The sequence below is a fragment of the Cyrtonyx montezumae genome, unplaced genomic scaffold, assembly GCF_038088225.1.
Source record: "Cyrtonyx montezumae isolate F1298 unplaced genomic scaffold, pur_monq_1.0 scaffold_8, whole genome shotgun sequence".
Classification (NCBI taxonomy): Eukaryota; Metazoa; Chordata; class Aves; order Galliformes; family Odontophoridae; genus Cyrtonyx; species Cyrtonyx montezumae.
In genome coordinates, this window is record NW_027072089.1 from 111230773 (window position 1) to 111374951 (window position 144179).

Sequence of the window (144179 nt, forward strand, 5' to 3'; positions counted from 1 at the left end):
TATCCTTTTTGCTGTGTTAAAAAAATGAACTGTTTTCTAACAGTAGAGTAACGAGGAGATTGGCTAGCTTGCCTTTACAAAATAGTTCCTTCCTTCCATAGTCAGTCAGATATTTTGAGGTCCAATTTCGTGCTTAAATCATAAGGCTGGTATTACTGCTTTTAAGATACAATACACCATTGATGGAACAAAACTTTAAAGCCAATTAAATGTTGGCAATCTTCCTACCACTGCCAAAGTAACACTTGTTAACAGTTCCCCTCTGTGGCATGTTTGCAGTGTAATCACTGATTTCTGGAAAGCTTTTTTGGCACTTCAAGATATTTTGAAATATCTAATGAATTTATTTTTATAGGCAATTTCAGGCTTTGCTCATATTAATTTAAAGCATTTTACTTAAAAACTAGGTCTTTTTTGCATTCAAATGAGGTATGCACCCACATTTTAGCACATGGGAAAGATATTCTTTAATTTGTAGAAATAAACTATACAAACAATAATTTATCTGCATTTTAACTAGTTAAAAATTTAAGAAATCATCTCATACAAATCCTTATGAAATACTCCCTTAACTAGCTGTGAGTAAGGAGATACTGCTGCTTTACAAAAAAAAAAAAAAAAAAATCAGAGCATTTTTATCCTGTGGTTTACTGTAAATAAAACTTTTCATGGCTATTTACTTAAAAATATTTCAGTCTTAACAAAGACTTTTTTCTTCATCTTGCATGGAAAGAATGTGATTAGGTTGGGAAAGAAATAAGAAACACAAAATAAAAGTAACTAGCAAGGCTTAATTTATAATGAGATAAACTTTTATGAAAGGCAAAATTATTTTTAACAAAAAGAGCCAATTTTACTGTAAGACTGCTAAAAGTTCAAACATCACTGCAGGGCATTTTGGAGGAGAAGAAATAAAAGCAGCTGGATTTCGTTTTAGTCTATTTTCTCTCAAATGTTCTGCACTTTTATAGTCTGTACCATCTAGTCCTACAAATGTTTTCTTCTTACAGTGTCTATTTTAAGATAAAATTCTAAAGTACTAGTATAATAAATATCAGTGTTCAGTATGTGAGCAGAGATTAATCAAATTTCATGTATTTTGTCTGTCTACAGAATCATGTTCTGTACAAAAGCATAGTAAGATAGGAGTGGACATGTCAATGGACAATACTGTTTATTCACAGGTGTGTTGGCAAAGTAAGGTAAGCCTCAGTCTGCTGTACTTTTAGCATCAGGACTCTCCTTTTTGCAGTTTCTCACGCTATGTTTGGAAATGATTGTGCTGTATTTTTATTTTGATAGTACAAAGCTCATATACCTATACAAATAAAACCCTCTTAGACACTATAAAGTTCTAGAAAAGGTGCAGCTGTTCAGGCAAAGCTGCGTCTTGTAAGGAGAATTTAAATTCTGTATGTGACTACCACAATGAGTGATACCAGGAGGTTCTGCTTGCTTGTTCCCAATCCCCAAGAACATCAAATCAATCATTTTCTAACTCAGTTCAGCTTTAGCTTAGCTTTTTGCAGTCAGCTGGAAAAAGATAAATGACTCTGAAATTGCAAGGCAGTGAAGAATCAGGCAGGAAGGTAAAAACCCCATTAACGAGCAGAGTTAAAGTTACACATGATTATGTGTAAAATTCAGGTTTTAATGACTTTCAAAGACCTTATTTGGATGAGTACAGATTTCTGCCAGCATAGCTATATTGATGGGGAATCACACCTCAACAGAATTTGTGCTCAAGATGTTTGTTAACCTCGTCACCACTGAGGAAATAAATAAACACAGCTCAGTAGCTTCATTCACTTGGCACTCTTCAAATGGCATGTTGGAAGAAACAAGTGAGCTTATGAAAATACTGGCATATATGAGTCTCTGGAGCTTCAAATAATTTGCAAAGTGCTAGCAAATCAAAGAGTTTCTGTTTTTTCTGTCTCTTTCCCATGCCTTAGCTGCAGGAATCTTTTTTCTCTTCTTAAGTTGTACTGTCTCAGTGCACAGCTGAAGGGCATTGAGAATAAGCAACTGAGTGAAGGCATGAGATCAGCCTGTGGAGTGGTGACATGTGCCAGATTAAAGCAATTGTATAACCACAGCCTTGTTTCCTGCCCACAAGATCCCTTTATGTTGAGCTGCATTAATTTAACTGTGTATCATCCACTGTTTTATAGGGGCAAGTATACAAGTATACACGGTGGTACTGACAGAAGAGCCAAGTGCGTGTATAGGGAGAGAAAGCTTATTCTATTCTGTACTAACACATAAGTGAGTGAATACCTGACTATGTGAGACCTGAGGTCTCCTGGTAACTACACTACTCAAGGAATCTATGAATGACAACAATACAGAACAGCTACAAAAAAGAAAAACACACAACACCCTCTGACATAGTTCAAGTACTCTGATAACTAAAGGAGTACCTCTGCATAGGCACCACAACAAAATAAGGCAAGTTTTGCCCTCTAGAATAGATTAACTGTTCTGCTCACGAGTTGAACAGCTCTGACAGACACTGTGCTCTGAAAGGCAGCATTTGTCTGTGTCTATCCTGCTCGCCCTTAGAGCTCAGCCCTGCTCCCTCACACTGAGTCTGGAGCTCTCCCCACACTGGTCTCCAAGCCCCTTTGGAACCCACACTGCAGACACATAGCACAGTTCTCACTGGCTTGTTGCTAACGGATGGTGATAATCCCTCTGTCAGACCTTTGGGAACTGCTATTGGGGTTGCAACACAATGAAGCTGGTCATGAAGCTGAACAGAAAAGGATCTGGGAGTGTTAGCTGACATCTGGCTGAATATGAGCCAGCTGTGTGCCCAGATGGCCAAGAAAGCCAACGGTATCCTGGCTTGTATGAGAATTAGTATAATCAGCAGGACCAGGGAGATGATCATAAGTATTCAGCCCTGTCTAGGCCACACGTTGAGTACTGTGTTCAGGTTTGAGTCCCTCACTACAAGGAAGATATTAAAGCCCTGGAACATGTCCAGAGAAGGGGAACAAAGTTGTTAGGTGTCTGGAGCACAAGTCTTATGAGGAGCAGCTGAGGGAACTGGGGTTTGTCTGAAGGAGGCTTGGAGGAGACCTTACTGACTACAACTGCCTGAAAGGAAGATGTAGTGAGGTGGGGACCAGCCTCTTCTCCCAGGTAACAGCAACAGGACGAGATGTAGTGGCTTTAAGTTGCACAGGAGAGATTCAGATTGGATCTTAGGGAAAAATTCTCAAAGAGCAGTTGAGCATTGGAACAGGCTGCTCTGGGATGTAGTTGAGTAACCATCCATGAAGGTGTTCAAGAAATGCATAGACATGGCACTGAGAGACATGGTTTAGTGGGCATGGTGATGACGGGCTGATGTTCGGACTAAATTATCATAGTGGTCTTTTATAAGTTTAATGATTCTATAATGAATGCCAACAGCTGTCTCCCACTCAGGTGAGAAAAACACCTTTCTGCTCACAGCAAGAACACCACGTACACCACGCCGTTTTCATACTGTAGGGCCGAGCAAGGCCCCACATAAAACCGTGTGTGACCTCTGCCTTCAAACAACATCCAACCCACCACCAAGCCCTGACCCCGCTTCGGGAGTCCGGGTGAGGCCCCACTCTTCCCGGCTGTCCCACCCCGCCCCTTTGGAAGCAAACGCCTCCGTGGCGCAGTGCCACGGCGCGGCCCGCTGTCTCCCTTTACGGAGCGGCCTCGGCACGGAAGCCCGCTGCGCGGTCGGGTTACAGCCGCCAGCCGCGCTGCCCCAATACGGCGCCCCAGCACCCGCCCCGCTCCTGTCACGGGCCGCGGCGGAGCCGGGCGGTCACGGGGAGGAGCCTGCGCCGCCACGGGCTGCGCTCTGCTGTGCGCCGGCCGTGGTTGGCTGCCGCGGCTGCCGCTCGAGGGGCGGCGGCGGAGCCGGGGGAGGAGGCGGCGGGGAGGGCGGTGGTTGGCCGGAGGTCACTCGGCGCCGAGGCGCAGCATGGCCGCGGCCGTGGTGCTCGGGGGACCGGCAGGCTGGTGGCGGTGGCACCGGCGGGTGCGTGCCGCTCGAGCGGCGATGGGTAAGGACCTGTCCCTCCTCGCGGCTTCGCGCTGACACGGGCGGCGGGCAGGCCGGGCATGGCGGCGTCGCAGGGCCCCGCGCCGTCACGGGTGGCCCCGCGCCGTGCGGGCCCCGCGCCGTCCTGCCGGGCGGCGGCCGAGGGGAACGAACCCACGGCGGCACGGAGCCCGGTACGCTGCTCAGATGTGCGAAGGTCGCCTCAGGGACTCGGAGTGGCCTCACCGCATCAGTGCTCTGCCTCCTTTACTGCGTGCGTGGAGGGGGACGGAGCCCACACGTGTTCTCTGCGGAGCCAGAGACGCGTTAATGATACTAGAGAATAGGATCTGTTCTGTTCGGCAGTCTTAATCGTTGCACCCGCTTACTTCCCCTAACCTGAAGGCAGACCCAGCAGCACTTTTTCTTGTGAGAACTCCACACGTGCTCGATTCACCGGTGGTGAAGGAGGGGACACAATTCAGTGTCCTCTCAGTGCCATGAGAAGAGGAATGCACTGGCAGAAGCTGCCCAAACCTTTTCCTACTCTGAGCTTTACAAAGCATGTTTCAGCCTTGCAGTTTTACCTGCTCGAGCAGATAACTGAAAGCATTCTCTCGGCAGCATTTTCAGTGTCATTTTGGGAGTGATGTACATAACCAGCCAATATCGGTAGCAGCTCACGTATATCATGTTAGGCTCCCAACAGACCAGTAGGTGAAGACTTCTCAAGTAGTAAAATGAAAGAGATATATTATTTTATGTAGTATATGGTTCTAAAATCGTGGCACTTAAAGAGATTTGGGAATTACTCGGATAATTAAAGTAAGATTTTAAATTCTGGTTTGCCCTTAAACCTCATTTAAATTGATCAGTAAAAAGTGCTTGGCACTTAATTTTGAAATTAGCTTTCAGTGTTATCTTGCTCAGTTTTATCTCTGTTAATAATGCGTGATTTTTATGATTGCAGCTCTGATTTTATGCCAAATAATAGCTCGAGTGCAGCAGGTGTACTGGTCATGTGATAGTAAAGTTAAATACAAGAGACCTGCCTGTGCATTTAGTACCTTTAGAGACACTGCAATTTTTCTAGCAACAGCTTCCAATGCATTTTGAATTTTTTGTGTATTGTAGTCATCAGGAATAGTTGTATAAGAGCTTTGACATCCCATCCTGATCAATATCCCAGTGGTCATATTTCATGTTGAGACACATCAACATGTGACAGCGCACGTTGAGATTGTTGGTGGTGAGCACAGCTGTAAAACGCAACCAAAACCACCACAATGACTCTTTAAGTTGAGAAATGCAGTTTGTCATTGCCTGAAGACCTGATCAAGAAACTGACTATAAGTAGAAATTGTCTCTATGGAATCTCCCACAGAACAAAGTTTCACCCACAGTGTTTAAGCTGTGACTTAGTAGTGACTGCACTGAAAGTCCTGTTGACTCTGAAAAGTGTTCATGGGGTGAAGGTCTAAGCATTATGCTTTCTTATCTGCTAAGATCTATCGCACTGTTATGTGTCTTTATTAGGTTTGCAACCCTTTGGTTTTGAGTAGACGAAGAGTTGTATATTGATTAGGGAGTTCAATGAGCATCATTCTGAGTGAAATGCTGTGCTAGAGAAGGAACTCTGCCCACTCTGACTAATCTGTCCAACACAACATGGCGTGTCCATAACAGTTCTGTCAGTGGACTCTTGCTTTTCACTTACTGAATGTTCCTTAGTTTTAGTTGCTCTTGGACAACAAACCATGATGGGTTATTTCTTCTGTACATACTAGAGACTGTTAAATTTTCTGGGAGGAAATAGGTTAAAGCTTATTTTGGAAAAGCATCTTGGTTATGTATGCTTGTGTACTGGCAAACTGGATAGCTGACAGAGAAAGTGTTGTATTGTGATGTGCAGCTGATACTGTTGCTGATAAAGGTGCTTCTTGGAGAGGGTGTCAGTGATCTTCAAGCAGTTTTTTGGGTTGGGTGTAGATAAATCCTTCCTAGGGACTGCTAGTAGGGATGAAGGAAAAGGGATGTTTGTGGCTGAGAGAGGAAGATGTACAAATGAAAGAAACGCATCAGCTGAGAGAACTGTTGTCAGAGAAGACAGTACCCTACTAGAGAATGCAAATCTCATTGCAAACAGTTTTGGATGAGTAAAAGGAACCCATTCAACTAACAGTTTAAGTCACTTCTGTTTGATGCACTTGCTGCGTGTGAACTGTTGGATGATTCTGTACTTTGATGCAGAGAAGCATTAATTACTAAGTAAGGATTACAACGGAAAGACCTACTGCTCTAAAGCCCAGCGCATTACTCAATTAAGAGATCAAGTGTACACTTGATGTTCTTTTTAGATGAAAAGTACTTAGTATATGTTTTTGTCTTTATTACATTAACAGACATTTAATGAGCTATACCTACAGATAAGAAAAATGATGTAAGAATACTGACAGTTAGAAGATAGTGTGTCCATTTTTCATCAGCAGACTTTTACAGAGGCAAGGAGAACCAAGTGGGACATTTTCAGTGTAAAGTTGGCCAAATTTAGAGTCTTGTAATCTTCTTAAATTATGATTTTGGCAGAATGCAGTTCTCAAAATCACTGCATAAACTTTAAGTCTGTCACCCTTGGGCAATTTAAATTCCATTGGCAAAGGCTTCTAAAAAAGAAAGACCTGATTCTACATGAGCATGGCTAAACTTCCTAACTTCTGTGTTTCTTCATCTATTTCCCTCCAGAATCTACTTCAGTAGACACTGTATGAGTTTCCATAGAGAACTCTGCACAAAACACAGAAGCTCTCGCTGATCCTTTCTTTCAAAGCAGGAAAAAGAAAAGAGTATTGTTTTTTTTTTTTTTTCATTGTACCAGATCTTTATTTACTGAATCTGTGGCAACAGCTTTCATTTAATGGCTCATACTGAGCTGTCATCATGTTTCCCTGTCCATGTCAAAATGCTTCACATGTAACTGTACTTCCTGAACAAAAAGAGCAACCTTCGTCAGCTTCAGCTCACTATGGGCATCTTCCCATGCTTGTGTTAACTCTATTCTACTGAATGGATGGAAAAGAACCCTAAGTTCAGTGACCCAGAGAGATCATTAATGTGACTCATGCTTGCACTGGTTAGGGAATTCATACCAGACTAGAATTTGGGGACTCTTATCCTTTGTGCCAGTTATGTGTACTGCATTTGACACTGGATCTAGGAATTCCAGCCCAGGAGTTAGGCAGTTTTAGTGAACATACTTCAAGGTGTATTTTGTGCAGCCAAAAAGTAAGTAAAAGAGTTGATATTACAGTTGAAAAATCACTAATTCCTTGGTGCAGTTTTTGGCCAGTTAGGATGTGCCTTAGTGTACAGGCAGGCTGGACCTTTTCCAGCCCTCCTGTCTGTGATTTAGTCCAGCTGATAGTTATTTTTTTCTTGGAATACAAGAAAAAATTGATTCTGCACTCCATATTATATTGTCTGCACAGTTTACTCTTTGCAGTGAATTCAGAGCACCACTGGAGTTGAAATCCTTTCTTAAAGCTCTAAGAATCATTACTTTAGGAGATAGCTGTGAGTTTAAAAGATCATTTTGCACTGTTATTGTTCAGGTTAAAAAGAAAGTTACTTTAAATAGTAGGTATTAGCTAGGAAAGACTTGCGTTTGAGGTCATTGACAGGCCAGGTATTCTAAGGACAGGATTAAAGACAGGTTGCTGTCTGTGCACTTCTGACTTCCCTTTCTTAATGGACGTATTTTGTTCAAGAAAATACATTCTGAAATTCATGAACTTGTACCGATTTTCTTTCTGAAATTATATTTAAGGGAAAATTTACATGCAATTACACAGATTTAATCAAGTCTATATATTATAGGCTAACTTGTCAATGCAAAACATTTATCTTTATTGTGTACAAGTCCTCACTATGGTGGGAGGACTGTGAGCAGATCCTTATCGGTGCAGTCTTCACAGGCACAAGAGTCCTTGTGCACAAAACCCCTCAACAGAATAATGAAGACTCTCCTGGAAAAAGCCAAAATTCTTTAGAGTTAGTGTTAGCTGTCTATGCTAACAATTAATTTCATGTATAAATTAACTTATGCTACTGGTCCTATTTCCAGTGAAGGAAAATTAATTGTATGTGGTATAGGCAATTATTTCAAAAGTATTTTCCGTTGCTCCTGCTACTGATGTTTTATCCTCTGTTAGCTGCTGGAAATGAACTGGGCATTTTTTCAGCCATGGATTGCAGTAGATTTTCTGATTAAAGTAAAACAGACTTGGTGCCACAAGGACAATGTCTGCAAATGTTTACACAGTTGATGGGATTAGTTAAGTATATGTGTATGTGGATTTGCAGAATATGAATCCAGAGGTTCTTGAATGATACACTTAAAAAAACAAGTGTGTTCTATGTATCCAGAACCATAATGTAAACAGTGCCTAGATATTCAAGCTGGACATCACTTTCCACGGTACCTGTGGAGTTTCATCTAATATGAAAGTCTGAAGAACCATGTCATCTTAAACACCCACTGTCTAAAAACCTTCTGTTGGCTTAAATTCTGTTATATTATGTGCCGTGATTTTAGAAATAATAAATTGATTAAAATGTGATTGAAATCAGCACTGTTGGGTATGTCTGTAAGGTAATTTTATCAATCTTTTGAAACAGTTTTCCTGTATTAGAGTACCTGAGGATCTGGAGGTTTCTTAAAGTTATCAAATTATATAATTTTAAAGTGGCCAATGTAATGTTGGACTGTGAGAAGGTAATGAAGAGGTCAGAAGCTGAGTCAGGAATTGGACTGTTACTCTGAGATGTCCCATTTTGTATAGATTTGAACATTAATTAGCATGGAAAAGGAAATGGCACTTGATTCATCAACTTTTAAGAAAAGAGATGACCAACAGAGTCAGCCAAACAGGAAAGCAGTAGAACACAGTGACACAGAACTGTTAACACAGATCAGGATGTTTCATATTCCAGCTTGTACACAGGCATTTTGGGAATATTGTGAAATAATGGAGCTCAAGGAAGGCATTATGGTAGAATTAGTTAGCTTCATGGGCATTTACATTGAGAAGATGGCCTTTGAGAAATAATAGAAGTACTTGTTGGCAAGAGGTCTGTTGTTATGGTCCAGGTGCCAGGGGAATTTTCATATCTTGACTGTAGAATGTGATGATAGGCAATTGTGGAAAGTCCTTAAAGCAGAGCAGCCTTCTGTGGCATGATGGAGGCAAGGAAGGCAGGATGCAGAGAAAAAATTAACACAAAGCAGTATGAGCAAAATATCCTTCTCAGTTCCCAGCATTTCCTCAAAGAACAAGACAAAATTACACGCGCTGAAGCAGGTGGACAAGTTTTGACATAACTGAGAAAAGCTGCATCTCGTGTGATTGAAGCTTTACTGGAGTTAAGGTAAATAACATCCACTGGTATTAAGAGGCAGAGAAGGAAAGATGGTGAAAACCAGGACTTGAACCTCTGCAGGAGACTGGAGGCTTCTGGCTTGCAAATGGTATTTTTAGGTCAATGGAAGTGATGTACTTGGAAAGACCGACTCATAGAAATGGTGAGAAGGGACTTCAGGATGATTGCTATGACTGATGGTGGTGTGTTAAGCTCTTTGTTCATTTGTTTCCTAGATTTGGCACGTAGCACTTTTTTAAAAAGCAGTGTGCTCTTTCCGTGACTTATCTCAGTTTGTACTGTTTTCCCAGTACAGTTTTATTTTAAACTGAGCTACTTCTGTAGCTACATAATTACTGCAGGCATCTGTTGAAACTATCTCAGACCAAAGTTCTCTCAACAAACCTGATCTATTAAGTGTGGCACTTCCAAAATAGTGCCGGAGATGAAAGAGCATGACCATTGCTGGCTAAGAAGGAGCTTAAAGTAAGAAAGACTTTAAAACGATTAATCAAGTGTTATTGGCCTAGAGAGGATTTTTCACTAAGCACTGAGACCTCTTAGAGCCTAGATCCAGCTTAAGCGCTTCTGTATGTGTGCTTCTGAGTTGCTGTAGTTCCACAGCTGGCTGCTTAGTTGCTACATGCTGTAGCATTTATTCTGCATAACATTTTCCTTTCCTGTAAAATAGGAATTACCTCGTGTGATCAACAACAAGATCTAGGAACCATCAGTCAGCATTGGGTTTAGAGTGTTAATAGTAATGAAACACTGCTTGTAGTATGTGAGTGCATGCTGTGCTACTTTCTATCCACCATGCTACAGGCCTGCAAAACTAGTGACTATCCAGCCTTTGATAGTCACTAGCTACTTGTAAAAAGTAACTGGCTAAAAGCACGGTGTTTTCTATCAGTTGTCAATTATGCTTTATAGCTCTACTTTGGTAGCAGAGAAAATAGAATACAGCACACATTCCAGTAAAAACTTAATCATTTTGTGTTTACAGTATATATATTTTTTTAATATTTGCTTTTAAACTGTAACACAGGTGATTCTATGGCTCAAAGAATTGGCAGCAATTTCTTACGGAGAATTTCACCTTTAGATTTGGGCTTTACATCTGACTTCAGGATCAGAATAGCCTGGCTATTGCCTGTTTGTTAGTGTAAAGGCAAAGGGACCAGCACAAACAAGGAGATGTTACAAAAAGGATGGGCTTACCCATCTCTGAGGATCTAGGCTCCCAAGGAAAGAACCCCAGTTGGAAGGATCTCCAACAAGAGATCCTTCCTCAGTGGTAGTCAGCTCGTAACTGAGGTCTAGGGGGTGCAGCCTGGCTCCACCCCTTCGAGTCATACAGGTGAATTGCCCTCACCTGTGCTTCCAGTGCTGACCAGATCTTTGCTCCATGGTGCTCAGTCAGTGGTTCAGGCCATGACTCAACAGTTCCCATACAGTCAGGAACTGCAGGAAATAAACTGGCAGCCTCAGTTCACTTTTAGAGAACAAGTGAAATATCTTGGGCCTGTAGCCAAGATTGCAAAGAATTAGTCTATAAAATATATATAAGAATTGATATTGCATATCCAGTTTAGGATTTAGACATGTAACTGTGATAAGCCTGAATACTTCTGAGTCCTCTTCTCAGACTGAAACTCTGATTTTAGCTTTCAGGGATGCTACCGAAGTTTGATTATTACTACAGTTTTTAAAACATCTACATATTCCCCATTTAAATCATTTTATCTGACAAGCAGAAAAGTCATTCTGGGATGGTGTTAGTGGCTTAATGTAAGCTTTGCAGTTTAAGTTGCGCAGAATACGATTCACATTTCCACACTTTTTAAGTTTAAATATTTAAGTTGTTCAAGACATTGCACGCTAATTACATGTTAGCTTTTATTGTATTATTATCACATTTAGATATATGAAATATATATTCATATATGAATTCATATTTAGAAAGATATGAAAATATTGATATTTATTGTTTTGAAATCAGTGTGTTCTAGGGCAATGGCTTCCAAAACCCCTGTTGGATTCATTGGTCTCGGTAACATGGGAAATCCAATGGCAAAAAACCTGATAAAACATGGATATCCAGTTATTGCTTATGATGTTTTCCCAGAAGCTTGCAAGGAATTTCAAGACCTGGGTGCTCAGGTACAGTAGTACACTTTCTGTATTCTGACAGTAACTGTATATATTTAGTGGTGCTTACATGTAATGGGTTTTAAATAATGTTTGGGGGTTTTGTTTGTTTGTTTGTTTTTGTATTGGCGAAGATCCTATTAAGAACTAAAGAACTTAGTGAATACAGTCAGAATCTGAAATTTTACATCGAGTGAAGACATGATTCCATCTCAAGCTATTTTCATGGTGTTTGCCAGAATTGCTATGTTTCGTTGGGTTTTTTTATTATTTTTTTTTCTGTGTTTTTGTTGTGTTTTCTTTTATGAGGGTAAGTTGATGGCTGTTCTTTCACCTCCTTTCTGTTGCTTCCTCCTTCCCCAGGTCTAGATGGCCAGTGAACTGCTTTTCATCTGGTTCCTACTTTGACCTTTTCAGATTAGATGACCCTAGTTAAAAATTCCTGCTGGCATAGCTGTAAGGGTTATAGGGACATATGAGCTTTCCTGCTGCTTCAAGGTGCAGTCCTCATGGGTTAGGGAAAAATCTAATTATTTAAGTGCTTATTTTCTTGGAGGCGAGGAAGGTTATAGTGAGAGAAGAGGAAGGAATGAAAAGGGAAAAGGGGAGAAGGAAATTGATCACATTAAGGAGGCTTACCTTCCTGCCATATACCCTGTGAAATCTTGGCCCTGTTCCAGTCAGTGCTATTGCTTTTGTTAGTCTGTTAATACACCCAGAAGCTCATTTCATTTCTCACATGGTTCGGGCTGTCTTTTCTGAGTGTCTGAAACATATTTGTGTGGCTTTGACATACTTCATAGAAGTTTAGATAGTCATGGAAGAAGGATAGGTGCATAGGACATGGAAATAGAGAACATGCTTGAATTAAGAGAAACCAGTGTAAAAATCATACGTGGAGGAAAATTTGCAGCAGTGGCAAGGAAATTTTAGATAAATCTAGAAAGAAGAACTGTATGCCATGAAAGTCTGAACTTCTGGAGCTAATTGCAACTGTTTTAAATAATCAAGGTTTCTGACAGATAAAAAAGTGCACCTCTTAATAATTAATTGCAATTCCCCTTAAATAATCACAAAATTTTGTCCCTAAGTGGGAAAGTAAGCTTTTCAGCTTGTTTTCCTAACTACTGTTTTTAATTGAAGTAGCTGAGACCCTCAGAGATTAACCAGATTTTGAGTAAGAGGCTGTGCAAACAAAATGGTTTGAGCAATCGCTTATATTCTGAATTCACTTTCTGCTGTGAGACCACTATGCCTGCCCATTTGGCTAACTTACTGCTACAGTAATAGAATCTTTAGCATCCACTCAAGTCTCTGTGTATGATATTAACAGTGAACTGTTATGTTCCCAGAGCCAAAGGTATGTTTTAAGATCATAAATCACTAATAGAGTACCTGAGTAGGCTTGAACACAAACAAGACACACAGAAAATATTTGAACATAACTTCCTCTTTTTGATCTACAGGTGTAAATCCTGCCTCAATACTTTTTTCAGGACTTAGAAACTTGTGGGTCCAAGGGGCCTTGTAGAAACTGATGTAGAAGGAACATTGGGCTCTGAGGACTGCTTTTTCTTTCATCTGGCTTGTGGAGTAAAACTATCAGGAATGTTGCAGAGGTGAAAAGATGCTCCCTGAGAGACAGTAAATATCTGCAGATGTCCATTGTTTAAAGTCAGTGCTACTGCCAGGGTAGGTGGAAGACAAGGGTTATTTGATTGTAAGAACTACATGTTCTATGACTCCAATTTCCTTATCCTCTGAAGAAAGAACTGGGAGGTAGTCTATGTAAGAAAGCAGCCACCTGACTGCTGATGGTGACTGGTAAGGGAATAACTGGCTGAGTGGGAGTTATTCACCCCTCTAGCAGCTGGGGTGAAACTTGGGGAAAGTTACAAGTTTACAAACAGGGGTATAATGAGTAGTACTGTGAGCAAATGAGCTTCCTGCACTCTATTTCTACCCTTTTTTGCTTTCCTCACAGTTTATGCACAACACTGTGAGAAAGAAAACACTTACGTATGGGAACTGTTGAATCACAGCCTGAACCACTGATTGATCACCTGAGGTGAGCACTGAGTCAGCTGCAGGAGCACAGGTGAAGGCAATTCACTGTGTGACCGGAAGGGGTGGAGTCTGGCTCCACCTCTCCCAGACCCCATTTAAGGGCTGACCGCCACTGGGGAAGGTTTCCTGTTGGAGATCCCTCCTCTGTGGAGTTCTGGGTGAGCCTCAACCATCAGTGACAGCTGAGCCTTTTCTTATTTACTGGTTGTCTTCATACCATCCAGATAAGCCATACAAAATATACCATCCACTTTCATTATTTTGTGTGGGTACTATTCCTTCGGCTTATTCACCCTACAACTTACTATGCCTCAGTTTGTGTATCTTCATATCTTGAATTCGGAAATACTGTTGAAGTCAGCTGATGAATAAAGCAGCATAAACGTGGAGTAGTTTTTTAGTGCATATAGTGAGGATCACATTTCAGGCAAGCAGATCTGTTCATTGACTCACTGTATAAAGAAAACAATATGGAAGCATCAGATATAAGCAGATGTATATGGTGGAGGACGTAAGCCAGTGACCACTATGAAGAAAAGTCTCTGCTATCCAATTGCATACGGCAAAAATTAGCTTGAACTGACTCATGTCAGAACATGCATGGAACTTGGGCTGCCACTCTGACCTAGTATGGTCTGTATTAGTAGTTAGTAATTAGTATTTTGTATTTTTTCTATAGTTACATGCATATTCATAAAAATTTCAAATGCTTATTGTTTTTTAATAGCATCCAAATCATTCAAGTTCAATTATAGTTCTGAGATATGAAGTTCCAAATAAAAAAATTCTGTGCTGCTTGTTGAAAGAACTAGATAGGTTTCATCTGGGATTATTAATTATGTTTGTACCAAAAAGCCAACAATGACAATTCCCACTTTATTTCCCGCATTCTTTGCTGCCTACTTCAAGATGGCAAAATGACTTTCCTTTGTCTGATTGCAGAAGCACTGCTACAGTTAGCATGAATTCTTAATCTCTTTTTTTGTTTTATTTGAAAGAGAGTTTTGTATTTGGGAAGATATGAATGGAAAAATGAATTTATTTGTAGATGACTACTGTAGTTTGTCTTTTATCTGTGTTGCCTGAGCTTTCTATATATCTGTCAGACAGCAATAAAAGAGCTTCACCCTATCTATAAAGCCAAGTGGAAATGTGAGGCTGATACAGTTTTTTTTGTTGTGTGCGCATTATTGCATTTTTCAACTTGTTGAAAGATGAAAACAGACTGCCTGGTCTTCAGCTGATAGCTTGCAAACCTTTGAATACTGAATTTCATATTTTCAAATGAGATGTATATAAATCCAGGTTCTAATTACATGCTTCCTCTCCACTCCTCTAATAATACACACTGGGACTGAACTGAACCAGAGACACTGAACTAAAGTCAAAGGTGTCATACACAAGTCATAAAATTAACTAATCAGGTGTAGAAGCTTTTTCTGCTTATAATTGCCTCATTTATTCTTCCTAATGTTTGTTCTTTAGGCTAGGATATCTTTCGTTTTTGTATCTGTGTGTGATACCAGATGTTTTATATAGTATTCACTTATACTTTCAAAACAAAATGTACAAGTTTTTAAGTAATTTTTTTTTTATTTTAGAACTTTTTACAGTGCATATACGAAGTTTCCTTTATTTACTTATTTTACTGTAACAGCAGTCAATAAGTTTCTTTGGTGTATTCCAGAAGTCCTTTAAGATGTCATTTGTAATTTCTTCAAAATGTGTACAAAAAAAAAAAAAATACTTTCTTGGGCACTAAGACCTTATAAAACCAATATATATTAGAAGATAATATATTCATAAAAGTGCCTTTAGTGTTAAAGATAACATAAAATATTAACAAATTCCTGTAGGTATAAACAAATACGGAATTGTGGAACGAGGTCATTGATTTGCTCATTTGTATACCTTAGATAAAGGAATCAATCTTTAGGAAGCTTTTAAACTGCAATTTCTTAAACCCTAATGCCATGGAGAATGGAAATTCAGATGTATTCGTACTGAATAATAAATGCATATGAAATTGTACTTTAAATATTTCTTTAAAATTATAATATATTTTTCCAGTTGTTTAGACATTCTGGTCAATGATGCTTGAGCTGATAATTTTTTTCTTAAAAAATGTCAACTATAATATTTTGAGAAACATCAATTAGTTTATCTGATGTTATTTATGGCGAGCTTGGGGGTACAGTAAGTCCTTTTTTTTTTCTTTTTCCTCAGTCTTCCTCTCTCAATACAGCATTGGAAGAGAGGAATCCAAGAAAAAGAAATTTCAAGGGATTGGAATCTGAGGAAAAAGATGATGTTTTTGTGATCCTCAATGTTGTTCCTACTTAGAAACATAGAGCAGTATTTTGATTAGTGGCATGTTTTAAAGTGAGCTGAAGATTCATGAATGGATTACAAACGTTTCCACTGATGGAGGAACAGAACATCCTTTTTTAATTTATATTTATATTTTATTTTAATTTTTATGTTACTAATTCAAAGTAATTGACATTTCCATTATGAAGGCAGATCTTGCATTCTAGTTCTTACCAATGACTTGCAAATTTTGTAAATTCTGCAAATGTTTTACAGCTCGTTCTCAAAAAATGGAAGCTTGCTTGAATTTTCTTTTTTTTTTCTTTTAAAGGTAACGGATTCCCCTGCAGATGTAGCTGAAAGAGCAGACAGAATTATTACCATGCTGCCTTCAAGTTCAAATTCAATAGAAGTTTACACCGGAGCAAATGGAATTCTAAAGTAAGAATTTACTGTAGTCTGAAGAATACCCTCTTGTACTCAAATCACAGTTATAGTTTTTGTCAAATAATAGCTTGTAGTTGAAATGCTAAGTCAGGGCTGGAGCCAGTGATTGAGCACCTGATGTGATGGCAAGTCCAACCCAAGGGAGCTCAGGTGTGTAAAATGTACCTGAATAACCAAAAGGGGTGGAGCCAGGATCCACCCCTTCACAGACCTCATTTAAGGGTTGGCAGTGGTTGTGAGGGTATCTTGTATGGAGTTCCCTACCTACCCAAGGGCCTCATAGACCTGCTGAAGTTAAGCAGCTTCTTTTTCTTGTTTCTGTTCCTACTGCTGTTGTGTCTGAGTAGATCCTTACTTGCTGTAGCCTGCGATCTTGCTGCTATGCTGCCTTGTTGCTCTTTCTATTGCATTACATGTCCGTTGCTGTAACCTTTGCTGTGCTTTCAACACACTTAAATTGATTCTCTTATTTTTTTCATTGTTGATATGTCTAATTACATGAGAACTCTTAATCTGTGATTGTTTTGATTGGCTTATGGCTAAAATCAAATTTTATTTCCGGTAGAGTGGTTATTTATGTGAATTTGAGACAACTGACTTACTGAACTTCATAGTTGTATATTTCTCTTATAGATAAGGTTATGTACTGCAGGCAGGGGTACGTAGAATAGTTGCTGACAACATTTATGTTTACTTTTCTCTTTGATATCAGTTCCCGTAAATGAAGTAATATGAGGAGATGCCATTGTTTCTCGCTGTATTGAAAGTTTCTTAACATAGAATGGCTGACAAAGCTATTAATTTCAGCTCTTACTGTCTGTAGTCTCAGCAGACTTCCTGTTGTGGATAAAGGAATTTTGGGATTTTTAGGCAAAAATGAAGTACGGATTATTGAAAATTCTTGAATCTAGTGTTACATATCACACAAAACCAAATTGTCTTACTGGGTAAACTACAGTAACATCTGCATCTGTTCATACTTAAGAGTGAAGATCAACATTTACAGCCAATTCCTTACTTTTAGAGATAATAGGCTTTTCTGAGTGTAAAAGGTAGCTTGATCAACTTCTCATTTTGGCTTTCTGAAAGTACTTTTATACAGTTATTTTTAACAGTATGGTGTTCTAAATAGCTTGAGGTTTTGAGCCCAGAGTGCAGTGGTTTTAATGGATCTTCTACAGAAGAAGTAGACTGTAGGGTTGCTTCAAGATTCAGACCAGCATATGTTCCAGCATAAGGTTCCTGAATACTTGAAAGAGGAGGCACTTCTGCTGTTCCCTAAACCCTGAAGTAAGTCTGCTTTTGAGATAATTAGTATGAGGATACTAGTTTTGTGTCTGACTGATTTGACCAGAGGATAAAATGTATAAGCAATTCATCTGAATCCTCAGTTTTGTTTTGTTATTATTTTCCAAACTCAGGTAGGCTTCAGTCTTTGATTCAGGAAGAAAACTATTTCACTTTGGATTATCTTTCCCTGATTATTACTCAAGAAAATATCTGAAGAGTTTGTTTTTTCTGTAGCAGTGGTTTTATTAGCTTTTGTGGAGGGATTCCCACTGAGCCTAAAATCCATCATTTGCAGTTCTAATAATGGAGATAGTTTTGAGGCTTGCCAAATTAAAATACTATTGATTTATTAAACTTTCTTCTGGCTGTGTGTACACTGCTTCTAGCAAGATGACTAAGGCCACTCTTTACCTAGAGCTATCCACCTTAATAACATAGAGGAAGAAACATACATACAGATGAGAAAAATATAGTAGGTCTTCTAAAGCTAATGACATTTATAGTTATTGATTGTAGGCTATGTTAAGGGGCAGTGACTAGAAAATGGATTTTTTTTCTCCTTCTAACACTGGTGGAATTAATAGTTGCTGTCTTTCCTTACTGTCTATAGTTTAATTTTGCATGAAGCAGGACTGAGCAGATCTAAGTCTCTGTAGCTTAGACCCTTCAGGGAAGAAGGGTAATTGGATCATTCCCACAAATCTGGGTAAACAGCTGTGGGAGAACTGTATCCAGGATGGCAGTGCTTGGCAGTACTTGCTGCCTGCATTATACCAGTTAATACAGTTAATCTTCTGAATACCTAATACTGAGGGAAACAGGATACAGAGAGCTGTCATGTCTCTTAATCTGCATATTCAAGAGAAGAAAGTGTCATCTGACAGCAGTGATTGTTTCTTTGTCTTCTTCACTGACAACTTGTTTGACCTTGATCCTTTTTTTAGAAAAACTTTTTGAGCTTTTTCTGAATAAAACATTGGTGTTCTAGGAACATTAAAGAGTTAACTTAATCATCCTGCTGTTTCCAGGGAGCTTGTTCCACAGCATGCTGTGCCATAGAATAATGAGATAATTAAGGTTGGAAAAGACCTTTAAGATCATGAAGTCCATCCACCAAACCATTCCTACGTGTCCCCGAGTGCTATGTGTATATGGTTCTTGAATGCCTTCCAGTATGGTGACTCCATCACTTCCCTGGGCAGCCTGTTCCAGTGCCTTGCCACTCTTTCTAGGAGGAAATTTTTATTTATATCAACCTGGAACTCCCCTGGCACAGCTAAGGTCTGAAGTGTTAGTTGTCTCTGCTGATGCAAGGGAAGTACACTATTCTTCTATGGCTTTAAATGAAAAGAGGAGATATTTAGGTGAGATGTTAGGAAAAAATACTTTACTCAGGATAGTTAAGCACTGGCACCAACTGCCCGGAGAAGCTGTGGATGTCTCATCTTTGGAGGTGTTCAAGACCAGGTTGGATGGGGCCTTGGGCTGCCTGAGCTGATGAGTGTCTGCCCTGCCCATGGCATGGGTTTGGAGCTCAATGATCTTGAAGGTCCATTCCAACCCAAGCCATTCTATAATTCTTTGATTACCACTCGTCCTACCAGGGAGAAGAGGCCAACCCCCACCTCGCTGTAATTTCAGGGAGCTGTAGAGAGTGATAAGGTCTCCCTTGAGACTCTTCATCTCCCAGTGCAGAAAGGCTCTTTGTCTAATGTATCATGTAGCTTTAAATTACTCACCTTTTTATGACTTAAAAATTATGCTGTTTGGTTTCATAGTGCTTGTGGGTCCAGTGGACTTTAAATAATAGTGGAATTGAATGAAAGGATGGCTAAATGTTCACAGGCTTTTTTGTTGCTGTTGTTAAAGGCGACTGTTTTAGAAGTTAATTGCATTTTTTTAATCACCTCTGCAACTTATGTTCCACCATTTCAGATACAGTTCATCTGCATAAAATTACTAGTTGTCAGCATGGAAACTTTTCTACGTGCTTTGTATTTAGGTCTGTAATAGGCTTTTGATATTCAAGTTATAATCTTTATGTAAAATAAATTGTGAAAATAATTAAAAGATGCAATCAGACCATTCTGATAAGATGCTTAAGATACTGTGTATGGAAAGAAAACTATATTAGGGTATATAAAATTTTAAGCAATATCAGCATTTAGTTCCATTGCTTAGAATGTATCTTTGGTGATTTATATATGATGTTACAACTGTTAAAGCTTGTAAGATGGCAGGTTTTCCTAGTGAACTCTTTGTTTTTTGGTGGCTTTTTTTTCTTTCTTTAATAGTATTTAGGAAAAAAACTTATATCTGTGCTCAAGTGTTCAGGTCTTACTGTGTTTTCAGTCATTCAAACTCAGTGCAGTTTACATACTCAGGAGCACGCATGCTGAGTAGACCTTGCTCAGTAGATTTTAAAACTTGAATTATTAGTGTACAAAAATGTGTATTTATCATGCTGAGGAATGATGCTATGGTAATTGCACCAGATATTTAACAATAATTAATCTTTATTTTAGGAAAGTGAAAAAAGGCTCATTATTAATAGATTCCAGTACCATAGACCCTTCAGTTTCAAAAGAATTGGCTAAAGCGGTTGAAAAAATGGGAGCTGTGTTCATGGATGCTCCAGTTTCAGGAGGTAAGTCTTCCTCAACATTTACCTCATTGCTTAAGTTGTCTTGTTAGCTAACTTAGCTGCCACCTGCCCTTGTTGGTACAGGTTGCTTTTCTTGCTATATGTGTACTATTCTTTTTTGCTTCATTACATTGAAGAAAATGCTGTCTGTTTTCTGTGTCATGGACAGATTTTTACCTCTGTAAAAAAAGTTCAATGCTTTTTGTGAAACAAGACACAATTCTGTTTGTCATCTCTCGCCTGAAGGCAGTGGTGTGGCAGTAGAGGACCTCAGGCCAATAAACTAGATATTTCAGTGCAGTGTATTTTTTGTTCTTTGATGCAGTTTTACTGAAATCTTTGGAGCAGTTGAGGAAGGCTGGTGTGTAAGTTGCTTTAGGAATGTTTTTATCATCTAGGAATATGCTTTTGTGATAGACTTAAATTAACTGAGTTATACGTGATATGTGCTCTTTTTAATTTAGCTTCTTTCCCTGGTGTAGGGGGCCTGCTTTGGCAGGGGGGTTGGACTCGATGATGTCCAGAGGTCCCTTCCAACCCCTACAATTCTGTGATTTTGTATGCATTAAAGCTAAGAGGACAAAAAGAGATTTAACTGCTAAGAAATGAGAGCAGGAGCTTTTCTCTCTTTTATAATGGTTGAAGCGTGTGTTCATTGTCTGTTACTGCAGCCGGAGATTGCTGGCTACTGATTTGAGTACTGCATCTATTGTAAAAAAAAAAAAAAAAAAAAAAAAAAAAAAGTATATATATATATATATAGGGTAGGGAACTCTCATTTTGTGCATGGAAGAGAGCAGAAGCTTAAAATCAAGGTTTTGAAAACAGAACCATTGCTAATTGCTGTTGTTGTTGAATTATTATCTGAGACTTTTAGAACTGGAAGATGAGGAAACTCATTTTGTATGGGAAAATCTTTTTTTTTCATTTTACAGTGCACTCTAAAAAATTAATGTAAATGGTTTTCCTTACTGTATTAAGGTGATATTTACATTTGAAAGAGAATAAAAATGCAAAAGGTATGAGAGAATTTGGTTTTACATCACTTATCAAAGGTATAATAAACAAGCTAGAAAGCTTACAGCTGCTTTTTTAAGTCATCAGGAGTCTAGATAAGAATCAAAACCTATTTTTTAATCTTCAAGTAAAAACTGAGGTAGGACTTGGCAACATGTTAAAAGCCAAAATATTAATCGGAATTCTAAATTCTGTAGTGAATACAGAGTAGGAAGAGACAAAGGATATTCAAGACCATAATGGGAAAGGAAGGATTCCTGTTTTCAGCCAAAATATTAGACATTGTTTTATAAAGCTAGATAAGTTGTCAGCAGAGGAATAAAAAGCATGGAAAAATATATGTTGTGGGTGGTGTGCATGTATATCCAATCCTTTTCTAAATATAGTGTAGCCTTATTACTATTCCTTACACAATTCTGACATCTTTTATGTGGTTCTCTTCAATCCCTTTCCCCCAAGTATGTTTATCTGAGGGAATTACTTATTTTTTGGACATATCTGTAATTTTGCTTTTACTGATAATTTCTTGCTTTAAGGCTGATTATGCTATGCCTATGAAGAAGGAAAGAAAAATTTGATCCAAGAACAACTCTAGCAGTCTTCTAGGTTTTGTTTCTTGGAAAGAAGTGCTGAGACTGGGTTAATAGTATACAATATTGTTGCCTAGTCTGAATACAAATGCCTGTTTTGATGTTTAGTGGCTCATCTAAATACAAATTATTTGCTGTTTGAGATGAATTTCAGAGTGAATGATATTCTGAAGGAGGGAGAAAATTTGTTTCTTTCTAGTATGTCTGTGAATGCCAAATAGCACACTGTTCACATCATGTTCTAAGAGCAGCCCGTTGCTAGAAAACTGGAGGTTAAGTTTGTCAGAAAGATCTTCAGTGTTATGCTTAGGTTTTCATTTCTTTCAAAACCTAACACGTCTTGTCTTTGGGGTATTTTTGTGTGTCCTAACTGTGTTATTGGCCACTAGACAGATCACTAGATGAAGAGGTATGCTCGGCTCTCTAATGGGCAGATGTTTTTCTGTTACTGTGAAATGCTATGGCCTTATCAGGAGTGTTAATGAGGGAACGTGTGGGATGAAAGAGGAATCAGCAAGCCAAGCTGTCATTTCTGTACTTGTGTGCTTACTAGTTCTTACTGGCAGGTTATTCCACTTGTGTTTTCAAGTATTTAGGGCATGCCTAATGGACATTAATATTAATCTGTGGTATAATAAAACTTTCAAAAACCAAAAAATATTTTGAAAGTTGCTTGATCTACTAACCTCATGGAAGAATACTAGTCATCTTTATTCCTACTCTGACACTGCAAATAAAGTGTTCTGAGGCCTTGAGTTAGAGACAGATTATAGCATCCTGTTTGCAACCTTACTCCTGAAAGATTCTTTCCCATAGTCTCTTTCAGGTGGGCCTAAGCTGCTAGTATAGTAATGCTGTGCTCTTTGTACCTTTCGACAAGTGTTCACCTGTAGCTTACAGTCAAGACTCATTAAGTGGAAGCTAATGTACTTTGTTACTATAGTGTTATTTCGTATTGACTAACTTTGGAAAATACTTCTCAGCAGGTGCATACAGATTATGCTGCTAATGCTGTTTAGGGATAACACTTGCTTTGTCCTGGAATTAAGATCTCTTGGTCCCCATGAGAAAGCTGTGTCACAGTTCAGTGCTGCCCTGCTTTGTGAGCTCTTTGTGAGAGTACATAAATGTTTTCAAAATCCATGTTTGTTTAATATTTTTTTTAAACTCAGTGCAGCAAACATTTTTGTAAAGATTAGATTCTGCAACTTCGTACATGTAAAAGGTTTTTAATGCACAAATTATCACAAGCGAGAACTGACTTCCGTTTCCACTAAAAAAAGTACTAGATGAGCAAGAAGTCTAAATTTAGCCTTGAGAACACAGGTCAAGTTAGTCTTCACACTGGAAGTTTAATTCTCACCATGCAGTTCAGAGCAAACTCTTCTGGTGTTTTTGTGGATGTCAGTAACTTCAGTCTTTATTTGAATTCAGTACACACAATATAGATTGTCTAAACTACAGCAGGTAATTTTTTTTATTTCCAATGTAATATCTTCATTTCAAGCACTATTAGTGTTCAGATACTATCTTTTCAATTTTTTTTTACTTTTGAAATTTTATCAGCTCCTGTTTGGTCCAAAATATGTTGCACTGCATTTTGCTGTATCTTCACAAAAAGATGTCAGCTTGATTAGCTCTTATGTTTCTGGTATTACAGATACATAATTGGAAACTGTTGAAGTATGGTCCTCTAGAGACTTAGGTAGATATTTCCCCTCACTGTCTACTTTAGTCAGGGTGAGAGTCAATAAAAATGTCAGGCTGCTAATTGTTAATAAGAGCTGTCATAGGGAACTGGAGTCACGCTAAAACGGCAATAAACACATTTTTTTCTAGGAACCATGGGCTGGAGTCTTTAATCCAGCTGTCATTTCAAATTATTTCATCTTGCAGTAGTGCTTCCATAAGCTCACACTAACTGTCAAGTGATGGAAGGAATATTAGTAAAAACACTGACAAAATGAGACTTCTGTCTGATAATGGAGTACAATGTGAGATCTGGAAGCATGAGTTACAGGCTTCATGTCCCCTTTATTTCTTGAGCTTTATGCTTTTTTCTTTTTTTTTTTTTATAAATTCAATATCATGATTTTGTGGCAGTTGGTTAGTTGACTGAACAGGAACAGCTTTAAACTAAAGGAGGTGAGACTTACATTAGATGTCTGAGAGATTTTTTTTTTCTCTGAGAAGTTGGTGAGGTGCTTAAGCAGGCTGCTCAGAGAAGCTGTAGATGCAGCCTTGGAGGTGTTTAAGGATGATGGGGCCCTGGGCAGCCTGATCTGGTGGGAGGCATCACTGCCCATGGCAGTAGGTTAGAACTGGATGGGCTCTTGAGGTCCCTTCCAACTTAAATCATGCTATGATTTGGTGTTTCAAACATCTCTAACTTGAGAGATGATGTACTTTTTTTTTTACTAGACAGAAGACATGAAAGAAGGAATTCTGTGTTCAGTAGCGGGGAGGTTTTGTTTGTATTTGTCTTTTTGGCCTTGTAACACATTTAAATCACTGCATTAAAATCCTTGAAACACTGTCAAGAAGAAACCTGCATTGTGATTTCTGGATTTATGCTTTTTGTTCTAAAGCCTCTACATGCATATTCAGGACTGCCACAAGTATAGTACCTACCTCACTTCTTCCTCTGCTCCTCGGTTTCTCTGTTTGTGTTTTTGCCAAATGTTTCTGATCTTAATCATTTTTTGGCAAAGTTTACTACTGCCCCAAAATCACAAAAAAATTGCAGCATGCAGCCTTTAATATTAAAGTATTATGGGAAATGCTGCTGAATTTTTCTGTAACTTACATGAGGCTGAAGTCATGCAAGAAGTGTCTGATAACAGGAAGGGACGTGTCAGACTGCCATTGAAGGAGGCTGAAATGACAACAAAGAAATGCTTTTGAAATTTGAGGTGCTCAAAAAGCTTCTGATTCCTAATACCTTTAAAATATTTGAAACTATTTAACATTTTTTACATTTTTTCAAAATGAAACTTGTTTAATAGAATTCTGTTTTCTTGGAGAGAAGAAGGAAAGGAGTGAAGGCCTTAATAAAATATGCACATTATCAAAATGACTTTGAGGAAGTATAAATCCTTTGCAGAAATCATTGTGTTGGCAGCAGCTTCTGTTGCAGAAGGATTAATTTGTATGTTTACCAACATGATAACTTTGAGTGTATTTCTCTTCTGTGGGTGTGTTGCACTTTTTATTTCCATTTTTGTGGAGAATGCAAAAGATTGTTTATTTTTGGTTGGTTATATACTGATTTATTTAGAGTGTCATCTGAAAATGTTCACTGGGTGGAGAGAATCATCATTCCTACAATGACTTAAGGGGTGGAATTACTACTTTTTATTAAAACACAGTGTATGTTTTGGCTTTAAAACTGTGTGTAGTCTAGCCAACTAGTGACCCATGTGTAGGGAAACATATCTGTCTCCATTTATTTGAAGGTGTAAAGATGAGTTATTCAGGCAGGCCCAATGGGATATAACCAGGAATAATAGCCTGGAAATTATTAAGGAAAGAAAAATGCATGCTGTGTCTACCAGGAAAAACTTCCTAACAACGCTCTTCACACTGTGGAATAACTTTCCAAAGGGGATGGTTAAAGCCAAACATCTCAACATGCTTTAAAATGTACTGGGCAAAGCACTAGGAACTGTTGTGTAGGGAAAAAACTGTTAACTGGCAAAGGAATGGCTGCATGATCTAATAGGTCTTTTCCATCTCTAATGTCTACAGTTTAGTTGTGTACTCACACATGGTGTTCAAAACAATTAAAAGAAAATTGTCCAGATGGAAGTTGAAAATCCCTGTGGCACTCTTTGAAAAAGAGCAATGGACAACTGTGAAATTATGGCCAACATTCCTTTTCTTGGTAGAACTGTTACTAATATCCATTGCTGCATGCAAACTGTTACTGAATGCCTAATAGCTTCTCTGTTTACTTGTGGCTCATCACATCAAGTGGTTAGAGATACAGGGTAGGAAAGATCTTTAGATTCCAGCCAGTCGTCCTAGGATATGAAAACTTTTTTTTTTAGATTTGATTACTTCTTCTGGAGAACTTTCAAAGTGAAGGAGGTCCTGGTGGTGGCTGGAAATGTTTCTGGAATGCACTGATTACTCTGAAGCTTTATACCAGATTTGTTCTCCTTTTAATTGTCCACGAGCATCATCTTTTTCTATTTTTGCTCATTACACTGTTGTTCAAAGAATGTGTTGTTCATCTAATTAGGGAACCTAGCATGACTCTTGTGCCTTGGGATGGTGGGGATGATCAGCAGCAGCCTTAGTAACACCCTGTCTCTTTCTGAATTGTTACTTCTGTACTGCACTAAATGTGGATGGCATACCTCAAGGCTGAGCCCAACACAATGGCACACTGGAGCTAGATGGATAAATTGGAGCAGGTAGAACAGAACTGGAAGTATACTGTGCCTTCGCTGCAGCCTTCTCCTTGAACACAATCCTCATCAGCTGCAAGCACTCGAGGTGCCTTGGAGAAAATGCAGGTTATTCCAAGTCTTAATTAAAAGCTGTTGTACTTGGAACAATTCAGTGTTGCCTTCAGTGTACTTTTTCAGTCTGCAGGTGCAACTTCCTGTTTAAACAAACAAAATAACCCCACACCAATTCAAAGAAACCTGACTTGGTTAAGTGAGTTTGGTCCCTGAAGAGCTAAGATTACAAAGTTTTAATTTGTCTTACTCTGCAAAACACATCAATAAGTCTTACACTGAATACGTATGAAGAAACATTAATATCCTAAGTACCTGAATTAGTGTCTTGGAATGTTTTCATGCAAAATACTCTTTTGAAGATGGCTCCTTTGTTAGCCCCATTAACCACGTGCTATTTTAAAGGTCTAGAATAAAACAGGAGAAACTTTGCTATTGGAGCAACTATTCTTCATCAGTAGTGCAGAGACCTTTGAGGCTGGTCTTGAAAGTATGGCATTCATTGATCTTTAAAATGGCTGAATTCAACCAATTCCAGTGGGAAGAAAGTTGATCTTCAATTGCCCCTCATCTGAATGATGCTTGTATTATGAGTTATTTCCGCTGTTAAAATCATGGTGAAGAGTGGAGAGAGGTAGGAGTTTAGGTGGGAAAACCATTGAAAGTTGCTGGCTTGCAGGAAGTTGTCTTGGAGAGCATCTTTGTTCTGACAAATTTCTTAAGTAGTGCCAATAAAAAGAGGAAAAAATGGGCTATGAGAAGTATTCCCTCCACACTTTAAACAAATACTTGAGAATTACTCAATTTTTGTTACTTTAGTATTGCCAGCTTTGAGATGATTCAGAAGCTTAAACTTCTGTTCTTGATTAATCCTCAGAGAGGTCATAGAAAGAAAGATTTCCTAACACTTTCTGCTTCAGCTACATTAAAAAAATCTGTGATTTGTATGACTAAATAAAAGTGTAAGAAAAATAGTATGCTCTCTTACTGTTGATACACAGTTCAGCTGTGAGCACACAAACCATGTGAATGTTCATCTTTCCGTTTCTTCAACAGTGTTTAGTCCTGTTTGCTACTCCTATCTCCTCAAATGCAGAGGACAACTGAGTTCCTGAACTGAGAAGATAGAGCTTCTGATTACAGTTCTCTTAATACCAAACACAGTATACAACCTGAAGTAGAAACAAAATGACTTGCTGCACTGTATCTGACCTTCAACTTTAACCCTGAAAATGTAGTTACTTCTTTCGTTCCTATAGTTAATTTAGCTGGAAGAACAACTGTGGAAGAATTTTCAGTTCGTCTCCAATAAAATTGGAAAGGAAGTGTAAAACGTGTATCGTTTTATTGACTTTATGTATTTTGAATCACATAATGATTTGATGGTATCATTATATGGTATTTAACTCTTCATAAACTTCTGGGGCTTTTTTAATATGTAATTTAGATCACTGGCAATAATACTAATCTGACATGATTACTCATTTATTTTATTTGAGTTGTTGCAAACTATTAGATCCTAGTTGCTCTGCAAATACATAGCTTAACCATGTTCAGTCAGAAACAACGTTTTTTTACTGTCCTTTTGTTTTCAATCTGTTTATTTCCTTTGCTTTATATATGGTAGGAATTCATGGCTTGTGGCTGTTCATGTTCTTGCTGTAGTGAGTACAGAGAAGATCATTTGGACTTCAGCAAAGGAGTGTGCTTCTTGTGTTGTTTGTTAGGTCTCTTGGTTTTGCTTAAAATCATGACTTTTCAGTATTCACTATAAATTTAGCTTTTAACTGTAGATAGTCCATATGGGTATGTGATTATGTGTAGTTAGCTTTTCAAACGTGGTTGATTTGTGATGTCCCATATTTGTCTGATATGAGTCTGTTTCCTGAAATTGCTGCAATCACTAGTGGTCCAAAAACAGTATGAGATATCAACTATGTAATCTTCTCCCTTGAATAATGTGTTGAGTATGCTGAAAGAGTATATATTTTTCTTTGAGAATTTAGTAGGCAGTTGGGGGGGGGGAACCTCTTTGCTCGCATATTATCAGTACATGAAGCACTGTTGTAATAGAGCTCTGTTTTAGAGCTTTCCTATCTCTAGAGATATTCATCTTGAAGTTTATGTTAGTGGGAAGCTAGGGGTGACACTAGGGCAGTGTGACAGTTTTGTAGTTGGAAGACCAAATGAGAAGCTGGTGTAGATCTGGCAGACAGGCAAACTTCCTGAGCTTCCATCTACTCATCGGCTTTGGCCTGAATCCTGGCTGCCTCTGAGTGCTCCCACCTGCTCCAAGATGGATTTCTCACAGAGAACATTAATAGCATCGCTCAGTGCCTCCATGTGTCATAATAAGTTATAAAGTTTGACTGCTGTGGAACAATGCAATAAATGTTTCCCAGAGCCAGCACAAATGTACCTGAAAACATGTGTTCCAGCGCTGGACAGAAGTGGACTGCAGGAAGGCATTTCTACTACTGAAGTAACTGATGTGTAATGAAGAAGATGGTGATAATCTGTTACTGTTCTGTCATTGGCCCTTTATTTTTGCACTCTACTATTATACTTAGCAATTCATACTACTGAAGGTGATTATGTGCACTTACTGTGTTGTTTTCCTTAGCAGATAATTATTACCAAATTTGAATGGAGCATGTTTTGGTAACAGGGTTAAAGGACCCTAAGAAGATTGAAACAGTAGGCAGCAAAGCTTGTTAAGGAGGTTTTATTTTACTAGCCCTCAAGAATTCAGAATATGGCTTGCTTACTACTTGAAGTCCAAATGTCCCTTATAGGCTCTGTTTCAGAGCCAGCATCAAATCTATGCTATACTTGTCTAAAAATCCAAACATGCACTCTTGGCCCTAACTGTTTACTGAATTAGAACCTGACTGTATCCACTTGCACTGTATCTAATTTATCATTAGTTAACCACAAAAACTAAAGTTATTTATATGCTGGCACCTAACAGCTTCACTATAGTTAAGGGTCTGTTGGCATGTCCATTATAAACCTTCCCTTCGAGAGGTTTATAACTTGGTGGTTTTGCTTTTGCTTCAGGCTCAAATGCCCCATTTTCATCCAAGCACAAATTCTTCTACAGAATTTCATTTAAATCAGTTTGGCCGTTCTTTATTTTAGACGTGTATGTTGGGGAGCGGAAGTGATCATAGCATTTAATTTTGGTTTCAGGAACTTTTTGGTCAGACTATATAATGAAAGAAAAATGGTGCTTTTTATTACAGTTTTTTTGTAGGCACTTAACCCTTCCTTGGATGTGCTGAAGTTATTAAAACCATGCTTTTTTTCAAGTTGCTCCCAGCGCTCATATGCCAAATATCCTCTCCCATCAATCCACCCATCTTGTCTGTCTGACCCAACAATGTGCTTTGAGGAAGCAGCTTCGGGCTTCTGGCATTGAACAGTTTGGGGGAAGTGAATGCTGTAACATACAGTGGATGTTCTGTTGAGAAGCCTTAAGCCAGCCAATACAGCAAAGCAAACAGATGGAGTTTAATTAGAAAAAGACAGGCCAAATGCAGTTGTCAGTCAAATACAGCCCTATGTGGCTAAGAGTGGCATTTGCTATGACTCTGCCATTGCCTGTGGGATGTGTGTGAATTACTACTTGGGTGCACTAATCCTCTCAGTCTAAAAGTGGTGTGCATTACTATTTTCACATACTCGTGGATTCTGAACCACAGCGGCATTTTGGCTCCTCCTGAGTAATAAATTTTTACCAAAGTACTGTAGCATTACACTAATTAAATTCTTGCCACACAAATAACATATCTTTAATGACTCAGTAGTACTTATAGTAACACAGTGCCAGTGTTCTTTTAAATGGTAGTTTAAGAATATAAAGGAGAAGGATTATGAGCAGAGAGATGGGAGCTTTTATTAGACCGAATAATACAGTTGAAAATTGAAAACAAGTCTTTGAGACAGTTCTTTCATCACATTATGTAAGAAGCAGTAAAGTACAATAGCTTTTTTTTCCTTTGCTATTGTATTACACAGAAGAAAACACTAATGAGTAGAATACAAAGTGGGAAAGAGGGTATGTGGGTTGGCAATTTCTTCTGTCCTCATCAGTTTGAGGTCATCCATTTCAGGTAGTACATGTGGATTTGTACAGTGACTCTTACTGACTGGACAAATACATAGTAAAACTGTATTTAAATTTAAATTTTTTTAGTAAAAAATTTTTGTTTTGTCTTCTGTCTTATTTACAAGAAAGAAAACGAGAGTAAAATTAAGTGTGGGGACAGATAGCAGCAGCTTTCACATCCCTGGGCCATTGAGATCCCACTGAAGCATTTAAGTCTTCCATGTTTTGTTTTTTTTTTCCTAGCTCCAGATGTTGAAAAATTCCTAAGTGTTACAAATCTTAAATGCTTTAGAGACATCTCATTTCAAATTTCATTAGTTTATTTTTAACTCATTGGCATTAATGTTTAAAAGCACTCAAGGCTAAAACTGTGGTGTATGTTAAAACCCCTATTTTCAGTTTTGTATTCTGAAAACAGAAGCTCCCAAACGCAACAGATGTCACAAGATGTATGATCCAGTTCATCATCACAGCTTTAAGTAAGATTGTCACTGGTATTTCCTTACTGATTAGAATCAAGAAATTTAAACTATGTGTAGTTAAGGGATGCTGTCGTTATAACTAGCTGTAGGTTAGCCCATTACTGGATATGTCTGTAAAGCTCCAATGCAGCTTAAAACTCTTTAAGTGTCTGGGTCTGAGAGGTGTTGTTTTTTGATTTGTTTTTTTTAAGTAGTTCAGCAATAACAGGATGAGGCACATCTAAGAGTATTAACTTGGGAATCTCTTTCATCCTGAATGAATCACAGAGGATTTCTTGTTTGGTGTCATATATCCAAGGATTTATTGTTCTCTATTTTTCATATCTAGCCTTGTTGATATATAATTTAAACCTTGTCAAAAGAAAGCACAAGAAAGATGGAGGACTCTTGGAACAGCTCCAGAAGAGGGAGAAGAGGGCCACTGAAATGATCAGAGGATTGGAGCACTTCTCCTATGAGGAAAGGTGAAGGGAGCTGAGCTTGTTTAGCCTGGAGAAGGCTCCAAGGTGACCTCACTGGCCTTCCAGTATGTGAAGGGAAAGTATAGACATGAGGGATAACAACTGCTTACATGGATTGATAGCGATAGGACAAGAGGGGAATAGTTTTAGAGTGATGGGAGATTTAGGTTAGATATTAGGAAGAGCCTTTTCACTTAGAGGGTGGTTATGCACTGGAACAGGTTGCCCAGAGATGTTGTAAATGCCTGGAGGCATTCAGGGCAAGGCTGCATGTGGCTCTTGGCAGCCTGGTCTAGTGGTCAGTGACCCTGCCCATAGGAGAGGACCTGAGGCAAGATGATCCTTGAGGTCCTTTTCAACCCAATCCATTCTATGATTCTGTGATGATTCTATGAAATCACTATGAAATTTGACACAGTGATCCATTGTGCTATGTATTCTGCTGTTTTTAATGAGGCCACAGCTGGGAATGAGCATTCTTGAGTCTCTGTTACTTGATTCTATAATGACTTGAGTATCTTCTACACCGGCTCATGAAATAAAAAGCATTTTCTAAATTCCAAATGTTGCTCTGGGTTTCCAGTGACAGAATATTCAGGTCTTCTTGGGAGAAAGTGAGCTGGAAAAGTTTTATTGGCTGGAAGGTACTTGTCTGTAAGTACCTGGCACAGACTGCAGTTGCAAAAGAAGCAACTAGGAGTGTTTCTTTTATTGGTGTGTGGCTTTAGCATGGAGTTTTTACTGTTCCTAATGCTCATATAGGTTGCTGAAATTGTACAACTTCGTCTGCAACTTTGCCAGGTCTCTAGGAAACTATCTACTTATTCACGGTCACTTGCACGTGTTGCTTCAACTGAATCTTACACTGTTTGGGTTGTTTTTTGTTTGTTCTTTTACTTTCCCAATGAGGATGTGTTTTTGATGGTGGTATGATATGGAAATAGTAAAACTTTGGTAGGTGATCTGTACAGCACTTGATTACTTTGTCTCTCTAGTCATATAGTCCCTGTGAAAATCAAGAACTGTAATTGTCAGTATGAATAAGTACTGCAATGAGATAGAACTCTGTAATTTTCTTTGTGTTTAACCTGCATGAAAATCAAGGGGAGAGAGAGAGAAATTTAGTTCATCCATAAAGCCGCTGTATTAAGTGTTGCATGCTCTTTACTTTTTTTTCTTAAAAAACAAATGCAAGCAAACTAAAAAAGGACAGAAAGATGCGCCTGATTTTTTGTGCTAGTTCTTATATATTTGCAAAACCCTCTTTAATATTTCTATTAGCATTTAGAAATTACTAATATTAGCTCACATCTAACCTGTATGCTGTATAACCATAATAGAACAACTATCAAAAAGTACACAAAAAATAACAGGCTGGTATTCCTGTTTATTTGAACAGGAGATTATTTCTTAAAAATACATCCTGTGACTTTTATATCCCATAAAACAGAAGTTAAAAAAATAATAAATCTGATGAATTTGGTGATAATGGAAGTATTATCTTGAGATATAAATGAGTGCTGCCTCTTCTAAAAGTAATTTCTATTATTACAATGATGCAACATAATGATAACTTCATAAACTACAGTGTTTTAGCTATTAACTAATAATATTTGAATGCTTCACCTTCATATTATGCAAGCAACAAGTGTTCCTCATTACTTTGACTCTGAGTGCAGTTGGCCTGCAAGCAATTTCTTACTGTGAGCTTCTTCATTAGCAGAAATGCTGCAAGATTAATTTTCTGGATTTTCTCTTGTTTACCGTAGTATTGTGATATCCTTTAGGGTTCTTACTACTGTGGAAAAGTAAATAAGGATTTAATTGCAGCTCTCTGCTCAGTGCTAAGCCAGACACTTGGCAGGCTAGTGTCTTGAGGGTTTCTTTTCTCTATCTTGCAATGACCTTAACTTGACCTAAAATTAATACTTTCTGTAGGGATTGCAATGGCTTAGGCTCGGGAAGGGTTCTTGTCTGTCACTTTGTGGTTGCTTTGCATGTATGCATGTGCATGCGTTTAAGTTGTCTGCGCTTTTAGTTGCTAACAAAGATGGAAAAACTAATCATACATTTTAATGCAATTTGCATTAAACTGCTTCCATATACTTTGTATAGCTGCACAGACATTTAGATAACATCTTTTTAAATAATGCATGCTGGAAATACAGTAGCTTTAAGATATCTGTCAGTCTGTCTGTTTTAAATCCATTTAAAATACTAATCATAATTCATGTTCCCTCATTCTTTCCACATTTAGGAGTGTTACCTGGGTTTGGAATAGACAGCTGTCTCAAACACTGCCCGCATTTTTAAAGGAATAAGAAGTCTTGGCAGACACTGGAACAATTAATTGCCTTTTTCAGCCAAGTCAGGTTAGGAAAGTATTTCTGCGGGAGGGGGGCTGGGTGGGAGGAGAATACAACCTCCTGGCTTCAAGTTTGACTTCTATTAACCCTTTAGGAATGGTAGACTTTCTGCTAAGTAAGGTTCTCTGTCTCTGGCAATTGTGAAATTGATTTCTTAATTAAAAGATTCTAAACCCTTTATATAAGACCAATACGTTTTATTTGGGGGAGATGTCTGAGATGAGATGGCAAGTACTGAGTCTAATTCATGATGGGTTTAAAAATCTCTGAAGTGAAATAAGCACTAGAATCTGTGATAAGAAACCCTAGCCTCCTCTGTTATATATGCTTTTAAAATGAAAGGGATTGTCTGAGACACAGGATCGTGTTATCTCCTTGTGTTAGGACAAAGTAATTCTGCATTGAATTTGCCCACCACATTAAACACCTTGACTTAACCACCAATGTCTAGTTAAAATTTAATTTCTACCTCCATATTTTCACTTATTTTCATTCTTAAACCAGAACAGGTACTAAATATAGTGTTCTAAATATAATGTTCTAATTAGATATGTATTTGCATTCCTGAAATATTTAGTTAGAAGCATCAGAAAAGTTACGCAGTCTGCTTTCTCACAATTCTGTGTATCTTATGGTGCCAGGGATTCAGTTTATGGCAAAGAATTTCCAAAGGAGTTGCTTTTTTTGGCACCTGGATGCTCTTGTACCAAAGACTGTTTGGTTGTTTGTTTGTTTCAATTGTCTTTTTATGGAATAAACTACTAGTAGTTTAGATTGGAAACTGTAAAGTTAAACTTTTTGGAATCATTACTGCCCCGAGTGGGAATATAAACCATATTGAACAAAATTTATTTAGTCTATTAAAAAGTCAACCTAAAACTACTTTTAATTAGTTTACACTATTACATCACTTCTAGTGGGGAGTAGAACTTAGGCAGAGTAAAAGGAGCTCTATCAGGTGAGCTGACTGTGGCCCATATGGGGCTTTAAGATAATGATGAGTTTAAATTTCCTCTTAGAGCTAAGTGAGAATAAAACTGGAGGCAATAAATACTCTTGGCCAAGGCCATTAAATGAAAAAGCTGGGAATTCTCCAGCTCTTGACTTAAATTGTTTGTTTATCAGCTGGCGCCTAGTCTGGAGTCAAGAGCTGGAGATTTCTATCTGTGACAGAACTTTGAAACTCTTGCAGGACACTTTCATTTTAACTTAAGGTAACTTGAGTTTATAGCTTTGGCTTTAAAGATTACTAATGATTTACTCATTTCCTTACCATTTAACCAGAGAGGACTTTTTCCCAGGAAGGAATCTGTGTTTATTTAGGGCCTTTGTCTGCGGAGGGATTAAAAGGCAGCCCACCAGCATTGTGAACTTGATGGTAATAAAAGGTCACCAACACACACCATAAAAACGTTCTTACTATGGAATTAATTATACAGTGTAATTTTACAAAGCATTTCAGTAACCCTCCTTTTAGACTTCTGCTGCATCTGATTTTTCCTCAAATGGGGAAGAATTCAATTTTGAGGGTTGTGCGAATTAGACTGTGTGTATGAGTACAAGTGTAATACACTCATCAGCAAGTTCAACTTGTTATTTAAAACAACTGTAAAATCCTAACTGGTTAGATCTGGACATTAAAAAGCTTTAAAACTTAAATAAAACACTGCAACAGAAGCAACGCAGCAAGGAAAAAAAACTAGTTAAGAAATGCAAATGATTAACTTAAACATTGTTGCTGTGTTTGGTGTTTTTATAGAATATTGCATATTTTCCAAACCATTAAGCACTGATCACACAGAATCCTGTTATGTTTTCTAAGCCACCAGGTGGCATTGTAGCCTAGCCTGCTCAAAATTGGCACTTGATCGTTTATGGAAACTAGTACAGAATACAATTCTCCCCTTCATTTATTTATTTTCTCTAGGTTTTAGGACTTATTTTTATAATATATTATAATTAATATTCCTTTAAAAAATAGTGTTTTATTGCTACGTTTTGTTTACAAACATTAAAAAATGTTAGGACTGCCCTACCAGAGTATTTACCCTTTGGCAAGGTGATAGTCTTCTGGGTTGCTCACAAAAATTTCTTGAAAGCTGTGGAGTCAGAGGCATAAGAGAATTTGTAGAAGAATCCACATGGTTTCTTGTATGAAGTGTGAAGGTATCTTGATATCTTCAAAATAGAATTGAAGAAGCAAATTTATTGAAGTTGTTTTTGAATATTCTTTTGCCTTATAAATTTTTCCTGGTTTTCTGATTACTATTTAATCATATCCTCTGTACTGTTTTAGAAACAGATAAAAGGAAGCACATGGCCATTACAGATAACTAGGAAATCATCTTTCGCCACTTAACTAAATTATTATATAGCTAATAACATGTGGCCTGTCTGACAAATGTAATACGATAGCATAGTCAAAAGTATAATAAATCCCTAGTCTACATAAGAGGGATTTTTTTTCCCAATCTTATATTTTTTGAATGTGTACTTTTATGCTTTCAACCTAAATGCTACTGCAGTAATTTATCTGCAGTTAGTTACTAAGTGCCAGTGCTCTTGTGCTGTTGCCCTTTTTCTTAGTGCGTTTAATGGACAGCCCATTTTAAGAAATGTATGTTTTCAGAGTGTCTCTGACCTCCCACCTTGTTCAAGTCCAAACGTACATGTTTTGCCTTAGTCTGAGTGTCTGAGATGCAACATAATTAAAATACTAAAAAAACCCAACCAGATACTAAGGGAATAAGAAAAAAAGATGATCATTCATGTAATGCTTTAAGCAAATAATACTTTAAAAGTAACATTGATCTGTCCACTAAGAGGAGTAGTAGTAGAATAGGTAATTGAGGCTTTTGACCCTGGATATTAAACTTTTAAACTTGATACAACAGTCTGCCTTTAAGCTTTGTTGTATACTGATATTGCTACTTACTTAACATCAAAAAGCTGTGGTACTTCGCCTTTATAGATTGTGCCTGTGTTCTGGAATTGCCTCCTGCTGTCCTTGAACTGTTTCTTGGTTTAACGTGTTAGATTTTCTCATCAAAGCTTTTAAGCACAACGTTTAGTTAACGCTTGCACTATCAAATCTGATACAGTAGACTGCTTTGGAATAAAACTGTTCTTTTCATTAACAAACACGATAGCTTGACAGGCCTCTTTCCCAGCACATCATGCTTTCCTTGCGTAATGATATGCACATGCAGATTTTACATTGCATGTAATCTTTATATTTGCCCAGTTTGCAGTCATTGCTCTAGGACTAGAGTAAATGACTGTTTTTTGCCAAGATTCCAAAAGTAAACTGGCCTCATTAAAAATAATGGTTGCTGAGAAAAGAATCTCTGTAACTTGGAGTGTTTTTCTTACAGACCTGTTTAATCATAACACAGTTTTGATTCTGAGTCTGCCAGCTCAGTCTGGTGTGACACCGCTGCTACTGGGAGCAATAATGGAAATCTCAGCACAGAGGTGGAAAACAGGAATGTCTGAATTAAAGGAAGAAACAATGAGTATCTTTTAAGATCCAGTGCACAAATTGAGTTAGCCTGATTAAAAAAAAAAAAAAAAGTGTATTGGGTGAGAAAGGGAGAAGGACAAACTAATAAAATGCATTTTAATGTCTTCAGAAAAGAGATTTCTCTTTGACTTTTCATTTGATATAAGTAATATGTGTATACATACTGGGTCAAAACGTGGTAATATTGTGTATTGCTTTGCACATTTTTAAAGGAGTTTGAGAAATGGTTTTTAAATTAGAAAATTCACTATAAGCATATAATGGGAATGTTTCATTACTATAATCAGTTACACCTACCATCATTTTAGAGTGGCTGTGTTTTATAGTATTTGTATACTTACTGCTTTAAACTTTACAAGAGTTATTTCCTACTTAGACACTTCTGATTTTTTTTTCTTTCTGTTTGTAAAAGTTTTTAGCTTGGGTCAGTAAAAGTGGAAATGCTTAAGTATGCACTATGAGGTCCTTAAAAAATCTGAAAAACAATTGACTGATTTATTGTCAAATGTGTTTAGGTTTGTTTTTTTTTAAGAGAATGTACATATTTATAAAGGTTGTGTCTGTGCATATGACTGTTTTGCTGTTGATGTTTCCAGTTATATTTTTTCTAACCCTACATGAAATTTCAGAAAGTACAGGAAGGCCTTTTCTTAAGGGAATAAAAAATTCCTGCACACTGCCAAGGACTCTTAGATTCACATCAGATGCACTGGGATCCCACTACTAAAATAAAACAAAATCCAGTTATCTTTTTTAGCATAATGTTAGTTAGTGGCAAAATACAGATATTACAGTAATGGTAACACATGAAGTTTCTAACCTGTGGATAATACTCCAGCTTGATACATGCTTGGAAATAAATGTAGAGAACAAAATTATTGCTACTTGTGTAGAAAACACCTACAAGATTTTATATTAGATGCCCATGACCATTGGCTTTACCTTTTCTAGGACTGGAGAATCATAATTTTGCAAACCAGGTATAAAATAGATTAGTAAACAGATTATAAGGTAAGAGCTAAGAAGCTTTGGCTAGTTTCAGAAATGAAATCTGCGGAACATGCTTTCAAAGTGGGATTTACACTGACATTGGTTGGACAATGGAGTACTACTGTGAATAGTTAATAACAATATCCTAAAGAAATCCTGTTACAACCTTTCTATTGTACTTAAATTGTCTGGCATCTTTGATCAGACTGTACCTGGCTGGGTACACTGTGGTGAAATTGCAGAACTTCTTCCTCCAGGATAATGAATAACTAATGAGAAAATCTCAGCTCTGTGGTTCTTGGAAACTTTTTTTTTTGCCTAGTATAAATGATTAGGTGACTGTTGTCACAAATAACTGGAAGGTGTTCACAGGGAAAGGAATGGATTGCATTATAGGAAGGGACGTTATCAACCTGTTCAGCATCCAAGCACTAATTTCATTTTACGGTGCAAAAGCAGTAATATTCTCCTAGGCAACAGGCAAAGGGTTTCCTCTTCGAAGGAACAATATACATTCTGGAAGGACGAGCATTTCTGTCTTTTATGGGTTTGTAAACAATGTTGCTGATACAAGCACTTTTGTACTTTTTTTGTTTTCTTAAAAGACCAATTAGGGTGACAACTGGTTAAAAAAATAGGTTCAGGTTTTATTTTAAGTACATAATTTTCTCTTCCAATCTGATGCTTTAGAATGACGTCAGAAATCATTTTTAAAGCTAGTAGTATTGCTCATAAACTGTTTTAAAGTTCTCACCTATGAACTGTATTTTTTTAGGCGCTGGTATATATATAGGACAAGTTAAACAATATGCATGTGTGCATTTATATCCCTGTTCTTTTCTCTTATCTTACATTGCCCTACCTTACACATCAGAAATGAGCCAATAAAATGAATAACAAAAAGTGTAAAATTTCCTTACAACAACAGCAACCCAAAATAACCATTTTATAATGCCAATGAGGTAGTTGACTGTGTGCATTATTGGGTAATAAGATATTCTCTGATGTGTTTACTGCATTCAGCCTACCACACAAATATGTATCAAAGCCATAAAATGACAGTAATTGTGGTAGCATACACCTTCCTTTCTTGCTGAATTATTTCTGTTTCATTAATAATTATCCAGTGAATTAATTTTTGTTGCAACTATAAACATTTCCAGAAAGAAGAATTGATAGATTTTCGTTTTGACAGTAAATTAATTGTGTTGTGATCTCAATTGTTGTGCTTCTGTACAGTCTTTTGATGGTTAAAATTTATGATACTGCAATGCCTCACAATACTGAGAGGACTTTGTAATTATTTATATATAAATAACATTATATATATATGTAAAGTGTTATGGAAAATGCAGATTAATATGATTAGAGGCTGGAAAAAAACCTACAACAATAAGCCCTTAGTTCCACATAGTGGGTTGGATGAGGGATGTTTGTGTTCTCAGCATAATATCAATATCTTACAAGTAAAAATGAGCAGGCTAGTAAGATATTGGAGGATGTACTGAAGGAAGAATATTCTGTAAAGAAATCACAAGGAAAGATAAATAAGATCAGCCTACCTGTCCAGGAAACTTAGGTTAGTCTAAAATTTTCTTGGTTGTGCATGGCATCATCTGTAGAACTGTTCTTAACATATTTAACAGCAGTGATCCAGTGATGTGTTGGGCTTAATATTTGTATTGCCCAATTAGATTTAAAAACAGGCTTTGGGATGTGTGTGGGATCCAGAACAAAGACAAGTTGATACATGAACCCACAACTTTGAGCAGGTGGTTTTCACTATGTGGATTGAGTCACAAATTTGATGGGGTGTCTTTGTCTTGGATAGATAGTGACAAATGCTAAAGGAAAGGCAACAAATTGTTCTCTTTTCCAAAGTGTGCAGCCTGCAATAAACTGCTGGCATATTTAGTCAATAACATCCAGAGATACTCCTGTGAAAATTAAAAAAAAAAGAAGAAAAAAGAAAGGAGACCTGATTAGGACAGCTGTGATAAGTCCATAAGGAGTTATTTTCTGAGTATTTTTTGTTTGTTTGTTCTAGTTGGGTTTTAAAGCTTCCATTCTTTTGAGTTCTGTGTGTCTGTATGCACACTGGCATTAATAAGACCTGGGAATTCTGTGAGAGTGGAAGCCTAATAATTATCTCTTTGCTGTCAGAGAGCTGGTCTAGTTGATGCTTAGTTTTTGCAATGTCTAATGTCAAGGTTCTATACAAGTAATTAGTACCAACACTTCCCACATACTGAATTTATGGCACTGTGACCACATTTTTACATATGTTGAGGGATATTTCAGTAACCCTCTTAACATGAGTGTATTGAAAACTATGCTATGTTATCTTTCCCTGGAAATTTAGTTTGCTGCATATTTTTTCTATTTTATCTTTTTTTTTTTTCTGTCTGACAGCAAAATGTAATGAGATCAAATTGTATTACACTGTACTGCTTTCCACTTAATTATATATTACACTTAAAAGAAAGCACCTTGCTGTTCTGGCAGTGTAATGTGGAACTGTTGAATACATTTTTGAAGACCTTTTAAGCTGTTACAAGATATTAAGTGGCCAGATTAAAAAAAAAAAAAAAAAAACTACTGCCCCAGAGGCCTGTCAGAATGCAAGTTATTGATATCCCATCTTTGAACTCAGGGTACTCTAGGAATGGTGAATAAAGGGATAACTTTTTTAATGAACTGGCATGTAAGTATTAGATACAAGTTAGATAAAAGTAATATTAAATACAAAAATGCTATCCTTCTAGTAGGATCCCAGAAACTGAAAACTGATAATTCGACTGAGCTAAAGGTAAAAGATTATCAGAGCCAATTCTGAAAAATGTCTGGCATAATTTATCAGCAGAGACACTGTCTGCAACAGGCATGTATGCATTACCAGTCTTATCAGCAATACTGATATATTTTGCTACAGGTCAGATAGCCAAGCCCTTTTCTGACTATAAACAATATGTGAGCACATAATTACTTGCTTCTAAACTTCAGTGTTATAGACCTTCCTTTTCTGTCCACTGCCATAATAATTAAACTGTTCCTAGTTATTTTTAGGACAGAAATAACACTAACTGTCTCCATTTTAAATTTTAGCTTATAAAGATTCTTATTTACATGTTGGGAAAACCACACAGTCTGTTTTAGCTCAGAATGTATTGTAAACAGTACCACTTGATATCCTCCTCTTTTTGTTTTCACAGGATTGAAATCCATAAACTTAGAGGAACTGATATAAGTTTTTTCTATTTTGTGTATACATCTAATGTTGGTGAACTTAGGTGGTACTTGTTGGGAACATTATTTACCAAAGGGAAGGAATGTATTATGGCTAGCTAGATCCACAAGTAGGAACATCTCTAGACAAATGGTAAGGATTATAAAATCATCTCAGTTCAGTGAAGAACTAATGTTATGGGATCCTATAAGTATAGGAGTGAATACACTCGTTCACAGTATCTAATGCTTTTACATAAATTATTACAGAGGAGTTAGTATGTATGTGGGCATTGGTTGAAGTTGATTTACTGTGCTGTGTGGTGGGAACTTTTTTTCAAGGCTCTGCTGGACATTGTTCATTCTCCGTTCACCATTTCATTTCTGTGCAGTGGGAATTCTTGCCTGATTTGTATCTGCAGTGTCTAATTACAATGTGTTCAAAGCCATGATAGCTAGCCACACATTAAGTGTATATATTCTGCTGCAAGAGGTCTATCAGGATTTGGTAGCTCTGTTACTCTCCTTTATTTGTCCCTTTCACTACACTGATAACACAGAGTGCAGGTTCTTCAAGTCATTTCCACAGTTTGATGTCTTTTAATACTTCTTGATAGTGGCATTTATTTTCAGTCATCAGTTTTTTATTTGAGTACTGATGCTGACTTGAGAAAAATTGGTTATTAAGAATAAATACAAAGATGATGTAGTTCTGAGCTTCCCTTCACATATTCCTGGTGCTTCAGCCCATGTGGTTTCATTGGCTTTCCCAATGACTTTCTACAGATCATAAAAATAATTTGAGAGCTTCAGAGAGTGACATTTAACATGTTATGTAAATGGATAGTACCTTTTTCAGTGAAAGGGCAAAAACATAGGAGATAAGGATGAAACTCATGGACCATCTCCAACTCCGGGTAAAATGCAGATCATAGAGGTGTTTTTTTCATGTCTTGTCATGAAAAGAGCTGATATCTGACTGTTCTGGTGGCATCAATACATCTTGTTCTCATGGGAAATAATCCCCCAAGCAGATCTGTAGGAAAGAGTTTATATGCCTCTTCTGTTTAATATAATCAGTGGTATGCATAGATACAGAGATTACTTCCAGTAAAAAAAAACTTTGCTGTAGGGCTTTGAAACTTACTGGAGAAATATTGCCTGGGTGAACACAGTGACTCACTGGGGTGATGAACCCTAAGAAATATTTAATTTCGCCTGATGTACTCTTCAGTTCTGGTACCTGACATTTAGCATCATTTCCAAAGTAACTAGGACACAAGCACCCTTTATGTAAACTAATACAATTTCATTTGAAGAACTGGGGTGACTCAGGTATTACATGCCAGTATTCACAGGTAGAATAGATTTAAACTGAACTTATGGATATCTAGAAAGGTATTTAAATGTTACCTGTGCAATCTAGTCTAGGAAGCCTGCTTTGGCAGGGGGGTTGGACTAGATGATCTCTAGAAATCCCTTCCAACCCCAACAATCCTGTGATTCTGTGACTGTATTGAAGTTCATCTACTGCCTTCTCTGGCTTGGGAGATGTTTATGAAAATAGTCCCACTGTTTCCTCTTTTGGCAATGTCTCTACATTATTACCAAGACCAGCACTATCATTTTGAGTCATTAAACATGAGAGATGTCTATTTCCATCTATATCCTTGCCAGGAGTGCAGGAGAGCATTTATTCTAGTGTTCATTATCCTCTTGCACTTACTGCAATGAGAGTATCCAGAGTGGCTGTGGGATGTCCGGCCAGAGTATCTATTATTTTTGTTAGATCCCTCAGCTAATGCAACTAGAGTTGAGTCTTGACCAACATAGTGAAGAGAACGGAGTTACAAGAGGAAGGACTTGACTGTTCTAGTGAAAGGAGTGCGATAAGACCACCACTGTGATGGACCTTCTCCAGTAGAGGTTTGGGGAGAATTGCAGGAGGCTGGCACATGATTTGTTGCATGGTACTGCTATCCTGAATCTGTGACCCCTGGTTTGTGTTTTCTGCAGAACTTCAAAAGGGAGTGTATTAAGTGGCAATAAATTTAATACAATGCTTCCTGCTTTGAAGCTAAGATGATCCTGTTGCAGAATTTCATTTTGCTTGAGAACTGATGCAGCAGGCTGTATCCCCACAGTAAAGTGGAAGCAGCTAGAGTAGAAAAGCTGATCGTAATAGTGACAGAGCAAATTGCAAAGAAGCCATTCAAGGGACCAGAAGGAAGCTTTCTTTATCTAGGATGATTGAAAACTGTGACTAAAATGTTCCTGCCTGTCATTCCACAAGATTAAATTCTCTGATCCACCATTCTTCTTTCTTTTTTCTACTAGGTTATCTTATCTGTGGTATAGCTATCACTTTGACAGTTTAATTGTGTGTGTCTCTTGACCTCATTAATGATAGCCTTCCACTGGCCCACTCTTCCTCACTTTGACCAGGTGGCCATATGGCTTCATTTTAACTTCCACTAGTGATATTTCAAGTGAATGTTCTTCTTCCAGGGAAGAAAAGCTTTCCACAGAATGAATCTTGCTGTAGGTCTCTAGTTGTGTTTTGAGTCTACTGGGTGACTGTACTTCCCTCCTCCCGGTCTCCTTTTTGCAAAACTACTTAAAGTCATCTCCGGGGTTTGCTGTCATTTTCATTGCATGTTTATCCTCCTCAGTGGTAGGTTTTGTGACTTACAACTTGGTGAGACTTTACCATCTTACTGTGATGTTAAAACTTTTTTTCTGCAGTTCATTTAAGTACAGTAGCAGGTGCAGGGTGTGGTGGGGAAACTTGGAGTTTATTGTCATAAAGAAAAGATAACTTGCCAAGACTGAGAATATACCAATAATTAATTAATAAACTTTAAGCTTCTAATGTAATTGTCGGAAATTTCTGGTTGAAATTAAAATCTCAAATAGTAATCTGTTTTACCAAAGCAAACTTGACAAGGAAAATATGACTTTTAGCTCAGATGAGAAAAATAAATGCCAAATCCAAATTTATTAGATTTGGTTAGTGTAAAGTTACTTCATATGTAAAGGAGGCTGAGGGGAGACCTTGTTGCTCTCTTCAAATATCGGAAAGGTGCTTACAGCAAGAGTGTGGTTGGTCTCCTCTCACTGGTGACAGGTGACAGGATGAGGGGAAAAGGCCTTCAGTTGTTCCAGGGTAAGTTTAGGTTGGATATCAGGAAACACTTCTTCACAGAAAGGGTTGTTAAGCGCTGGAATAGGCTCCCCAGGGAGGTGGTTGAGTCACCATCCCTGGATGGATGTGACACACTTCCCAGGTGCCTCCCTCCATTAGACCACGTCTAGCCCGTATCTGCAAATTTTTTTTTCTTTTGAAAGTATGAGTTCTGCAGTTCACTTTTTGTCAAGTTCTGTGAAACGTTGGAAAATGTTTATTATATATTCTTTTCATTCATCACATATGTTAAAATATTGCAAATTAACTATATTTGTTGTTTTTTTTTAGTGTGAGTTAGATGGAAGCTTGCTATATGGAAATAACAGCTCCCATCTGTTTTGGAATAAATTAGTTGTCATAGTGTCTCTACAGGGTGAACACTTGTCATAGACATCCTTCTGTTTCTGACTTGATTATATTTCTGACTTGACCACTTCAGTTTTCAGAGAACTTGAAAATTGCTGAAGAATGACCTTACAGACTCCATTATTAATCTCACGTACATAAAGGAATAGTTTTCAAAGAAAACAATCAGAACTCTACTCATAATGAACTGAGGCAAGGAATATGTGTGTTCTGTTTTGTTTTCTTTCTCTTTTGGTTTATATTTTGATAGAAATGGATAACATTTTGCAGAAGCAATTGAGCCAAGTTGTCTAATATTTTGTACCAATTTGAATACTAAAATACCTGCATTCAGGTTCACACGTGTATATTCTTTTCTTCTGGGCCCATTTAAAGTCTGTTTTTAGTACAATATTTGTGAATGAGTTAGATGTATTCTTAATTTCCTTACAAGAACAGTGTCTGAAAAGAAGTATGGCTGTTGCTGGGAACGTGGGAGAGACTGCAGATGCCCAACAGCTGCTGTTGAAAGGGTCCCAATACCAAGCAGGAATCCACTTCAATACAAATGGTCTCTTACCTCACAATGCTATCTCAGTGAGCCCAGGAGAAAAAAAAAAATGAAAATTGTCTACCAGCAGTAACAGGGTGGGTGTGACAGGGTGGGTACTCAAATTGGATGCTTTTTAAAAAATAAAAATTAAAAAAGAGAGGAGCGAAGTTTTTCTGGCAGCTTGGATGAACGGAAAGGTCTGGCTAGACATGAAGGTTGCTCTTTTTAACCCCGTAAAATGCCCTTTAATTATTGGCAGTGACCCTAAGTGAACTAATTCTGATCTACTGAGAGATTTATTTCTCTAATCTCTCTAAGATCTGTTTCTGTTTTCAGAATGGGAAAACTACAGCTGTCTTAACCTTCCTTTCTGTTCTGCACCTTTCACTACCTGCTGCCACTCAGCGAGTCTAAAAGTATTACGAGTGGTAGAGTTCTTTGCCCACAGTGCACCATTTAATCTCCATGCTGTGAACTAGTTGAGGGGAAAAAAATTAAGATAAATCTTTTTCAAGTCCCTCAGAATTACTCTGTTCATTTCAGAGTTGAAAATATCAAGATACATTAGCTTTTGGGGAGATATGGTGACAAAAGTACATTCAATTAAATTGTAAGGCAACAAATTAAGATACGTGCTCAAGCTGCATGGAGTCAAATGCAGTTCAATGTTGATATGTATAAATTGGTAATCACTAAGGAAAAAAACACTTGATTAACTCCTCATTGCTGCCTGATTTTGAATTAGCTGGGTGCACTTGAGACTTTTTTTTTCTTTATGCCACTAACTATATATCCTTGCATGCTAATTAGCAAAAGCTTCGGTTTAATGTTGATCAGCATACAAAACAAATAAATGTTGGTGTGTATTAGAAGCAAGTCCAAAAAGTAAGACTGAAATGTAATTCCAGTGTGAAAATGAGTGATGTACCACTCCGGTTTTATGGGTAACGTATTGTGGCTGTAATGCTTTCACAGGGATGCAGCTAAAATGGAGGAGACTTTCCTACTGGTGAAACAGAATTTGAAATGTAGGAAAAGGAAGAAAATAATAATAGTTTCCTTTTGTTTTCAAAATTGCACCTCCAAAAGTATATGTAGGTAGAAATATATACAGAGGCAGAATATGTGGACCGAATAAAAAGCTCATGTATGTCTGGCTATTCTAAAGGTATGATGATAAAAGGACATTTGAGCCAACTGAAAGGCAGCAAACTAACAACTAGAAGGTTTTTTTTCTTAATTCAGTGCAGTTTTACTGTATGGAGTGAATGTACTGCCATAAGTTATCATTTAGGGCAGAAGTTTGTTAGATTAAAGAATTAAATTAGTATATAAAGCTGCCAAGAACACCCACAGCTTCATTAGACACAATTAAACAGAAGTCTATGAGACATATACATTTTCATACTTCACTGCATCAAAAACTTAGGAAATGACAGAGGTTAAGAATGAGTAATTATCATGTTACTCTCATGTAGGATCTCAGCATTTTCGATTAAAAAAAAAATGTCCCTGTGACTTTTTTGATTTGGGAGTTTTTGAATATGTGTATGGGACAGAGCAGCTGAGTGGCTTCATATGAGAACACTGAACTGTGTGTTTTAAAGGTAGTGTTTCTCATGACCATCAGTGCAGAATTTTGCATAATTCAGGGATAAAACTTGCCATGAGAATTCCATGAATAAACTTAAGGATTTCTTTGGCATTTTTTGAAGAAAAGACATGGGGCTTTTGTAGCTTGGTCTAGAAATACCTATGTGGTGCAACTCTTCTTGCTTCTCCTAGGAAGGAAATTAGAGAGGAAAAAAGTCAAGAAAAGGAGCTTTTTCTTCATGCCTTAATTCTGTCTACTTGCACTTTTTTCTTTTTTATTGCTACTTAGATTTCTTCTGTTGGTAAGCAAATAATTATGCCATGTTCTTAGCAAGAAACTAAAGAATTAAGAGGCTGTCAATTCTGCAGCTACACTGAGCTCATACTGTAAGGCTCACCACGACTGAAGAAACAGAATGCCACATGGAATCCTGTTGGCTTGATGGTACTTTAGTATTGAGCTTACATAACAAGCTTTTGATAGTAGAGGGGCTGCAGGGGTGCCCTCTGTGAGGACAAGCCACCACCCTGTGACAGAACAAAGCCAGCTGCACTTGTTCCAAAACAGCATCACTGCTGGCCAGAGCTGAGCCCTGAGTTCCCTGTAGCCCATGGAGGAGCCCCCTGTGTGGCAGTGGATGTGGATATGGAAAACCCCCACAGATGCAGTCCTGGGATAGAGCTGTGGCCTCTGGGAAGAAGTCTGTGGTGGTGCAGGAGATCTGGAGGACCTGATTGCTTGTTGGGTCCCTTGCTGGAGTGGTTCCTGAGGTAGCTCTATGGTTATGCTTGTGTATTGGAGCAGTGTTTGAGAAGCTACTGCAGCCTGTGGGAAGCCTATGTGGGATCAGTTTTGAAAGGAGTTTTGAAGTTTTTTAGAGCAGTTCTCACTGCTCTAGTCTGTTATCGATAGGTAATATATTAATCTCCTTTATGCTGAGTCTGCTTTGCTCGTGGCAGTAATTGGTGAGTGAATTCTCAGTCCTCATTGTAACCCATAACGTTGCTTTTTTTGTTGTTTTTTTTTCTTTTAATCGTATTCTCTCTCCCTGCCCTTTTGAGGAGGGGAGGTGAGAAAACAGCATATTGGAGCTTAGCTACCTACTGGTCTGAAATCACCACAGCTTCTCAGCTGAACAAGTTAGATGACTTGATATTTGCTCTATTTTCTTGAAATACTTCTATTTGGATTATATGTCCATGTCTTTTTGTTAACGGCAATGTGTATTAGTACTGCTTCTTTAGCTTCCGTTTATACAATTGTACCTTGATTTCTACTAAGTATTAATGTCATAGAAATCAAGAAGAATAGATTTGAGTCTGGCTGCAGTATTTGCATTGTTGTTACAGAAACTTTACATGAAGTTGGCTTGATTTTGTCAGGCACTAATAGACTGGGGGTGATGTCATCAGAGCTTTGTTTTATCTGGAAGGTGTCAATGACACTGAACTTTCCCACAGCGTTGATTCATCTCTGAATAGAGGTGTCATGGGTGTTGGTGATAGAACATAGGCATGTGTGTAAGAAATAGTAGAAAGAAATACATTTTAGAAGTTGTTTTCTCTCAGACTGTCATCTATTTTTTAAAAACAAATGTTTTTTCATGCCATCACTTTAAGAAGGAGAGGATGAGGAGATGGGTGTGAGTTCAGTGCCCATCCCTTCACTGATTTTCAGAAGAATATAGTTGGTTTCTTACGAGTGAGGATTTAAAATTCCTTTAAAAGCAATGATTCAATCAAAACCAGATGTGCCAATGATGTGCGTTTCCATTCTACTTTTCTTTCTCTCTTTGTCTCATTGTAACCCTGCCCTAATCAACAAAAATAATCTTCTCTGGGAATGGTAATCCTTTTTACTTCTTTGGGGTTATTCACACCATTTGTGAGGACCCTTCAGGGAGGCTGTTAATTTTATGCATCAATTACTTGCTTAATTGAATTTGGGTGCGTTTATAAATTTAAGGATAAACATGAGCTTTTTTCAGAATCACTTCTGTTACTGTCAATTTTATTCTGAATTTATATATCCATTTTCCAGTGTTATTCCAGATGTGTTTTTATTATTGCTCTGATTTGCAACAAAGATCTTTCCGTTTCTCTCTTGCCACTTTGCAGCATTAGAAAGGTTTTGCTGTTCTTTAGTCACTAGTACTCTCATTCACTCTCCAGTCTCACTACCAAATCTGACTAGGGTTTCTCTGTTTTCCAAGAAGTTGATTATGTTCTAAGTATTGCAAACGTTTCACTTAGATTTGTTTTAGAATCTTCCCATGCTATTGATATGACCATAGTCCATGACCCTGTTATCTCAGACCTTGATAACTGTAGGTGTTTTTTTAACTTTTTCTTGATCTCTTCCTTTGTCTTCTTTCTATTATCTTTAAACTAAAGACTGCATTTCTTGCAAACTGCTTTAAATATGTTCCTGGAATCCTTTTCCTGGTTTCTGATCTCTGTCTGCATCACATATCTTCACCTTTTCAAGACTTAATGCAACAGCACTTATCTCTCAAATATATCTTTTTTCCCCATCTCCCTTGTTCATGCCAAGCATTCTGCCAGCATGGTGTGCTGTGCCATTTTTCCAGTTTCTCCCAGAGCTTGACTCATATCTTCCTTCACAACAGCTCAAGTTCCTAAATATTAATCAACTCATAATCTCACAATTGCATTTCAATATTTTCCCCACAGTCTTCCAACTCTGATTTTTATTTTTTTAATTTGTTTAGCAGTCATTTTTGAAGACAAGACCGTTTGAGTGTAAATGTTTAGTTTTTGAAGCACGTCTTACTCTCATCCTTTTCTCTTCACTGAAATCCACTTTTGAAAGGCATTGAGAGATAAATCAGCATTTAGAAATGCATTATTCCTGATAAGGTGAAGAGAGCAAGGTTAGAGAAACTTGGCTTGACTTGTCTTCTGCTCTGAGACTTGAGAATCAGCTGTAAAACACTGTGTATTGGTTTAGCCAAATAACTGTGCTGTTGCTTTGTATTTGTTATAGTTGAATTCTTTGTTTCAAATAATCTCATCAGTATTATTGCTCACTAACAGTATTTCTTTTGCTTGTTGGCGGATTGGAAAACAAACATTTTAAATTTGGCTTGCATGGTAGATACAGACACACTAGTGTGTTCTAGCAAACTGCACTATCTGCTACAGTCTCATTTGACAAATTTTGAATAGTTTTTCTAAATGAAGGCATGGAATTTCACAACAACGTTTTGAGTAGAAACTTTTATTTATATACAGTGAAACTCTATACTACAATGCCTTACTCTTCCTTTCTGATTCTTCACCAAACATTTTTTTTTATTATACGTTGTCACATTTACATGATAAATCCTCTGAGTAAAATCTTTCATATCTGAATCAGGGAAAACTTCTAATAGCTCAGACTACTTTTAAATTAGATTCCATAAATAAACATGTGAAAGAAGTACGTGGTTATTGCTGCAGCAGTCCTTCTAATTGAACAAATCCAAACACCAGTGTGCTAGATAAAACGAGAAATTCTACTTCTCATTAGCTGTATTCCTTGTTAAAGTAAATATCTCAGAGCCCATTTCTTTCTGATTGATATTTCTTGTTTATCTGTTTCCGTTTTAAAATACTTGCCACATGAACTAGAATTCTGTAAAAGTTTACTAGCTCTTGTTTCTAGTAGTAAATTATGTAGCAAATGTGACTTTAACTCGTGTTTGATTAGAAGCTGTATGTTTTCAAATTAATTTCTCTCTAAGCCCTTTGCAAGGAATAGTAACCCACTGCAGAGAGGTTACAGTACTATGGACTTTGCCTGTTCTGCCTTAATGATACAAGGGAGTAGTTGAGCAAGAATAAATGAGGTACTTTTGGTGGGTAAAAATGTGAGCTGACTGTCAGTGTGAGATCGGTTCTAGGAGCAGTTAGCCAGCAGTAATAGGGCACACTTGAGTAATTGAATTTGCATAACAAGGCTTGCTGAAGAGAGCTGACAGGCCCAGAGATTTGTCTGGCTGGAGATCTCCAGATGGACGTGACCACACAGCAGCTGGGTGGCACGTTTCTCAGCATGGCCAGCAACACCCAGGCTGTCAGCTGGCCCCTGCGATGGCGGAGCCCTGGCAGGACAGCTGGTGGCTTCTGACAGCCCGCGGCCCCGCTAGAGGAGCTTTTCATCCTGCCTGTCAGGGTACGGGACCTGCGGGGACCGGTGGGAGGATGTAACAAGTCACCAGTGAGAGTTGTTAAGATGCTTCAGAAGCCTGCTTCTGTTAAATGGCTGCTGCTGCGCCGCTGAGAGCGAGCCTCCTGAAAGCTCTTTCCATCCTTTAACAAGGACAGGACAAACCTGTTCTCCAGCATTTTGTTAGGAAATCTCTCATTTGGTGTTAGTTTCTACATGTTCAGTTTCAATACCAATATTTATGTGTCTAACCAAGCATGACCCGTCAATGACATAAATGCATTTTTATGGACTTGATACATTTGTAAGACAAAATGCTGGAGCTTTTTCTTCCTCTGTTCCTTCCATCTGAACTAATACTGTTGTACTCTGGATTTACCATGTTCAGCTAAAGGGAGCAGTTTGTGAAAATATACTGTAAAGGAAAGTGTTAGTAACAATACAGGCAGTTGAACAGTGTGCACAAATATTCAGTATAGGTAGGAAAAGGATGCATGATCCCATAAACCTTTTCCTCAGTCATCCTCCATCAAATTGTGTAAAAAGCCTAAGATGTTGGATTTAAAATTGGTCCCCCTCTCAAATTAGGGAAGTTCCAGTTCACCACAAGTTTAGATTCCAGGTCATTCAATTCCCAAAATAGGAACAAAGCTACTGCAAGAGCTGTGCACTCTCGTCAGCTTATCCTTTCTGCGTCAGTTGATGTTACATTCCTCACTTACAAGGTGCTACAGCTGAGAGAAGTAGGTGCTGCTAGTGGTTTGAGCAGTCCCTGGTTTATGCAAATCACCATAAACAGAGGGAATTAAGATTTTTATTGGACATAGTATCCCTAAATGTCCTAATTTCTTAAGAATCTTCTTGCTTCAACAAATGTATTAATTTAATTTGGGAAGGCTGCAGGAGAGATGTTTCCTACTGCTCAAGAATTAGAGTCTGGTCTGTTCTTAGGAGGTATCGTCCATAGTCTTTGTCAAACCAGGAGCCCTCGCTTCTGACTTCTGTATGAAAAGCAGTATTTCAAAATTGGACATTAGTCTTTTCCTTCTTATTGTACTCTCTACTAAAATGTAATGTGTAGCCTTTGTAAACATGACCAGTAGACACTGGTACTCTTTTCTGCCTTTATCACTTGATTAGTACTGTGACATATGATTATGACTTACTTATTATGACCTTTATCCACCCCTACCTTCCACCTCTGGAAACTTCACTACATGTAACAGACATGCCTAATTCTGCTGTGGCCTTGCTCTCTGAGCAATCTCAGCTCAAGGGCAACCTGACTGGAAGCTCTTCCCTGCTCCGTAATGTGAAGGTAACAGAGGCGCTCCCGCCTTACTGCTGCAATGGTTTATGTCTCAGCAGGTGGGCTGGGGTTCCCTGTCTGCACTTTGGCACTCTGACTTTGGTCAGGTCAGAGCCTGTCTTTGATGAAGGAGGATTCTGTGCCTGACTGAGATCAGGACAGTCACTGGCAGGAAGGCTTTACACGTACATGACTCTATTAGTGAGAGCAGTGTGGAAGAGCCTTGTGAACCATTGCAGCCTCCCAGTTTTTGAGCCTGATGTAGCACATTAACTTAGTGCTGGGTTTCCCTTTCACTTTAGAATTATTTTGTTTTATTTGAGGGCTGTTTTTTTTTTTTTTATCAAATACGTTGTGATAGCACTTCAGAGAATGTTCAGAAAGGGTTCTCTCTTTTAAAAGAAGTCCACATGAATAGAGAACAACTCAGAGAAATTGTCAAAGACCATTGTTTTGTAGTTTTCAGACATTTCTAGTTAGATTTTTTTCTTAGTGACTTCATGCTTAGTATGCAATAAGTAGTTTATGAAAAAATTCTCTTTTTTGGTATCCATTCATGAAAGAAACTGACATTTCAAGTTAACAATTTTTGTTGAATCCTGCAATGCTGCAATATAAAATTTGTAAGATTTAGCTTGCAGAATGGTAAACTCAAAGCATTTATGTTCAAACAGTAGTGATGGCTAAGCAAATCACTAATTTGTGTCCATCAGATTAAAAAAAACCAAAAACTAGAGAACACGCTTGTCTTCCTATGCCACCTTAATTTTTTTTTGTTACGTATGTTGTTTTAGAATGGGAAAAGCCTTTAAGTCTGATGTATATATATTCCCTTTAAGTCTGTATTCCAAATGAGCAAAAACCTTTGACTGTGCTTTTAACAGATTCTGGAAATGTCCTTTTTAGATCACTTATCATTTTTTCATGAATTAACTATAATTTTGAGAAGTATTGTTGATTGAACAGGCTTTCTTGACACACTAAGCAGCTTCCTAAGGAAGAGAGTTTTGATGACATTTTGAAGTGTTTACGTAATCATTTCACTGTTTCATACATTTTCTAGCTAGCTCTTGATACAACGATGTAAAAAAGCCTTTTATAAGACAAAATGCTGTGTCTTTTGAGTTTTGTAAGAGATTTTGATCCGCTTGCTTTCCTGTTTTTGCAGAAGGAAACTGAGGAGTCTTAATTGAGATGGATATAGAGGCTGCACTGAGATAAGGGACGCAGTCTGAAAATGTGCTCCACAAAAATTAAGAGGAATTATTGAAAGGCAAAAGTATACCTTATATGTTTAGCCAAAAGTGATTAAGGAGCTGGCATTTCAAATGTTGTGCCAAGCATTATTAGCTTCCCTGATAAGACTGCAGTGTTAGGCTGTACATAGCAGATCTGATTACTGTCTGCATATTATCTGTGCTAGTGTTAGTAATTTCTGATGTGCATACTTTACTTTTAAGCCAGTTGCTCAGTAGCTGGTTCATGTATTTGATTTCTGATGCTGTTAGAATATTCAATTCAAATTTTGAGCAGTTATTTATTCAAATATATATAGAATTAAATTTGCTTTGTAAGTTTCTCAATCAGCAACTCTCTTCTGCCTTCCTCTTCACCCACTTTCCAGGAAAAAGGTAATGCAGGTGTTATTAAAACTTCTTGAGATGTCTGTGTGCAGAGAGCACATGCTGACTTCCCACTGAGGCTCTGGATATTTAGCCAAATATATTGAGTATTGCTACCATATTTCTGTATTTTTCCCACCTACAATGCCCACTGAAATGTAGTGTGGTAATTAACAAGGGGTACAGGACGAGCGAGAGCCGTACTTATGCATGTCCTCTCTCCTGTTAGAGAAGACAGTACCAAAATCAGCAAGTTCTGCCTTTTGAGGCTGTTTATTACAATGAAGTCCCTATTCAGAAATAAGTTGCAATACTTCACCTGTTCTTCCCAATTTCCCTATCTTTTATGAATGAAAGCCCAAATCTGTGGGGACAAAAAAAATAAATGCAGCTTTCTAGTTACATGTTCTGAGACAAGAGTAAGCACAGAAAGATCCCAGTACGACCTCTTAAGAACGTTTTTTTTTCTGTGCTTTTATCATACAAGTGCAGTTCTTTTTTCATCTTCATTCCAAGGTGTAATTAAAAAGTTAATTTGAAACTGCAGTGTTATCTCCCTGTGAAGTCAAACGTATTTTTTTTCTTTTGATTTAAGAGCTTTTAAAAAGCATAATTAAAGAAAATTATTTTAGCCACTGTTTTCTTTCTGTAACATTTTTTGGACATTTAATAAATAGCTGTAAATCAAGTAGAGGGCATATGAAATTACACTGTTTATTCCAGGTTCTTACCTCCTCATTATATTTTTTGATTGAGGAGGTTAGAACAGCCTACTGAACAATTTACACACATCAAAATATTCTAGAGAACTTGGAGCTTGAAGGTGTCAGGTTTTGGGATACTACCCTGTGACTTCTTTCTTTGGTACTGCCAATAGCTGCATTTCTTCAGCGTGTATGGTCCAGTTCATTTCTGATGCAATTGATTTGTGTAAAATGTTGAGGACAGAACATAAGCATGGCTCAGGATGAGAAAATAGTTTATCCTGAAGGATGCCTGTTTCTTATGCATGCATCACGCAAGCGTTACTAGTTGTTTTTCTTCACATGTGGCTTTGGTAATTATTATTTATTTAGATTTTGATGGTAATATTCCTTCTTTTCTTAGGAAGAAATGTTTCCATGCACTCACTGGGTGCTTTTTCCTTGTTGTTTTGTCTGTTTTCTGAGCACGAGCAATTTGATCTTGTCTACTGTTACATTTTCCATGCTTAATTTTTTTGTTTGTTTGTTTTGCAACAGACGTACTTCAGTGTTTTTTGTTTTGGTTTTTTTTTTCTCTAATTTTCTGTTGTTGAGGTTGCTTCATATGGACTATGTTTGTATTTCCTAGTTACAGCTTTTGTTTTCATAAGATACAAATCAATTTAATATTCCATATTCTGGATAATCCGTCTTCCTTATCTCTCTTTTCCTAATCTGTGAGCACGTACAGATGCCACTGTATATGCAACCATCTCCACCAGCTGAAAACTGATCTCTCATCTGTTCCTTTAAACTTTCATTGTTCTTTAATTTTACTTGGAATCAATCATTGCTCTACTGAATCTCTGCTTGATTTTACGTCCTTGCTTTCAGTGGTGTTCCTGGGCAGTATGCCATTCTGTTCTCTATCCATATGAATAAGACCCAACCATGCCTCCCCACGTCTGTGAAGATGAAACTCTTGCAAGCTGTGGTTGTCCCCTTGTTTGCTTTGTGCTCCCTTGTTGGACCAGGCTGTACCATGCAGCTGATTGGGGAAAAATAATGTCTGCTCTTTGCTGCTTTGTTCCTCTGCCTCTCCAAGAGGCAGATGCTATGAAAATTGTGCCCTTTAAAGGGCTTTGCAGAACAAGTGCACAGTGAGGAACCACGGAGATAAAAATGTGTTGTATAGTATAGGAAGATTGCAGAGCTTTCTAACAGCAGTAGTAGTAAGTGAGCTGCAAGAGCTAGGCTGATCTACAGGAGTCCCATGGTCATGAAGACAGTCATCAGCTGCAGATAAATGAGGGGGTTCTGGACATCCTAGCTAACAGGCGTACAGTCTCTCTTTGACGGAGACCTGAGCACAGCCTCGCTGTGGCTCCTTATTGCTGGGTCCAATGCTTCCTGGAGTGAGATCACCATGGCTCTCCATTGCTGTGTGGCAAACTTGCTCAGAAAGAGATAATAAAAGGAGGTTTGGAAGAGATTTTAAGCTGCTATCAGATGCTTTTACCCGTTTGGGCACTGCAGCTAGCAGAATTTGAGGACAGCCTCTGTAAAACAAGCCAACTCTTACTAGTCAACTGGCATTCAAGAATGTTTTGGTTTCTGAATGGAAAAGTGAAGCTTAAACATATGTCTGTGTTGGCAGCATAAATTACTTTCCTGCATAAGTGTCCAGAATTCCTTTATTCTTTCTTTACATTTCCAGCAGAGCTCTTAACTGGGAGTTCAGACATCGGGGTTCTTGTTTTGTCCAAGTTTTAGTCAAGTCTGTTTGACATGTTCCCCTTCCTTTGGCTGCCAGTTGTTATAAGTTAATACTTGGAATGATCAGTCTCTTGTCTCACCCACCGTCATTCCATCCATATGTGGACAGATCTGGGGATTTCAGTCCCAGTTCTTTTCCAGTTTCTTGCCCTGAAAATCCCTTAACCCTCAGAGTACCACATGATAAAAATGCAAAATGAGATGTGAAACAGTTGTTTTTCACTTTAAATACAATTAAAGCAGTTTTCACCTAGGGCATTTTAATAGTAAGCCATAGCAGTTCTTCCTATACGTGTGTAAGTTCATATAATTTTACAGCTAAATGCCACGTAGTCCCACCTACTTTACTCTAAGTTATTTATATCTTGTGATGTATAAGATTCACAAAAGACATTTTAAAAGTGCTACATTTTATCAGACTTGTGGCCAGGTTATATTAGAAGGAAGTGGTGGAAAGACTGAACAGAACTGTACTACCCTCCTCGTGATGTGTGATAGGGCTTTTTTCCTTATTTTTGTGGTTTATTCTCTATGGAAAATAGTTAAATTTGTAATTGCATTGAGTGGTGCTATATCACGATGATGTTGCTGGATTGTATATGCAAAGATCTTCACTGTAAATGTAATATAGTCTGTTGTTTGGTTATTTTTTTTTCCCTTATTGCACTCATGATATAACTGACACAAGTTTCTAATCTATCTGATGCATATTGGTCTTATTAGGTGGAGGTAGCGTTCTATGAGTCACACAGCATCAGTCCACAAGCCATTCCAGTTTACAGATCAGTATTTTTATTGCCTCGTTGAACTTAGAAAAGCACAAACAATTTCTGATCGTTTCCTGATACGAACTGACAGTAGCAAGTCCTACACTGGCATGCTGTAAATTTTTTTCTTATTTGTATCAACCTGGGGTTTGTGTTTGGACAGCCATTTTGAGATGTTTCACTGTACATCAAAATAATAAGTCCTAATGGATTGCTTTCTGCTTGACTAGACAAAAATATTTATTTAAAAATACATAAATAAGCTGTGCCTTAGCAAATGTAAAAGAAACAGGAGATCAGAAATGTGTATTTTCTGTTATCAGCTTTGCTTTATCGGGTATTTATATTCTGCGTGTGGTTTTATTGTATATTAAATTCTGACAATAAGGTAGCTTTCCCTCGCCAGGGTCAGTGGTGTTCAGATTAATCAGGCTGACACTTCATGCCGGTGGGTCATGAACTGTTGATAATAGCATTAAATGGTGATTCACTTGCTGCGGGGAGCACAGCTCATTATCCACTCACTATATTAAATCATCGCCACAAACAGCCAGAATCCAGCGTGTGCACACATATGCACACACGCATGCACTTGCTCACTCGTGCACAGGAAAGTCAGGGGTGCAGATCTCTATCCATTCCTCTGTTTATTGCAACTGGTTTCCTGCACACAGGGACAATCAGCTCCTCCTCATTTGAGCAACTGGAGTTGTTCTGAAAAATGTATTTGTGTGTGAAACAGGACTCTGCGGTTTATTTTCTAGCTTCTCCCCAATGAGAGAGTATTATTACTGTAGCCAGTTCCGTGGTAGACAAAAACAAAGAGAACTACATGCACGCCCCTTCAAAAGTGTTCTGTTTTCCAACACTAACAAGATGCAAAATGAAAACAATTGAAATGAAATTGCCTGGATTCCCCTGAATACGGATTTTTGTTTAACACTGTGTTTGAGTGACTTCTCTATTAGTTTCAGATGTGCTGCTTTCCTGTTAAAAAAATACTTCGGTTAAAAAAAAGTAAAACCAAATTAGCTGCTGTCCCATTGCAAGAAAAGGCATGGATATCATAATGGAAAACATAAAAGCTGCCCAAATAGCTTACCAGTGGATTCGTGATGTTGAGTGAGGGGGAAATTCCACCCTCTAACGCTTGCAAAGATTTTGCAGTTAGCTGCAGATCTTACTTAAGTTCTGTTCTTAGAAAGGAAATGGGAGTTGAAAGCACAGCAAGGCATCTGTTCAGCACTTACTGTGAAACATGGGGCTTACTTCTCTACCTGCAACAGAGAGCTGGTGAGCTGCTGCTTCTGCCCTGTCTGTCTGCATCAGTATCACTTGCTTTTAGTGCAGAAGTGAGCATTGAGAGCCACTGCTTGGAAGCCCTTGGCCATAAAGTACAGAAGCTTAACTTTGGCTATGAGCTTCTCAGCGTCTCAAACCAGTGCTACGTCAGTGTGGACATTTTTAAATAGTTCCAGAAAACGTTATGTTTAATCAGTATACCAGTATTAATTTTCATGAGAGCTGTTTTAACCTCGCTGTTAACTTGAAAATTGAGAAACTGGTTTTTGCCAGTTTTGTTTTTCAGTGTATGTACCTTTATATGTATCTACTTTATGTCAGTGTATACATTAATAATTGCTCTCAGAAAGGGAAACCCTTTTTGAAACCATTAACACACTGTAGGCGTTCAGAGAAGTACCAAATGGATTACCAAGGGAAACAGTTTAAATTCCTCAAGTTGCCTTTTTTGGTGTTTTTTTTTTTTTCTTTGTAGGTGAACTAGCAGCTAGGATCTGCTAAGAGAAACAAGGTAGCATGACAAACCTACAGGCCACTAGAGGTCACTGTTTGGTAATCAACTTCTAATGAACCAGAACCGTCGGGAAAGCCAATAAATTACGCTGTGGATTTTTCTAATTATGAATTCCTATTTAATCATTCAATGACAAGTTAACTGTGGCAGTGGTTCTATGTACTTTGCATACACAGTTATGTTAATGTACTATTATATTTCTTAGGATGGAGGTCCTCCATCATTAGAGCAGTTCATTACAAAGACTCTCTTATCTAATCATAATTACTGATTATGAGGAATAATTAACTTTGTTACCCTCTTGATTCTGTTCATAGGCAAAATGCAGTCTTTTTTATTTTCTTTCTTTTATGGAAGACCAGGGCACGTGTTGACTTTTGATGCCTTTAAATAAAAAAGGTTAATTTGGTTTTGTGCAAAATTTCTTAAGTTGTAGCACTGGAATTGTTACAATTAGTTGTCAAAAAAATAGAAAATAAAAAATTAATTATTTTATAGCAAGTTTCTTTAAGTTGATGTTTCATACAGTTAAATGTGAAAATGTGCTTTCTTTCATGAAAACGCAGCATTTGGAGCATGTAAAGATTGGTAAATTTAAACCATATGATTGCATATTTGTCCTTCCTGAAACAATAAAAGTAATAATATAAATAGCATCTCTTTTTAAAAATATTTCCATATTAAACTTAGAATTAGTGTGATGTAAAGAAGTATGACTCGTAATTAAATTATGGGGCTTGAATTCATTGGGTTAGAGTCATTAAATAAATTTGAGAACATCGAATGGTACATTACATTTTAGGCTGGAGGGCAATGCTAAATCTAGTTCTATGGAAGATACGTATTTTCTATTTTGCAAAGAGGTAATAATAGAATTATGTGCAGAGGATTCCTTAACAGGACATAGATACGAGAACAGCTTTAAAAATAAAAACCGAAAAGATGCCGTAAATGGAAGGTCTGGATCATTCCAATTTCATTTGCTCTTCTAGTGGATGTCATCTTGCATTTTCTACTTTGTTTTTTTAGTGCGGAATAAAAGTTCTAGAATTAACCAGAGATATACTCAAAGTAGGCAGCAGAAAATGCTTTGTTACTCTATGGTTATAAAATTAGACTTGCTTGAAAATAAACAAATATTTTAAAGGAGAAACTGAAAGGTGATATATGGGTTCTTTACAGTATCCTGCCATAAGATTCAGTGACAGAGTGGCTGCTGAAAGGCTCAGCACTGCAGCCATGCACTGATAGTGGCTCACCTGATGGAAAAAATCCTTGGTCCTCGTATCAGGCATAGCACTTTAAGGGGAAAAAAGCCAAAAGTTGTTTCAAAAATGTTCAATGCAGTCTTCAGTCCTGTTATTTTTTAACTGTTTCTTTCCAATTTCAGTTGGTAAAACCTTAACACTTGTCCAGTCATAGAGTGTACCTGAAGTAGGTAAAATTAGAACTCTGGGTTGGGCAACTCTCTAGCAGAAAATATCTTATACTTTTAAAATAACATCTAGCCCTTCTTTTTGTCTATATCTTGCTAACTCTTGCTCAGAATTTCATTAGATTGATGCTGTTAGACACTAGATACATTTTGTAAATGTAAATGGGACTCCTACTGCTTGGGGTTGCATAGCTACATCTTCAACTCTTAGATAAACCAGAAATGCTGAAGGCTAGGTCTGCTGTGCTCTTCCACTGCCATTTTAATGGGTTTTTGTTGTTGTTATTGTTTTTACATTTTTTGCTATGTTTTTATTATGTGATAAGAAAGGATTAATGAATGGATCAACAGAAGTTTATCTGCATGACTTTGCACTTCTGCAGCTGGCTTTCTTAAAAGGAAACCTTTTATTAAGCAGAGCATTTGAACCTATGCCTGTGGAGCAGTGCAGTTTAAATGCATACCTCAGTGTGATTTAATTTTCTTTTTTTCTTAGCAATGTGCTTAATACCTTCTTAATTTAAAAAGAGAAAAGAAAAATGTTGCTGTGTTTTGTTGTTTTGGGGAGCTAATCTGAGAGTAACTTAGTAAAGAAAAGTATAATGGGCAAAAGTGTTTTTTTGTTTTCGTAAAATGGAAATAATACCTTGTTACAGTAGTACTGATACTAGAGAAATATGTAAAAAAATAATATTTCCTGGTTTATTCTTCCTTCATAAAGTCCTCATTGTGCTATTAACAAGTGGGGTTCTGGCTGTAGTGTATCTGTTCCACAGTGATGTGTAAACATATTTGCATTTTGTTGTGGAGTTGAAGTATTATACATGAGTGTTTTGTGATTTCTAGATAGAGAAATTCAAGTTAAGCCAGCAAAATCTGCAAAGGTGGTGCCTTATGGCTAACTGCTTTCTGTAATTTACAGGGCTCAGCAATTTTGGCCAAGCATCTCTTTTTGTTGCTCACAAACTCGCACAGCAGCTATATAGTGCTCAGTTGAGGCAGGTGAGATAGAAAGCTGTGATGCCAAGGTGGAATTCTGCTTCTGCTTGTGGCCTTTGCTGTCCCACACAAACCTTAAGGTTATGTGGTGATTTGGTTTTTCTTGTTTTTCATTTTGATATTGCTTGTGGATCTTGGCTAGAGCAGATAGAATTGCTCTTCTCCTATTTTACATGGGACACTGCAAATGCTCATCTCTTTCAGATTTTTCTCATATTGTTCCAGAACAGTCTATTTTTTAGCTGCCTATCTTCTGTACAGTGTGGAAGATTCTGAAGAAAGTGGAGTTATGGAGCCCTCAGTGTATGTTGAATTTGAGGCTCTGTCACCTTTCTAATACTAGACATAAAATATTCTTGTTTTTGCAATACATGATTGAGAAGTTCTTTTTTTTCTAGGATGTGGTGCATAATCCAGCCAGCATGGGAATTGTGCTGGAGCCTATCTGCTGAAAATCAGCTGTGTGGAGGGATAGCACTGGCCCACATGGTTGAGAAACGGTGTGCATGTTCATGTTTCAGTTTCAGGTCTTCACTAAAGCCCTAAAACTTATATCACTGGTGCTGACCAAGAAGATTGTGAGTTATTTTCTGTGTTTATTTTGTATGTATACTGTGCCTACTCAGAACACAGCTATGGTTAACCAGATAGCTTAGTGCCATGAGCTTTACATTTGGACTATCCCAAAGTCTGACTGGAACATTTGGCTTATGAGATACCTAGAACATACTGCTTCAGTTGTGCACTGTTCTTGCTGCTGTTGGGATAAAAACTAAAATACTTACTTTGAACTGTGCTAAACCCTATTCAGTTAGTCCAGGACAGTATATGCCTGCAGTTGTCGTTAAGTTTTAATATTTCTGTATAGGCCTGCAGCCCTGAGATTTAGACTGCGCATGTGGATGTTGAGGAGCAGCTAACTCTGGTACTCCAGCAGCTACACTCAAGGGCTTTTCCTGTTCTCTAGGGCTTTTTATGGTGAGGTATGGATTAAAGAGAGGCAATATGAGAGATGACTGGCATGAACTGCTGCTCAAAAATATTTTTGATGCAGTACTTTGGGTATTAAAAATAAGCTGCTAATTTAATCCATTGTGCTTTCATCCTTTCTTATTGCAATGCTGTGAGCCATTTTCCTCGTAACTTTCCAGGTGCGCTGCTATTTCACTTTGCCATTACAGTAACTAAACACGGTGCTGCCAACAGAACAGTCTCATCAGGCCTTTCTTTCAGACTGTACTTTGTTGACAAGGTTAAAGCACCTTCTGTGTTCATTTGTCTGTAGCAAGTTATTTTCTTTGGCTAATCATTTTGGAGGTGTCATTTGCTACTGAATACCATCTCATATTTTTTTCTGGTGCATTTGCTTCATATTAAGCCTCTTTAACAATAGCTTCTACTCAGTTTTTGCATGATTTATTGGGAGAACATATTGTTTTCTGTGTTTTGGCATCCTTCTGTAATACATCTAATTCAGATGGAAGATTTTTATGCTAGTGTCCATGGCCAAGTTCATGCACTAATCCCTGTAGAATTCTACTCAGTGCTTCCTCTAAAAGCATAAAGCTTCTCATTACCATTTTGTCTTTTTTATTAATTATTTCTTTATCTTTCCCTCTACACTGTCTTCCTGATGACATTTACGTATTTTTTTCTCTGCCACTGTAACATATGTATGTTCCTGCTGTTCACATGCATGTATCCTCATGATCCGTGGCAATCCCTCAGCATGTTCCCGCAATGCCCCTGTGGGTCCTTGTATGTACACCAATGCCTCTCAGGTTGTCACGCGGGACGGGTGAGGTTAGTGTTGGCTTTTGTCTTTGTATGGCATCTAGCAAAATATCACCAACCACAAGTGCTAGAGAAAGGGTATTAAAAGTATGCACAGCCCCATCTGCGGTCTCCATATTATTCTAGGAGGCAAAATGTGTTCAGTTACTCCCTCTCACGCTGGGCTCTCCAGAACAGGTAGCATATTGCTCACCTCTCTCTCATCTTTCTTTCAGTCTGTGCCACTGTTATGAAAATAGCTGCATCGAGCATTAGTGCTGATGCTCACAGCCTGACCCACTCCTCGCTCTTTCCTGTGCTTGTGGGAGGCAGGGGTGGAGGAGGAGGAGGGAATTATTATTCTGCTGCTGACACAGGGAGAATGAGAGGGGCTTGATGCAACAGAAGATTATGTTCCCTGAGGATAAACAAACAGAAGGAGATAAATTAGGAGAGAGGATAATCCTGTTAATATGTGCATTCCTTAATTCTGATTCAGTTTTTCAAAATGTACAATTTCAGAGAGGTTAGAGATTTAATTAGTACCTGTAAACCACCTCTTGATGTTTGCCTTATAGGTTGAGGAGTGATACTTTGAGTTGGCATTTGAGAAGCACAAATCCACCCGTAAACAGGAATTGTGCGTTGTGTTATGAATATCGCATGAGGGAGAAATAATAGCATGCACATCATCATTCCTTCCTCAATTAAATAAATAAACTTTTGTTTGCTAGACTTTTTCAAAATACTGTTCGTTTGGAATTCAGGGCAGCTTATTCCTTGCAGTCTTCTGTTGCTTTTTCAGCAGAAGCTGGGCCATTGTGATATTTATCTGAATTCAAACAAGGCTAATTAAAAGAGCTGCTGACAGTTGTTGTGATCTGACTTTGACTGGAGCTTGATGGTCATTATGGGTAAATAATGAACCAGGTCTGCAAATGTAGCAGCTGCCAACTTGGGATAGAAGAACAGCTATTGCGTCCAATTTAAGGATCTATCGACCGCTTCCCTTCTCCCTGCAGATCTTCTTCCGAGCAGAAAACTAATGTTTTCTACTGCTTTGTTTTGTGGTTTCAGCTATTTCTGATATAGACTATAATTTCCTCTTAAATATTTAACCTAGTCCATTATTAGCTTTCTGAGTTAACAACTTTTCCATGGGGCTTTCTTTGTGTTTTTATTGTTTCGGTTTTTTAGGGTGTTTTTTTTTTCCCAGTTTGTTTTTATGTACAATGTAAGTGCTTAAATAATTATGATAATGTGTATTTAATTTGCCTGTTGCTGCAGAATAAAAACCAACTAGTTTTTTTTTCTTTGCACAGCCATAATTTTGCAGATTTTATAATTGGATGATGCTGTAAAAGCAATGCATCTACTTCCTCAAGCGTGCTTTTTCTCCTGGAGTTGCACTGCGCTCTCGTTGTATAAATCTTCAAAGCACTGACCTGAACCTCCATTTCCATTTTTGTTCAAACATCAGTAGTTCATGAGGTATGGTGGTGCAAGGCTCTATTCATCAGAAGAGCGAGGTAGCAATGGCTTTCATTAAGGCATAATTCCAAGTATGCTGTCGCTTCATCATGAGCTTTGCCTTGTCCCATTAGCAAGCAAAACCAGTGCGTGCAAGGGAAAATGGCGAATTTTAATAATAAATTAAATTAACTTTCTGCTAGAATCCCTGCCATCATAAATGCAGAATGGACATGTAAAAGTCACTGTGGAATTTTATATCCACAAGAACTTCCCATTTGCCCAGCTGCCACGCGAAGAGGCGGCCGTGCATTATGTAAAATGTAGGAACGTGCTCGTGCACGGCGCATAATGCCGCACAACTCAGGGTCTTGCTGGGAAGAAATGATCCCAAGCGTGCCCCTAAAAGACAAGCTCTGTGCTCTGGGATATAATGATGAAAAATTGCCCGTTTATTCGTGCCTTTGTGTTTCAGGAAAAACCAAACTTTGGGTTGTTGGCGGAGGGGCTTTGTGAGCGTGTGGTGCTCCGGTTGCGTGAGGCCGGGGTTACGTGCTGCTGGTCCCAGCTACACCGGATCGCCCCCAGCATGTGCGGAGCCATCCGTCTGTGTCACCCGCACCCCAGAGGACATCTGACATGGGCTAAGGAACAGAAACTGTGATCACTTACAAATCAAACATGGCACGCTCTAAACCGATTGTGCACGGCAATCTTTTCGAGAAAGGACAACTAATTGAACATGATAAAGTGTAAAGTTAATTAACACCCTTAAATTTGTTGATTACTTTCACGGGATTATATTGTTCGTTGAGTAGCAGCTTTCTGTCCCAGCTGTCGCCTTTTTAGCGAATGTCTCTGGTAAACAATAGAGACACCATAACAAGTCGTAAATGGTCCCTGTGACAGCAGCCCCTTGTGAGGCTGCATCTGTAGAAAATGATTAGAACAATTGCATTTTAAAGACGGCTCACATCGCAGTCCGGTCCCATCGGCCCTCTTCTTTATCTCTGGTGATGGCAGACTGGTTAAAACATTTAAGTTCTTTGGAGCAAATTAAGTGATTTACTGTGTTTCGGTTCTACAGCAGTAGAATAGCTTCATAGCTCTACCTTTGATGCCCATTTTTGTAATAGGGAATGAAACGCAATCCCTCGGAGCGATGGGGGGTTTTTCTTCTGTGTTTTTGTTTGTTGTTTTTTTTTTAATTATCTGAGGTTGGTTTGTTTACTCATTTCCTAGAAATAGATTAAGTCTGTCACACTTTGTCTATGAAGTGACTAGGAGAGAATGATGTTCTATTTATATTTTATAAATTTATTGCTTTATTTCCAGGAAGGATTCAGCAGGATGTTGCCTATACATGTTGGTTGCCTTTACCTGCTGTTGCCTTCTAGTTGGTTTTGGACTTATACAAAACAATAGATACCGTTCTGGTTAATCTTTCCTTGTGTATTTTGGTTTAACTTTTAGTGAGTTGGAAAAGCCAAAACATTTTTTGTGAGCTGGCAGGTACTTAAAAGGCACTGCTTTGCACTTAGGAGCACGTACACACATACACAGATGCAGGCTGTGAAGAAGGAGAACAATCATGACAAGAAACTGCTTGTTTAGGGAAACTATAGTCACTTAGGTTACAGTTTTGTAAAAATATTGGGATAAAGAACCAGTGTTCCATCACACATACACAAACGCTTGAAGGTACAACATTGTACAACAGGAGAGAGCATTCAAACCCTAACACTTTAATTTTTCTTGTTGATTTTTATATCTGTTTTGGGTCGTAAGCCAGTTGCTGTCTTGCTCAGTAGGCTGTGTGTTGAATAGGTCACCATCAAAATGGAAGTTTGCCTTCTGAGCTTCTTTGTGTTACAACCCCTGTCCTTACCTTGTCCGAAGCAGCTAGGTGCTGCATCATTCATGTTCAGTTTTAATTTTTCTTCTCAACTTTGCCAACAGCAGAAGTTCTTATCTGCAGGTGCAACACAACAGTGATTTAAATATTTTTGCATAAGGGAGTGCTTGGGTGCTTTGTGTATTCAGCAGTGTAGCTGTAATCCTCATCTAATGCACAGCCCTACAGTGCCACTTTGATTTAACTTGGCTGTGCCCTCCTCTTATGGAAATGTAACACAACGGAAACTAGAAGCAGATACATTCATGTAACGTCTTTATGTTAACTTTCTTTTTCTATCAATTTCTATTCTTCATAATAAGCAAACTGCTTGCAGATAAACTCCTTTAACTGATGTAGCTCTAGGGTAGGACTACAGTTTGTTTTTGGAGCTGGAGGCATCTGTTGCAAATTACAAGACTGTTTCCCAGGTACTAAATATTGCAGGAGCTGTGATCAGCAAGAAAAAGAGGATATGGAAGTGCTGGGTGGCTGCAGAACCTATAGGCTGCCTGGCTGGGAGCCTAAAATTTGAGATTATCTGACTCCGGACTGTCTCAGGACAGCTGTGGCCATTTGCTGCCGTCATATGAGGGCCCCTAAGCCTCCATTCACTTTTTCATACAAAACTGTGAAGCTAGGAGCTGCTCTATGTCAGATTCACTGGGCAGACTCAGGGCACTCAGTAAGAACCACATGCAACCCTTGCCCTCCAAGTGACTCAGGCAGATGTGACAGGATGTTTTAAGGAGCAGCTCTGTATTTACCTGTTCTCATTACAAGGCACTAATCTTCCAGACTTTGTCCAGAACTTTTTGGTACCCAAGTGGAAAGCCTCTATCTAGGTGGGTATGAGTTTTTCAGGGCTACTCTAGAACTTCTCACTGTGCTTTTTTCCCAGATTCTTTTTTTTTTTTGGTATGTGTGCGTGTGTGCCCCTCCCACTAGCTAGCTCTCTTATCTGAAAACCTGTTCCTGTCAATTTAAATCTCTGGGAAACACTCTGATAGTCTTATGATTTACTGACTCAGAGTTGAGCTACTCTGTGCAATCTGCTGGCGTGACCTCCTTAGAGAATTCTGCATACGGGCTGGGGGACTCTCACAGAGAGGCCGAGCACTGGGCTGCAGCCATGGGCTCCTGCAGCCCTGCCTTGCAGAGGAGGAGGTCTTGCACGTGCTGCTCGCAAAGACAGTTTCTCAGAAAGTGCCCCCTGAGGACAAGAAGAAGCTCTCTATATTTTGGAAAGAACAAATAGATCCTGAATATGGACTTTTGACCCGGCACAGTACACAGAGTACTGGTTTAGGTGGTAATAAATCTTGTAGAAGTCAAAAAGTGAAAAGTAATCATGAGCTTTGTTTTTTATAACATTGAGCTGCTTTGCTTTCTCCCTTGCTCTCTTCAGTCTTAGAAACTGAGAACAACTTCACCGGCCTGTGTTGCTCTTGTGGAATCTGTGATTTCTGAAATAAAAATCTTGTCTAGTGCCTTTTTATTTCTATTTTTAGCTGAAGTTACAGATCTTGTACTCCTCCCTGCCAAAACTTGCTGAAATTACCAATGTTCTAGATTTGCTGTATTGCTTCTTTAATTCTGATAAAAGAGCTAGTAGTTGGCAAGGGCATTTGATGATAAAATTTAGCGTGAAGTACATAACCCTTTGTTTTTAAAATCAGAATTTTCCAAGCCTGCTGTATTATACGACAAATTGTTCTTTTTTTTTCCTAGTTAGCTAATTTATTTTTTCTACTTGAAATGTAAGTGTTTGAACAAGTGAGAGAGTGCAGCTGTCAGAAGATTAACCAGCTGAAAACTATTGTCAGCATTAATTTTGCTCTAATAAATGACTCTCTGAAGCTATTTAGCAGTCTGTAATCTAGATACAAGGCTATTGACCTATGATGGATAGTACTGGATTTTGTTTGTAAGCTTTGACTTAAATTGTCTACTTAATTTGCTGCAGGTCAGATCACAGGATTAGTGGTAAAGGCCATTATGTGGTTTGAATAAAAATAGCTGGAGGAATGGAATGAAAATCATTGTGTTTATTAATGTAGCAATCTTTGCGGTCATGTACATAGTAAATTGGTAGCCAACAAGATGACAATGACCTGTTTGTGTTAGTTCTAAATCTAGGCTTTGCTCCTTGCCAAGTTGTTGGGATTTGCCACATGAGCTGTCTGGGGAGGAGTTGCTCCAGTGAGATAAAGGATTGGCTGCAGATAGACTGCCTCAGCAAGAGCAGGATAGTCTTTACCATTGTCAGTATTTCAGTACGGCAGTGTTTTTCTAGGAGCAGCGTGTTTTGTACATATCAGCTGAAAGCTTTGGGTCTGTGTTTTTCCTAACAATCCAGTTTGGGACTCCTCACTACTGGAGTGAGTCTAGCTAAGGGCCACTAAGCTGCTGAAGGTACTGAAGCACCTTTCATGTGAGGAGAGGCTTGGAGAAGTGAAGGCTCAGGAGGGACCTTATCCAGGAATAGAAATATCTAATGAAAGAGTGGGAGCCTGCTCTTTCTTAACTGTATGAATACAAAGGGTAATGGGTGCAAACAAAAATGCATGAAATTCCTTTTTAGCAGTGTGTTTTCATTTGTCGCTACACAACATCTAGCTCAGTGCAGGGTGCTTCACTTACACTCTTGAAACAACTTCAATATAAGGATTATTATGGTTATGATGGTAGCTAGTTGGTGAAAAAGAATTGCGAATAATAGCTAAAGAGCAGTTTGTCTTCTGTAGAAGCAGAATGATTCACCCCATTTTATTTGGATGTTCAGTTCGCAGGACTAGTTTTATTTCAAATTAACTAGTTTTATTTCAAATACTAAAACTAGTGTTTTATTTGAAAGTGGAATGCAATCTGTAGCTGTATATCCTGAAAGGTCAAAGCTTGATCCATGACACAGAAAATTTATACTGGTTATTCTTGCTGAAATGCAAAATAGAGGGGAAACTGATGTGTTAATTAGTTTGGGGTAAATTTTCCTAGTAGTTCTACCAATTAAATCTGTTGGTGAGGAGATCAACATTATATGAGTAATTTGTATTAGAATTAAGCTTCTTTTAAGGAGAAATATCACATGGAATTTTTCTTTTTTTTTTTCTTTTTTTTTTTTTTGTGCTTAAGAAGAGTATAATTAAGCACTGTGGAGTGTTCTTACTGACCCATCATAAAAGGTTGGATAGATTTTTTGGAATAAAACTGGGAATAGTGTGTTTGTATGTTCTGTGCCTGTCAGTTGTTTTACGCTGGTTTTGTGTAATTCTTTGTTTGCATAAGTGTAATGTTTATTCATAGAAAGCTTATATAAAGTTTCTGAAACGTAGTAGAACTTTTCTTCAGATTAGAAACATGATGAACTGCAAAAGTTCAGAAGGCAAGCAGTAGGTTTTCCATGTCTATGACTTTCAGTAGTTCAGTTATCAATCAGCAAGCATTGCTAAAACTTATCCCTGAGTTTGAAGAAGCTGATAAAACCAGAGTTAACTTTGAGCAATTGTTTGTGAATAGTCATGTTTGAAGAGCAGTTTGGGAAAAGATATTTTACGTAAGGATTCAGTTACAATGAATTTTATGGGGTGCAAATTCACAGGAAGGATTGGTTGTTTCCTCATGTGAAATTATGAAGAGTCACATTGACAGTTTTCTGTAATTCTTATGAATTGTTTATTTGCCAAAATTGCTGAAGGTACAGCCTTCCTCAAGGTGGCTTTATCTTCTCAAGTGTTTTGAGAATTAAGCTATATGATTCTGTAAGTACTCAGACTATATAGAGTTATTAAATGCATGCATTTTACAATATTGGACCCTTACATCACATGAAGTTGTTAAGACTTCTAAAAAGTACTGGTGTTAAATCCAGTGTTGTCTTGATTCAGGTGTTGGAGCTGCTCGAGCTGGAAACCTTACTTTCATGGTTGGTGGAATGGAACAGGAGTTTGATGCTGCCAAAGAGTTGCTAATATGCATGGGTTCCAATGTGGTCTACTGTGGAGAGGTTGGAACTGGACAGGTAACCCTGAGGCATTACGAGTTATCTCAGACTTCTATTTCGACTGCTTTATTTTTCTTGAATGATATTCACTCCTCTATTCCAAAATGAAATGCCTTGTATTATGTTTTCTCACTTCAACCATGTATTTATAAAGCACCTTTCTACAGTATGTTGTGTAGCTTAGCACCAGAACATCTGACCTGGTGCTTTTTCACACTGGCTTGTTGCATTATACTTCTTAAACAATACAGATTTTTATTTTATTTCTTCTAAGTATAGATTTACTGAATGTTCTGAATGATAAAGAGCACCCACATGACACGTATACTAGCTGAGCTACTGTACTAAGAAAAAAAGATTTCCCTAATCTCTGAAGGAATTATAGGGCACCTTTCACTGATGTACTGTACTGCTGTACATTTATGCTTTCTGGTGCTACCTTTAGAGAAGATCTGTCTGAGCATATTTAATCAAAACTATCCCCGATTTAGCTGAAGAAGATTCTTGTGTATTACTTATGTATAAATGTAATGCATTTTCATTAGAAAATGCAAAAACTAATAGACTGATAAACTTATTTTCAGGCTGCAAAGATTTGCAACAACATGCTTTTGGCCATCAGTATGATTGGAACTGCTGAGACTATGAATCTTGGAATCAGGTTTGTTTGATTTTTGTATTGGATTGAAGGTGCTTTTTCTGCATTAACAGTCTTGTGTTTTAGAGTTGACTCTCACTGACACAATGATAACTGTATGACATAGGAAATCTTTTGCCAGAAATTTAAAAGCCATTAACATGGTAAAGGTATTATTTAACTAAGGTAGGGCTCTTCAGAACAGGAGTATTCTCTTGTACTGGCTGTATAGGTTGTTACATTCTGCATCTGAAGATAAGACTTTATTTATTCTGTTGAGTGCTCTGTACATTAATGTTTGTCTTACATTACATACATAGGGAGTAATATAGAGATAGCTATCAGATTTTAAGCTGATGTGCAGCATATTCTGAATACTATTCTCTCTTATGTCTCATGTTGACTTTGTTTACTTTTATGTAATCTACCAAAATATATTGTAAAGTAGAAGTTCTAATGCAGTGTATGTATCAAATTGAGATCAATGCATAAAAAAAGAACTTTTCTGTCAGACTTTGTCACTGTGGTTCGACCTATTTGCCAAAACTAATGCTTTGTCAAAAAGCTGTGGAATGTCCCACTCTGCTCTTTTCAATGCTAAAAGCACCATTTAATTTCTAGCAGGTGATGCATTTGACTTGTAAGCTGCAGTATATTCAAACAAAATTATTTTTCCTTCCCAGTTGTAACTGATTTATTTTTCCTGCTGTGTTTGAAATTTTTCAGATGCAGTGAGTGCAAGTACCAGTTCAGTGTCACAGTATTTGAACCTTAAATTCTTGTGGCCAGATGTAAATATTTGCAAATTAATATGCACTTCTATGTTTGAAGAGATTATCTTAGAATTGTGTACGTTTTAAGGGCTCTTCATGATTTATTCATCTCGTGATTTCATCCTTCCAGTTGGTCTGCTAAAACTACAGATAGTGTAGATACTTATCAACTGGGTTTTAGACCCTGTGCTCATGTGGATCTCTTGCACTGTAAAAACAACAAGAGGGCATCAAATGCTTAAATAAATAGAAAAGAGCACCTACATGTGCACACATACACGAGGCAGTGTAATGGATTCACATTTCCTCTTAATTACCATATCAAGATGCAGTTGTTTTATTGAATTGCCCTTGTCTCAGATGTTAGACTATCTTGACCTATTAAGTTGTCATGTTGTAATTGAGATAAAAGAGGAATTTGCTTTGCATCAGTGCTAATTGGTTTATCAATATCCTGTACCATTTACATTTTAAAATTGAGAGTCTGCAAGATACAGAGGCGCGTCTGTATCAAGCCATAATACAAACAGTGGCATTGTATACAACTATTGTAATTCAGCATGGTGTAAAGCTTTCATCAGGGTCTGATTTAAGTCATACTTCACTTAATAAAGCATAAGCAACTGATTTTTCATTAATTTTTTGTCTGTATTTGTAGGAATTACTATGTTTAAAATTAAAAATAGAATAAAATCATAAGGTTTGGAACACAGGTATTCTGGGCATGTAATTTGTGCACAGGATAAATGGATGCCTGCAGCCACTGTAACGAGACTTTCAGAATTTTCATTTTTCATTTTATTGTTTTCCATTGAAAACTTTGGCTGAATTTGTATTCAGTATTTGTGAGCAAAAATCCACTATTGAGGTGATTAATAATATACTAACCTTTCTTGCTTACAACGATGACAGTCAAGAAGGAACTGTAGTTACTGTGTAAGAAACCTGCTGATTGTTACCTGAATAACATAAAGAACAGAAACCTCATGCAGTTTTCAACTACATGAGATTAAGACATAGGCAGTAATGTAAAGCAATTAAGGACCCTTGCATTGATTTTAATGTGCTGTGAATTATATCCTGGAGATGACTTTTGCATATAAGTAGAACAAGAGCTTTCCAATCTTGGTGCATTCCAATCTAACATACAAGTTACAATTTTCTAATTGCTAAAAGTTTTCAATTTTTATTAAATAGGTTAGTTATTTGTTGTTGTTTTTTTTTTCTTCAAATTTTAAGCTGAAAGGACAGGTTGACTACCTAATGAGAAATGGTTTGTCTACCTGCAGGGAGCTGGAAGATGAAGTGATAAAGAAAGTCTGACTTGAACTGATAACGGTAAAGGACTCTGGCAATCTAAAAATACCCTCATAGCAGAAACAATGGAGCTTATACATATTTTCAACTTCTAGATAGAATATAAAATCTTTGTGTCATGCATCATGTATATTTGTATTATTTAAGTCTTGAATTTTAAGGACTTTGGATAATCAGTTATTCAAAATATTACTGAGTGATTTAGATGCAACCAGAAAGTCAGATTATATTACCTTTGAGAAATCAGTATGTTCTTTCTTCAAAACAGCGTGGCATTATGCTATTAATAAACCACTTCTCTATTGTTTTCATTAACCCTGTGACCAAAATTTTCACTTTTGTCATTTCAGATTTTTAAATTACGTCTCTTATTCTTTTATTCCTATTTGAAATTACAGATTTTTGCCATACTTCAGTGTAAGTAGCAAACAGAATATTGTCAGGAGGAAGGAAAATTAGTGTTAAGAAGCAAAAAATTGCCAATAAGCTCCCAGAAACACAGGCAGTGTTGCTGCAGAATTGCTTCTTGTATATATGCTTGCTTTTATACGTTACTCAACATCATCTTCCTTTACTAATGAAGATGTCCACTTTCATTGGAAGTTATTGGACTTGGATTCCATAAGTAATATTAAAAAAAATTCAGTCTGAGGCCTGACCAATGAAATACCTTTTTTATTTTTTCCACTAATTTAATGATGCTTTATTAATGTTGCCATTAAAAATTATTGAAGGCATTGAAGGCAGGCATTCTGGAAATGACTTTACATTTTCATTTGAATTATTATTTTTTTAGCCTGATAGTGAAACTCCTCAGTAGAAAAATATCTCATAAGTAGATTTTTCTATATTGTTTTATGGATAATAGAATCATAGAATTGCGTAGGTTGGAAAAGACCCTCAAGACCATCAAGTCCAACCACAACCTGACCATACTGCCCTAACTGATAATAACCCACCGCTAAATTGTGTCCAGCATCACATCCAGTTTTCAAACACATTAAGTAATGCGCGTATCTGAAAATGCTGATGTGAATTATGGTGTCAAATCAATACACAGAATATGTGTAAGCTTCACAAACAAGAAATAAAAACATTTGTTGATACTATCCACAGCCAGAGACAACTACTTTTCTTTTTCTCATCTCAACATCAGTAACTTACTGAGCTCTAAGTTCCCTTGTAATGATGTCTAATACTAGGAAAGCAAAGCTTGGGAGTGATGATGCTGAGATTATGCTTGGATCACACAGAAGCTGCTGCTTGTCAAGCAGTGCTCGGTCCCTTCAGAGACCCAAGGAAGGGTTTCTCTGCTGACACAAGATGGTACAAGGTAGTTTAATAGGCTTGGGATATAAAGGACCATGACAGCACTAAGTGGTCTTGGGCCCTGGAGAATCACTGTTGGGCTTCTAACAGCAGAGGAAGTCTTCTCTTCTAGAAGGAACTACTGTGGTACCCAGATATGTGTCAAAGACTGCAGTTTCCTTGGCAATTTTACTGTATATTAGTTTGTGTCTCTTTGCTTTTTTTAGATCTGTAAAGTGCAAAAACAATGAAAGAATTTTGCCCTCTGTTGCTAAGCCTCCAGATCTGGTTTCTGTAAGCACCTCTGGGCCGTAGATGAGAAATGGGAGCAGAAATGGGAGTCAGCAGCGTACTGAGCCTGTGTGCCAGCCTGAGGCATGTAGCCCTAAGCGCATCCCCATTGCAGATTTTAGAAAGGCATTAAAAAGGAGTTCCTCTGAGAACTCTGTCTCTGCTGTCTTCAGCTAAGTCTTCTAATGACACTTCAGAGCACTTAACTTGTTTAAAATGCCCATAGCACAGTCATTTTTAGCTGTGGTAGAAAAGACATAAAGTTCTGTTTGAATGTTTTGCGACTTCATTTGATATTTATACAAAGCACCTTGAGATGTGAATCTCTCAGCAGTTCAGCTGCTTCAGTTGCTACACCATAAAAATGAGACCAGGGCATTTTTTTTTTACTTTTCTATGAAATGCCTTGTGAGTTTATCTTTCTGTTCCTGGCCTAACTCTTGGAGGAATGTGTGAAAAATGCAGTATATTATTTTGTCAATGCTCAGTAAAACTTGAATTTTGAGCAGTGACTCAAAGGGATCCTTCTTGAACCATTTTTGTGTGGGTGCTTATTGCTTAGCTCCTGCTGTTCATTTCATTAGGAATGTTACTGAAGAAACCGTAATTTGAGGCAACGAGTTGTTTCTGTTCTCTGTTAGAGAACAGAATAATACGTGGACTTCTTTTCTGCTTATAAGGGAAAATAATGTTTTGGTAATTGTAAATTCACACGCGCACGCACAAGCTCTTGCCACATCCAATGGCAAGTTGTTATGGGGACTGGCAGACTGTCATCATTTTGATAGCTTGAGCAGTATATCTCCTGAACAGCAATGGAGCTCTTATGCAGAGAGTATCATATGTTCCCAGCCAATTTACAGGGAAACAGCAATAACATTTTATCATGGTTGAGAGCCCAGTAGCTGCTTCCTATTAAACTTGCCCTTTCAGATACCTGTCTCGGATTAATTTGTTGATTTCAAATGGAAACTCAGTCTTCTCCACTGAAGCATGACTTTCTAGGATAGACTCTCACTGAATGACAATTACTGTATATTCTAGCTAGTTTCAGACCATTACAAGCCTTGGGCACAGTGGAAGACAGAGGACTTCTTCAGTAACTGATTTTAATATGTCTAATTTTAACTGTCAGTTATATATGCACCACTGGATGAATCCTCAGAAAGATGAAATGCAAAGCACTTCTAACTTGCTCTTATTAATGATACACTTGCTGCAAAGGAGAAAAAAAAATAGGTTCAGGTCTCCTGTAGAGAATCTGCATGGTGTTTTAAGAGCAGCGGAGTTTGAAGGAGCGGGGATTTAAAGTGACGCTGTCTGCCTCTCTCCTTTGCTGGAGCAAAAATATGCCAGATGTAGTGCAGGCGGTATTATACATATCTGTATGACACACAGCTATCTTTTAAAATCTGTTTTCACAGAGAGGCAGTTGGTACACTGTGAGGAGAGCATTTTTGGGAGGGGTTGCATGCATTTGGAAATAATAGGTTCTCTGCCTTGCAAGTGTACTTGTAGCTGTAATTGCAGATCTCCACACGCAGCTAGATGTGGCACAAGCAGGCACTACACTGCTAAAAATACTGATCTTGGTGGAAGAACAATAAGGGAACAAACAAACCAAGAGATTTGTTTTGTCCAGAAAAGCAGTTTCTCTGTACTTGAAAGCTCAGGCATTGTCTGCTCCCAACACATTTGGGGTTTTTTGGTTGGTTGATTTGAGTCGGTTGTGTTTGGTTTTGGTATTTTTGGTGACAACAATTAAGGCCTTTCTTTTGAGAGGTTCTTGATGCAGGTCTTGATATGTTAAACAGGGTATAAGTACAATTAAAATACTGTGAAGACATTTTGGTACTGGAAAATACGTTTTTTAAAAAGAAATGGCGATTGAAAGCTTTCAGAGGGCTCCATTAAATGGGGAGGAGAATAAAGCCCGGTCCCAGGGGCTGGTGCAGCAAGTCATAAATAAGGCTGCACAGCAGTGATGCTAAAAAGGTACCTTTGCAGTACAGAAAGTGATCTTGCTTTGCATTAGGAAGACAGAATTGCAGAGACTTGTGCTGTTGTGGGAACAAGAAGCGTATAGCAGAGATCACTGCCAGAAACACCGTTTTTCAAATCTCAAAATCCTATTAGAATAAATAGACATAACTTTAGGAACTATTTCACTGATAATGAGATTTAATCACCTAAATATTAAAACCTAGAGCACTGCAGAGCCTGGAAGTAGCGTTAGAATTCCCATGGCTATGGAGATCTGCAAAAAGTCTGTGGTAAAATTTAATGTAAGGAGGCTTGACTTGTGTAAAGGCTAAAGCTCAGCTGGAATTTTGTGGGGAAGTTTATTATTTTTAACCTGTTTGCTTGTCCATGGCAAAGGGGGTTGTAATATACCTATTTTAAAATGTCCTTTTCTCATCTTCGATTGTTACTGGAAATAATTACCTTGATTTCTTTCTTGTATGACTGTAACTGAGCATTTGTACAGGACCAGATAAACTACTGTCGGTTATTGTAGGTATGAATGCAATTCATGTAAAATGTACATTTGCAACTTTCCATCAGCATTAATACAAATTCATAAAATGGTTAATCTTCTAAAATTAAAAATTAAAATAAAATGTTAAATTAAAATACCTCCACTCTACATTGAACAGCAGTTTGTGCCATCAGCTCTATTTTAAAACAAATGGAACCATTCTAGAACAAATGTTCTACTTGGACAAGCTTTGTTTTATCAGGATCAGTAACCTTACCAACAGTTGACCCAGAACTATAATGTATGTTTGTGAATAGATAGCATATGTCACAGTAAGAGGCAGACTTGCCTCATAAGCAAGACTGTATAACAAAGATTAAGTAACAGCAAAGCAAAATACAGATGTATACAATAGTAATATATATTTATTTTTTTTTTAAATGTATGCGGTTTGGTACTTGCTTCTTGTTTCTTTGCTTTGTTCAGATTTAGATAAAACAATTTTGATATGAAGAACAGGTGTGTGACCTAGTCACTGGCAGAACAGAATACCTTATGACAACTGGAAGGGAGCTGCACTTCGGAGAGGGCCTTTATTTTGCTCGCACTTTCAGAATTGCTAGGTTGAAGGCACTTTGCTTAGAGCAGAGGAAAAAAGCTCTGAAAACCTGCTGCTTAAACTGTGGATTGATGGTCTTTAATCTAAAATACAGCTCCACTACCCCCAATATCAATACTGTGTCATTTTTCATGGCTTATAGTAAAGGGAGAGAAATGATGGCAGAGTCCTAAAATATAAAACAAGTCACCCATATCTTGTGCATTTTGACATTAATACTTCTCTTCCTTGACCTTTGACAGATTAGGGCTTGACCCAAAGCTGCTGGCCAAAATTCTGAATATGAGCTCGGGTCGCTGTTGGTCAAGCGATACGTACAACCCTGTTCCTGGAGTGATGGAAGGAGTACCATCTGCTAATAATTATCAGGGTGGCTTTGGAACAACGCTCATGGCTAAGGTATGGGATACTTGCATGTAAAAGTATAGCTGCTTCTCTGGGCTTCTGGCAAGCATTCTTAGTGAAAATTTATGATTACAAGGAAATGTGTATGCATTGACAGAGGAGAACTCAACCTATTACTGTAGCTCTGAATTAATGAGTAGTGTAGGAGGCTTTCCTTCAATCTCCAGCCTCTTCCTAGCTATTCTTACTGCAGAGCCACTCAATGAGATGATATGCACTTTCACAGTTCTGACTTGCCCTAGAGCTGCTAATGGACTTGTGTGTATGGCAAGTGTTCAGCAAGTCTTTTAGGTGGCTTTTTGCTTGGCTACTCTGGAACTTAAAGCCTCAGCTCAATTTCAGGAAAATCCTGCTGACCAATTTAGTTGTCCATAATGGCGTAAGCATCTAAAACTTTTGGCCTAATCTCTTCCAGATACCTTATGCTGTGCTACCACGCATGGCCTCTAACATCCCTTTCCTTGCTGAGCCCGTTCCTAAGGTGTTTGCCTAAGATCATTTGGAATGCATAATGCAGACAGGTTTCAACCCACAGCTTCTGCAGACTGATTTTCTACAGGTGCCTGCACTGTACTGCGACCTCTCTTGAATTGTCATTGGTAGTGGCAAATGTAGTGCATCTTACAAGTAAAACTCAGTAATCTAAATTCCTTGTCTGCAAAGTGAAAGATCTGGGTTTTAGGTCTTTCTCAGCATAAAGAAGTTGTAACTTACAGCTGTCCCATCCCAGGAGGGTACATTTACTGCCATGCTCTTGGCTGTTCTAGGAAAAGCACTGTCCTGAGTCACTCTGTGGTCAGGAAAGCAAAGCTCTTGGAGGCCAGAGGAAAGTAGGCAAGGAGGTCAGTGCTGATGAGGACACAGTTGGAGGGAGGAACTGTAGGACGCTGACTTTTGAACTGTTTCTGCTTTTACACAATGATTTCCTAAGGTAAATTACAAAAACAGCCCTGGAAGAGAACTCTCATCTCATCCCTCGATGGTTGACGTGCAGTGTTTATGTATTGTTTATGTAACAACAGGCAGCAGCTTTCATTTCTTTGAGGGATGTGTAAAAATACTGGAAAGCAGCAGTTTTTATGTCATGTTCATATCACTGAACACAGGAGACAAGAAAACATTATTTAAATTACCCATTTATAAAATGCTTCATATTATGCATTTGAAGTTGGTCAGGGTTATTGATTAGAGATAAGCAACCTAATCCTGGCACTGCCTCAAAGCTGTTGTTTCCATCATGCACAGCTTTCAGAATCTGTTCTGCATTGTTTCACACTGTAGTCTCTGTTCTTGTGGCTCTAAACTGTTACTCCTGTTGAAAATAACCTCATAATACAAATGGGATGGGACATACTCCCTTCCCTTTTAACTTTCTGGATAAACAGTGAGATTTTTCCCTCTTCTGTTCTGCTGCTAAGAGGGACCTTTTCCTAAGATCTTCATTGGAGGAGCAACAGCTTGGCTTGTGCTTGTTGAAACTACCAGCCTTTGGTTAACGTATCATCAGTACATAAGAGGATTTTTAATTGCTCTTCACCTCTTCTGGTGCCTCTCCTCCCCATCTTATCTTTCTAGACAGCATATAGACTGCGTCAGTAGAACAAAGGACAATAAATTCCTTTTATGCCTCTTCAGTATAGGTGGAAAATTACTTAAATGAATAAAGACCGAGAGAAAGCTAATCACTTTTGTGATATATCATGGTGAAGTAGTGACTACTTTTAAGACACTTCTCCTTAGTTTGTCAAAGGACTTCTACGATCCCTTTCATCCTGGTATGTGATAAATCATATAGTTTATAAGTTGAGTTGGAGATTCTTCTCTAAAAACTACAAAGCATGCTTTTGCCACTGGCAAGAAGTAAAATCCAACTATATTCACATCATAGTTACTGATTAAATGTTGTCCTTGAATCCTGAGAAAATCAAGATTTATATCACATAGTATTCTTGACCAATTTCAGGACATCCTTTGTGCTTTATTCCAATGGCAGAGTTTCATTTACATCAACTACAAAATAAGTATAAAGAACCAGATATTTCTCCTGTGACCATTTTTTATGGGTCTTTGTAGTATTGTTGTTGTTCATTTTTACTTCTTTAAAATAAGTTGGCAACTGCCTTCTGAAAAAGAATCTGTTGGCCTATCCAAGCTGAGAAAAACTGAACCAAACTGTCGTTACAGTAAGACATCTGCAGGACTATATCAGCTTCAAAGAGTGTGAGAGAAGCCTTAAATTATGCTCTGATTTTTACTTTTTCAGAAAGGTCAGCAAAAGACAAATTTCCTTTAGAGCTGTTTTGTGCTATTTCACTTGTGGAATCTCCAACTTTGAGAGAAAAGGTGTAAAATCTTTTGCAACCTAAAGCTAAAGATAAGCTTTATATACAGTTTCTATTTTTATTTCTTCGAAGTTCTAATTGATAGAATGAAATTTATAAAAACATAAAAACCCCTAGGACTTCCCTGACTTTGGAATCAGGAATCCCAGTCCAAGTAAATTTTGAGATGCTGTGTAATATTTCAGCCATGTTGGAGCCCAAGTTTTATTATAAAAGCAAACAGACCTGCTTTATAAAATTGGCTTTGTGCTATTCAGAATTTTCAGGGACTGCTTTTCTGCAAACCCCTTCAGAGAAAAATAGACCACTACTACTGAAACTAAGCACCTTTATTAGTTTGGAGCTGGATGATTTTGCCATTCTACTATTACATGAAGTGATTTAAGTTTTTTTTAATAAAGTGGACAGTTTGGCAACAGATTTCATAGAGAGAGGCTGGAAGAGGTTAGGATTATATCATGGAATATCTTACTGTAAGTTGCTGAAAATTGCTAGGCAAAAAGGAATGATCTGCACTGATGCAGATGAGGAATCTTATCTGAATCCTGTGGCATGTGATACGTATGTTTTTCCCATTTTCCTAGATCTTGAAGTCATTCAAGGGTAATAGGAAGAGTAACTATAATTCTGATTTGTATTAGAATGACCTTTATAGAGCCGATTTACAGATCGAAGTGACATTTAGAGAATAGAGTAAGATCTTGAATTTCCTTGTGCTAATTCAAATACAGACGCACAGAAAGTAAAGACCTGTCTTGTAAGTCATTTTTGAGAAGCCAAAAGTGCTCTCAGCAGAACTGTAGTCTCTCAGTTCTTCTTATTTGTCAAAAATGTATTTTAAAAAGAGACTAAAACCACTAAAACTGCAAATTCTATGAGCTACCACAGTCTTAGACGGACAGCAAATCTAGTCACATACTGGTAACACTGGAGAAGTATTTCTGCAGCTTTCTTAAAATGTGGATCCCATAATTAAGTTCCATTCTCTCGCAATACCTTATAAAGGCAACCCTGAGTACAGGCATTACTGTCATACTTACAAAGAGATCTGTTTCTATATCTGGGTCCTTGTTAGCTGTTCTTTCTTTGGTGAGCCTCTTATCTGATTCAATTTAAAATTCAGGGCATCCTCCAACCTGGCTCATCATTTCTGTCCAGCATCCATGAAGCTGATTTTTTCTAACTAGCTGTGGTTAGTCATTGTGCTGGTACTTGCCTTTCATTTCTCTCCTGTTTATTTTGGATTATAGCTATAATTGACCGAATGCTTTTGGAGGACAGGTTTTCAAATTATTCTTCTTGGCAACCTCTTTTTTTACCCCAAAGTTAGTGTTTAAAAATGCAGTTGAATTATACTCTATATTCCTTTATCTTCGCTCATTACAGAAAATATCAAGTTGTTATAAAAAATGGGACAGTTCCCTAGAGAATTCTTTAATACATCCTTTCACTGAGGCTGTAAACTGTTTCTATTCACAAAGTGGCTTGCACCTATCATTTCTTTTATTAATTGCACGGTCACATTGCAGTAAATATAAATAATATAAGAGGCAAGATAAGAAGCTTCAATTTTGTTGCTGTTCAAATACCTTCCACTTTGTTTTTAACCTGCTTTTAGAAAAATGTCCTCTCACCCAAACAATGTGAAACATCTTTAAGTGAGTAGCCAGAGAAATCTTGGCTTTAGAGATAACGTAGTAAAGTGGGGGAAAGACTTCTGAGTCCTGCTACCAAGTTGCAGAGTGATCAAGGAATTTCCCTTTGTCCTGAAGGAAGTTATCTTCCTTGCAGAGCTGTCTGTGAGCTGGGTTTTGGGATTTTTTGTTTGTTTCTTTGTTTTTTTGGTTTTGTTTGTATTTTCCTATTGAATACTGTTTTCAAAATGAAAAATTAAACAAGGCTTCCTTCTTCTGGGACTGAAATTTTATACAGTAGACTTCTCTTAACAATGAAAGTCATTTAACCTATAGTATATACGTGGCCATTGATAATGTTGTCATTTTTTTTCTTAACTTTTTCTCTTTTCCTTTCCTTCCTTTCTTCCTCTCTGCCTTCTTCCCCTTTCTCCTTCCTCCCAGGATCTTGGCCTGGCCCAGATTTCTGCCACCAACACAAAGACACCAGTTCCTTTGGGATCCCAGGCTCATCAGATCTACAGGATGATGTGTGCAAAAGGCTATGCCCTGAAAGACTTCTCAGTTGTGTTCCAGTTTTTACGTGAGGAGGAAAGTTTGTGAGCTGTCCTTTGGCAATGGACACAATAACAAACCACATTTTTATCCCTACAGCTCATTTGAGAAATATATGGGTCTAATGAAATACTGTGCATCCTGATCTCATACAGACCAATCATCCTTGGTTATCTAAATAACAACAAACTCCAGGACTTCATCGATTCTTGAAAAAGTGAACCAGAGGAAGGGGTTGTTTGGCAACCAGCCAGGCAGTGATTTCATTTTATAAGAACCATCATTTTTTTTTTTCACTAGATGCAATAAATAAATATATTTTTTATTCAACACTTAATTGTTTGCATATAAAATAATTTACGTTATGGCTACAAACTTAGGTGAATCTTGAAGAGTAAAGTTATATAGAGATTTAATGATATATAGTGATCTACTGTAATTAAAAGTTAATACTTTATGGAAAAAGGGAAGATTTTTTTTTTTCAATGAAGAAACACAGCTTGAGATGGATTTTTTTTTTCTTGGACCCTCCTAGTCTTGGATTGATCAGTAGTGAATTTTTCCTGGGGGTCAGGTTGCAGATTAAGTTTATAGGCTTAGTTAAAATAACGTGGTATGCTTGTCTCTCCTGTAAAACTGTTACTGTATTTTGCTAACCCAGTTTTATATTTTCTTGTTTTCTGTCACACATTTTCAGAGCTCAAGAACAGCACTTTCCAGAAGTTCTAACCAAGTGTGTATTTGCTTTAGGCCGACTACTGCGGTAATATAAACCTTAAAAAAAAAAACATTATTTTGAAAAGAAATAAAATTATATGCTGGTAAATACTTGCTGTATGATTATTTGCTTTTAGTTTTGATGCAGTCTTGTACGCACACAATTCACTAAGAAGGTACTAAGTGGTCTGCTATTGTAATTTGCTTGGCTTTTTACAAATTATCTTGCAATAACAGGCTTTTGAAGAACTCTAGACTATGTAATGCATACTGTAGTATATTTGCCTACGTATTACCTTAACTGTTCACTGCTTCTGGCAAAATACAGGTGTAAACTTAAAATTGTGAATGTAAGTGCTCACAACCATACTGACTCACAGGTTCTAGGCTCAATGGTCAGTTACACATTTACATTCCAATTTTGGTTCTATGACAAATCCCTTTATACATGCACATTCAGGTAAGAAAACTGTGTGGTTGAATTAGCTTAATTCAGTAACTTCTGATAACTGAACATTATGTTTTATTTATGTTAGTAAATTATATAAAGTCATTAATCTACTGATTGATCTCATTTCCATTTAGTTTACTTCAAAGTCTCTATGACCTTCCAGGTTATTCAGAGCTTGGGGGCTCATTGATGTTGTACATGAGTTGCAGACTGCCAGGAGCTTTTAAAAAGTTGTTGTTCTCTTATTTGATAAAACTATTGATTCCATTAATTCCTTGAAATCAGACATAAAACTATCTGCAATAAAAACTATTAAAATTGACAAGTCAGTTGCATGAGTGCTGGAAAATGAACAAACATGGAACCAATGTTAGAGGTGTGTGGTTCAAGCTTTAATTGCAGGACCACATAGAGCGTTTTTCATGTGGTATTCCTGCCTCACACAACACAAGGGATGGACCCAGTCTTACAATGAATTTGAGACTACAGGGAAGTTTTTTTTGCTCATGGGATCCTTGTTCATGTGTCAGTTTTACAGTGGATGAGGTAAGGAGTAGTAGAAGAGGAAGGACTGGTTAAGTCTCCTCTTTATTTGGTTTGGAGAGCTGTCTGGTAGCAGGATTGCTGAGAATTTCTGATAGATGCATCCTTCTAGTGTCCAGCAGTTTCTGTCAGTGTGCTTGCTTGCAGGAAGCATAATCATTTGCCTTCTGAATGTGGTACACGCACATATAGATGTTAGGAGCCATGAGGAAAGGGAGTATGTTCAGTGAGACAGACTGTCATGGCTTTATGATTTGAATCATAAAGTCTTTGTTAAGTATGTAAAAACTTTGAATTATTTGTATGTTTCTCTTTAATGACTTGTAACTCAGGCTTCTTGGGATCCGTTTCTCCTCTCCTACAACCTGTGATCAAATTTCAACTTTCCTACTCCAAAGCTGAAGTTGGAATAGAGACCACCAGAATGCTCTCTTGACAAACCAACAAAACAAAATGTTTTCTGGTCTGTTTCTTAGAGGAAGATTTTGGCTGAAATTAAAAACCAAGCAAAACAAAAGCCAGCTTCAGGGCAGGCAGCCAGCATATGAAATTTTAGACCAAGTAGTTAGTTTGGCAAAGTTAGAAACAACTTGTAAAATAAATCTTACTATGGAAAGTGCCTTGAAGCTTGTAATAATGTCCAATACCTGAAGCCAGTGATATAATTTCTAGCAGACTACACATTTTTCCTAATTTTGCAGGGGAATACTGTATTATTGGATACATATAATGGTGGTGATAGTCACACTAGCTACATCTATTCTGCCTATGTGTATAATGCATCTTTTGCTCTACATGGGGTATACTTGTGATCTGTGGAAATTAAGCAAGTACTAAAACTGTTGTCACTGCCAGAAACAGGTGTTGAAAACAGCAATTTATTGAGCTGAACAGAAAGACAGTGAAATTAGTTAAATTTCCACACTAATTACTTCCCAGTGCATACACACAAATTAGGTACAACAAATTAGCTGCATATTTTCTAAATGTCCCAAAGGGAAACTTGAGGCAACTTCTTTTAAAATTGTTTTAAATGTTAAACTAGCCCTCCCATCATGCTTACTTTGGAAATTCACCTATATCAAATGCATTTATTGACTAGCAGGAAAACGTTGACAACCAATAAAAGTAGTGATGGCTTAACAAAAAAAAATACCTAAGCAGCCTTCTCTCATTTATGATTCAGTATAACCCATCTTAATAAACTATTTTTGGTGGTCGTTTAACAGAGGAGGCCTTCTTTTAAAACTACTGAGTATGCTGTTGCTATAACTTTATTTACAGCTCTTACAAGCCTCGGGTGGAAGAGGAGGCATTCTGACCAAGTAAAAGTATTATACGTGATAGTCTGGCTCTGGTTTAATCAGTGGGAATGTTGCCATTAACTACAATAGTGCCAGAATTTCACAGCGTTTTTGGAATGGCCGTGTAATTCCAGTGCAGATGTGGCCAAGATGCAGCTTAAAGACATCTCTCTCAGGCAGGGATTGTGCCACATTGCTGGCGTCGGGATTCTGAAAAGATGGAGTGCTGGCTGCGAAGGAAGGAGCCAGCAGGAGCTGCTGGAGGTGATGCTGACAGTCTCTGTCCCAGCCTTGTTCAGCAGCAGATGATGGAGCTGCTGAGAGCACAGAACAGCTGCTGTCACTTCCAGCCTGAGAACAGAGCTGCCCATCTTTTCAGCTGTTTGCATGTTATATCTTTGTCTGAAAAGGATGTTCCTAAATGATCAGCAGAACAGAAAGTCTGAGGCTGCCCATGGAGCAAGAAGAGAAAGCTGTCATACGAGGGCTGTGATATTTGTGCCTTTCCATAATCTTATTTCTCCATCTCGATCAGCAAGACCAAAACTATCCAGGCCCAACTCAATATATATTATACTATATATACAGTCTTTAAAGGCTGCTGGTATTTTTAAGATTTGTTGCTTTCTATGTATGATTTGTCACAGACCTTCCTGTTTGCTGGCACAGTTGCACATAATATTTTCTCCAATAAGAATAATAGGAACGGTTAGAAAATTTTCTTAAGTGGACAGAGAATGAGTATTTTTATGGCTGGTGTGCTCAGTAGATGTATGACATGGAATTAGGCATCCATATGGCAATGATTTTTTTTTGGTGGCCGTATTCATCATAGATCATGAGCACTTGCAGTAAATTGAAACAGGTGGATAAACCTTTTTAAAGTACTAAATGTCTTCTTATAGCAACTATGATAAAAAGCCATCTGGCTGTTTCTGCACTGACACCCAGCTCTTTCTTTTGACCTTGGCCTGAAATGAGGTCTTGATTTTCATTTGAGGTCAGAGATAGCTCAGTGTGTTTCTTCGTTTGGTTTTGCTGAGCCTCCCACTGGTGATAACAGTGTTCTGCTTAGTAAACTAAATGTTAGGCCTGGAAAAAATGAACACGCTAACATATGTTCTATAGATTTTACTGATTTCAAAAAGACTTGGAGTGCTGATATCACGCAACTGATACAAAAGGTAAGTTTGCTCGTACCTGAAATGCAGCTACCCTGGAGAGAGAAGTGCTGTTACAATATATTGCAGTCCCTACAGTATTTTTAGAAAAGAAAATAATTGTATATTGAAAATTTGTATTGTTGAAACTCAAATGAAAAACCAGACAAGTAAAACAAAAGTAATAACAATTTGGAAACTTGAAGATTACCTAAAAATATCTTTCAGCTGCGTACTTTGTTCTTAGTGCCTTCTTCCAAATGATTTCATGATGTTAACTGGGCTGTAATTATTGGTTGCAGGCACACCTGAGCCAGCTGCAGTTTGCTGACATATCTGTAGCTTTTTGGTCCCAGAGACTTTCCTGGGAATTTTGAGTGAGTACCTGGGCAGCTAGCCTTGAACTGAGTGTTGTATAGGCTGTTTTCAGTACCTAAATTAGACAGTTTGTGAGTAGCAATAGGTTTCCAGTTATCATGTTTGTTTTTCCATTACTGTAGATGCTGTTCAACTTCAGTGCGCAATGTTTAGTAAGCTGATGTGTTGGATGTTGCTGCTTTTGTCTATTTTACAGCATCATCTTGGCAATCTGTGCCCTGCTGCTTCTTCCCTTGCGCAGTGCCCAAGATGTGTCCCCTGCCTGATGGTTCCACCAATAAATACTCAGTCTCCTGGAATTCACACAGCTGTGGATTTCATGAGGGCTCTTTCAGATCCCCAGCTTCCCACTATATTCCTGACACATTCTGGATAGTTTTAGAATCATAGAGCTATAGAATAGAATTGGTTGGAAAAGAGCTTCAAGATCATCAAGTCCAGCCATCCACCTGACCTCCCCAGTGCCATCTCTAAATCACATCCCTTAGTGCTATATCCTTACATGCAATACTGGTTATGTATTTGGCTAAATGTTCTAGTTTCATTATTTCCATTCTTCTCTACATACTTACACTAAAAAAAATAATAATAAAAAATCTTGCAGCCTGTGAGTACCTATTTCCAGTGCCTTTATATGTTAGTACATATATCTGTACTATGTATGACATGATTTTGCTGTTAAACATTTGTTGCCTGTTGTGGTTAACTGTGATGTGAACTGTTGGTGTTGTGTAATAGCACCAGGCTTCCAATCAGTCTGCAGCCAACGAGGAAGACTTAACTGATGCCACTCAGTGGTGATGGAAGCTGGAGCTTCAGATACATGGATTTAAGACGTGTGGATTCCAGTGCAGTCAGGCTTCAATGTAAGCTCTACTTGTTTGCACCTATGGATTGCATGGAACCAGGAGCCTGCAGTGTATCAGTTGTTTGAGTTTGTTACTCCTCTGAGCCACGGTGTAGCCACTAAACTAGGCCCTTAACATTACTCCACCGCTGCCTTTGACTTTGTTGGGGTTGTCTTTACAGTTAATGCTCAAATATAGCCAACATCTGGTCCCTGCCAGGAGAGAGGGAGAACAACGGTGCTAAACCAATAGAAATTAGTAGGTTTTCATCTATGACAGGAGCTAAAATCAACATGATTAAGGCCACTAGGTTGTGTCCCCACCCCACATTGCTATGACATTTTTTATTTCTGCTTGACCTAGGTAGGGAATTGTTAGCTGATGTGGATGCAAACCGAGTCTGGGTTTAATAAAAAGAGAAGAACTAGGCAGACCCTGTGCCTGTGTGGCTTGCCAGGCCTATCAGGGCAACACAACTCCCTGTCAAACAGATAAGGACCACAGTGGGCTCCCTCTGGCACTGTGATAAAGGTGGAGACGCCAAGTCCACAGATATCTCTAGATACCACTACTGAGCTCCCAGGCAGCAGAATGCAGTTCCTGTCCCCGTTACACCACCCAACGCTGAATTTTGAGCAATAAACATCACACCAGCCCCTCCAAATTCTCCCAGGGGCCACTTGTGGCTATAGTTTTGGCAGCTTTGTCTGCCTTGGCCCTTACTGCCTGGAATCTACTTCTGCACTTCCTCCTGAAAATTCCCTTTTCAGCTCTGTGCCTGAGCTAACTGTGGGCCTTCAGTGTGAGTGTAAATAAGATGTTAGGTCTTACTTGCTTTTTCCATGTGCTCCCAGTAGTGCCAGAAAGCACATAATGAATGTGTCTCCCTTGTTTCTTCCAGACTTAATAAGTAAACGGAGCTATAAACAGTAAGCCAAAAGGATGGGGATGGTAGGCATTTATGGGGTAATAGGAATTTGTTCATTGAACCGGTCGTTGTGCTACTTCATGACTGCGGTATCTCGACTTTTGCTGAGAGCAGGAGCGATGTGTGTTTCTTTTCATATGAGGAGGAGCCAGAACTAGCTCTGTCTGCAGAACTGTGGCTGTCATTTTGAAACAAACTCATTGTGTTCTTTTACAGCTCAAACGATAAATTGCCATTTTCCTATCTTAAATTGTAGCTGCTTTGTTTTTTGTTTTTTAAATCCATTTTCCGTGACTGGCTGCTCTAATATGTTTCCTACTTCCTTCTCCATCCATGTAACAGCCTGCACATTATTGGCCAAATATACCATCTAAAATCTCATTCTGGCATCTATGAGAAACTAGACTCTTGAGGTAACCCTGCCACGGTGCTGTTAATAGCACATTGCAAACAAGAAAGTAGTAAGTGGAAATAATGCACTCATTTAGAAGTAATAAATCCTTTGATCTTTCTTTGAAGCAAGGGTATATGCTTAAACTACCAATTCAGGGACAACCAGATGCCCATAAAGAATGGTTCTTTGCTTTGATAGAAAATCGCTGAGGCCTGCCCAGCAGCTCTGGTCTGTAAACAGATTAGTTAAGTGCTCATCAGCTCTGATTTGCATAGGACAGTCTTTGCACACAAGTTCTACTTCCAGCATTAACGAGCTGTTTTTACTTACAGGAAAGCTACTGGACTCCTTTTAGTTAGCAATCTCAGTCAAAAATCTCTTTGTGAGAAGGGGGAGCATGACTTAGAAACAGCACTTTTCCCTGCAAAGATGTCAACATGCAAATGGTGACCAATCATTTGGTGTGCTTTCTGAGCATCTTTAATGCCAGAGGGTGGGAACTACACAAATTGCTCATACCTGGAAATTGGGAAGTGTCTTCCCTGTGCTTGCTGGTGGCTTTCATCCTCTGAGGAAGAGCATACGCAGGAGGGGATTGTGAAGCAGATATGGGTGTACGAGAAAGAAAGATCCCAGAGCTGAAGGGTTTGCCAAGCAGGATTTCTCTGGGCTGTAAAATACTCGTCACCTCAGAATAAAATAATTTCCTCCTGGATACTCGCTGTTCTGTGTGCAGAAGCTGTGTGCAGCCTGCGAATTTGGGAGTTACATTTTCCCTGTTTAAACTTCTTTTGATCTGCACAATTACTTTTTTTTTTTTCCCTAATACAAAGGGAGGTCAGCCTTAGCCACAGCCAGAGCAGATGGTGGGACTCGCCCTCGAGCATGGAAGAGTCACCGTACTTCAGTATCTTTTGCATTTTAAAGTGCGTTGCTTCTCCATTGATTTCACCCTGGCCAATGGTTCGTTATTCTTCTGAATCCAGAAAGCAGTAAAACCATAGCTTTTTGCTGATGGGGACAAACCACAAATTGGGAAAAATAAAACCCATGACGTATTGATGAAAGTGCTGTGGATGCTTTCAGAGTAAACCTGCTGCAGCTGGAAAGATCTTAAAAATGATAAACCAGATTCTTTTGGCATTAATGATTTCACAAACTTTGGGGTGACAGGTATACGTACCACAGAGGTACATGAGTTTTGAACAGAGTACCTATGTTAGACACGAGAAAGTTAATCATGAAGTTCTGCCTTACCCTAGTAACTTTGAAAAACGTTATGAGACTGTTTTTTTCACTGCTTACACTTTTTCCCCTTTCGCTTGAAAAGTAAACATAGGTCAGTGTCTTTGTGTCTGAAAAAAATAGGTTTGGAAGGCTGGACTGAGGAAAACACATATCATTCTTTCAGGCATGCTAAATATAGTTATAAACTCTTCCCTGTAAATCCCTGTTTGGCTTTCATTTATTTATTTCACCAGCCAGATGCTAGTTTTTCACTTACGCTACGATAGAAACATTACCCAAACACCTCCTCAAAAACTAAAATCTACATTATTGCAGGGCACTCTGCGTTAGTCCGTCAGCCATCTGCCTTTGAAGGCTTGTGTTCAGCCCCTCCGTTTTATAGTGCCAAGATTCAAATATGGGATTGCTAGAGGAAATTAATTACTAGTAAATTTAGAACAAAGGAAAGAACCTGCAATTTCACAGCATGTAAAACACCTCTTGGAATTCTTTGCTTTCTTCTTGGAGACCAAATGTGTCAAATACTTGGAATTATTTTAAAGGGTTCGGTAAAATACATAGCTATCCAGAAAGGCACAATAAAATCTTATGCTTAAGGATACAAATAGCAGGCAGAAATGTATTTTATCTTTGGCCCCTTTAGACCACACCGGCACATTGTGCACTGCAAAGCACTGGAGTTTGCACTTTTCTGGTGCTGGGGGGGCTGAGTATGGCTGAGGGAAAAAAGTGAGGTTGAGTGGAACACAGCTGTGATCCAGTCTGGGAGATCTTCCATTGGTGTGCCCTGGCCCTGTGCACTGCAGCTGCTGCCCAGCTCCCACCAACCTTCAGAAGCCAACCAGGGGCAGCAATGGGCTCCAGACGTGTATGGCTTCACACTTCAGTACCCAAATAAATGCATCTTTCTGAGCTTTATGGAACCCTCTTCTTTCTTCATCCACTTCTTAGGTGTCTATATCTGCTCATATTGCTTCATGTCACCTCCAAGGTGGACAAGGCAACCTCTTCAACGTATTCTGCATAAGCCCAAGCCTTCTGTTGTTTCTCCTATTGCTGATTCTCATTTCTCCCTCTCTGGAAAACTTTACTGGTTGCCTCTAAACCAATCTATAAAAATATAACCACAGCCAGTCATATGGTCTTTTGGCTTCTTTGATCACACATAAATGTACACATCCATGATCCACAGAGACACATCACATTCATCCTTAAAAACAATCATAACGTTGGAAAAGACCACTAAGATAATCTAGTCTGGCTACCAGCCCATCCCACCATCCCCATGTCTACATCTCCACATTTTTCGAACACCTCCAGGGACGGTGACTCCACCACCTTCCCAGGCAGCTTGTTTCAATGCATCATTCCTCTTTCTGAGAATAATTTTTTTCTAATATCCAACCTGCGATTCTGCCACCACTGTTTTAGTTTTCCTTTCCTTTTTCTTGTTAACTGGTGTGCTGTCTCTCCCTTAGCCCTTCTGCTCCATTTGAACTGTGCTTCTGTTTTCTTGTTCTCTGCAGCCCCTAACATTCACACAGCTGTTAAACATGTTGTGCAGTCAGTTTAAAGAGCAGCAATAGACACAAGGTCTGCTTCATGTACTTGACTTCCTCCTTGGGCTTCTGTACATGGGAGCACACTGCAATTAGTCTGGAGAGAACTCCATATATAAAGTATAGACACTGAACACCAACTCCTCAAAGCCAACTGTTAACTCCCCAGAGTTGCTGGAAACATAGTTGTGTCTTGCCAGAAGAGTTGATTTTTCACTGCTACTGAAAATCTGTTTGTTGTAACAGGTGAGATCCGTCTGTGCCACTTCAGATCAGTGTGAGATTGCAAGCCTTTGCCTTCCAGGACGGGACTGATCCTTCACTTACTGACATTGATTCTGTATCCAGCCACATTCCTGGACTTCTGTGGGGATTCTCTTTGCTTCATCCAAAGTGAGATCCAAATTGAAGTGCATCTTCTGTCTGGTGAAATATCATCCCCGTAACTGTAATCTGCATGTTTTAAGTGTTCACTCTGGGAAGCATGCTGACACCAGCCTAAATATAAATTAGTTGCTTTTCTGTTAGAAGACTTGTAGCACCCAGTAAGCTTTGTATTTCAATAGAGATCCAATAGAGAGGTTATTATTGTGGAAACAAGGTAGAGTAACTTCAGTTAAAATCTATTCTCTTTGAGGCCTTGTTTTTATGACGCTAGACTTTAAAAAATTTCAAAATACATTTGTGTTTGTGAAAAATGTATTTTAACAACATAATGGCTGACAACCCCACGAGTTGCAAAGCATTCCTTTGATGGTGAGCAACAAAGTCCTCAGCAGCCCTGGTAGAGATGCAGGGCTTCCAAACCATTAGTCGCCCTTTCATTTCATTTATTCATTTTATTTAAAAGCTTCCCTTCCCAAAATCCACAAAGGAAGAATAGAAAACAAGCATTAATGTTTTCCACTTCCTTCTCTCTCATGTTGTTGTTAACGGTAATTTACAGTTGCTCAGTTACATTGAGAAGGCTGTGATCTTTCTACCTAAAGTAATAAAAATCAGTGTGTAAGTCCTACTAATTTACTGCATGCCATAAAAGCTAACAATTTGTACTGTACTAAAGGAATATTTGCAAGGTATTTACTAAAAAGTGTTTAATACTGATAAAAAATCCTTATCTTAAAGTATTTCCTTCCTTATCTCCTTCCTTGTATGGGAAAATTGTGGCAGCATTAGGCATATTAATCAGCTGTGCTGTAAGGCAGATTTGAAAGTATCGTACTTTTATGAACGTGAAAAACTGCTGTGGGTGCAACTGCTTCATGTGCACATCTTTCTTTCCTTCTCTGACTTGAGTTGTGCCACTTGGGCACATTTCTACCATACGCAACTCAGAAAATCTGAGTACTTACGGAGTTAATGGAAAATTGGCCATTTGTTTCAGTAGGGCATGAGTTTATCTCACATGCGGCTAATTTTTTTGGGGGGGAGGGGAAGCAGTTCAGATTGGAATATGGCTCTTCAAGTCATTGGGTGTTTTTATAAAAATCAGATCCTAAAGATGATCTTAAAGATCTTTTCCAACATTAATGATTCCATGAGTGTATGATTCTACCACAAAAACAAATAATTTTGCAGAAAACAGTTGACACAAAGAGTAAAGCCAACTTCTCCATTGTATTACCATGTGATAGGATGTCTCAAAAATACAAAAGTTACCAATCATCTCAACTTGTACGTTGGTGGCCAAATACTAAATAGCTAGAAGTCAGAATTTTAAGATTCCCAGTTAGAAAACTGTCCTATTTAAACTTTTCACAGATGAAGAGGCAAATGAGAACAACCTATTTGGTGGCATTTGCAGACTGGCCATGCTGAGCAGTGCTCTGTCATCCCCTGCAGCCTTAGGTGAGTGGAAGAAATCAGTGAGACCCTGAAAGTGGAGGAGAAATCACTACTTGCTACCACTGTGAGAGTACCACCTGACCTGTCATTGCTCCATGCTATTATAATTGTGTTATAGGTGAGCATTTGTCTTGCATATAGCTGGAAAACAGATGAATTTAAATATCCTGATGCTCCTATAAGAGATCTTCTTTTGGTATCCAAAGAGCTGTGACTGTTGCTGAATGGTTTCTGCAGCTAGGCTGTGGCTTGGTCTAAGAATGGCAGGGTGAAAATGCTGTACCATTTTGTACGTACTAGTTATTTACTTTTCAGTTTCTCAAAGCGTGAGTTTCATGAGCCAGCTTTTGTCTCCAGGGATTTTTGTTGGTTTTCCACAATAACAATGTTTAACTCCAAATGGAAGACATTGCCTGCTATTTTCCCACCCCAAAAACACACGTTGATGAAATTCCCATGGGCAGTTTCTCTGGGGAGGAACATGGTCTGAGTCCTGGTTCTCTGCATGTTCTCATCTGAGGCATTTCCCACAGACAGTCAGGCACACTGCTCTGCAATGAGATGGTGCATGCTGCTCTGCCCTGGGGTCAGGCCAGAAACCTACAGCTTCACTGTGGTGTTCTGCCTATCCAACCGGAGAGGTCCCTGATACCCCCATGAAAGACCAAACCATTCCTTCTAAAAGAAGATTTTCTTCTTATATTCATTCTATAACCAAAACTAAAGGGAAAAAAAAAAACCCAATATCCAGGATCTAGGTGAAAGATCTGTAATGGTGTCCAAACAGGATGCATAAAAGGAGTCACAGTGAACACAGCTCAGGCTTTAAGTTGGAAATTCATCCTAGCACACAGTGGTATAGCTATTAAGTTAATGCTTATTACTGTGGGAAAGAGTTTATTTCTGAATGCGTAGTTGGTGCTACAAATTTGTCTGTTTCCCTTTCTAGTGTGGCCCTGTGAGCAGTGATAGTCATAATCAAGGTGAAATGCAGACTTAACTTCACGTAGAGCTGCATCGTCCTGCTTGGAGGCTTTTCTGATAATGGGCAGAAGAATACACTCCAGATTCGACTGGCAATAATTTCATTTGCCATAACTTGTTGAAGTGCAATTATCTCATACCTGGCAGCCTAAATCTTCCATTGATCTAGGCTGAACTACTGTCCTTAATTTGAGGTAACAAATAGCAAGCTAATCATACACAAATAATGACCAGAAAGAAAATCTGAACTGGCTGAATAGGTTATTTGCTGTGAAATATTCACTCAATTCTCTAAATAACATTTGGTTTCTATCCAGAGAAGGAATGGTTTACTTCACTGAACAGGTGAAATAGAATAAATAACAAGACCCTAATATACTGAATCAAATGAGAAAATAAAAGCTGTGATAGATGTGACCTTTGGAGAAACGTTCAATTTTGTTTGTCACTGTTTGGAAATAATACTTAGCAGGAGGTAAGAGCCAGGCAGCAAAATGTCACTGTTTTCTGTTACCACCTTAATGCAGAATGCAAGTTTTTAACAGACCCAATACATTTAAATAGATTGCTTTTTTTCTTTGAGGATTCACAGAGCTTTTGTACATGAGATCATGAATGAGAATATCCTCCCAGCCCTTCTTTTCAGCTCGTCACTCTCACGTATAACTTCAGTATAGCTTTAATGCATGAATATGTCTCCAGGTGATTTTTTTAGTGTGCTGATGAGCTAGCCTTATCCTTCGCCTTTTCCTTCTGATTTAGATCAAAAGGGTGACATGCACAAGTGGGTCTCTTGCAACATACCCACAGTGCTTCCAAAACATTGCTAGGTGATAAATCTTACTTCTTCACTGTTAGTTTGCACATTCAATCTGCAGGTATTTTGCTTTACTCACCTTATACACTCCCCAAATTAAACCTCAGTTCTCATGGAGACCTTCCCCAAAAGAGCCACCTGCTAACTTACTACTAGCTTACTTACCTCCTCAGTTACCACAAGCGCATGCTGAGTACTGACATGCAGAAACAAGCTCTGAAGGAGTGACCTGCTGCATCCAACAATTTCTAGACCGAGTAGCTTTTAAATTAGTTAACCTGAGATTTCAGCCAGACTGCTCATTTGCACATCAACATCCTCACAGCCCTCTTTAGCACTGCTGATGTCCCAGTGTTGCTTTTAGGATAAGCTTTGATATTTAGAGATATGCGCACATTAGAAAGTTGGATGTGATTTTGGCAAAAGTTCCAGGAGCATTTTGGCCAGCTGTGCTGAGCCCCCATTAGTAATGCTGCTAAAAGCGACAGCCTGGAGGGTGCTCACCACATGCATGCACTATCACAGGTGAAGACATGCTTTGGACAGCCTTGAAGTGATAGATTACATCAGCAGGAGCACAACTTCACTGCCAGGCTGTCACCTACATGCCAGCACCACTGTTTTGACCAAGGGTCTCTCTGTCCCAGCCCCCCCCAGCCTCACTGCGGCAGGGCCAAGGCCTCAAAGTGTGGAAGGCACGCATAAGAACTCTGCTCAGAAAGCATGAGTCAGCTGGGTGTCCAAAGAGGAGGCTAAGAGAGGCCCGATTATGGCAGGGAGCCTACCAAGGCTGGCAGCCCCTGCAGCCCAGCAGATGGACGAGCTCTGTCCCAGTGACCAGCACGGAGTCCTGAGGAAGTCCAGCAAATAAAGCATTTTCTGATGGCATCAAGCAGTTCGTGAGGAAAAGTGACAAATTCATTCTTCAGAATTCTTCAAATGGCCTTTTCTAGCTCAGTCACTCAGCTGCTGGTTTTCATAGTCAAGGTCATAGACAACAGAATCCTTGAAAATCCTTGTCTTATTTGAATTCAATATTAAACAAGGACTTTGGCCTTCTGAAGGTCACAGAGTCATGGAATCATCATTAAGTTAGAAAATACCACTAAGATCATCTTGCCCAACTGTTGACCCTTCTTCCCCATTCCCGCTGACCATGTCCCTCAGTGCCACACCTACCCAGTTCTTGAACACCCCAGGAATGATGGTCCCACCACTTCCCTGGGCATCCTGTGCCAGTGTTTTTCCTGCTCTTCTGCACTCTTTGTGTTTCATATGCATGTTTCTAGTTTTCTATGGACCTGATCCTGTGAGATGAGAACACCCAGTGCCTCTCACAAGTTACTGTGTATGATTTTGTGAAAGAATCTTATCTGGTCCCTGGCATTTGAGCTGAAAACTCTATAGAAAGGCAGGCCTCATAGGCAGTCACTGAGCCAAGATGGACTGTCCCTGGGGACAAAAGCCACGAAAGAAGTTTTAGGGGAGTAAACATGAGTATTGCTATTTCAGTTATTTCTATCAGAGAAACTTCTTGTTCTTAATCCCACTTGTGTTATATGTACAGAAATAATCTCTTCAGACTCTGGAAATGTTACATTTCCTTTTAAAAGCCCAGGGGGAACTCAAGCACACAATCAGTGCCTGTATTCTACAGGTCTCAATTTCCAGGCTGCGTTTCCAGCTTTCAAACAGCTGCTCCTTCCATTTTCCTCCTGTTCTTCCTAAGCAAGGAGTGACTGGAATGAAAGAAATTAAAATAATAATAATAATAATAATAATAATAATAATAATAATAATTAGCCTTAAAAAAAAGCAGAAGAAGAAAAAGAAGAGCTCTGATATTCAAATAAAATAATATCTTGACACTGAAAAAGTGCTAGCAGAGTTGTATCTGCCTTATGAACCATGTTATTACCAGTTCAGGGCCTTACCTTCAGTAAGGAAACATTCCCAACCATCCTTTGAACATGGAAATTTATGTTACAGTGTTTTCCTATTTAATTGCTCTGATTTTATTTAGATAGAAGGTTAGAGTATTAGTAAACACCTTCAAAGCAAGTGGAAAAGATTAGCTGTGGGATAGATGGGAAGCTGTTTTCTCACTGGGATCTTCAAAAAGCAAAGATTTGTAAAGCTTTCAAGATGACTGGGGACAGGACTCACTTCTCCTTAAATCAGATAGGGACCTAATTAGAGATTTCTGAAAGCAACAAAGCACCCTGCAGCAGGCAGCTTCCCTGCTGGGAGAAAACTCACTGAAACATAAGGATAAGGCTAATAGCAGCTACTAAGAAGAAAGAAGAAAACAAGTCCCTTTAACTGTTTTAAACCCTCAAGCAATTGGACATCACTGGTCAAGGTTTAGAGGAGATAGTCTAAGCTGTCTGATGGGAAGATAGGAGACACAAATCTGTTGCCAGAGGCTATGGGAAAGGGTTGGACAAAAAGACTGAGGTGGTCAGCAAATGAGCAGGTATCTTCCCTGCAAGCAGAGGAATGAATTATCCTTACAGTTGCTAAACTCGGGATAACAAATCTGCCTAAAGACTTGCTTCCTCATTGGGAAAACAACCTTTGAATGGATCTCTGGAACAGGAGAAAGAGATCAAGGAAAATGTGTCAATTTGGGCTAATAAAGGAAGCAGAAGGGCCATAAATGGAGCAAATATCCATCCCTAGGCAGCAGGCACACTTTTTTTCTTTCAGCAATTGACAGTGGCCCTCAAGGTGTTGTTACACATGATGGGCTCTAAGACTTGATACTGCATTTCTTCTTATTACCATTTGCATTATATATGACCCTTTGCTTTTGGGTATGAAGCCATCTTTGGGTAGAAAAAGGAACACATGGGAGAAAATTATCTATGCTCCATCTGTTTTGGATCATTCAGATTCTAAACATATATTTTTATGAATGCATTTTTCCAAATGGAATGCAAAGACCAACCCAAAATGATGATTTTGCATTTTGTTTTTCTATTGCAAACAATAGAGGAAGAAGTCTGGAAACTGAGGAATCTTCAGGGCTAAAATCCAAACAGCATCAGTTAGAAACAGTCTTTCACAGAAACAGGTAATCATAGATCAGAAACATCATTGCTGTGTTCAGCATGAGTAAGGCAGTCTGGCACCATGGGCCTTCCTTTGCACTTTCTGTGTGCATAAATGATAGTAATTGTTTGCTCGGGTAAAATTGTGATTGTTTTAATAATTTACAGCACCAATAATAATGAAAATTTCCATGATAGGAAGTAGTAAACAATGAAAATTACTGAAGTTATTTATCACTAAGCTCACTTACTTAGCACTGAAGAGGTGAAGCTCGTGTGTTAGGTGATGTCATTATAGATGAAAGCAAAACTTTCCCTAATAAACATTGAATACTTTGGTAATGGTGGCTTGCTTAAGTAATATATGCATGGTCTGCTAGTTTAATTTTCATAAATATGATTGATTCAGATGTTTACTTTACTACCACAATTTTTATAACCTCATTTAATCAAAACTACATGTTTATTATTTCAATTTTACATATTTTAGTAATTGGATTGTGTATCTTAATAGCACAGTAAGGTTTTGCATTGTTCACCAAGGAAAAAGCTGACTCGATATTGTTTCTTGTATTACAATATTCTTAATTTTTCTGGGCCACACTATCTTCTTATGACATTACTTTACAGAAAAAGTATATGATCAATTTGAAGGGAATGAAATGAGACTGACTTTATTAGTTCTTGAATTTCAGCATTATTCCTGCTTATCTCTTGGATCCCTCTTCTGCAGCTGCCTTGGCCTGATATTATGGTTGTAACTTTTAGTTTCGTGCAAGTGGACTCAGTGCCTGTATTATTCTCATGGCCTTCTACTTGGAAAATGAAAATGGACAAGTTCAAAACTTGCAGCAAATGTTCAGATTTATTTGCTCTTTCCATTTTCTTATCACAGATACAATCCATAAAAGCAATTCATTCTTTCCTTTTATTTCACTTTCCAACTTAAATTTTCGAATAGCATAAGTGATTTGGAGTGCTAAATTCAAGATGTCTAGTGAAAACTAGAGGTTTACCTAGTTGAACAATCAAAAATGAGAATTTCCAACTTACTACTTAGTCTTGAAAAACTTAACCTTTATCCAGTGTAAGCCTTGTTGCTTGAAACCTATTTTGGTACTGTTTGCTGATCCCCTCATCTGCCCTTAATAGCAGCACTTTTCTTCATTATTTGTTCTTCTGTGATAGGACATATATACAGTATAAGTATTTCCTGGGATGTTTTCCATCTCTGCATATTTCTAGAAGTCTGGTGATTAAAAATTATTTAGGACATAAGTCTGAGTTGTATCAAAATGCTTAAAGAATTTTTTTGATAACTTCCATCAAAATAGGCATGCTGACTCAGAAATTTATTTTTGCTGATGCACTGTATAAAAAACAAACAGTGAACTGTCGGTGTTATTACTTGAATCCAAGTTTTCTGGGGAGCGAGATAATTTAGGTACCACTTGAGATGTGTATTCCTTTTTTTCTTCATGTTTTATACTACCAGAGGGGCTATTATGTTTATTTTTGAAAAAGATGATGTGATCAATATATGAATTAATGTAATTTATGAATTAACCTTTATGTGCTAGCAGCTTAACTTTTATGCTGCAGTGGTATTATGTTTTAAGCAAGCTTCCTTCTGGGCTTTTTGTAAACAAGATATCTGAAAGTAGATCTGGCAGGTTGACCAGTCTGGCAAGAAGAAAGCGTAGATTGGGTGGCATGCATCTTTTCTCCAATACTCCTCCCTGCTTTGCCACTCCTTACACTTTCCAGCATAGGCATACCATATCTTACAGGTTAGAGGGGATTTGTGGCCAACGAGGGCTTGAGCAGAAAGGTTCTGTGGAATGTGCCAGTGCTGCTGAACAAGGTGTCCATGATTTAGTAGGTGGCAATCTCTCTTTGGAGTCGGAATTGAACTGCTGACCCAGACTGGAGTTTAAGAGTCTGTGCTGATGGGGCTACTGTCTTTCAGGGTGTAACTTAAAACCAAGGTCCCGTTTGCTTGTGATCATTAAAGACTTCTGGCATACATCCTCTCCTAAACCGCTATGTGTTATTGCATTAAGTGCTATACTTCAGAAGTGGATTAAGAGATCCCTTTGTATGGTTTTTAGAGCACTTTAGGATCATCTCGGATGAAAACGTACTATATAAATGTAAGTTACTATAATAATAAAAAGATATCACTCTCTTCTTCACCTTTCAAACAGGAGCACACCACCTTTACAAAGAACAAAACCAGCTTGAGATTTCTTTAATATGTAAACTCAGAAGATGGTGACCAGATGTGGGTCAAGATCACCTTTAAATCAGGGTTTGGATTTCAAGTTAAAGGCTGAACCTTGGCTGAGGTTCAGATTCTGGTTTAAAGGCAGAGAAATCCCCTGGGGGTCTCCAGTGAGATTTCACCTCAGTTGTGAACATTTCATGAAATCACCTGTTCTACTGCAATTCTCGTGTTTGCCCTCATCATTAAAGGGAGTCCTTCTCCCCAGGTTGTAAAAGAAAGTATCTTTGAGTAAGACCTAGTTCTACAATCTGGATGGCTGGGATTTTTGTCTGACAGTCTCAGTGGGGTTTGGTTCTAATGCCAGACATTGAAATGGGTTTAGAAGCAGAGAGGAAAGTGCTTCAGAACATCCAGTAGCTTTACTGATCCCTATTTAGCACCACTCTTCACGTTCTCATTGGTTATGTTTAAGAGCCACTTCGTACACAAAACTATATAGGTATTTAGACTTTTTTTAGGCTTAGATATAAACTATATACACATCACTTATAGATATTCCCAGATAGCACTTTGGGAATCCATTGAAACACATGCCTTCAACCTATTGCTTTTTAATGTTGCAGTAATCCATTTTGCCGAGTACTTACCTTGCCATTGCAGAGATCAGTACATTTCTGTCACATGTGCTGGTGGTACTTGTCTGGGTAATATAGCAGTAGATAGACATTATCTTTAATTACGGGACAAAACAGCCCGCTTGCTTCAAGCTCGCCTGTTTGCTGTAGGATCTGGGGCAGAGAAATTGAAGTTTTATGACAGAATGGAAGCACTTGCTAAGTGGAATTTGTAGAAGGGGCCCTATTTAGGTAAGTGTGTCCAAGAAAATTTCCCTCCAGAGGTTAAAGACCATCAAACAGCTGTACCATAGTCTTCACCAGTGCTAATAAGATGTTGGAAAAAATACAGTGATCAGCTCAGGTACAAATACTGTCCAATGTAATAACATGGTATGAAATCAGAGAGCTTTTGAGAACAGAAGATGGAGGGGTCAATTCTGCCATCAGTTTTATGCGCATAGGGCTGGATGGAAAATATAAATTCTGATTGGGGAAAGAAAAAATATAGTGTTTGGCATTTGCTTTTTTCTTACCTTGGAGTGAGGCTTCAAGCTCAACCCATTTAACAGGACAGAAAAATATTCCAGATCAGAAGATCCAATATTTCTATAACTGAGGAAAACCCAGCCATTCTCATTCTGGATCCTCCAACTTTTACACAGCATCTGTGTAAAAGACAACTTCTCATAAAATGTTCTGATGGGTGGATCTGTATTTTTTCCACTAAAAGCAGTTTTAAAAATTCTTTACTTGATTTTTCTTTTATTTTCATAGATAGGTGTATACGTGTGAAGATAGGTTACAGATTGGGCAATATTCTGTAGAAGATGTCTGTAATAGACCAAAAATTACATAGCTCATTAAATATACAACCTAGAGCCCACTGAAGACAGTAAAAATCATTCTGAATGATGTACTGCAGTCTTGGTAGAAAGTTAAGTGATTTTACTTTCAGCCAAACTTTCATCATTGTGACCTGGGTTTATATAGGTACAACCTCAGAATATTTATATAACTTCTTCTATGTCTCTGGAGCCACTCAGTGTATTTGAGCCTGAGATCATCACAGGACTGGGACAGGAATAACAAAATATATCCATGTACTTTAAGTTGTTCCAGCAAGAGAAACTGGCTTTCATTGAAGTACTGTAAATTGATCTAAGTATGTTTTCTGATATAGGAAAATTCATCACTTTGATCTCCATGAAGAATTCATCTGAGTTAGACAGGGAGAGAAAAACATGTAAATCTGACACTACAATAGGAACATTTGCTTAAAATGAATAATGCATCCTGATAGCTTTTTTGATAACTAAAATAAACTTTATGCAGGACAGTCTTGATAGCCTACTGAAAAATGAATGGGTAAAACATGTTTTAGATCAAGAGTCAGCTATTCAGTCACACTGCTTCTTTCTTTTTGATTCGATATAATAAAAAGTTAAATCCTCTGAAGAGTCATTGCAGCAAACTGACTGGGTCTGTTATGGTAGAGCACATATTATCATAAAGAACCAGTTTCATACAGATAATTGTCATGGCAATAGAAGCTGATGCAGAGATGCAGATGCTCATGTTCTGCTAGTCCTGCCAATGGTTGTTTGGATGCCTGTATTCAAACTGAAAGATGAGAGTGTGTGCTAGGCTGGTGCAGAGTTGTTTCCTACAAGGGTTTATGCAAACAATTAAAAATATATATTATCAAGTAAAGCTTTCACTTCTTCATTCCATCTGTACTTTCTATGGCTATACTAAAAACAAGTCCCTGGAAATTGCAGATTTTGATAATAAAATCCAGTAGTCAAGAATATGCTTAGCGTATTTATTTCAGAATATTTTAAATGCTCATCAGGTGATCCGAGTTCTTTACAAGAATACAAAATTGGAAGTTTAATGCACTGCTAAAGGTCATCATAGCTACAAGGCTCTCAGTGCAGGACATCTGCAGCCGGTTCCCCCTCAGGCTGCCAGCTGATACGTTGTCAATTAACCAGCAGACTGACCAAACACATCTGTGCTATGTTTTGCCTTAGACTGCTGAATCACATTGTCTGGGACTCTCAAACAGTGATGACTAAGTGCATTAAAAAGGCAAGATGGTGGCCCAGCAAATACAGAGAAAATGCCCCCGTGCTGTGGAAAGGACCTTTTTTAACTCTTCTGTGCACAGCTTCATTTATGATTTTTTATGCTGAATCCCACATGCTGTTAGTACAAGTGTTCTTCTATCAGCACTATCAGAAAGCTGCATCCTCGGTTCTTAATCAGGCAATTCAGAGAAATCTAATACATAAATACATTTTAGATGGTAAAGAATTAAGGGATGGTGGTTTTTTAGAATAATCTGCCTTAACCATTTGTGAAATAAATCAGTGAACTAAATTAGTTCAATAGCTCACATTTAGTGAAAGTATGAGACTGGGATGAAAACTGGCTGATAGAAGATGTAACCTTTTGTGTTAGAACTACTCATGTGTTCAGGAGGCTGTGAGGGAAATATAGGTAACAATTCTAAGTGATTATTTTGGCCAAATGGAATGGGAAGCTCACTAAGTGCCTTAATTTGTGATTTTGTACTGAGTGTGTGATGCTGCCATATCAAGAAACAGCAAGTGAGGTGTGTGGCTGTCTAAAAACCAATTTAAGATGGTGATAAGCACAGCAATGATGAGAGGATATGCAGGGGTGAAACTTCCCTACATCTTAACTCCAGAAACATAGATTAATGAGTTCACTGTACACTGCTTGCTTTTGCAAAAGCTCTGGATGAGAAAAGTATGAGCATATGAGTAACAGAAGAGGGCAGTGAAACAAGACAGTAAGGAGCCTAATCTTTCAGCTGAGTGGAAGGTTTTGTGAAAGGTCTAATTTCAGGCCAAAATTATTATGAATTACAGAGATTATTTCTGTAAAGGGAACATTAGTTTTAAGTCTACAGGGACAATTTCTAATAATAACACAGGAAAAAAAAACTAACAGAAAACATCCTGATGGAATCAAAACCATCAATGGCCAAGATGTTGATAAAATTATATCTTCCATAATATGAATTTATTCTTTGATGCAAAGAAAAATAATCAGAAAAAATATGTTCTACTGCCATGTCCATCTCTTAGGTACTTCACAAGCTATGGTTCTATCTTTTTTTTGTGTGTGTGTGTGTGTGGCATTTGGGCCTTTTAGTTCTGTAGTTAGCACTGTTACTACTGTGCTTTCCTCAGCCAGGAGCTGGGTCAGACACTGGGAAGGATTTAAACCCAGTGTTGCAGTGAGGACACTTGAGTCACAAAGAGACTTAGGCAGTGTTTTGGGTAAAACCTATCTACCTGTGTTTGTTAGATGGATCTGATGTCTCTTGGGTTCTGCACACGTGTGCATATGCCCATGAGATCTCATCTGCAGGTTGATCAAGCTCGCCATGGATCCGTTCTCCTCTGTGTGTTGTTCCCTGAGACAGGTCTTTCCAAGTAGAAAGGCAAACATCTCAGGTCACCACAGCAAGCTACTATAGCACATTATCCACCTGGAAAATTTTGTTAAAAATTTAAATGCCAATGGGGCCAGAGGAGAGTTTCAAAGATCGTGTTTGTGGACTTGGATGCCACTGTGCTGCCATGTCCTTAATGGGTCTGTAACAGGGCCCACAGCTCCTTTTGCTGTCTGCTCACCAGACGGAGCAGGGCAGCATGCAGGCCGGTGGCTGTCCCTGCTCTCTAATTGCTTGCACGCTCGCCAGCACCACAGCTCCGGCTGTGTTGATTGCAGCTCCTCCAGACAACACACAGACATGCTTCAGGGGAGAGCATGTGCCAGGGACTACTCCCAGCAGGCAATTTCGACTCAAATACCCTCGTTTTGAGGGGGTGGGGAAGGGAAAGAAGAGACCATGATATGTAAAGTTGAGCCATGCTGTGCTGCTTGGCCTCAGGGCTGGGGAATGGGCCCTGGTTATTTTACTTACTAGACATTTCCTGCGTGTCTTAATTCTCCGTCTGCTCAAGAGCAATAGCAGGACTTCTCTGTTTTGCAAAAATAAATGCCTTTTTAATGTGCTGCAAGAATAGGTGCTATTTTAAGTATTTGCCAGAGATGAATCCAATATTTTTGCAGCCTGCTAGGAGAGAGGATGTGCAGTGTGAGATCTCTGCAATGCAATCAAGATTTTGACCGAGTTTCAACATGTGATTATCTTAAACCTGTAGTTGCTAGAATTCAGTATTTCAATTTGCAAATCTGCTATGGTGACAGCACTTGGTTCAACATTCAAGCTTGGAACTGAACTGGAGTGGAAGAGGAGAGGGGCTCAACTGCACTGTTCTACCTATTGGGTCCTCACTTTCTGGACAATGTGAAAGATGTCAACAGTCTTGCTTTTCGTTTTCCATGGCCACAGCCAAAGAATGCATGAAAATTAGCCAAGAGAGGGGAAAAAAATGGAGTTTTGCTCTAGCTTCAGGGATCCAGGATACTTGCCTTTCTCATCGGAGAGAGAGCAACTAGACTGATATACTATTTTCCATCAATCAAGTCAGCAAAGCCAGGCAGAGCACTTCCTTTGACATCAATGCAGTGGTGACAGTTGTAGAGTTAATGCATTCCTTCTTAATGGAATACCATAAATCTAGATTCAGTGCTGCCAAAATAATGGCTGCAGCTCCCACTGAAGAAGTGAGCTCTCTCCCTGCATTCCTATGGGCTTGAAACACTTCAGTTATAGATCTGATATTAATAATTTACTTTTATTACAAAGGATCTCTAAGGCACTCTACAGGAGTGGTTTACCTATACAGAATGATACTGCTGCTTCTTGGCTGAGCATGCCACAGCTTTTTAGTAATTGCATTATATTTAACAGCTTCAGAAGAATGATTTTGTTTTGATCTGAAATAAATTTAGAAATGAACAATTTATATTTTTCTGAGAAGATTTCTCAAGTGTGTCAGGGACTCTCTGAAACACCGATGGCTTCCTTGGTTTTAGTGTCTTATTTATAATGAATATCTAAGGCAGAATGCACGTGTGACAGTACTGCTACGGGATGAAAAAAAACCACATCAATTAATTAACTACCAGTATTGTATTTGGGTACTGAGGGGGAAAAAATAGCAGGTATACTGGGATAGTCAGCAAAGGATCAGATCAGATTTAGAGATACTTTGGAGATTCAAGTAAGAGTCAGAGAAGACCACAATCTTGGAGAGTGGCTTTGTGACTGATGTACAGCCCAGTGGCCTGAGGATGGGGGAACAAAGGGCACGATCTGTTTTGATAGCAGAAGTTCCGACGCTGATAGCAGCACGGTGCCTGCAGAACATCTTGATTCTCTGTCTCCTCTTCCACAGGAATGTACTCAGCCCCCAAGGGGGTACTATTTGAGACTGTCTAACTGGCTGGAGTTAAACAGCTTTATGGCACTATTCAGGCTCAAGGTTTTACCTCTCATGAGTTTATTTCACTCTGCAGGGATCATAAAGCACCTTTCAAATTACCAGCCAGCGCTGGGGCATAGCAGAAACCATTGTGATACAAAGTCTGTTTAGCATAGGATGCAAGTGTAGCAATGCTTTAGCCCCTCCCTGTATGGGAATCTGGAGACAGAAGGTAAATGGTCAAAGGACAGATGGTGCAAATAAGGGACAGAGGTGGCCCTAGGCACTGGTAACGTGCATTTCATAGAATTATAGAATGGCTTGGTTTGAAAGGGATCTTAAAGATCATCTAGCTCCAACCCCCCTGCTGTGGGGGGTTTAGTAGTCAACTTAGGATGCATTCTATCCCTTTATCCAGGTCACTCACAAAGATTTTGAACAAAAATAGACCCAGTACCAACCCCTGGGGAACACCTCTAGCAACAGGCCTCAAACTAGACTGCACCACTGATCACAGTCCTCTGATCTCTGCCACAGTTTGCCTCACCATCCTCTCATCTATAGCATGCTTCCTAAGCTTACTTTCAAGGGTGTTATGAGAGACAATGTTAAAAGACAATGTTAGAAGTCAAGGTACACAACATCCACTGTTCTCTCATCTGCTTAGCTGGTCATGACATCGTAAAAGGCTACCAAGTTTGTCAAGCATGATTTCCCCTGGATGAACCCGTGCTGACTACTCCTGTTAACTTTATTTTCCTCTTGCTTGGAGATGACATCCAGAATATGCCGTTCTAAAATCTTCCTAGGGACAGAAGTGAGGCTGACTTGCCTGTACTTTTCTGAGTCCTGCTTCTTGCTCTGTTCAAATACTGGAGAGACACTGGCTTTTCTCCAGTCTTCGAGTACCTCTCCCATTCTCCATGATCTCTCAGAGATGATAGAGAACAGTTTGGCCATCACTTCTGCAAGGTCCTTCAGCACTTATGGGTGCATCCCATTGAGGCCCGCAGATTTGCGTGCATCAAGTTTGCCTAGACAATCTCTGACCAGAGATTCTTCCTCCTGATCTGGCAGCCTATGGTAAACACCTACAGTGGTGTCACCCATATTAGTGAGACCCTTAATTCTCATCCATAATCTCTCAGCTTGTTCAACATTCATCTCTAGGCAGAGCTCAATACCATCCAGTTTTTCTCTCACGTAAATAGCAACATCTCCACCTTGCTTTGCTGGGTAGTGTTTCCTAAAAAGTATATAGCCATCCATGACAGCATTCCTACCGTGACAGCTGTCCCACCATGTCTCCATGACTGCAATGAGATCATGACCCTGCTACTGCATACAGATCTCTAATTCTTCCAGATGGTATGTGTTGATATATAGGTACTTCAGAGAAGAAAAGGGAGCAGAGGATGCTCAAGCACAACATGTTCCTTATTGGTCCAATCCCTGATTTTTACCTGCAAACTCTTGACCTGATCTTGGCTATTATTCAGAGGCAGTTCCTTGCAGTTCTGGGGCTGCCCAGGGCCACATCCAACCTGGCCTTGAACACCTCCAGGGATGGGGCACCCACAGCTTCTCTGGGTAATCTGTTCTAGCATCTCACCATTCCCTAAATAAAAAATTTCCTCCTCATATCTAATTTAAATTTCCCTTTTCTTTTTTAGTTTAAAACCATTCTCCCTTGTTCTATCACTATCTGACAGTGTCAAAACTTAGTTCAGTGCTGGGTAGGGTTTCCCAGGGATCATCAGAGACCCCCACAGCAAAAACATGAGCACTGTGGTCCTTGTACTGCCCCAGGGCACTCATCAACCTGCAGGTAGTCATGGAAGCAATGCCCTGAAATAGAAATTATTGCCCTTAAGCTACTGTGGGCCATCAAATCTGGTATCTGATTTAGGAATACTTGAGTGATTGTAAGAAAATCTCAGCTTTTGTTTTGTTTGTAACCGAATGCCTTAGGTCTGCAAAGAAAATGTGCAGGTTGCAAATAAAAGAGAAGCAGAAGGTAGCCTAGGGGGTCCAAGCCCTGAAGGTATATAATGTGTTGATTCAGTTTTTGGAACAGATTTCTTGTTTATTAAATGGTCCAGCTGATTTTTAGTGGGAAGAAAAAGGCTTGATGTTGGCACATGTAAATCATATATATTCAGCATGCATTTAATTCCTAAATGGAGCCAAAAGTGAAGGTCAGGTCTGGAGGGGGACAGCAGCACCTACCTGCTTTGGGCTGGGAGAAAACTGATCATGGGACATGAATGGAGGAAGACTGACACAGGCTCTGGATGCAGACCCTTTGATTTGGGTGCAAATTGCCTGGCTTTTGTTCCAGACTGATGAAGACACACCATTGCTCACGATACTGCTCTGATCAGAGGGTTTGGCTTCGGGGCCAGAGAGGCTTACATCCATCCAACTAAGAGCATGGGCTCATGTGGGCAGGGACGCGCCAAAGCAGATCCCAGGACTGTTCCCCAACAGAACCACAAAATAAACACATGAGCATTCACTGCTTTTTAAAGAATACTGGATGTTACTAAGCAGAATAATTTGCAGTGGCTTAACTACTGACTTTTTTTTTAATTTGCAACTAATGCATGAAGGCATTTCTAATTGTAATTATGCCAATGACCCATTGTCACATCAGCTATTGCAAACTGTATTTACTCAAACAAAAATTTAGTGGTGTTTTTTTTATTGCACTGAAAAAAAATCAAGTGGGCAAGCTTTCAAGAATCACAGTCAGAGTACAGTATGTCTGCATTTAATTATGAGGCTGGAGCAATTAACACTCGGGCTCTGCTTTTTTCCGTATTCTATGGCTCGTTGTTGAGAAAACACAATTCTCAAAATCTTTCCATTTAAAATGTATTAAGCCTATATATAGTTAGGACGGAGGGGTTTACATACAACTGATTAGGGCTGTGAAGTTTGGCCTAAGGCTTGTAAGACCCCAGTTCAATCTAAAGTGTTCTTTGAGTTGAAAATTCTCTTAATATCTGTATCACTAGCCCTCTGGAAAGCAATTCCTCGTAGTAAAGCAGGGACTCCATTAGTTGTAAGGTGACAGAGCTCCTCCTCAGTCAGTCCTTTCTCAAATTTTATACATACTGCATGTGTCTAATGTGATTTATATCAGTTTTGTCCTCAGATAGCCCGAGAACCTTAAGCTAAGTACCAAACAATGTGTAGTTTACATGGCTTTGCCCCTTGCTCATGAATTCTCTTAAACATCCAGCCTAATTCAACACAATATTTCTTGAGCATGTACTTTAGGGTAAAACATATAATTCAAACCCATTGAAGTAAAAAAATAAAAGAATAAAAAAACATGATACTTAAGACCTCCTTTTTTATTATTTCCCCTCACAACTTCACCTTGCAACACTTTCTTAATTGCAAAACAGTTTTGGCTTGAACTTCTGTGTCTCAGTCTGCTGTACTGTGACCTAAAGAACAGTACTTACACATGCGGAAGTTAACTGGTCCCTTAGGAGCACTCTTGCACTGAAGAGTGAAGGAGGAGAAGGCATATTTGCAAATAGCTATATTTTCTTTCTCCTATTTAATTGCTTCTGTTTGGGATTTTTAAAAGATCGCTTTACCATACAGTCATTTTCAAAGTGAACATAGCATGATTGACCAAAATAAATCTGATAGTTTTTTCAATTATAATTTTGGCTGTGATATTTTAGTATTGGGGACTGTGACCCCCCTCAGAGGAGTAACAGTTAACTGGTTGTGGCACTTCTGGCATTTCCTAGCTTATACTCTGATCAACTCTGCTGTATTAATAAGTCCTTTTAAGATGATTTTGTGAGAGTAATTTCCTAAGGCTTTCAGGTAACTTCATGGAAAATGAAACTTTATACCTTCATCACATGGCAACAAGCTGACACTCCTACAAGTCATCAGCAGAGATGAGCCCTTAGACCTCTAGTTGGTGAGCTCATGGAGTGACCAGTAGTAGTACTGTTATCCTTCTGCAAGACCAGTACTAGGAACATTCATCAGTTTTCATAGTTAAGTACTGGCAGAGGAATAGGGAGACTTGGAGTAAGATCTCATATACCATTTATGGCTCTGGGAACATCTTCCTCACCTTCTCCCCTTCTAAAGCATGACTTTGGCCAGGTCTCTTGCAGCCTCTCTGTCAGACTGCAGAATCCTCCTGCCACAGGACCTTCACTGCACAGAGCAACCTCTGTCATCTGCCTGCTACCTTCACAAACACCTGTTCCATTGCCTGTTGACATCAGTGTTGCAACCAATGCAATGTCTCCTTTCTCTCATCCCATGATTCTTTCTCAGTCTTCACACCCTGGCTCTTTGTACAGCTTGCTGCCTTCTCTACTGTATTGTCTTCCTGGGTACTTTTTTCATGTTTCCTGGCTGACCTCCAGTACCAAAATCTCTGAAAACACTGGTCCACCTTCCTCTGTCCTCCATAAAGTCAGAAATGACAGTTTCTGCTGCTGAACTATGCTTGCTTAATCTTTGTCCTTACCTTGGTACATGACCAACACCAGCCCAGAGGTAGGATTTTTGGGAGAAATATGCCAATACACGGTTTTTGAATCTTCAAGGCACTTGCTATGTTACTGAAATTGATGTCTCTAGGGTTAAAATGAACAATTTTCCAATATTATTTTTTCTACCTCTCATCCTTGTTGTTTCATTTGAAAGTAAAGGTAAGATAGTGATGATAGAGGTACAAAAGGGGTTAACACAATAGAAAGGAAATCTTTAAGTTTTTGCAACTGCACTCGCAGTGTTTGTTATCCAGCAGAGAGCATAAAGTGCACATGGATTCCCACATACAGCACTTTGCACTGTCCTTTGATCCTTGACAGGAATCTTCAGACAGCCTTTGGACTGGGAGACATTCTCTTATACCTAAGGATATAATTTTATTCTGGAGCAAACATTTGATCCAGTCGTGGGAGGTTTTTTTATTCTTAAAATGGCACAAAGCCCTCAGAAGGAGATTAAAGTACATCATTGTAGCTTTGTACTTCTGGGAATATTACCCATTTGTTATTATCAGGAATAAAACAAAATAAAAATGGAAATTCAGAGAATATGATGCATAGTAAGCAGCCACAGACCTGTAAGACACGTATTACTCATGAACACAGGATCAAACAGCTGCTTTTCCTGACTTTTACAAAGCGCTCCTGACATAACTATATTCCTTAGTGAACAATTACTGTATTTACTGCACTAGTGACCTTGATGCTGATTCCTCACCTCTTTCCACAGTTACTTGTTAAAATTCAAGCAATGATTAGAACATTTTGTCCTATAATGTCTTACCACACTCTTTTCATCTCTAGGGGGCTAAATCCAGAGAAATTCCTACTCTTGTTTAATACTCTACCTCATAGTTAGTGAGATCTTGTGGCTTGTTTGTCTATTTAATTTTTTTTTCCCCAGCCTGGGAGACATGAAACCACAGTTTGCAAATTGTCAATTCATTCCTCCCATTCATCATATGGTTTCCTTATGCAGAGCCTCATATCTCTTGATGCACCAGAGTGTGATCACAACTGCCATCTCTTGGATCCACAAGGGACAGAGTTACAAGAAAGGAGAGAAATTATCCTCTCTTTCTTTCTCTGATTACAGCTGAGAATGATTTCGAGAAATTGCTGTTGAGAAATGAGTCAACATACTGTTGATGCCTTGGGCCTGGTGAGTGATGATCAAATTTCTGTTTAATTGACCAGCAGCCAATTTAGTTTTCAGTCAAAATTTGAAATGTCTCTTGTTTCTTATAACAACCAGCTTACTCTAATAAACATGAGCCATAACATCCCCCAGTTTGAGATTAACCCTTCAAGACACTGCACACTGAGCAGGAGGCGATATACTCAGTGCGACCTATATAATCCTTTATGTCATTAGATCACATGATTTCTCTGAAGCTGATCTGACTGTTCATGAAGTTATATCCTGTAAATGGAGAAATATATGTAGACAGTATGTTTTATCATTCACTGAAGAAGCAGAAATTAATTATACACAGTGATCTTAACTCACACTTTCATTACTGCAGACTTAGGTCAATGTGAATTCATTATCCAACTCAAACTTAGTGTGAAATGGTCTTTCAATTATTTCTGTACTTTATTTTCTCAATTAGAGAGAACAAAGATAAAACAAATCTCTTGCCCAGTCACAAATTTATCTGCCCTACTTCTTTCTAAGAAAATATCTGCTTTAACATAGTAGAATATTATATGACACAACTAAGAAAATGATTGGAATTAGTTAAGATTATAAAAACATTTTGTGTCCTTCATTAAACTAAATTAACTAAAATTGAAAGGAACAGTTGAAAGATCAAGGTCAACAGCTGTTTCATTTTTAGTTATTTTATTTCTAGTTCACAGTCATTTTATATATTTTTCTTAATGGTTACAGGAGTAAGAGCAATGAGAAGATGGAGTTTTTCAGGGGAAAATTCATTAATTGATTAAAGATATAGTATATGAGAGAAGAACAGACAGAACATGGTTCTCTCAGTAATAACCTAAGAATAAAGCCTCTAGCCAATGTCTGGGGTAGGGACAGGCCTCCAGAATTTTAAATTTCAGGCTTGTGACACATTTCCAGAAACCTAGCACACAATGTCTTTGATGGAAGTGGCACTGGCAAGAATGATCCACAGCATAGCAAGAGGTCATTTTTTGTCACATAGTCCCTTCTGGTTCACAGCACCTTAGTTGGACATGCTGCTAAGGCACCTAGTGCAGTCAGTAAGGAGAAAGGTAAGGACCTTTCCAGTGGGATTTTTGTGGGATAAGAGTAGTTCACTTTTTCTTAGCCCATAGGCAAAGCAAAGTTGTTTTCTTTGCCTCAACACACAAAGAGTTTTTGGAGAAGTCAGATGATGTCGCACTTCTGGCCAGCAAAACAAATTAAGAAAGGTAAGAAGGTAAGTTCTTCTGTCTTCTTAGTTCAACTTCTGTCTTGACTGCTAATTGGGGCCTGAACCCTTTGGAATCAAAGGTGGAAAAGGTGTCATGTCAGAAGAACAAGGTCCTTCTCTGTGGGAACTCTTCATGCTCCCCTTTATTATATGAAGTGGAGGAATCCAGTTACCCTTTTTTTTTTTTTTTTACATTACAAACACTGTTATTAAAAACCAAAATCAGACAAGAAAAACATACTTTCTCCTCTTGCTCTGTTTTCTCTTCCTTTCCCTTTTCATGGCCCCACCTGTACTAACACAGTTACACTTTCAGTAGCCCTTACTGGAAGCAATGCCAGTTTTCAGTTTTTATTAAGAAGGCTATATAATGAGTTTATAATAGTCCTTTTATACTTCTAATGATACTTGTTCTACTGCTTCTTTAACATCACTGCCCAGACCTGGCTTGAATTCCATGTTCCCAGATCTGAACGATGGAACGCCTCCATTAAATTGATGGTGTCATTTCTATTCCTAAGTTTCTGAAGCAGTACAGCTGTGATTTTGTCTTAATTTCCCTATCCCCCTTAAGTATCATTCAAATCCATACTTTCAATCACTGCAAAGGGAGAAAGTTGGTAGGGAATTTGCAGTTCCCTGTGCCCACAAGAAAACTGCTGCAGTACACTACCTTTGCACTGCCAGCAGGAAAAATCGTGCCTTGTATCAAACTGGGTGCATTCAAGTCCTTGACACACCCTGGATAAATTTTATGCAGCCATACTAGTGCTTGAAGAATTGTGAGTTTTGGTACTCTCGTCATAAAACACGTTCCTAATGGTTTTCTTTACCTATTACTTTATCTGCTTCCATGCATCCCTCTCTTGCTTTTGGATGTGATTCAGCTGCTCACTGTTTTCTGCAGCCTGGTGAAAACATCTGACAGAGAGATCAGACAGGGAGGAAGGAAAAGAGAAAACATTTGTTCACGCCTGTTCCCTGAGCTTTGGTGGTTGGTTGCAAGATTCTCTACTGTGCAGCTGATTATAGAGCCAGATTTTCCAAAGTAGTTAGGTTTCTAAAACTAGAAGTGACTATCATTTTTCTCAGAGGTACCTTGCAACTTAAATTATGATTGATATTAAGGCTAGCAAATGTATTGGCATCCAAACAGGAATTCAGGCAAAATTACTATTCTAAATGTTCAGATGCTGTTCTGTGAGGTACTAAACTTCCACTGGTGCTGTGCATTGCTGCCACAGCCCGACCCTGAATTTAGCCATCCACTTGTATTTTCTGCTATTCACAACCTCAGAAAACTTGTCTGTCTGGAAAAAAAATGCCTGAAACAAATATTGATTGAGTTTGTGATACAAGCCACTCCTTAGGCACACTGTTGCTTAAGTCAGGTCAAAGATTCATCATGCTCTTTGTAAGGTTAGAAATATCAGAGAGAAGACATTTGTGCAGTGCTGTTCTTACCGGGAGATTGCTCTTGCTCTGGGGTTACACGCAGATGTATCTCTCCGCCCTTACAAAAATGATGAAAACAAATAGTGTGGTAGACTGTAACCTCCCTACATGCAGAAAGCAAGCATCACTGTGTACATAAATGGCAATATATTAACATCATTATTGTATTTAATATAGTCAACACTACCACTAATCAGTAAAACCACCAGCAGCATTATGTTCTTTTCTAAGTGACGGATTTGCCAGTAGAATAAAAAGCCTCTCTATCTAGGCATAGTAACATAAATAAAGGCATCTTATTAGAATACCTGAAATAACAATAGGCAGAAAGGAGATCTCTTTTGCCAAGAAAAAAAATGTTCAGTTATTGACTAATTTGCTGTAAATCTGTCTTTTCCTTTCTAATCAATCGTTAACAATCAAAAGCCACCTGGCTTAATTGAGTTTAATTTTGAGGAAGCCTGATCTGGCATTTCTTGCACACTGCTTGGTTGAAGTGAATTAAGAACTAGGGAGCTTCTACAAAAAATTGAGAAAAAAAGAAGAAATGTCTTTACATTAAGACAACTTCTTAAGTATCCACAAAAAAAAATGTGGTTTTTTTCAGAAGCAGACACAAAATATGAAACTTAATGGTCATTTGATGAACTAGCAAAAAAAAAATAACACGACTCGTCTTAATGTTGTTAAAGCGTAAACTCACACTCCCAAAATCACAGCTGTACCTATTTTTTATACCTGAAAAGTGATGTTCTATTAATGTGACCACTTAGTTACTGACTACAGTGGGTTTGTAGAACCTCTATCTTCAACACATTCCTTGGTATATGAGTTATGGCCTTAGAAAGGTATTAGAGGATTTCACTCTGACAGAATAAATGAATATCCTGGACAACAATTTTCTTTGGTACCAGGAAATATTTTATTGTAAGATTAACTAGAGTCCTAACAGCTTTCTCCTTCCTCTGTGGGAAGACCTCTTGTTCAGATCGTGCTCAGTTTTCCTTATAGAAGCAGAAGAGCAACCTCAACCTTTGCCTCTGATGGGACATGACATAGTTTACAGGGGGTGACGTTTTTGGGAACCTTGTCCTGGGATCATTGCAATAGTCTGACTAGATATTGCTGGTGGATTAAGCCTTTGTTTTATATTCTGCTAAGTAATTGTAATAAATATTGATAGGTGTGTTTTGTTATTAATTTATTTTGGGCAGTGTGTCTGTGAAGCTGCAGAACAACCTTGACAGGAAGCAGTGCTTACCAGGCATAAGTCTTTCTGCTGAGGGCATGGCAAAGACCAGGGGACCCTGTCAACACAGCTGAAAGGTAATGCCAGCAATATCCTTACCTTGCTACAGAAAGATAAGGTTTTGTTTGAAGATGAAAATGTAAAAGTATTACTTTTTATCTGATTTCTCCTAAATGATATTATCAAAGCATGCACTACCTCTGGGCATTGTAAGAGTGAAATAAGCCATGTCATTTCTTTGCAAGGCAAGGATGTGTCATTCCCTACCTGGTTTTATTCAGGATTGAGCCTGAGGTACGGGCTTTCCCACAGCACTGATTCCCCAACCACTCAGGCTGTGCTGTGTTGGTGTGTGCAGTGCCACAGACAGATCCTGTCTCCCTTGGCACAGAGCACTGTTTGGCCTAGTCTTTTTATTAGATCAAGGCTTTAATCTTAATTTCAATTTCCTCCATAAAACTTGTATGCAAATATTTTCCTAGCTCACAGAGCTATTATGAATGGGGTTGCCCTCTGGGTGGTTGCCATTCAGCTTGGCTGCCTGTTCTCTAGACTTTGCTGGTTGGCATCAGAGTTGTTTTTCATGTACAGACTCATCTGCTACTACAGCAGCCATTTTTTCCTCAGCATTGCCAGACATTTTTGCATGTCAGAGGTGGCAACCTTTCTGTAGTGCTTTGTTCTTCAAGGTACTTCACATACGTGCACAGCACCTTTATTTGCAGCATCAATGAGACTCTGAAATATATTTCTTTCTCCTTCTCCTGCACCCAAGAGGAAACACTTCATGCAAAGCTCTTCCAGTCACTAGTTGTTCCTGTGTTGCTTAGTGATCAACTGAGGGCTTGATTTTTCTTCTCTGTAACTGACAAGATCAGTCCCTCAGCCCAAAAATAAATTACTCTTAACTCATACATCATCTCTTAGAATACCCTGAGATGGAAAGGACTCACAAGGACCAGCAAGTTCAGCTCCTGGCTCCACATAGCACCACCCAGAATTCAAACCCTACATCTGAGAGTGCTGTCCAAATGCTTCTTGAACTGTAGCTGCCATGGGGCCTCCCCTCAGCTCCTCTGCTCTGGGCTGAGCAAACCAAAGGGCTCAGCCACTCCTCATGCATCCTGCCATCTAGACCCTTTAGACCACCTTTGTACCTTGGACGCTCTCTAATAGTTTTACGTTGGTCTTACACTGTGGAACCCAAACCCACACCCAGTGCTCAAGATGAAGCTGCAGAGCACAAGCAGTGGCAACCTGGGGTGCCTCAGGATGCAGTTGGCCCTTCGAGTTGCCAGGGCTCTCCAAATGAACTGTTAATCTAAACTGACAAAATGATAATTATTTATATTAAGGTTTATTAATAAAAGGACTAATAGATGATTAATGAGTTGTTACAGTTTGTATTATAAGGACCAACAGGTTAATTGGTTTCAAGTAACCGTGGCTTAGATCTGTTTATAATCCTTTATGTCAATATCTATCAAACACTTATTTAATTTAAGCCATAATCTGGTATGTGTGACACATGTACATATGTAATCACTACATTTAGTCTCTCCATTATGGAACTTTACCACCCACAGTGTTTTGAAACAACAGCAAAAATCAAACTAAAATATGAAACTAGTAAAGTTTCATGGAAAACCTGCCCTTGAACTTTTAGCTGTTTCTTGACTGTAGCGTGGCCTTTTTGAAAATGAGTTGCTTGTGGCTTCTCACATCAAGTATAACAAGTGCGTTTTGTATGAGGCCTTCCATCTGCTGAGTGGTTCTCCAAGGGATGTGCCTCTCCTTCAAAGGAAAACTGAGCTGAGACTTCCAATTTCCTCAGAGAGTCATGTTAGATGCACCCTGTCTACTAGATAGCTATGTGTAGTTTTTGTTGATAAATATATACTATAAGAAATAGTATCACTGGACTTTCTCCTTCTCCATGTAAACTTTACCACAGCAGTGTATCTCTGAAACTTCTGTATGCATAGCAAGTGAGATGGAGTTGGCAATGGAACAGAATGATACTGTATTACCTGAACAAAGCTATTACTGATGATCTTTTGATTACACATATACTTTGTATGTCCCAGCTCTGGCACACCATGTGTCCCCTGTACCAGATGTGCTCCTTTTGCTTTATATCTCCTGTATCTTCCTGTGAGTTCTTGCAGAGTCACCCACTTTCACCCAAACAGTGCAAGTGAACCATATTATACTGAAAAAATCTCATCCATACCGTTTTCACCTCTGAAAAAGGCCTGGATATAAATATTCATCCTCATTATGAATAGCAATCATCTCTGCTCAAGCCAGCATGGTACCACTGCACTAATGGAGAAGAGACTTTGGAGTCACTTTTGTAGAAATGGAGCGGGTGAAACCCAAATTTACACAGCATGGATTTTGTGCCTCTGTCCAGGAAAACTGCCAGTGTTGTTGAACTACTCACTACTGCAGATTTCCAGTAGCTGAATGGTAACATTTATTCCTACCCTAGTAGCGAAACAGTACATTAACTGCGACAGTGATGCTAGGGCTCTGAGGCGATCGCAGGTTCCATAAAAAATGAGGTGAGCACCTCAGCATGTTCACACCAGCATAATCTATAGAGGCTATATTCTATGCTGAAAAGACAACTCCTTCACTTTGAGGTCATTCCCTAATTTGCTCCTTTCTAACCAGACAGAAGTTTATATTAAACAAATGCTCACTCTCCTTCTCTTCTCTCTTCGTATCAGTCACTGTCAGCTTGATATAGAAAATATGGCTGTTAATAGCTTGCAGTGGAACAAACATTTGCATAACTGCTACCTCAGAGCCCATAACTCTGAGCTAATTGGCTGATGGTGATTAAAATGATTAAGTGACTGTAATTTATATGATTAACCAATTAAGCCATTCTCCTGTGATTGACCTAGGGTAGGCTCTGGGATGTGGGTTTGTTTCCCAGCATGCATGCTGGCAGTGTGTGATATTAAATATTCTCTTAAATACTTACCATTGTTCCTGCCAACAGCACTCAAGGTACTTTAAGGGTAGTTAATTACTGCACATCACTCGTGTAACACAGAGAGTCATAAGTTGAAGGCAACACATGAATTATTAACAAAATAAATCTAGCACCGCTAGGATAACACAGAATTACTGAAGGCAGTAACTAGGACAGTGAGTTTGATCATCCAGAACTGATGGATGACTGACTGGTGTAAATGGATATCATATTGCTGCCTTGAACAAAAGTTACGCTGATTTACCCCAGCATGACGTCTAGATTGTGATCCTTGAAAACTGAAAATCTATCAACATGTCTGGAAAAAAAAAAAAAAAAAAGGTAGGGGATAATAACTGGAATTTCTTTTAGTTAAAAAAAGTGAACTGACTTGGTCAATTTGTAACTGCTTCCATTAAGAGGGCATTTGTCAAGGAAGCGTATGTTTTTTGAGTGAGAGAGCTCTGGTTCTTGAAGAAACTAGGCAGGTGGGCAGGAAGCAATAATTAAGCATATTCTTTGTTAATCTCCTGCTAGGTGCAGCAAAGGGAAAACTTGCTGTGGTTTCATCCCCCCTCTTTCCTTCCCCCTCCCACCTTCCTGTGGGTTGCTGTTGCTGAAACGAGGGACTGCTGTGCTCCCAGCTTTTCCCCCTCTCACCTCCTACAAGCAGACAGTTTAATTCCATGCTTCCTGAGGCTAAACACATCACCTTCCTTCACATTACTTTCAATTTCTGCTGCTGCGTGTCCTGAAATCTTAAATCTGTTGCTGGTTAGTCTGGGCTATCTGTTCTGACCCTGCAACACACTAGGCTTTTAGGAGATGAGAGTAATACACTTTTTGCAGTATCCTTCAGAGCAGACTGCAATTTCCTTTGTGTTTTCTCACTTTCTTGATTAGTTACTAAGGTCGATATAATAAAGATTGCTAGTATTTTACTATCATGTCAGTTAACTAGTTCCATGTGCAGGATTGTCCCAAATGATGGCCTTGGCAAATGGGCAAATATCACACTTTTCTGTTGTAGCTGCTCCTGATACTTAACTGCATTAAGTGTCATTGTGATGCTGACTGGGTATTCCCAGTGCTTGCGTGGACAGTTTCTTAACACATATTTTGGTATTTTAGGATAACAAGCGTTTGAAATGTCAATTGCTTCTTGTTTTTAATCTGAATATTTTGTTCAAAAAATCTTTGGCAGGTTGGCTTCAGTGTCAGAATGTCTGTTTTACAGTATGCTGCCGTGAAATTAAACAAATTGCCAGTGCTCCTTTGCTGAGCCTATGGAAAGCCAGAAATCCGTTCTCAGTGCTGCCTGCTAAATGACATTGTCTCAATCCTGCTCACAGAGCATTCTCAGAAGGACTTAAGGGATGTCTGTGAAACTCTTCATGGGGCTTTGATCCTAACAAATAATATGGCACACGTGTTCTTGCGAATCTGTCTGTCCATCTACCTCATTACTGGCATGTTGCAATCACTTTAGACTTGTCCCTGGGAAGCACTATGAAAGCCATCACCTCTCACAGAAGTGAAAAGCTACAACTTAACACAATGAGAACAGTAGTTAAGGTTTAGGCTGGGGTGCAGGAGCTGCTGTTTCAGATGCCATGCATGACCTTGGCCCATCACCTCACCTCTCTATGCATCTGTTCCCTGCAGTTAAAAGGAGGCATCACACTTTCATCACTCCCAGCATAGTTTGAGGACAAGGCCATTAATATACATAATACACTCGCGTACTACCAGGATGACCTCCATAGAAAAGCTTATAAATAAACATAAATAAGGACCTGATGGGTAAAATGCTGGGCCCTGCCCAGGCTTCAGCAAGACTTAAAAGGACCACACAGAAAATGCATCTTAAAATAGACCATTTGAAGGTCATAGCCTCCTACCCTTACCTGTCAAGACCTGAGCGGAGGCTTTGCCTGCAAAATGATGGCCCTGCTGATGACATCAGCACTCTACATGCAGGTTTTGGCAGGTGTTAGCCATTCATTTCACCTTTGCAACTGTTCATCCAGGAATTTCATAGGAGTCATGACTCACTGTGTGCTTTTGTGGCAACTACCACTCAGCTGTATGAAAAAAAAACCTCATTTCTGCTAAAGATCTGCTGCCATGATATCAGAACCTGAGAAAAGACAGAGCCTCTGACTGACAGGGCTTTTTGTTGTTTTTTTGTTGTTGTTGTTGTTGTTGTTGTTTGTTTGTTATTTTTGGTGCATTTTTTTTTTATTTGGCAGGTAGTAAAATATTAAAAGATTTTAAAGTTTTAAAACTCATTTTTAGATATCTATCTGCAGCCAAATCCTGTTGGCCTAAGGGATCAATCAATGAAACAACATTACATAGAAATGCTGAATTCATGTTATCCTGGATAATCTATATCTCAAAAATGAGACTGAGCTCTTAAATGACCTGCACATGGATTTGATCTGCTCCTCCCTTTTAACTTGCACTTCAGTAGCCTGGCTTTAAAAAAATTAACTGTTTCAGTAATGTGGGAGTCCTTTCATTCCTACAGTCTTCTGATTAGTTCCAATAAAACTGGATAGTAATAAAGTTAAAATCCATTAGTGGGTACAAGACACACAGCAGAACTCATGCTGGTATTTAAAACAAATGTAGAGCCATTATAGTCTCCTGCGCAATGCTGAGTTTTTTACAAATATTTTGCACTTTTTTTGTTGTTTTTTTTTTATTTTTATTTTACCTCAAACCTCATCAAAGTGAGTCTAATTTCCCCATTAAATTCTATCAAAATTATTCCAGCAGAGTACTGCTGTAGTAACTCAGAACATGGCTGATGAAAACTGAACAAAAAGAGATACCATGCATAAGAATCCCACTGATTTTGAACACCTAAGGCTTAATCTTCATGTAAGGTAGTACAATAGAAGCAGAAATTGGTAGTACCAAGGACCCAGTGCTCATGTTGGAATGAGAGACAAACTGAGAAGCCTCAGACCAGCACCTCTCCTGTGCAATAAACATCCATGAGTCATCAGAGTGCTCTGTGCCCTCTGGAGGAGAACATTCAGTTTGGTTTCACCAAAAATGGTCCCTTTTTTGTGATGACACAGCACCCTTTAGGAGCTGAACAGCAAGGTAATGATGCTGAGAAAAGTGGGGCAAAATGTCTCTCTTCAGTCCCTGGTTCTACTGGTGCTTCCTAATCATCAGATTACAACTCCCTTCAGAAACACAGAGCAACTCTGAGGTTGTCTCTGCCCTAATGTTATGTTAGCACCAATTCTGCTTGCTAACTCAATAAGGAGACGTGATCTGATGGGCATTTCCAGACTCCTAATCTTCTTTAGCAGGGTCAGGTCCCTCGCAATCACTTGTTGGGTTTTGTTTTGTTTTGTTTTGTTGTTTGTTTGTTCGTTTGTTTTTTAAAGATTATTTATGGAGGAATCACCCATTTTCTGCATCACACTAGCCCCCAGGAAGAACGGAACCAGGCTGGATGTCCATCCCTGCCCACAGGGTTCAAAAACCTCATCTTCCCCATCGTGTCATAGAATTACAGATTGGTCAAGGTGAGAAGGGACCTCATTCCATCAGGTCCAGCCCTGACTCAAGCAGGGACACCAAGAGCAAGGTGCCCAGGTCTAAGTCCAGGTGGCTTTTGGATATCACCAGGGAGGAAACCTACAGCCTCTCTAGCAGTCTGTGTCTCTGCTGTCACCTGCACAGCACAGAAGTGTATCCTCATGGTCAGGCAGAAGAGCCTGTGTTCTAGTTTGTTCCCATTGCCTTTTGTTCTGGCCCTGAATATAACTGAAAAGATCCTTAGCAGCTAGCAGGGCTGCAAGGGACATTTCCACAGGCTTTTAGCATCCCTAGCTGAGGAGGAAACCAGCTCTGGCTCTCTCTTTCTCTGGTTAAATGCTCTAACCACTAAACACCTATACAAAAAGACAGGCACCCCCATTCCTCTACCAGCAGCTGGGTTTTAAAAGGGAAGACAGATTAACACAGTGCATAGATGAAGTACAAACCTCTGACAAATGGTTGGATCAGAGGGTTTCCTCACAGGAAAAACAGTAGACTTTCTCCTCCTGAGGAATAATTGGAGGCCTGGCAGGTGTGCCTGGTGCTTAAAATAAAATAAGAAATTCCATGACTGCACTTCTCAGTGAAGTCCTCTTTTCCTGGATGAAAATCAATTAACTCTTCACTGTGCCTTGAGGCTAACAGACAGGAAAGAGATTAACAACCGGAAAAGAGACTTCAGATTTATTGTACAGCAGCACAGGGCTCCCCATACTCCATCTACTCCATGAGCTGTCTAGGCCAGGCTCCTGTCTGTACCATGAAAGTCCAAGACGTTTAAGCACATGCTTAACTTTAGGCGTGGGAAGATTTTCAACAGCCTGTAAGTCTGGCATTTACCTCTCCTCCTCCCCTCCCCGTGGCTTTGAATGGGAATTACACACCTCGTCGTTCTCTATCTACCTCATTGAATATTTCCACTCAACATGTTCTCCTAAAAAGCAATGAACTGCTGGGCTTACAGAGTAACTGCTCCAGTACAGAAACTACTCATTAGACCTCTGTCATCTAGTGGCTGGCTTTTGTCCTCAGATATGAAGGTTTATTTGCATGCTTAAGAAAAATATTTTTCAACTTCTGTTGAAGGTGATGCATGCCATTCTTTTAGGCACTATATGTCTTCCCTTGGTTAAAATAAGTGTCCATGTCTTGTACATATGCACACGTGCACACACACACAAAGCTGCCCTTTAATTTTATTGACTACCTTTCATTTTTGAATTAAGACTAACAGTAGACAAAAGTACAAAGTATCCCATCTTCTTTATACTAGACATGATGCTATATGCTATTATAAGGTGTTAAATTCATCTTCTCAATATGAAACTTCTCCAAATAAGCTTTTACATACTTCTTATCATCCTTAGCTGTTTCTAAGCTCTCCAATTTCAGTTATGTCATCTTTGAGATATGAAACAAAAGAATCCTGTTAAGATTTATATCATGCCATAATTCCAGACTCAGTGTCTATCATTTTTGGAAGATTTTTTCTTCTATTTCAGGTGGTACTGACTTGTGACTGTAGAGGAGCTACAGTAAGATCAGAACCAGATACGTTTGGGTAGTTCAAATTCATCTTTCCTGTATTCATTACTCCATATTTTATCACTTAGAATTATTATCAGCATATTGCTTTTTTGTCTAATTTGGGCAGGACCTTATCTCTTGTTCCTAAATCTTTCTGTCATTTCTGCAGCATTGCTACTTTGATCTTCACCCTTACAAAGAGTGACATTTCTTCCTCCTCTACCTCTGCATAATATCATATGTAGGGAAATACAGTCTTCTACCTTCTCTTTGGTTTCTTAATTGATAAGATCAGCTTCCTCAAACATATGCTGACAGAGCCTGATCTATTACGTGCCCTTGTGGTCCTCTTTTGATATATTGATAAGCAGTGAAGATTGGAGCAATAAAACATCATCTTAATGAGCTGTTTGCACAGATTGTAGATCCTCAGATGCTGATACCTTGTTTTGGTTCAACTAAAGCACAAATTTTAGTGGACAATCTGATCTTAATTTAGAAACATCAGGTGGCAAGAAACTCCTTCCTTTATTGTTAGCCTGTTTTAAGAACTAGCTTGTTCACCTCCAAATCTAAGTTTACTCCAATTTCTAAGTTTCAGTTCTGCTTTTGGCTTCTGCTGCCAGGATCCTGATATACATTTGCTAATTGAGAAGTGTTATAATTACTCAGAAATTCTTTCTTTTGATGGATATTTATAAATAAAAATTAGGTTAGCACTTAAATTTTACCTTCATAAACAAAATATAATTAATTTCTTTCATAAATCAATCTTCCCAGCTTAAAACTTTTCTTAAAGATGTTCTCTTAACCCATGCTTTGGTATCCTTATTGAGGAAAGACATTAAAAAAGAAACATAGCATAATACAACTGAACCGATTCTGTATTTATAGACAGTATCACACTCTTATTCTCAGTTATATATCAAAACAACACAATCTTTTGGTGATAGTTTATACTGAGAAATCACATTTAATTATCTGTCTGCTGTGACCTCTCAGTCCTTTTCAAAATCGTGTTTCCCAGTGTTAATAACATATTTTCTCTGTGATTTCTTCCTATGTATATGACCTTGTAAATGACTATGTTATACTGCATACTTTTGCACTGTTTCCAATTCATCACATTATCAGGATCACAAAACTACCTGACCTGCCCGTGTCACAGTAAATGAATTCCTCCACCCTTATCAAAGATGCTGCACAGTAGTACTTTCTGCATTAAATTAAAAACACAAGTTTCTAGTATACACCCAATTCCCACAGAACTCTGACAGAAATACTCTCATGTGTTGTTCGTAATTTATTTAAAATTCTACTTTGAGATAAAACAGTTACATAATATTTAACATGAGATCTCCTTTCAAATGACAAGACTGTAAGAAATGTGAATGGCCTGTATCAATGAGGTTAAAAAATATATAATGAATTTCAAAAAGGCTGGAATGGGAGGGGAGAATCAAAAAAGGTACAATAACAAAAATGTATTTGTTGAGATAAGGACAATTTAATAATAAAGAGAAAATAAGAAAAAGAAAAAGAAAAAGAAAAAGAAAAAGAAAAAGAAAAAGAAAAAGAAAAAGAAAAAGAAAAAGAAAAAGAAAAAGAAAAAGAAAAAGAAAAAGAAAAAGAGAAAGAGAAAGAGAAAGAGAAAGAGAAAGAGAAAGAAAAAGAGAAAGAGAAAGAAAAAGAAAAAGAAAAAGAAAAAGAAAAAGAAAAAGAAAAAGAAAAAGAAAAAGAAAAAGAAAAAGAAAAAGAGAAAGAAAAAGAAAAAGAAAAAGAAAAAAAGAAAAAGAAAAAGAAAAAGAAAAAAAGAAAAAGAAAAAGAAAAAGAAAAAGAAAAAGAAAAAGAAAAAGAAAAAGAGAAAGAAAAAGAGAAAGAAAAAGAAAAAGAAAAAGAAAAAGAGAAAGAAAAAGAGAAAGAAAAAGAAAAAGAAAAAGAAAAAGAAAAAGAAAAAGAAAAAGAAAAAGAAAAAGAAAAAGAAAAAGAAAAAGAAAAAGAAAAAGAAAAAGAAAAAGAAAAAGAAAAAGAAAAAGAAAAAGAAAAAGAAAAAGAAAAAGAAAAAGAAAAAGAGAAAGAGAAAGAGAAAGAGAAAGAAAAAGAGAAAGAAAAAGAAAAAGAAAAAGAAAAAGAAAAAGAAAAAGAAAAAGAAAAAGAAAAAGAAAAAGAAAAAGAAAAAGAGAAAGAAAAAGAAAAAGAAAAAGGAGAAAGAAAAAGAAAAAGGAGAAAGAAAAATGAAAGTGTGATTCACAGCTCACTATATTGCTTACTACCAGCCAAGGAAGGCCCAGGTAGTCCCTAAGCAGTGGCAGCCCCCAGCTGACCCCTTCCAACTTTATTGTTCAGCGTGACACTACATGGTACAAAATATGCATATTTAAAGTTTAGCTCCTGTCTGTTCTATAACTAAAGCTATATAGCTTTGTATTGTCAATGAATTTATAGTCTTGGATGTCAAGATGCTTTACCTCACAGTTTTTTTTTCCTACTCCTTCCCTGTACTAAAGCTTTAAGTACTGGTTCACTGAACAGATTTTTTTTATTTTATTTTCACTAAATAAATTTCTTGTGTCTCTTGTGCCTGTACTCTGAATACTTCCACTTGCATGAGTCTTCTCCCATCTGGAATAGGTTAGGAATAGCAATATGGGCAGTATGCCTCCTTCTCAAGCACACATCTGGTGTATGCACACTCATAGTCCACTGAACATTCTCTTATGGGTGATCATGTTTGTAGCCAGGAGTTGGGCTCAATGATCCTTGTGGGTCCCTTCCATCTTGGGATGTTCTATGATTCCATGATCATTGTCTCTCTTCTCTCTTCCACTCATGCTTAATGTATTTCCCTCTAATTTTTTCAAATGGCCTGAGGCAACCTCTTCTTCAGCGTCTTCATGATATTTCAAGATGCAAAAACACAGAGACTTATTTACTGTAGAATTGGTTCAGATTTACCTTTTGAAAATGTCACCATGATTTGTGATGAGAACATGATGCTTAGCCAACTACATCTGTCTTTGTTGAACCATTTATCTTTTCATTAAGAAATAGTAGACCACAATCTGTGTGATTGCCTGTAACAACTGCAAGAGAGGTTTGAGGTGGTTTCCCACTTTTCAACTGGCACTTTATCTTGTGTTTAATAGGCAAAACATCTTATTGAAAAGGCAAATATACTTTCTTGGTATGCACAAGATAATTTGAACCCTGATACCATCTTTTGTGAAACCAGTTTTACAACCAACACTGTTTAACTGATTGCATATCTCTTTTGTTGTTCCATTCCTCTTAACTGACACAGAATCCAGGTTTAACCAATGTGAAAAGGTAATTGATTTAGGCAAGATCATTTACTGATATCAGTTGAGAGGACGCTGGGGGTATTGGAACTGGACCAGTGCAGGGAAGGGTGGTTCATCAGCCATGCCTGAGGAATCTCAGCAAGTCTGTGCAAGTAACACAAGTGCCCATGTCGTGCCCTTCCAGATTTATCTGAATATCATCTGTCTGTTTCTTTTCACATACAGAGTGTGTAATTTATACAAGATACTGCTTAGCATTACAGTATTTTCTCATTGAAGAGGAAGGTTATATTCAAAACTTTGGTGTGAATGGAAGGTGCTTGATGAATTTTAGTAAGTTGAATGTAACAGGGAAGAAATACGTTTGGTATGTTTCATGAGCTATGAAGAGGCAAAAGGGCAGGGTACAAACTTCCATGCAAAACAACAGTAAACATTATCAGTATTTGACCTAGAAAAAGGAAGGGTTAATGACAGAATATCCAAAACTAGTATGTCTCAGTGGCAAAATGTGGTGGCAGCACTAGACTTAGCTCCTAATTGGATTGCACAGTTGCTTTTCACCTGTTAACAAAAGGGTCTTCCTAATCTTTTATTATGATATATTCTCCTAACTGTGTATCCCAGTCTTATCTAATAAAATATATGTGACATTCTTCAAACGATTTCCAAATTATGGCTCCTTCACTTTGAATTATTATATCATCCTTATATCACACCAGCTAAAAATACAAATTTTCTTATGAAAACACTTATAATGAAATTTGACTTGAATTTTTACATTGCTTACCATTTTAACTAACACAGTTAAAAAGAATGTGGGGACAGTATTATTTACAAACACTTATCTTTCTGTTCTGAGATTGGAGCTTCCCATGGTCTCTATAGCTTCTCCCCATGCTGGTGGAGATGTGTGCTTACAATCAGCTCAGCCAGCCCAGATAGTTCAGAGTTTACATTTATATATTCTGAGCTTCTAACTGCACAGTGAGTAGCTTCAGTTGACTATCTAAGAGTAATGAGAAGATGTTACAACTTTCTGCTTGTTTTTTTCTAACGTCAGGTACCTAGAACAAGAGAGGTCAGAAATGACTCTCCTCCCTCCAGGTCTCCTGCAACCTTTGGTTGCATGGGTTACTTACTGTGGCTGGCAGATGAAGATCAATTAAAGTGTCATAACCAAGCTGTCAGAATTTCCCTGAAGAATAATGACAAAAAATCTTACTTGGAACATACACAGTATATTATAAAAACAGCAATGCAACCAGTGCGACCAACATATACTCCATTATGATAGAGAGCCAGGATTATTTGAGGCAATCACTGCAGTGTCTACTCCTGCAATTATTTGTGTATGTATATACATAGGAGATGGAGCAGGGATAGTGGTGAAATGATGCACTATGCCTCTTGCTTCCCGAGCTATGTCACACTTGAAATATGAAGCACTCTCAGGGCCGATGGCTTCCTTGTGCTGCTTATACATTATCCTGCCTGTGCAACAACCAAGTTCTGTGCAACATTACTTTGTTATTTTAATTCAGCTTATTGCAAGAGTAATCATCATTTCCATCAGTATCAATCAACAGTAATATTCCCAGTGATGTCCAAAAGTGATGAAGGTCCTAAATGACAAAAAATAACAATGCTCCTGGCTTGAGCTGACATGTCATTGGACTTTGCTGGGTTGCTCTAAATACTCTAGGGCTTGCTACAAAAAGAACTATTTATCTATGACAAAACCCTGGTCTACATTATATTTGTTTCGACTTCTCATATGGATATGTTCCTAAAGCCTGCAATATTTATCCTTTGGTTTATGGCAGCTACCATGTCTGAAACAGTTTTGGAAAGGAATTAGAGAGATCTCACTTCTCTGCTGCAAACTACTTTCCCATATAGCCTTAATTAATATTAATTTGAGTACTTTATTTATTCTCTTGAAAAAAAGACAGAATATGAAGTTGTTTGAATTACAAAAATGCTTTTCCAATTGCTAGGGAAAAGTCTGAAGAGACATCTCTCCACTCACAGCTATATAATCCTACAACATCAAGACCTGATTGAAATGTACTCTTTAATATTTATTGCACACTATCAGCAAACTTGGTGATTTTTGTCATTATTCTACTTTGGTTTAAACACTCCTCTGATTTGTGCTATAAATATTCTTAGTTGGATAAAGACATTTCCGACATTTTAAAAATGGTTTTCTTATTCTCATTTCTTTGAGTGCTTGTTAATGCTCTGAGGCTAATCATTTGTAATTCAGAAGGAGGCTGTATGGGAACTGCTGAATCACGGCCTGAACCACTGATTGATCACCTGAGGTGAGCACTGAGTCAGCCACAGGAGCACAGGTGAAGGCAATTCACTGTGTGACCAGAAGGGGTGGAGTCTGGCTCCACCTCTCCCAGACCCCATTTAAGGGTTGATCACCACTGGAGAAGGATCTCTTGTTGGAGATCCCTCTTCTGTGGAGTTCTGGGTGAGTCTTGATCATCAGTAACAGGTGAGCCTTTCCTAATTTACTGTGTTTGTCTTTATACCATCTGGATAAGCAATATAAAAAATATACTGTCCTCCTTCATTATTTTGTGTGGGTACAGTTCTGCTGTGGTGTTCACCATACAGAGGCATATGCAATTGTTCCAGAAACAGACCTTAAAATGTTGAAATAATATTCCAAAGAAGTTGCATATTATTAATATTATGGACAATAAGCTAATATTATCTTTTTATTGTCCCTCATTTAAAAAAAAGAGGAAATAAAAGAAATCTAGGGTTACTCCAGAATGTCTATCTCCCTCAGCAACAGCCAAGATCTACTGCAGAGTCAGTAGCAAGTGGTCCACCCTTCTTTTTTTTTTTCCTCTATGCTTCTTCCTCTTCTCTGTCAGAAGGCAGACACTGAGCAAATGTCACTGGAGTCTCTCTTGGACTTACGACCAAATGTTAGGCAAGACTGATGTTTTTCCAAATCACATTTTCAGAAAGTTGAAAGCTTTACAGTTTACACATATTAATGGTTAGCACAATGTAGAAGCCCCCTTTAATGATATAAAGCTGCAGAGAATGCAATACAGACATTTGCAGGACAGGAGGCTCCTGTAAATGCTCTGAAGTTAAAACTGTTGGAAGATGTCACCCAAAAGGTCATGTTATATAGCACTTAGAGCACAGCCATGGAGCTATCCTCCAGGCAGGGCTCCAGGGCCTCTCCACTCTAATCATACAAACGTAATTTCACAAGCTATGTTATATGAAGCTGAAGGCTTCACTGATTTTTAGCATACTTCATGGAAGTGGGTAAGCCAGGGTAGTTTTGAATCCAAATAATTGCAAAAAACAAAACAAAAAAAGCTTTCTGAAAGAACAAGTAGTATAGAAACAGGAGGCAGACCAATTTAAAGGAGTTATCTCTCACCTGAATTGACTCTTTTTTTTCTCCATCCCTGTCAAGGGATACATGTGGGAATTGTTTTCAGAGCTGTATATGTCTCATGCAAACATTTATTTCTCACCCCAACACTCACTTTATGTACGTTTTCTTCATCTGATTTTTCTAATGCCAATATTGTGTACCTGGTTAGTTTAGGGGTCACATTCTACCGCATTTAACTGGAGTATTGTGTCCAGTTCTAGGCTCCTCGGTACAAAAAAGACTGGGATCTCCTCATAAGAATTCAGAGGGCTACGAAGATGATAAAGGACATGGAATCTCCCTTATGTGGAGAGGCTGAGAGACCTTGAGAAAAGAAGACTCAGAAGCAATCTAATCCATGTCTATAAATATGTAAGGAGAGGAAGGCAAAGGGATGAGACTGGACTCTTCTTAGAAGCGTGTGGTGATAGAATGAGGGGAAGTGGCCACAAACTGAAGCGTATGAAGTTCCGCACAAATGTGTGTGGGAACTTCTTCACTGTGCAGTGACGGAGCAGTGGCACAGCTGCACAGATAGGTGGTGGAGTCTCCTTCTCTGGAGACGTTCCAGACCCGCCTGGACGCCTACCTGTGCAACCTGGGCTAGGGAGCTGCTTTGGCAGGGGGTTGGACTCTGTGATCTCTGGAGGTCCCTTCCAACCCCTGCTATTCTATGATTCTGTGATTCCTCTGTTTGTTTTGTCTCTGTCTGTATCTATGTCTATTTGTCTATCCATGGGTCTGTCTTCCTCTGTCTGTCAATCTTTCTATCTGCTTATTTAGCTCCCTTCCTCCCTATCTATAGCTCCCTCCTTACTGAGTCACTCAAAAACCCCATGTAGAAGTGCAAAAAGTTCTGTTTTACGCAAACTTATCTTAACTTTTCTGAATTGAAGTTGCTCTCTTTCTATCCTCCCTTAGTGCTTCATTCCACCTTCACAAAGATATCTCACTCTCTGTTTCTTCTCCTTTCAGGTGCTAGATATGCCATGTATCATCCTCTATATATCATGTTATGATGAGCCACGCACCTGGTGCTTTGGGCTCTTTTTAAAATTACATTTTACACATCAGTAAACTTGTAATGTAGGAATTGCTTTCTTAGTGTTATTTATATCCCTGAATAGCAAAAGAATTTGTCAGAGTAATATGAATGTTATTTATCTCAAGTCTCAGCTTTATTGACTGCTACATTTCACATCTTCTGGTACTTCTTGGCAGAGGAGTAAATAACAGTGCTATTAACCTCTAGCACTGGTATAAAAATAGGCAGTTATTAAGGGGTAAATATTACTTTGATCATTATTGCCCTGGACTGCTTTCTCTGTTTAAAAAAAAATCCTTTCTTAGATCTAAGGGAAATCCTGAATTTTATTTAAGATTTAGACAGCTATCTGACCACTTGGTCTGGAAAGTTTCTGGTACCTTCAGCATTAAAGGAGAGTTATCTCATGCCTCAGCCACTTGATGGGTAGTACTGAATTAAGGACATGTAAACAGTGAGAATTGGGCAAGTTAAAACCAGTGTGCCTATGGCTGTGCTGATATATGTATTGCCTCAGTAGCTGTTTTGAACAAATGCATCTAACCTCAGAAAATTACTACGTAAACTTTGGAAGGACCTGGACTTATTATCATTTAAACAGCAAATGTCCCATACCATATCAGTGGAAAAAAGAGTTAAGTTCTAAACCCTCAGCCCTTTCAGCAAGAGTTTAAAGGCACACAGAGCTCACTTCTTCAGCAGTCTTTACATCGACCTGCCATTGATTTTTGAAAATCAGTGGATGTAATATACCTAAATATGCTGGGGATCAGGGTCCCAGCACCTCACCACAGGCGTTCAGCACCTGGTGGGATCAAGGTTTTGCATGTGACCCTCTAAATCCCTTCAAGTGGTAATATTTCATTGCAGACAAGGCAGTATAAGTGGTGTTTCTGTTTCTATGGCAATTGCAGCAGCAGGAAGCATAGGATTTGTTACTCTAGAGAACTCCATCTTCTGTTGCTGGATGCAACTTTCCTCTTTAAAATCTTGTCTGCTTCAACCACAGGAAAAAAAAAGAGGTAGCACAAAGAGACTTTTCAAGTATCTTACAAATGATAAAGCTTTGCATATAAATTACAAACATAAATATTGTGTTCTGTTGAAAAAATGTAAAGAATTGACACACATAGTAACCCCTTGCTGCCTAGTCCTTAGTCTTAACTAGTCTTAGGCTTAACTATTATGTGTAAAAGATCAGTGCTAAGTTGAAAGTGATGTTATTTCAAACTCCTGAACACGTTAAATTTCATCTCAGTGCGGATTTTCAGGTGGATACTTTACACATCTTGACTTAATTCCCTATGACATTGGGGTTAGCGTCTGCTTGGCTCCATGGATCAGCTTGGGAAGGCAATTCAGAAATGGTCACTTTAAAAATAATATAGAATGCTGAAAACGCTTAAAGCCCTAAACAGTTGGCCCCACTTACTGACTCTTCTGGGAAGAGGAGAAATTTCTGCTCTACACCTTCCGTAAGCTCATTCTCATCATTATTGTGACCAGATAAAAAGGAGCTGGAAGACAAAATGAACTTTAAGGAAGAAACGGCTAAAGCAGAGTGTTTTTTGTACACAAACTTGCTTAATGAGATTATATCTATTACGTGCTTAATTGCTGAAAATCAGATCTTCACCCATTCAAAAAAATATTAGTTAGCACTAGTGAAAAGGCTATGTAGTTTGCAGTCTTGCTGAGCTCGCCTCCAGAGACACTTTTGAAGATTTGTCATCTATTTAATCCATTTAAGTTTATCAACTTATCCTGAGAGGTGATTCATATGAAAGTTTAATTCATATAAATTGCTGTAAAAATACAAAACATTTTTCTCTGTATACAGAAAATATATATATATTTTAATCTGCCAATAAGAATGTAGGAATTTAAAATGCATTCTACAGGACTTAGAATGGAAGTCATAATGAAGCATACTGTATCTTAGGGAGCAATAATTCCAGAACTATATCTGAAATAAAATTGACATCTGTTTCCTAAATAACTGGATCCCTACCCAAATAGATTACAGCAGTGATCCAGATAACTGAATTGAGTATAAGGTGGCCTAGGTACGATGTTTTCTATGTTTATGGTTTAGCATGCATCTTATAATCCTTGTTAAAAATCATATGTTTTTTGTTGTAAAAAAAAAAAAAAAAAGATAAAAATACATGGAGAGAGAAGATTTTAAAAGCTTAAGAGAACTTCTATTCTTGTTAAGGTATGTGTTCCTCTCTCCTTTTTTCTCTCATTTTCAGTAAGATCCAAATCCCAAATGCTATGCATTATGTATTTTTTTCACTTGCTATTAATCAATTGTGGTTTTTCTCTCAACCTTCCGAATGTTGACTTTTTTTTCAGAAATAATAGGTCATGCAGAATGAGTTACTATGCATGAGCTCATCTCCTGCACAATGACAAAGGACTGCAGAAGCTCATATTCAGGAACAGATCACTTTCAGCTCAAGGGATTGCTGTGCCCTGACCTTGGGAATATAAAAAAAGTTACATATTTTCAGAGCTGTGGAAGTCACAATTTTCCCAAAAGCTTTTTTTACCCACATGAAACAAGCTGGTGGTTTCCAGCTTCTCATAGATGGATCTTGTGTTCCCATCAAGTTGGAGTATCTGTCTGCACTCATTGAGACCACAGCCCTGTTGCAGCTGACCTCACTGCCAGCTCCTTTTGCTAGAAACTGTTTCTCTAGTAAGGCAGAGCCAAAGAGAAACAACCCTTGAAACAGACAGAAAAGGTGCAGGAGCTCAGGAGAAAAAATATATGACCATTGGGAGTACTGAAAGAAGATGTGTGGAAACTCAAGCAACTACTGCAATACCATTTCTAAGCATGACAGGTATTCAGAAGAACATCAACCTATAATCTCATATGTTTTAATGGCTCCCATGAATACTAATAGTTCTCTAATAGTTTTGACTCTTTATGGAGTTCTTTCTAAGAACCTGACAATCCGTTTTTATTCTCCTGAGGCAGCTACACCCATACGGAACACTACAAAGGAAAGATTTTGGGGAGGGACTCTGTCAGGGAATCTAGTCAAAGGACAAGGAGTAACAGTTTTAAACTGAAGAAGAGTAAGTTTAGCAAGATATAAGGAAGAAATTCTTTACTGTGAAGGTGGAGAAGCTCTGAAACATATTGCCCAGAAAAGCTGTGGGTATGCCAGATGTTCAAAGGCCAGGTTGGATGGGGGTTTAAGCAACCTGATTTAGTGGAAGGTGTCTTTGCCCATGGCAAGGAGGTTAGGAGCTGGGGAGGTCTTTAAAGTCCCTTCCAACTGAAGTTATTCTATGATTTTATGATTCCAGTACAAGATGGCATGTGTGCAATGAACTCAGTTCTGCATAGAAATTGTCTGTATTAAGCACATCTTTGACTCTCTGATGAGAGGAATTAGAAGAGATTAGAGGCTTCTGTATACTCAATTGTTTGGTCAATTTTGTACATGGAATTGATATTTGGCAGTGGAAAGTGTCATAGTCTGGGTCCAGTAGAGAAAGAGAGATGAAAAGAATTCACAACAGTAAGCAGCTGTGCAGAAAATGACCACAGTTTACCTACTAAGCATAAGGAACATTTCATAAAAATTTATCATATCAGCAAATTAGCCAGCAGAAAAGCAAACAAATTTCATAATCACCAATTTCCCAAACATTCCCCAGTATGTCTGATAAATTAGTTCTTTACATCCTGACTTGCAATATGAATAATTTATCTTTTTAGCTCAGGAAGCATTGTTTCTAAGAAATGAACATTTTATTTAAAAAAAAATCTATCAGTTGCACACTTCCCATGTGCTAAGAGCATTTCAGAATGATCTTGTCTTTCCAGAGTGCTCTTTTTAGGTATAAGCATGGTATGTTGACACAGGAAATCCATCTAATGAAGAATAATGTAGAAAAATACTACTGAAATTTGTATACTGTGGCTTCCACTCTTTTCCTCTGTGCTATTTTATCATTGCTATGCCTGTATCATTAAAAATAGCAACAGAACCAGGCCAGTCATTCAGGAAATAAAGTACTGATTCTATTGATGCAGTTGATTCAGTCTTCAGAAGATTCAGTCTTCAGAATTTTCCATAATAACATAGATAACGTAGTCTACACAATGTATTACTTCTGATGAGCAGAGAGAATAATTTAGGCAGTTCATTGTAATTTTAGACTTCTGCATTTATCTGTATTGAAATAGAAAGGTAACCAGCATCCAATAAAAATATATCATTTACATCTTCCCACATTTAAATATATTATACACACTGAAAGTAGACATTTATTAAGAGCGAGTTATTTATTTCATACTCAGGGTTTCTGAAGCCTGCAAAATCAGCAGTATGTAAATTAGTAATTTTTGCTCATCTTACATTGTTTAATAGGTTAAACTGAGCATAAACTATGTGGCAGCATTGTGATTTACATCTAAACTAAGCTTTGTTTCTGTTTTGGAGTACTCTTAATTCCTTAAGGGCGTCTCCAATTCCCACTGAAGTCAAAGAGAGCATTTCCCTTGATGCAAGATTAATGCATGAGATTCTGCACATACGTTGTGTGTGATCTCTATTATGGATGTATGTGCCACCTCCCACGAATCTTGGATATGCTATATTGTCTACTGATTTCAGAAACAAAAGCAAAACCTTCCTAATGTAGAAACATGGCATGTGGTTTTATCTGAAGTATTGTTATCCTAAATACATTCAGCAATTTTTCACCTTTTTAAAAACAAAATAGTATCATTATTTTCATAATTTTTTATGTTTTCTAAACTACAAAGAAATTGACCACTTCAGAAAATATTTTTGTCAGGCAAATCATTCCTAATGTGAACAGGCCACTTTGTTTTTGTATATCACATTAATTGCTGTATTTATTTTCCCTCTAGAAACTCCAAAGACGTGTAATTACTTGAAGAAGCAAGTTTGTTTTTCAGCTAGTAGGGAATTTCAGCTGGTTCTGCAAGAGGACTTTGGTACTGCAGTTACATTAAGTGCCTCGAGTGCTTCACGACCAAAGGGATCTGAATACATACTGTACAAGGGTATTTCCTGTCTGTCAATTGACTCTTACTCCAAGGGCTCCAAGGTGGGAAGGCTGCTCTTTCTTCTGTTGAAACTGATTTACATTGTGCTTGAATTAAACACTGTTCAGGATAGTAAGCTTGGGTCTTCTTACTGTTAAAAGCTGTTATAGGCTGTAGGCACCTTGGGCTGGAGAGGCTGTCCAGTCATACACAACAGTCTTTCTCCTTCCTTCCTCACCATGCAGATTTAACCATCCTATGTACATCAGAACAACTTCAACAGAAGTGGATGAATTTCTCTCGTAGCCTGGGTCAATAGGGTTTTTCAGAGAGGATAGATTTACATGTCCCAGGGATCTGGGGAAGGATTTGGTCTAGAGACTTTAACTTCTCAGAGGAAAGCTGGGTTCCTGAGCAAAAGGGAAGGGCATTAATGCTGACAGCTCTTGCTGGCTGCACTGGACATGCTCAGAAAAAAAACGCCTGTCTGCAGATATGATTTAATAGCTTTTCTTCAATTGCATCTGATTTTTTAAATACAGTTTTCCACCTTAATCTAAGCTTTCTTCTGCTTCATATAGTTTGTATCACTTCTACATTCTGTTCCTCTTAAAACATAAATCTTACTGTCTTTAACTAGTTGTGAGAAATATCATTATTGAAAAGTGCATTGGATTTCTTCAGAGTTTGCCTCTTTGTATATAAAACCTTTCCACCAAAATAATGGCTAATTCTTCTACAAATACAAAGGCAGAAAGGTCGCTCTTTAGCTGGATAATCTTTTAAGTTTGGATATACATGAATAATGTTAGGAGTTGTGTCATTCTGTATCTTCTCCACTTCCTTCTTGGTGAGAGTTCAATTACAGAAAAGGTTTTTTTCTTCACACAGGAGAGTTATTCACTGTATTTGATGTGCAGTCCATTAGGTCTTTAGTACTGCCATACTTAACGTTAAGCCATGAGTTTTCTGAAAACATATAAGCAGACATTGCAAATTAGCTATTTTTCCCCCTGGATAAGGCTCTTGGACTAGTTTCTATCCTCTTTCCCTAGAAGCAAATCTAGCTTGTTCTTACCTTCCTGCCTGTGAAATGATACCACAGAAAAAGAATACAACATTTTGGTGTCTCATTTTAGTGACAGAATATGAAGGTACAGTGAGGGCTGTCACATGGAACATAACAGTGAAGAAGAGGACTGCAAAGAAATAAAGATGGATACTTGTCTAAGAAGTCATCTTTACTTTTAGCATCTCATAGAATATTAATGCAAGGTTGCTGGTTTCGAGGAGACTTAGAAGTCAGTCATTCATTATACTTCTAAAGGTGGATCCTTAAATTTCTTTGCAGAATGTAGTAAGTGGTATAAGCCCAACAGCTATAACTCTACACCACAAGATAGTCAAAGACAATGTCACCACAACTTAGTGGTAATATACTTTTGCCTCAGAGGGATTTAATAAGCTATGTCACTACCCTCCCTACAGCTATGTGGCTGGTAGTCAGCTCAGAAGCTGTTCAGAATGAGCTGACAGTGGCTTGTAACACAACAGAGAAATGCGTAGGTGCTTCCTGTAGATTTTCCAAGATCTATTGGCCAACAGACTTGCAAAAGTTAAACACACAGCTTTTGTTTCAAAGGTGGGCCCTTTCTTTCTCTTACATGGTCACCAACGGTAAAGAATTCTAGGCCTTGTATTCTGTGGGGTACTCTGTGTGTGTGCATGTGTGTGTAGCCCTCTTGATGTTTACATCTAAAAAGCAAACACTCTTGTTCCTGCCTTTCATTTGCAAAGCACGAACAAGGTTTTCTTTCTTATGAGAAGTCCAATGTAGAATATATTTTCTGAAAATTAGAACCTGTATCCATACCATGCTGAGTCACCTTGCAAAGTACAGCTGTGTATGAAAGAAATGTTAGGCTCTCGGCTATGCCTCAGGCCACACATCTTGATCCTATTTTTCTAACAGTCCAAATCTGTACATCTAAAATCTGGGAAAGTTCAAATCTGGATTCATATTTTATGTTACAGCCATAAAAAAACTAATAATAACAAAGTCATCGGAAACAGGATGCCTTCCAGAGGACTGGCATAGTGAAAACACAAATACAAAAGGAACAATTAGAAGATAATCTAAATTAATCCTTTGCACTTGTGCTCACTAATTGGAGATCAGCGATGTTCTTACAATAAAGCTGTTCTATGAATTTAAGGATTATTTTTACATTCTGGAGTTAATGACCCAAGCTACAGAAAACTCAATAAATTGAGCAGCAACAAATTGCCAAAGTCAGAAAATATTCTCACAGAAGGTCTAAATGAACTTCAGTATGAAAACTGCTTTGTTAATTGTTAATGTAACTTACTGATCACACATGCCTTGATGCCAGATGATCACAAATGTGATGTCAGGATTGTTGATCATGGGAACTGCAGGTTAGCAAGTCTGACTTTATCTTCCATGCACCCTGTTAAAGTTTAGAATCATAGAATCATAGGAAGGCTTGGGTTGAAAGGGACCTTAAAGATCATCTAGTTCCAAACCCCCTTGCTGTGGGCAGGGCTGCCACCCACCAGCTCAGGCTGCCCAGGGCCCCATCCATCCTGGCTTTGTGCACCTCCAGGGATAGGGCATCCACAGCTTCTTTGGGCAGCCTGTGTCAGTGCCTTACTACACTCTGAGTAAAAAAATTCCTCCTAACTTCAAACCTAAATCTTCCCTCTTTTTGTTTTAAACCATTCTGCCTTGCTGTGTAACTATTAGACTGCCAGTGTCCCTCCTGTTTATAAGCTCCTTTTAGGTATTGGACGACCATAATGAGGTCTCCCTGAAGCTTTCTCTTCTCCAGACTGAACAAGTCCAACTCCCTCAGTCTGTCTTTGAAGGAGGGGTGCTCCAGCGTTCTGATCATCTTCATGGCCATCCTCTGTACCCACTCCAACTGCTCTAAATCCTTCTTGTGCCAAGGGCTCCAGGCCTGGACACAGCGTTCCAGATGGGTCCTCAAAACAGCAGAGTAGAGAAGGACAAACAAAGATATTATGCTGAAGAAGAACTGTTAATACTTACATGACAGGGAAATATATGGACTTCATATTTATGCATGTTTTCAGACCTACTTGTTTGGAAGGTTCAGCATATCTTCTGTCATTAACCCTGTATTCATTTTCCTTCTCTCCTTCAATCTAGACATGAAGGAAAAGAAAGGCACTCTTAAAATAAGAAGAAAGGAGGATGTTGAAATATAAAATCGTGCATGAAGATCATTTGAAGACATCAAGTTTGTGATAAAAAATTCAAGTAAAAGGATATGCTTGATGATGGCAGAATTCAAACTACGATGGGCAGATAAGATGGGGAAAACGGTGAAAAAAATAATTTAAATTTAAGCATGAGAAAAAAAAATATCAGCCTCTATGGAAATTAGTCCTTAAAGAATGGATTTAATAACTTATTCATTTTTCAAACAAAATCCTGCTTAAAAATTGCAATTTGCAGTCTTTTACAATTTTCTATTAAAAATAATGTGTACTTCTGATCAACTGTAGTAAATATGAAGTATTCGTATAACATAATACAATGTATCTCACATGGCATTTGCAGTCTCTCTGCTTTGTTGAAACTCTAATCTAAATTACATTTGCTTTATTTAGTGCTACACAGTTTCCCCTCAAATTACAGTGACACTATGCTCAATTTTTGTATTGGTTTGGGCACCTGACCCCTTCTTATGCATACATATCATATCCTCTTTTTCCAGTCCCAAAGCAAATGCAAGAGCCTTGAGAGTGGGATAGGGGTGGTGAGGGAGATCATAGAATCATAGAATTGTTTCAGTTGGAAGGGAACTTTAAAGGTCATCTTCTCCCTACAATGAACAGGGACACCTACAGCTGCATCATGCTGCCCAGAGCTCCATCTGGACTGACCCTGAATATCTCCAAGGATGGGGCATCCACCACCTCTCTGGGCAACCTGTTTCAGTGCTTCACTAATTAAAGACTCTTGAGCTGGAGATGGTGACTCTTGGGCTGGATGCTGGGTGGGAATGCAGCTCCATGATTACTGCTCCAGCCCACAACTATTGTGCCTATTCTCTGCTGAAGGATTGTATAAGTAATCACAGAACTGTGTGTCCTGTCCTGGCACAGCTCCCCTGCTCACGTTAGAGCAACGGAGGTGCCCAACAGACCTGTATTCTGTGGTTTCTGGGAAACACTGCATGCGTTTTTCTCTCATAGCTGTCTTGCCCTTCCCCAAATCTTTTTGCTTCATCATGCGATTTGCCCCTGTGTGCTGAATCTTGTCCAGAATTTATAGTTCTGATAAAAACGCATGTGGACCTCCATCCGAGGTGCCTACCTTTCAGTAAGAAGTTATGCTTATATTTACAGGCTGTTTCCTTGCCAAAAATACCACAGCAATGAAGGGCAGTTCTAACAGATCCTGAGCCTGTTGATTTGGCATATAAATGCTCCCGCAACTGAACTGGGTGGTTTCACACGATTCTTTTTTGACTCAAACCTCTTTGGCTGCCACTGATAGACAGTGAGTGCTCACACACAGCCTGTCAGACAGTGGCCAGATTTTTTATCTGGGGTTTGGGACCTGGCAGGTTACCCGCCCCATGACTGTATTTGGGGTGTGAGTAGCACATATCACACCCCCACCCACCATGAAACTCAAGCTGGGGCCTTTATGATTTGTAAGCAGTAATTCTAGGAGCTGAGCAGCTATCAGCAAGCTAGACCAAGCTGTGTTAAGCTTTCCTCAGTTGGAAGTTGTTCTATGTTATATATCACTCAACAAATCTATACGCTGTGGAGCTTTAAAGAACAGAGCCCTGCCTTAACTTGTAATCATTTTCTTTGAACTCAGATACTGTGAGAAATGCCAATAAACCCAGCAGAGACTATTTCTTACCAAGAAAGTGGGACTGTACAGGAATGTGGATTTGAACAACAGCCACACAGATCCCGTGAGCAGTGGGGTTACTGGATGAGGTAAAGGGGCACACGCAGCGTTTCAGTGAGAAGCAGACTAATTGCTCTTATCCAGATCACTGGCACTGTGTAAAACAGACATGTAAAAATGGAAATGTGTAACCAATGTGTCGTTGCATTGTGTGAACCTGCCCTCAAATTCTTGGCACAAGGGCATCTACTTGGGAAACACAGTGTGCTATTATACCTATGTCAGATCTGATGATGCATTTCACCAACACCACAAGATTGCTGAAGGTTACAAGAAAGCCATAGGAAAAGGGATTAGAGAAGTCTAAGCTGCTCTGATTTGCAGATTTGAATAGAAGTGCACACAGAGGTAAAGTCATAGAACTTCAAGAATGGAGAAAAATCCTGACCCCTGGCTTCATTTTCCCCCTGTATCTCTAGTGGATTCCAGCCAGAAACATTACATCTGATCCTCCTGCAGTTTTGAAAGGGTTTTCTAACTGAACATGCATCCAAATGTTGCTTTTTTGGCCTACGTAAACGTATGGCTATGTGCGTTTATAGTAAAGCGGTGTAGCTGTTCATATTCACATGAGCAATGCCTCTTAGCTGGCTGACAATTTAATGAGACATTCTGAATTTTACCTAAGGCATTCTCACCAGTAGGAAATCCTGTTAGATTTACAAGTGTCCATCTGTTAAAATCCTCCAGAGTCATTTTAGATGCTACACTGTTTGCTGGGTTTTGACCTCCTTTGCTGTGATTGTTCAATTAGTTCTGTAGTGTTCGCAGCACATTTGTGCTGTGCATCTTGGAAAGCACAGTAGGGAAAGAACAGACATTTTTAAAGCTCAGCTTTGATGAGATTAAAATGCCAGCCAGGATGTGACATAAAC

General features: G+C 38.4%; 1 protein-coding gene across 2 annotated transcripts; it reads left to right on the forward strand.

Moving 5' to 3' along the window:
- Positions 1-3941: 3941 nt before the first annotated feature.
- HIBADH (3-hydroxyisobutyrate dehydrogenase) lies at positions 3942-83938 on the forward strand. 2 transcript variants are annotated; one of them, XM_065752928.1, is made up of 8 exons: positions 3942-4058; positions 11454-11614; positions 16311-16420; positions 20242-20363; positions 70872-71005; positions 71572-71648; positions 78654-78810; positions 83237-83938. In XM_065752928.1, exons 1-8 carry the CDS (start codon positions 3977-3979, stop codon positions 83393-83395), a joined length of 1002 nt encoding a protein of 333 aa, XP_065609000.1. In that variant the 5' UTR covers positions 3942-3976; the 3' UTR covers positions 83396-83938. The 2 variants fall into 2 exon arrangements, with proteins under 2 accessions (XP_065609000.1, XP_065609001.1); XM_065752929.1 differs by lacking the exon at positions 11454-11614 and having other exon boundaries at positions 4012-4058.
- Positions 83939-144179: the final 60241 nt, after the last annotated feature.

Bases quoted from the DNA above. Each gene is read 5' to 3' on its own strand.
- HIBADH (XM_065752928.1), top strand. From the start codon at position 3,977: ATGGCCGCGGCCGTGGTGCTCGGGGGACCGGCAGGCTGGTGGCGGTGG. The intron at 4,059-11,453 runs GTAAGGACCTGT...TTTTGAAATCAG, and splicing joins TGCCGCTCGAGCGGCGATGG to TGTGTTCTAGGGCAATGGCT. The intron at 11,615-16,310 runs GTACAGTAGTAC...TTTCTTTTAAAG, and splicing joins TTCAAGACCTGGGTGCTCAG to GTAACGGATTCCCCTGCAGA.